Genomic DNA, 144,179 nt, shown 5'->3' with positions numbered 1-144,179 from the left:
ATTACAAAGAAAGATCCTACAACTGCCGTAGCCGAGCGTCCGAGTCGTCATCTCGTCTGTTGGGAGGGGTTTCCCCCTATTCCGTCCGTAGAGGATCAATATGCCCCAGGATTCTTCTTCATTTTCAGCGTCTCATACCCGGAACGCCCCAGTGAGCAGGAGGATCCACAAATAATGAACCTAAATAATTTGCGAAACGAGTTCTGTACTTCGGGTGGCGGCTGAAAGCTGCATGTGTCGTCATCAATAGGGACCAAAAGTCGAGTGTGACTTAGGGAGCATCGCAAAATATGTAGTAAACGGCCATGCCTTTTAGCCAGTTAACGGCGTTCGTTCTGGTTGATGGAAAGTATACGCCGTCGGGGCGCAATACATCAGGGGAAATAGACTCCGGCAATCGCCGCAAGGGTAACACCAGCATGCGCTGCGTCAGTAGCCAGCACTCGCTGGTCACATCACACGTCAGACGGTGAGCTTCCGAGTCAACGACTGAGCTTGTCGGACACAAGGGGTTGGCCGTCAGATGTATGGAACGTAGCCTCTGACGAGTAGCGAACTTCCCATTCACAACCACGTACCACAATGAACGCACCGTAAAAAAGGCGTGTGTACCGCTCGCCACACCGTGTTCCAGGCAACTTCAGGATGTCTGTGGGCGACCGTATTTACAGGTTGCTGCTGTTGATAGAGGCAATAATAGTCTTTTGTGCTGGGCTTCCGTGTCGTCGGAAGTTCTGACCGTAAGTAGCTGAAGTCAATCAAGAACTCTCTGATGTGGGTGAGTGCCGGTGAAATGTGTCCTACGGAAACCGGGGGATGCAGAGAGTGTGGTGCCACTTCCGCTATCAGGGTGCCCGTCAGAGTGGCGTGGGCAGAGGTCCACGTGCGACGCATAGTGTTGAGATAAAGCGATCGCGCACGGTTATATACAAGAATTAAACCGATACCGCCCGCCCGCTGCGGCAGTGTCAGGGTGGCGTATCGGACTTTAAAAACCAGACCGGTGCTTACGAAATGTCCATATGCTGCTTGAAATCTGTCGGCCATCGTAGCCGTCAAGGGAAGGATATGCGCAAAATAGTTCAGTTTTGAGACAAGATAGGTGTGGACATAACGTGTTCTGAGGAGCATATCCAAGCGACGCAGTTTGTTGTCCTGCAGCAGAGCACGTGTCTGGTGTAGGAGCCGGCGGTACGTAGCCGCCGCCGTGCGGCGGACATTGCTATAGAATTGCACTCCTAAACACTTGAGTACGGGCACCTTGTCAAAGGGCATCGCCGTTGTGTGGGAAAGCCCCCCTCCGACATCCATGTATTTTGTCTTCTTCACGTTGATGACGCTCCCAGCGACCGCCCCGTACTGGCGTAGCCACTGTAGCGCCATATGCATTTCATCCTCTGATCTGGCCAGGAACACCACGTCATCGGCGAATGCACCATAACGGAAGGTCACGTGCCGTAAGGAGATACCAGTTAATCGCTGCTGTAGACCATGTAAAGCTGGTTCAAGCGCTGCAGCAAATAATATACCCGACAGGGGCACCCTTGTCGCACTGACCGTCCTACAACAATGTGACCAGACTGATAACCGTTGACCATCATGCGGGAGCGCGCTCCGTGGACCAGTCGAAGGACCACCTGTGCAGACTACGGAGAGAGGCCCATGTGTTGCAAAACTGCTCAAAAGAAGCCGAGGTCGACGCGGTCGAATGCGTGGTCAAAATCTACGGCGACAAGGTGGCCTCATATTTTGCAGGCCGCCGTCAAAGCAATTACGTCACGGTATGCTCCTAACGCCGTATGAATGTTGCTGACACCACCAAAACATGTCTGATCGATGTGGATGGCTTTCCCGATAGCGGTGTGGAGACGCGCGCGGAGGATACGGGCGAAGATTTTGTAGTCGTTGTTGAGGAGTGTGAATGGGCGAAAGTCCTGCCACCTACAACCACCATTCGGTTTCGGTACTGGGATCTAGATGCCTTCTGTGAATTCTGTGGGGACAGTGAAATCAGGGCGGATCAGGTCTTGAAACATCTGGAGCCACTAGTCGCCCATAAGGTCGTAAAAAGTGCGGTAGAATTCCAGGGGTAAACCGTCCGGTCCAGGCGACTTGTTCGCTGCTCCACGTGCCAAGGCCGATGTCAGCTCGTCGGGTGTAATGGGCAACAGCAGACTATCATCGGGTGCCACGTCCCGAGGGTCGGGAGAATCGTGCAACAGCTCGTCATAATCACGTACATTTCGCGGATCTTCCATGTACAAGGTCCCATAGTGTGCGCGATGCCCGTTTGTGTCACTGCGCGGCCGCCCTGACGTTTGCGGTGGCACCTCTCGCGCACAATGTGATACACTGACGCCGTTTCATTGGGGATACAGTCTTGCACTCGCGCACGGATACGGACACCTTCTAGTTGCTCTGTCCTGATGCGAAGTAGACGAGCTTTGATGCGTTGTACGGACATCTGACGTTCGGGAGACGGCGGTTGCGTCGCCAGCTCACGTAACGCTGTATAGCAAAATTCCGATGTTGCCCTTTGCCAGTTCGCTCTTTCACGCCCGTAGGCCATCATGGTCTTTCGGAGTGCAGATTTGACACATCCCAGCCACCACAGTAACGTGGAAGCATACATGGGCAGGCGCCTGATACATCGACGCCACGTGTCAGTGACGGCTCGCCGACACGCTTCCTCGCGAAGGAGGGAGACGTTCAGCGTCCACGCGCCCCTGCTGCGTCTTGTGAGTTGTCGGGGTAAGGGGACTGTGCAGATGTACGCGATATTGTCCGTGAAGGCCGTGGGCCAGAGTTCTGCATCACGGGCTGCTGTGCGGAGGGCACGCGAGACGTATATCCGGTCCAGACGACTGGCAGAATGGCTGGTAAAGTGCGTATATCCACTCTGGGTCCCATGATGTAAGAGCCATGTGTCGTGGAGCGCGAGGTCACGTATCAATGCTTGTAGAGCCGGGCATGGGACGTAATGCGGTATCTGGTCCTCGGGCCGCAGAACACTGTTAAAATCGCCGCCCACTATGTAATGGTCCATATTTCCTTGCAAAAGTGGGGCTACCTCCTCCGAATAGGAGACATGCCTGTCACCACGGTGAGAATTACCGGAGGGAGCGTAGACGTTAATGAGGCGGACTGCGCCAAGTGTGCGATGCCTCGCCCGTTCGGCAAGTACGTAACGTCCGTCGCGTCTATGCCATCTCGGAGAAGGATGGCCGTTCCTCCTGCGCCACCACCTAAGGGTAGGCTGTAGGTGGTGTAGCCATATAGGTCTAAACGCAACTCGGGACGGACCTCCTGGAGAAGGGCAATGTCCAAGTCTGCCTCTCTGATCATGTCGTGTAACATGCGGGTCTTGACAGTGGAGTGGACACCATTTACATTGACTGTTCCCACACGGTATGACTGAGACATATCAAGTGGTGGAGGCAGTGTGCCGGTGCAAGCCCACAGTGATCTCACACACCACACAGCCATCCATCTGCATGCGGTTCATTACTGTGCCGTATGAGTCCCTGACCGGTAGAGCCCTCCGGGCTCAATGGCAGCCATGGGCTCTTGTGGAGAGATCGATGTTTGCTGTGCATCATCTGCCTCCATATCGTCTGCCCAATCACCAAGAGACGATTGTGATGTCATTGGTGGCTGGTCGCTTTCACAGGAGCCCACATTTTGGGAGTCGACGCAATGCGCCTCGTTTTCTGGGCCACCAAATTTAGGAGAGTGTTCCTTGTCTTCAGGCACCTTCTGGTGAATGATGCCACTGGAGTCCGTTGCAATTGTGGACGAGTCAACGATGTCGATGTCTTCCGCCGGCTTCACATCCCTGTCCTGTTCTTCAGCTGACAACCGCTTCTTCTTGTGTCGCTTGGGTGATTTTTGCTTTCGGGTCCGAGATTCGACATACACCGTTGGGCGGGGCTCGACACAGTCTCGGTCGCTAGGAACCCCTGTGTCCGATCCCGACAGTGACGGTGGCTGGGTGCCCACGACGCTGCGGTGGGCAGAGGCTGTAGGAACCTCTGCACCGTTGGGCTGCGGCGTCGTCGACGGCGCTGACTCTCCAACGGAGTTGGCAGCGGCTTGAGGAGGTAGCAGGCTTTGATCATCCATCACATCACGTCGTGCCGCCTCCACGTATGTTAGCGGGAGAGAGGTCATAGTGGATCGTTGGGAAAGTTCATTGCGGGGCACCTGAACGAGGCGGCGCTGCAGGCACTCAGTTCTAACATGGCCCTCCTGGCCGCAGCCCGAGCAGGCCCTCGGTTGTCCAGCCCGAGCAGGCCCTCGGTTGTCCATCATATATAACAATTGCGCGGCAGCCACCAACGAAAATATATGATGGAACGTGCTTCTTAAGTTCTATGCGCATTTGTCGTACCCCGTTAAGGACAGAGTACGTTTCGAATGTGTTCCATTTCTCCTCTGTGTGGCTCAGAACTGTGCCGTATGGCCGCAGCGCATCAACGACTAGGTTGGCAGGAATTTCGAACGGTAGTTCAAAGATGAGCACGGTACGCACCCCCAGACGAGCATGGTCAACTCCTACCACGCTCACATTACCGTCTGCGTGACAGAAGCGAAAGCAGTTAGCAGATCGTTGGAGTAATCTGTCGCAGGCCGCTTCGTCAATCAGTTTGAGGTACACTGTGCTGGTTACAATAGACAGATGAATACCTATAAGTTCTTGTGGTTCTATGTGCATGATGTCTCGTAGAAACCGTTCAATTTCAAGGGCCTTCGGTCTCGTGTACGATGCGTTGAACGTTAGTTTGATTGTAGCTTTCCGATATGATAACGCCATGGCGGGTCGGTACAGGTCCTATAAGGCAATACAACGACGCGACCGCGCGCTAGCGGGTAAACAACAACACCTGCGGAGCACTGCCCGGCGCGCCGAGCCCGTCCACACGGTATCACGGCTGAAAGCCGACTGTCCATCTGAGCCACCAAGGACACAGAGGATAGCGCGACTGCAGGGATTTATCTGTGGCACGCCTCCCGCGAAACCCACATTCCCAACGTACTGTCCCGCACTACATTCGTAGTGCCCCCGCCCGTTATACTCATTACTCGCAGCGCTTTGCCGATTCCCGTAAGAGTTCGGGCACTGTTTGTGCATTCGCACAGAAGAAGAAGATGGTCAAGTGGCCGGTAAACAGATACCATCTTATTATATATATATAGTTAAGGCTCACCGGCCACTTGACCATCCTTAACTATATACATACTAAGACGGTATCTGTTCACCGGCCACTTGACCATCTTCTTCTTCTGTGCAAATGCACAAACAGTGCCCGAACTCTTACGGGAATCGGCAACGCGCTGCGAGTAATGAGTATAACGGGCGGGGGCACTACGAATGTAGTGCGGGACAGTACGTTGAGAATGTGGGTTTCGCGGGAGGCGTGCCACAGATAAATCCCTGCAGTCGCGAAAACCTCTGTGTTCTCGGTGACTCGCTGCTTTCGGCGGTGGCGCGGCACGGACCTGTTGTCCGGGCCGCGGGCGCGCATGGACGAGGAAGTGTTTACACCGCCAGTACTCGCGCCTGTTATTGTCTGACTCGATCGCCATGGCACACAATTTTCGAAAGACTACGATCCAGTTTACGTTCGACAACGAATATGCCAGACCCAAAGCTTTCGAAATAGAGCGTTTTTTGAGGGAAGAAGTTCGTATACCTGCTGCAGACATAATTGGAATACACCTGTCCATTGTAAGCAGGACAATGTACGTAAAGATGACCGATGAAGCTGTGTGTGAAAGAACTCTCTCCGCTGCTCAAAGAGGATTTAAATTTCGACACTCCGATGGCCATATCAGCGATGTAACAGTAGCTCCTTCCGGACTGGGTGTGAGGGTTGTTCGGATCTTTGAATTGCCGTTTGAGGTGCCAGAATCGATGGTTACTGAATAGCTGCGACCATATGGAACGGTACTCAGTCATGCGCCTGAGCGCTGGGCAAGTTTTAGCACCTATCCTGTGCTAAACGGCGTCCGACAGGTGCGGATCGTCCTTACTAAACATATCGCTTCTTATTTATGCATTGGAGGATGTCGAGCTATTGTGATTTACGATGGCCAGCCACGCACCTGTTCTGGCTGTGGTGGAGAAGGACATATCCGCTCGGAGTGCATACAACGCCGCGTCGTGCAACTGCCACACGGAGAAGCGTCACAGCGAGAAGTTCCCACGCAACTGCCGATGACGTATGTGTCGGTGGCCCGCCGGGAGGTGTTGCCGAGTTCGAAGCGTGACAAGGACGTGTTTCTGCAAGAGCAGACCGAGTTACGGAAGCATGGTGGTGACTCGGAGAATGTCCCTAGACCCACGTCACGTCAGATGAGGGAGGAACCCTCCGAAAACTCACATATAGCACGCGGCGTGCAAGTAGAGGTCGAGACAGTGGCGCCAGCAACGGACCAACGAACGATTGACGAACACAGTGAGACAACAGGGGGAAGGGCACACAAACAGCGATCGCCCAAGCGTCGCAAAAAGCGTCGTCATAGTTCGGGTGACGCGTCCCCCCCTAGCCTAGGGGACGAGGAAGTTATCCTAGCCGAAGAACTGTCTGACACGGAACACATGCCTTTAGAGGGCGCTGACAGGATTCCGTCAGATGGTGACCGAATGTCCTTTCTTTCAGACGGTCCCTCTTCATTGACACCGACTGATCCAGCGCCGCCGACGAAGGAGTCAGGGACGCCAATGTCCCTCCCGGCAGCCACATCGAAAAACATCAGAGGACGTTTCTCGGATTGATGACCACTGCGACTGGGCGGAACCAGTCGAAGATGTACAGGAATTGCCACCCCCAAATGATGACAACTCACTTACAGAATTCACACGACGGAACGACAACAACGGAGGGCAACCCGTTGGCGGGCACCCCTCTGAGGACGAATAGTGGATACAGCCCTTGGAGTTCTCAATGACATGACACGAGCATGACAACGACAACGGACCAAGCATATAAGGTGGGCACAGTGAACATTAACACCGCACGTTCGCTTGCAAAGATGCAACTTCTCCGGCACATGATTTACGCCACAGACGTTGATATTCTGCTGATGCAGGAAACATGCAATGCTGTTTTTCCAGACGTGCATGGATACAACATTTATCTAGCGCCGACTCCAAATGGAGGACGTGGCACAGCGATACTAGTCCGGGAAGGGATTCCGACGTGTGACCTCGATTACCTTCCTTCGGCTCGGGGTTTGGCTGTGACCGTGAACGGCATTCGTATCGTTAACATCTATGCACCCTCCGGATCTGACAATCGACAGCCGGCCGGAATGGCCGTGCGGTTCTAGGCGCTACAGTCTGGAGCCGAGCGACCGCTACGGTCGCAGGTTCGAATCCTGCCTCGGACATGGATGTGTGTGGTGTCCTTAGGTTAGTTGGGTTTAATTAGTTCCATGTTCTAGGCGACTGATGACCTCAGAAGTTAAGTCGCATAGTGCTCAGAGCCATTTTTTGACAATCGACAGGCGCGTGCACGATTCTACTCGGAGGAGATTGCCCCCCTATTCCATGGAAGGTATGACCACATCTTGGTGGGGGGAGACTTCAACTGTGTACTCGCACCGAAGGATCAAACTCCTAATTTCAACTCCTGCCACGCTCTGAACATGATCTGCCGGGACATGGCCCTAATGGACACGTGGGAAAAGATCCATGGGCAGCGAAAGGGCTACACGTACTTTACTAACCACTCGGCGAGCAGGCTGGATCGGATTTATGTTTCTAACAGATTACGGGATCACGTGTTGGCTGCTGAATGTTGGCCCACAGCTTTTACGGATCACCTTGCATATTTATGCACTTTAACCCTCCCACGGCAGCGGGTCTGGCGGAGACGTAGTTCCTGGAAACTTAATTCATCCTTATTGGTGGATCTCGAATATCGCCAGCGGATCGAAGAAACATGGCAGACATGCACTCGCCGTCTGCCGCTGCACCGTACGGTTCTTTCATGGTGGCTACAATGTGCAAAGCCGGCGATACGCAGAGCTCTCGTAATGTATGCCAAGGGAAAAGCGAAATGGCGCCGAGATACACTTGATTATTACTACATGGTGCTCCGCGACCTGTCCTCCAAGGCCCCATCGCTCGAGCGTCAAGCGGAAGTCCATTGCATTCAGGCCTGCATTTTATCAATCACGAGACGTCGACTGGAGGGACTTTCGGTCCGTGCTCGGTGCTTGGACAACGTCGATGGAGAACGTATAAGCATGCATCATGTGTCCAAGGGACATGCGCGTAATCGCCTATCCCTGATGACAGTGCTCCATGATGACGATGGTCGGCCCTTGACGTCACAACAGGACATTGCTGCTGAGTTTCTGGAGCATTACCGCCTACTTTTCACTGGGACGCCGACGGACAATCGAACAGGAGAAGAAATTTTGCGACAGATGCAAACAGAGGTGGATGGTCCGGATGCAGAGGCGCTATTGGAACCCCTAACGGAAGATGACATCCGGGGCGCACTCGCGAAGGGTGCGGTGCATAAATCCCCTGGGCCAGATGGGTTGACACTCGAATTTTATCGCGCATTTGCGGATTTAATTATGTCCCAGTTGGTATTGATGTATAATGAGTTATTGAGCCCTGACACGGACGTTCCGTCGCAGTTCACGGCGGGACTGCTTATACCAATACCGAAATCGACAGCGAGTGTCAGCGCCCATCAATTTAGACCGCTCACGATGCTCAATACTGACTACAAGATCTTTGCGCGAATGTTGGCGGCAAGGCTCAAGACTGTAATATCCAAGACAATACCACCAGACCAGGTTGTCTAGGAGTTAGGAGCAACATACATTCTATCCTAGGCGAATACCGTGACGTAATTTCCCTGACGGAAGCTTGTCGCATCCGAGCGGCGTTCGTATCGGTGGATTTTGATCGTGCCTTTGACAGGATCAACCATGATTTCCTTGACTCGACCATGCGACGCATGGCGATCCCTCAGGATTTTATTACCGTCCTCATGAGCCTCCTTCGCGGTGCTTCTTCCACGGTGAGAGCCAATGGCAGGGAGGTAGGACCGAATCCTATTTGCAGCTCAGTAAGGCAAGGATGTCCCTTGTCGAAGATACTGTTTACAATAGCGCTCGAACCATTGATGCAGACTATTCGACGGACTCTAACAGGCGTCCGACTCCGTGCGAGCTCCTTCACGTGTCGTGCATATGCCGACGACTTGATGATACTCGTCCGGTCGGATAACGAAGTAAGTAAGGTGGGTACCCTTCTTACTACGTACGGAGTAGCTGCGGGAAGCAGGGCCAACATGAATAAAACCTAGATCATGCACATCGGTCGAGGGCTGGACGCTCTGCATAGTCCGCCTACGACGGTGGACATCTTGAGATGCTTAGGTGTCTTATTCACCCAATCGCTACGGCAATCAGCGGCGGCGAGCTATCGACGTCTCCTCCAGCACGTCCGACTGCGCATACGCAACAATTCACTCCGGACGCACGACCTGCTCCAAAGGGTGGACTACACTAATGTTCACCTGGCCTCGCGACTGCCGCACCTGGCAAAGGTACTGCCAATGCCACATGGTATTGCTGACATATTAATGGCGGCCTTTGAATACTATGTCAGCCAAGGAATGTTGTTTAAGATCAAATACGAGACTTTAACTCTCCCACACATTCTGGAGGACGTAACCTCACGAATGTGCGGAAAAAGGCTCTAGCTCTATACCTGCGAGCGACGCTACGAACTCGGAGCCAACGGAAACACGCCATCACGTCGGCGATCCTGGATGTGCTTCTTCCCACAGCCTTTGAACCGCCGGTGGCGGTAGGCATAATTTCGCCCTCTTTTTCTCACGTCGCGCGATTCTTTGTTGATTTTAGTTATGTTCAGTTCCAGATACCTTCTACAAGGCTCCCCACTACCCGTGAGATACATCGATACTTGCGGCGTCATCATGGCAGCAATATTGTCGAACTTAAATACCCAACACGAGACTGGGGACAGATTTGGCGAGCTGTCCATACACCTCTCCTCACCACGGCTGCGAGATCGTCAAGGTATACATTCATCAACCGCAAGACAGTCAACCGCCAACGATTGTACGACATTCGCATGGTAGATTCCCCACTCTGCCTTATATGTGGCATGCAGGACACCGACGAACATTCTCTGCACTGCGGTGAGGCAAAGGATGTTTGGCAGCTGATGCAACGCAACATGGCCCTCCTCCGACGCACCGACGAATCTACGATCACGACGGACGCTTTATTATTCCCTGACGCTATCTTTTTCCCCTCACAAAAAACAACGGCCATCCGATGGATTGGAGGACACGCATCGCACTACGTGCTCTCGCCGACCTTGATATCGGGCATGGACTATTGGCATTATCTACTAGAACAACACGAAATCATCCGACGCCACCCTAAATATAAAACGCATTTTGCGAACTTTCTAGGCAGCTTGTTTCACAACCCCCCGGAGCGGTGGGGAGTCCCAGGTTTACATTGTTTCGAGGGATAGGATTTACTCCCAGTGAAGTGTCGAGGATGTCACTTCGTCCCTATATTTCTTTCCCTTCTTTTTCATATATGATTTTTCTTTTGGGACATTAAAATTAAATGACTAAATACAATATTATTGTTACTAACAAAAAAAATTACATAAATGTACAACGTTTATTTCCCGCTGCCTCTCCCTTATCCTGTCAGGAGACGGGGACACCGTGGCCAGGCCTCCAAGTACGACCCCTGCCCACTCTGCCTCCCGAACCTACTAAACCTTAAAAAAAAAAAAAACTGCTGTGTATAAAGTGCCGATGGTTCACGTCTCGCCACGTCTATTTCTTTTCCCCCTAACATTCGCGTAATAGGTTCTGACGCATTATTAGTTTACTATAAGTATAAAAAAAAAGGTGGATAGAGCGTCTGCCATGTAAGCAGGAGATCCCGGGTTCGAGTCCCGGTCGGGGCACACATTTTCATCTGTCCCCGTTGACGTATGTCAACGCCTGTAAGCAGCTAAGGGTGTTCATTTCATTGTAATCTCATTCTAACGAGCTGCATGGTCACCGACGGTATCTGTTCTTTCGGACAAGTGACGGACATGTCCGAAAGAACAGATACCATCTTAGTATACTCGTGAAATGGTCGTACGGGAAAATCTGCACTTACAAGCTCACTTAAATTTTGATAACGTGCCATTGTAGCAACAGTAACAGATCTAACAACTGCGCCAGACATTTGTTGTCTCAAATAGGCCTTGCGTACCGTAGCACCACATTCTGCCTGTTTACTTATCTCTCTCTATTTGAATAAGCATGCCTATGTACTTAAGTGCCTATGTTTGTTTGCACGCCCCCGTTCATAGGCACCTCTCTGTCCTACGAGGTGACTGTGTTGTGGAGGGTGTGGTTACTGATTTCCAGCAACCACCTCTCTCGGCACACGCGTGCCGGCAGACTTGCAGCAGGTCTCGTCATGGTGAGGGCCGCTGTTAGCTGGCTGCAGATTGCGACTGAATGAGTAATGAGCAGGGCGGCGGCAGGGAGCTCATCTCAGACACCGCGGGCCGCGGACCCTGCCGGTCTGGCCGCATCCGCCCAATACCTGGAGACTGACGGGCGTCTCATCCGCCCATTACATAATGCAAACTCCTCTCCCACGCAGCGGCTTTATCCCGCTAGCTATAGGGCGCCAATACGAGTGTGGACAGTACGAGTAAATGACAGTGAACTGACAGTTCCTAACCAGGTTACCCTCTAGCTGCAACATAAGGCATGTATAAGTTGTCAGAAAGAGGTCATGTCTAAATAAAAAGCAGCAAACTAGAGACAGAGAAATTTTACGATTAATGTAAACCACCTGAGTTGTAAAGCTACACTTATATATTCTATGACTGTTTTCCTTCTTAAAATATCTTCTACGTCTACATCTACATTTATACTCCGCAAGCAACCCAACGGTGTGTGGCGGAGGGCACTTTACGTGCCACTGTCTTTACCTCCCTTTCCTGTTCCAGTCGCGTATGGTTCGCGGGAAGAACAACTGCCGGAAAGCCTCCGTGCGCGCTCGAATCTCTCTGATTTTACATTCGTGATCTCCTCGGGAGGTATAAGTAGGGGGAAGCAATATATTCGATACCTCATCCAGAAAGGCACCCTCTCGAAACCTGGACAGCAAGCTACACCGCGATGCAGAGTGCCTCTCTTGAAGGTCCTGTCCCTTGTGTTTGCTAAACATCTCCGTAACGCTGTCACGCTTACCAAATATCCCTGTGACGAAAGGCGCCGCTCTTCTTTGGATCTTATCTATCTCCTCTGTCAATCCGACCTGGTACGGATCTCACACTGATGAGCAATACTCAGGTATAGGCCGAACGAGGGTTTTGTAAGCCACCTCCTTTGTTGATGGACCACATTTTCTAAGGACTCTCCCAATGAATCTCAACCTGACACCCGCCTTACCAACAATTAATTTTATATGATCATTCCACTTCAAGTCGTTCCGTACGCATACTCCCAGATATTTTACAGAAGTGACTGTGGTGTCACCGCCAGACACCACACATGCTAGGTGGTGGCCTTTAAATCGGCCGCGGTCCGTTAGTATACGTCGGACCCGCGTGTCGCCACTATCAGTGATTGCAGATCGAGCGCCGCCACACGGCAGGTCTAGTGTAGAGAGACTCCCTAGTACTCGCCCCAGTTGTACAGCCGACTTTGCTAGCGATGGTTCACTGTCTACATACGCTCTAATTTGCAGAGACGACAGTTTAGCATAACCTTCAGATACGTCATTTATTACGACCTAGCAAGGCGCCATATTCAGTTACTATAAGAAATATCTTCAAGAATGTATTCTGAGCAGATAATATTGTGAATCATGTACCGGCAAGAGCGACATTCATCATTAATGAAGTATCAAACTAATTACGTCGGCTTTCTGAATTCTCATTCCTTGTCATGTTCCAGACCTCACGTCAATATACACTCCTGGAAATTGAAATAAGAACACCGTGAATTCATTGTCCCAGGAAGGGGAAATTTTATTGACACATTCCCGGGGTCAGATACATCACATGATCACACTGACAGAACCACAGGCACATAGACACAGGCAACAGAGCATGCACAATGTCGGCACTAGTGCAGTGTATATCCACCTTTCGCAGCAATGCAGGCTGCTATTCTCCCATGGAGACGATCGTAGAGATGCTGGATGTAGTCCTGCGGAACGGCTTGCCATGCCATTTCCACCTGGCGCCTCAGTTGGACCAGCGTTCGTGCTGGACGTGCAGACCGCCTGAGACGACGCTTCATCCAGTCCCAAACATGCTCAATGGGGGACAGATCCGGAGATCTTGCTGGCCAGGGTAGTTGACTTACACCTTCTAGAGCACGTTGGGTGGCACGGGATACATGCGGACGTGCATTGTCCTGTTGGAACAGCAAGTTCCCTTGCCGGTCTAGGAATGGTAGAACGATGGGTTCGATGACGGTTTGGATGTACCGTGCACTATTCAGTGTCCCCTCGACGATCACCAGTGGTGTACGGCCAGTGTAGGAGATCGCTCCCCACACCATGATGCCGGGTGTTGGCCCTGTGTGCCTCGGTCGTATGCAGTCCTGATTGTGGCGCTCACCTGCACGGCGCCAAACACGCATACGACCATCATTGGCACCAAGGCAGAAGCGACTCTCATCGCTGAAGACGACACGTCTCCATTCATCCCTCCATTCACACCTGTCGTGACACCACTGGAGGCGGGCTGCACGATGTTGGGGCGTGAGCGGAAGACGGCCTAACGGTGTGCGGGACCGTAGCCCAGCTTCATGGAGACGGTTGCGAATGGTCCTCGCCGATACCGCAGGAGCAACAGTGTCCCTAATTTGCTGGGAAGTGGCGGTGCGGTCCCCTACGGCACTGCGTAGGATCCTACGGTCTTGGCGTGCATCCGTGCGTCGCTGCGGTCCGGTCCCAAGTCGACGGGCACGTGCACCTTCCGCCGACCACTGGCGACAACATCGATGTACTGTGGAGACCTCACGCCCCACGTGTTGAGCAATTCGGCGGTACGTCCACCCGGCCTCCCGCATGCCCACTATACGCCCTCGCTCAAAGTCCGTCAACTGCACATACGGTTCACGTCCACGCTGTCGCGGCATGCTACCAGTGTTAAAGACTGCGATGGAGCTCCGTATGCCACGGCAAACTGGCTGACACTGACGGCGGCGGTGCACAAATGCTGCGCAGCTAGCGCCATTCGACGGCCAACACCGCGGTTCCTGGTGTGTCTGCTGTGCCGTGCGTGTGATCATTGCTTGTACAGCCCTCTCGCAGTGTCCAGAGCAAGTATGGTGGGTCTGACACACCGGTGTCAATGTGTTCTTTTTTCCATTTCCAGGAGTGTAGTTCTTCCCTCCTAACGCTTGCCTGCTTGAGGTGAAACACGTGCATTTCGGCCTCCACTCATAACACGGTGTTGGCTCTTCTGCTAAAACAAAATTAACTACTACTAGTGTTTGTTCCGCTATCATATAATCACACAATAAAGGATACTTCTTTCTATGTATTCGCAATACATTACATTTTTCTATGTTACGGGTCACTTGCCACACTCTGCACCAAGTGCCTATCCGCTGCATATCTTCCTGCATTTCGCTGCAATTTTCTAATGCTGCAACTTCTCTGTATACTACAGCATCATCCGCGAAAAGCCGCATGGAATTTCCGACACTATCTACTACGTCATTTATATCTATTGTGAAAAGCAATGGTCCCATAACACTCCCATGTGGTACACCAGAGGTTACTTTAACGCCTGTAGACGTCTTTCCATTGAGAACAACATGCTGTGTTCTGTTTGCTAATAACTCTTCAATCCAGCCACACAGCTGGTCTGATATTCCGTAGGCTCTTGCTTTGTTTATCAGGCGACAGTGCGTAACTGTATCTAACGCCTTCCGGAAGTCAAGGAAAATGGCATCTACCTGGGAACCTGTATCTAATATTTTATGGGTCTCATGAACAAATAAAGCGAGTTGGGTCTCACACGATCTCTGTTTCCGGAATCCATGTTGATTCCTACAGAGTAGATTCTGGGTTTCCAGAAATGACATGATACGCGAGCAGAAAACAGGTTCTAAAATTCTACAACAGATCGATGTCAGAGATATAGGCCTATAGTTTTGCGCATCTGCTCGAAGACCCTTCTTGAAAACTGGGACTACCTGTGCTCTTTTCCAATCATTTGGAACCTTCCGTTCCTCTATAGACTTACGGTACGCGGCTGTTAGAAGGGGGCAAGTGCTTTCGCGTACTCTTTGTAGAATCGAATTGGTATCCCGTCAGGTCCAGTGGACTTTCCTCTGTTGAGTGATTTCAGTTGCTTTTCTATTCCTTGGACACTTATTTCGATTCTTTACGTTGCCTGCAGTGAAACAAAATAGGGAATTTGGTTATAGCTACAGCAGTTTAACGAATAAAACAAGCAAGTCACAACGACAACAGTATTAAAATAAATCCTTACTAAGTTACGTGTAAGTAGTGAAGTAAACGCTCTGGTTGTCTTATGTAATGTTGAAGACAATATACAGATACAATGATTACAAATATATTGCCTACCTTCTGACGGAAATGTGGAGAGCGGACACGACGCGCTGCGTAGCAAACGGCGCAGATAGGACCACTCAAAGAGAGAGTTAAACATGTGAACATAGCACTGGTCTCTGTGAAGTGCGATAGTCGATTGTGTCATCGTAAGCAATAACAGAACCTTAAGTACAGAACTAGAATTAAAGAGAAAAAAATCACTACGCAATTAATCAACATAAATGAAAAGTAGAGACGAACTAACTTCTTTATTGTTGTGAAACTCACGTTTTCTAGTGAACATATGCTCACAGATCTTAGAGTACGCATTTTAGACTCCGTTTTTACTAAACATTATTGTTTCGAATTATTGTTTCTGCCATATTTCTGAGTACTGACCATTCCTTCTGGGACACACTGTATAGGACTTCTAATGGCTATCACTGCTCTGGCCTCTAAGAGAGAACCTAAAAGAGGACGAGTCCTACCACATACTAAGACAGCCACCGACTAAAATGCTACATGTTATCACTGTTAATTTATGTAGTGTAGCTGTGTGTTTACGTAATGTTGACCAGTGTATTTTTGGGCGTTGTTTCTTATTTCACAGGCCTAGTGAGGATGACATTACGGTGGAAACCGGTATAGTTAATAAACAGTATAAATGAGCTTTGACTGATAGCCTCTGTATTCAATTATAGGGTGCCTGTTGATTCTCTGTGACACCAATATGACGAATTGGACAAATCACGAACAAAACATTCCTGTACCCTACGCTGTACTATTGCAATTGGTGGCTCTGCTTTCTACGCTTGTGCTCCGTGCCACTTTGCTTATAGCTCCTTTAAGATGAGTATATGACAGATGGTCAGCGTCTATAATGTAAATGTGTTTGGATATCGCAAAGTTCGCTACAGTGATTATCAATTTTTTTTGGTTTTGATCACTGAAAATGGCTTGAAAGTGGTAATGTGAAATTATCTCCCGACGATCTGGGTTGAGTAAGTATTTGTCAATAAATCTTTGGTTTCCAAAGACATTATTTCAGTAACTCCTTTTTTACTTCTTCTACTTCCTTACCTTAAGGTTTAGGTTTAAGCTCTGTTCTGTTGTCACTGAAGCAATTTGTCTACTGTTTTGTCATATAACATTTAGAAAAATGTACAAGAAGATCACTTTACTTTCCTTAAGAACTGCTTGTCACCTGACTGTATTTTGGCTTTCTCGGGCTAAGTCACTATCCGCGATACGAGTCTGGCAGTAGGAGAGTAAGAAAACTCATCCTCGTACTCTTAGAGCAACACATGCGCAGTGGGAACTGTGTGACACGTTGCATTTGTCCTGCTGATACATGCGGTCATGTGGGTTGGAAAATCAACTGCTCGTAGGGGTATTCATGGTCCCCAATGATACATACATACTTGTGTTGATGCATTGTGCCTTCTGGAATGTCGAGATCACCTAGGGAATGACGAAAACATTCCCCAGACCATAGAGCTCCCTCCTCAGGCCTGAACCCTTCCGATGATGGTTGCAGGGTGATTGCTTCCAGACGGTTCACGCCGTACGTACCCACGGCCACCTGCCCCATGGAGCATAAAACGTGATCCATTTTAAAGGCCGCCTGGCGCCGCTCAGTGGACGTCCAAACGTGGTACTGGCGTGCAGATTCCAGGCTTCCTGCAACGTTCGCTGAACGATCGTTAAATTTACATTGTTAGTAGTCTGTTGACTCGTCTGGGAGGTCATTTGCTCATCTTAACGTCTGTTCGCCAGCACATATCTCCACAGTCATCGTTTACCCATACCATTTAAGGCTCATGGTGCATAACGATTGCCTCAACTTCGGTTTTGGATAGCGGCGCACTGCCAAAACCACGGTTTACTTTAACAACGGCGGCACGCGAACCGTTTACAAGTTCTGCCGTTTCGGAAATGCTTCACCCTTTAGCTGGAAAACCAATAACCACATCGCTCCGCTTACGCATTACGATAACGATTGCATTGTTTTTCCATGTGCCCCCCCCCCCCCCCGTCCCCCCCCCCCTCCCACCAACACGCTTTACATACGTACTCTCCATTCCTAGAGCTGCAATTGGTTATTGCATGTTGACGTCAAACATTAGCGGTGGTCAGATTAATGTGAATAAACCATGCGGGTATATTGTCCGTTTTTTACAATTCGATCCTCTACACCTTTTTCTTGTCTCCGTAAGCTCAGGCGAATAGCTTGCAGCATCAGTTCGGGCAGATTTAACTGGAACCGCTTACGTTGGGGCCTGATGCTTCGTGGGCAGTAGTTGTGTGTCTATACCAAGCGAACACCTATCTCTCTTTTCATTTGTCATGTTTTTTTCCCTGCCAGTGGCTCTGCTAATCTGGATTTGATTTCTTGTACCTCATTTTGTTTATTACGGGGTTTTTGAAACTGTCACATTCTCTCTCCGAAATTGGTACACGGGCTTTTAAATTTCCATTTGCATTTTGTCGAACGTAAAACCCATGGAATCCATCTCTAATAAAAGAAAAGCTTCGGAGTAACAGCTGTTCACTAGAATTTCCACATCGCAATAAGAGTAAATGTAATCAGTCAACACAGTTTTTAGGTCGGATGTTTGTATGAAGTATTGGAAACTTGCAATAAATTAAAGTATACGTATACGCAAATAATGAACTCAATTGGACACTGAAATATTCCGGTGCTACAAATCAACGGAGATATTAGATTTCACACGACTTGGTTTCGTCTCTTGCATCCGCCTGCAGAAATATAAAAACGTCTATTGTTGCTTATCTTAAACAAACAGTATTTTCGAGTTCACTTGCACTTGCAACTAGTGTTTTGCATTAAAATGTGATTTACATCATGTTACAGGCACTGTACAATGAACGAATAATTTTCAAGACCGAACTTATCTCTGTACCTAGCTGTAATTATCCGGACAATGACGGTAACTTCTCGTGTGTGCATCGTGAACAATGGAACTAGCAGCAAGTCGCTCTAGAAATACCCAAAATACTCAGGAGACGGAATCACATGCCGACGGTGTTGTTACCTACGTTTAAAATCTGTACCTACCATCAATGGCAGTCAGAAACAATTAGCCTTCTATTTAGTAGTTTCGCTTTGGTATGAAGCGATTTCTGTGACGCGGAGTATTAAGGGCTAAATTGCATACTGTTTTCTTTATTTCTCTTCTTTCGCACAGCAACGCACAGCTACGAATTGGTGTTTACGGCGTAACTATTTTGTGTTAGTATGTAACGCTAATCCTGATTGTACTTACGTTTTTCCTGTGAGTTAGGGTATCTGTCTCCACAATGCTAATAACTCTGAAAGTAAACGTTCTGTGAGAAGGTTCGTACCTGCCCAGTGACTGTTACAGACAGGGCGTAACATCTGCTGCACCACGTAACAAATAATTACTGCCTGATTTGTTTGGCTATGCTGAACATATTTTTTTTCAGCAGTTGTTATTTATTAGCTTTACTTACGAAACTACAGCTGGTCCTCAAACATGTCTACAATATTACTCGTTTCATAAACGATGATCTATGTGTAGCTATTTACATCGTGTGTGAGCGTGTAAAATTTGTAAGTTGCGATCATTCGAACAAACCGACCGTAATTATGACCAACACTTTACACTCACTGATTCTTACACAAATTAGGCGAACGAAGTAATCAGTAGTGCGACATTCTATAAAAAGTAAATATAAACTCCACAACCTGATAACTTGCTGGATTAAAACAGACATACTGTAAGTAGGCTGTTTACGTTTTTATGTTGGTAACGACACGTAGCGCTCTGTATGAAAATCACTGGCTGTGCTGTGTGCAGTCTGTGGCTGGTTGACATTGTTCGAATATTCGCTTTTGTAGTGTTGGTCACTTGGATGTGAATAGCGCGTAGCGTTGCGCAGTTGGAGGTGAGCCGCCTATCAAAATCTTTCATTTGCTAACTATACCTATCAGTAGTTAGTGACTTCAGTAGTTAGAATCTTTTATTTAGCTGGCAGTATTGGCGCTCGCTGTATTGCAGTAGTTCGAGTAACGAAGATTTTTGTGAGGTAAGTGATTCATGAAAGGTATAGGTTATTGTTAGTCAGGGCCATTCTTTTGTAGGGATTGTAAAAAGATTGGGTTGTGCTAATAATATTGTGTGTCAGTTTATTGATGATCTGAATAAGTAAAGAGAGAAATGTCTGTGCACGCTCAGGTTTGCTCAGCTGTTTGAAAATCAAATAACGTAAGAGGTTTATCAGCACAATCATTCATAAGTTTTTCTAAGGGGAGGTTTCAATTCATACACACGTTTGTATCGTGATATCAATTCACCACACTTTTACATAAAAGGGAGACACAAAATTCCTGGTTTATTAAAAAAGTAACTTTTTGGCTAATTTGATGATGAGATCGATCATCGTCAGCGAGGCCTTAAAGTTAAAAATTGCAGAAAAAGTCAGATTGCAATACAGCAAAATAGAGATAGTAACCGTTTGTGGCGTAACAAGGAGAGGACTAGGTCTCAAGACAATAATGGATAGGTAGCTAATGTTTTATAAAGCAATGGCTACTCGAGTAAGTACTTACTCCAGTAGCGTGTGCTTACTCCAGTAGTGACATGTAAAGGTGGATTTAAACCCAATGGAAAGTCTGTGGGACCACCTGGATCCGGCTGTTCGCCATGAATCCTCAACCGAGAGACCTAGTGCTACTGTCCATTGCATTGGAGTTGGCGTGGTTCCAAATCCCTGTCGGTACCGTCCAATACCACTTTCACTCTCTTTCTGCACGTCTCGCGGAGGTCCGCGTTGCAGAAGGTAGTTCTCCAGGCTTTTCAGAGGTGGTCACTTTAATGTGACTGGACAGTATATGTAATTAGGGCAACGTTCATCTGCGTCTAAGAAAATGAATGAACAGCTTCCGAATATTTCATGAAAAAGGGTGTATTTTATTACAAAACATTATTTACAATATACGCCACCATGTATTTAGTGCTTTTAATTGTGTAAAAGTTGATAACGTTTCATCACAATGTTAAACTAAATGAGATGTAAGCATTTAATATGTCAAAAGCCTATTGGTGCACGTTTGCTACATACCCATTTATATCTGACAGATATACCGTATCATAGATTTGGCCTTATAAACTCCATAACACTTCAATAACGGTTACAAAATATGACTTTTGATTTTTTTCTGTGGGTAGAAATTTATTCATGTTTTAACACTAGAGTTTGCAAGTAATTTTCGTAATCGCGTTACCAAGTTGGAGTGGAGCACATTTCGCCTATCTAAATAAAAATTAAAAATTGCATAATTCATTAATTATTGTTGACGTTCATTAACAGCATGATTTTAGAGAGGTACTGGTTTGTTAGTAGGGTCCAGAATATGAAAATATCTTCCAGCACATTCTTATCAACACAACGCACTTTCAATTACGTGTACTACCAGAGGCTAGTGAGTACTGTATGCCAACCCTAAAAAAATTAAGAATGCAAATTTCATTGAATGATATTGACTTTTACTCACATGTAAGTAAGATACTGAACCTGAAAACACTGAATATGACATTCGATGGGAATGTGGCAACTATGACTAAGACTTAATTCTTTGAATTAAGTTTGACTGAAAAATTTAAAATATTTATGGAATCAAGTTAAGAATTCGTTAAAGGCAATAAATACTTTCCCAGAACTTTGGAACATAAAATAACTTATTGCATCACCATACGTTCAAAAGGTGCAGATAAAGTTAACCTCCTTCCCCCTTGGGACTGTGATGGTTAAGGGATTAATTAGGAAGTTTATAGGAATTCAGGTCGATCCATTATTCGCACATATTTGTTGAATGATGAGGCCCGCCGGTGTGGCCGAGCGGTTCTAGGTGCTTCGGTCTAGAACCGCGCGAACGCTACGGCTTAAGTAGTTCTAAGTTCTTGGGGACTGATGACCTCAGATGTTAAGTCCCATATTGCTCAGAGTCATTAGAAACATTTATTGGATGATGAGTAAGTACATTTATTCATTTATTCAGGTTTGTAAAACAAAACGTCTTGCATAATAGTTATTTGGGTGGAGATTAGCCAGAACATTACGACCTCCTACGTAATAGCCAGCATGTCCATCTTTGGCACCGATAACAGAGACGACGAGTCGTGGCACCGAAGCAATGACGTCTCAGCAGTTTCTTGGAGGGAGTTGGGAACACATTTGCACACACAAGTTACCTTATTCCCGTAAATTCCGGGGAAGGGGATGATGAGCTCTACGCCACGTAAAATTACATACCACATGTGTTCGATCGAGTTCAAATCTGGCGAGACAAGGGGTCAGCAGATCAGTTCCAAACCCGCTATTCTTTCCTTCGAACCACTGCATCGCACTCCTGGCCCTTCAGGATGGCACATTATTTTGTTGAAAAATGCCACTGCCGTCAGGAAACATGATCGTCATGGAGAGTATGAAATGCTTCAAATGGCCCTAAGCAGTATGGGACTAAACATCTGAGGGCATCAGTCCCCTAGACTTAGAACTACTAGAACCTAACTAACCTAAGGACATCACACACACCTACGCCCAAGGCAGGGCTCGAATCTGTGACCGTAGCAGCAGTGCGGTACCGGACTGAAGCGCCGAGAACCGCTCGGCCACAGCGGCATGCTCATGGAGAGGTCTACATGGTTTACATCCAGTGTACGATACCTTTTGGCCGCCATGGTGCCTTGCATGAGCTCCACCGGACCCCTGGGCGCCGAAGAGAACGTTCTCCAGTGCATAATGGAGCCGCCGCCAGCTTGTCTCCGTACTGCAGTACAGGTGTCAAGGAGCTGTTCACCTGGAAAACGACGGATTCGCCTCTCCCATCGCCACGATGAAGAAGGTGTCGGTATTCATCAGATGTTGCAATGCTCCGCCACTGTGCTACGTCCAGAGCCGATGGTCACGTGGCCATTTCAGTCGTAGTTGCTGATGTCGTGGTGTTAAACTCGGCACGACCATGGGTCGTCGGCAGCGGACGCCACCCATTAGGAGCGTTCGTCGCACTGTGTGTTCAGGCACACATGTACTCTGGCCAGAGTTAAAATATGTTAGTTTCGCAGAAGTTGTCCGTCTGGCCAGTTTAACCAGTATGCCTAGCCTACAATGTCCGGAATCTGTAAAGAAGCGTGACTGCCCAGCCCCATGACGTCTGGACGAGGTATCACCTTCGTTTCGCTACGTGTTGAAGACACCCACCACAGCATTCCTCAAACGCCCAACAAGTCATGCAGTTTTCGAAGCCTCTACTCCATCTCAGTGTGCCCTCGGTCAAAGTCAGGTAGATCGCGTGCCTTCTCCATTCTAGTCATGGACAGCACAACCACTAGTACCACGCGCCCCGTGCGTGTGTCTCACTACTAGTCTTTCCTCGGTAAGTGACGCTGTTCTCGCCTGGGTGGGTTCATATCGAAAGTAGGTCGCTGCTCGTAATGTTCTGGCTAATCAGCGTACGTCTGTTGCGATTACGACATAATTATCCACACTGCTAAGTTATGCGGGAAGAGGTGGTTTTCGGCTCACTCTAACGTCACTGAACAAGGGAAGCATATACAGATGATGTATGTGTGTCTATGTTCATGTTTGTATTGCGTATACGCCTGCGAGCGCCTGTTTGGAAGTATGTTGGTAGAATGGATACGTGTTTCCCATAAAAGAAGATTCATTTTCAATAGAATACATTTCCTGTCTTTATTACTTTACTGGCCATTAAAATTGCTACACCAACAAGAACTGCAGATGATAAACGGTGTTCATTCGATTAATATATTGTACTAGAACTGACATGTGATTACATTTTCACGAAGTTTGGGTGCATAGATCCTGAGAAATCAGTACCCAGAACAACCACCTCTGGCCTTAATAACGCCCTTGGTATGCCTGGGCATTGAGTCAAACAGAGCTTGCATGGTGTGTACAGGTACAGCTGCCGATGCAGCTTCAACACGACACCACAGTTCATTTAGAGTAGTGACTGACGTATGGTGACGAGCCAGTTCCTCGGCCACCATTGACCAGACGGTTTCAATCGGTCAGAGATCTGGAGAAAGTGCTGGCCAGGGCCGCAGTCGAACATTTTCTGTATCCAGAAAGGCCCGTACAGGACCTGCAACATGCGGTCGTGCATTATTCTCCTGAAATGTAGGGTTTCGCAGGGATCGAATGAAGTGTAGAGCCACGGATCGTAACACATCTGAAATGTAACGTCCACTGTTCAAAGTGCCATCAACGCGAACGAGAGGTCATCGAGACGTGTAACCAATGGCACCCCATACCATCACGCCAGGTGATACGCCAGTATGGCGACGACGAAAACACGCTTCCAATGTGCGTTCACCGCTATGTCGCCAAACACGGATGCGACCATCATGATACTTAGAGCCTAGATTCATCCGAAAAAATGACGTTTTGCCATTCGTCCACTCAGGTTCGTCGTTGAGAACACCATCACTGGCGCTCCTGTCTGTGATGCAGCGTCAGGGGTAACTGTTGCCATGATCTCCGAGCTGATAGTCCATGCTGCTGCAAACGTCGCCTAACTGTTCGTGCAGATGGTTGTTGTCTTGCAAACGTTCCCATGTGTTGACTCAGGGATCGCTACGTGGCTGCACGATCCGTTACAGCCATGCGGATAAGATGCCTGTCATCTCGACTGCTAGTGATGCGAGGCCGTTGGGATCCAGCACTGCGTTCCGTATTACCCTCCCGAACCCACCGATTCCATATTCTGCTAACAGTCACTGGATCTCGACCAACGCGAGCAGCAATGTCGCGATACGATAAACCGCAATCGCGATAGGCTACAATTCGATCTTTATCAAAGTCGGAAACGTGATGGTACGCATTTGTCCTCCTTACATGAGGCATGACAACAACGTTTCACCAGGCAACGCCGGTCAACTGCTGTTGTGTACGAGAAATCCGTTGGAAACTTTCCTCATGTCAGCACGTTGTAGGTGTCACCACCGGCGCCAACCTTGTGTGAATGCTCTGAAAAGCTAATCATTTGCATATCACAACATCCTCTACCTGTCGGTCAAATTTCGCTTCTGTAGCACGTCATCTACATCGTGTAGCAATTTTAATGATCAGTAGTGAATGTGCGAAGGGGTTGGTTTCTGCGCACTCTAACGTCACTGTACAAGGGAAGCCTATACAGATGATGTGCGTGTGTCTATGTTCGTGTTTGTATTGTGTATACGCCCGCGATCGCCTGTTTTGAAGTATGTTGGTAGAACGGATACGTGTTTCCCATAAAAGAAGATTTATCTTCAATAGAATACATTCCCTGTCTTTATTACCTCTTTTAGAGTAAGCACAAACACAATGTCAATCTCTCACGCACGCACACACACACACACACGCACACACACACACACACACACACACACACACACACACACAGTGGGTGGGTGTGGTAGTTAGTGGCAGACGCTGACGGTGGAGGGAGGAGGAATTCGTCGAACGCCGTTGCCTGGGCCTTCATCACAGACGATGAAGATGAATTGTTTTCGCAAAGTAGCAGCCACCGGCGACGCCTATCGACCCGCTGCCGCGCCTGCCTGTCCGCTCATTACGAGGTGTGGCGGTGACAGAATGCGAGTCGGGGTCCATATTGCTTCCTGGTGCGCGGCGACCTATCAGCCGTCTCTCCCGATCGCCGCGCCGCAATTAATAAGGCTCTGCTCTGATACGCAGCGATGAGGTCGGGCGATAAGTGATGCATCTGATCGCGCGAACTGCGGTGGCACGTGGCTTCATTTCACGTTTATGATAGCGGCGCTTCCTGGAACATATCTTCCACAGGCCGTCGGCGTGAGGTGTAATGAACTGTATTGTGGTGAACATCGTTATGGACAAATTAGCCGTGAGATTCACGTTAACAATACATATGTGATGTCATTTTCTTAAGGAGTGGCGGTAAGACTTTAGAATTAATAAGACTAAAGAAAAACAAATACACTCCTGAGACTTCCTTTTATTTCCATTATTGTTTCTTCTATGTACAGTAGGGGCGAAAGACTCCATCCCTTAAACCCTTTTTAATCCCAGCACTTCTTTCTTTGTCTTCTGGTCTTATAATTCTCAGTCTCATACATGCTACACACCAATGTAAACAGTCGTTTTGTCGCAACTTCCCTCAAGGATTTCAGAAATTTTAACGTAATTTGACCCATCTCTTTCGCATTAGGTTGATCTTAAGTCGTCCCAAGCTCATTCAAATTCTAATTCTAATACTGGATCCCCTATCTCTTCCCTACTGCCTCTTTTTTTCTTCCTGTATCACGTCAACAGAAAAGTTTTGCTTCTCATAGAGGCGGTCAGAGTACCCTTTCCATCTATGCGCTATCACCTCTGCATTTAACAGTGGAATTCTCATGGCACTCTTATGTTACCGCCCTTGCTTTTAATTTCACCGAAGGCTGTTTAACGTTTCTGTATGCTGAGGCATCCCTTGTGACAATCATTTCTTTTCCAATTTCTTCACATTCTTCATGCAGCTATTTCGCCGTAGCTTCCGTGCACTTCCAGTTTATTTCATTTATCAAAAATGTTTCAAATGGCTCTGAGCACTATGGGACTTAACTACTTTGGTCATCAGTCCCCTAGAACTTAGAACTACTTAAACCTAACCAACATAAGGACGTCACACACTGTAAGTAGGCTGTTTATGTTTTCTCTATGTAAGTAGGCTGTTTATGTTTTCTCTATGTAAGTAGGCTGTTTATGTTTTCTTATTGGCAACGTTACGTAGCGCTCAATATGAAAATCACTGGCTGTGCTGTGTGCAGTCTGTCGCTAGTTTGCATTGTTGTCTGCCATTGTAGTGTTGGGCAGCGGCAGCTGGATGTGAACAGCGCGTAGCGTTGCGCAGTTGGAGGTGAGCCGCCAGCAGTGGTGGATGTGGGGAGAGAGATGGCGGAGTTTTGTAATTTTTCATGAACTGATATATATATTATGACATGTGATGATATTAAGGTAAATACATTGTTTGTTCTCTATTAATATCTTTCATTTGCTAACTATCCCTATCAGTAGTTAGTGCCTTTAGTAGTTTGAATCTTTTATTTAGCTGGCAGTAGTGGCGCTCGCTGTATTGCAGTAGCTTGAGCAGCGAAACTTAAAACATTTATTTTTAAAGATTTTTGAATTACAAAGAAAGTTTTCAGTGATACATTTCATTTCATTGCTGTAATCTGTAACACCTGAGGGTATAATTACATTAATCCTCAGGGGGGTACATGCTTACTTTGTGTACCATGTGTTTGGCAAGCACAAGGAACCCTAGCTAATATGGTATTTGCTTATACAACTTTACACATCGGTACCATATTTCTCTAACACACAAATTACACAGCTATCTGATCATTTAACTGAGAGATAAACATTTTTTTTACTACGTCAGTGACAGATGTTTACGTAATTACACAGCTGGATAACTTCACACTTATGAAACTGTATTTTGTCTGTGCATTGTAAACTGTTCATATTTTTTCGGAACCATTGTGATACTATGAGAGCTTTGAATGATGTATTTGGTATGGATTCATGATTTTTAAAGTACTTTTGAGGCAGATGACACTTTTGACATGAGCAGAGAATTTTTTTTTAATTATTGGAGGAAGCTACGACGATTTTGAGATTTGACTGAGGTGTTATGATGTTATTTTTACGACGACGATGTGTATTATGCTGCTGAGGTATGTTTATGATTAATAGGCTGAGGCTATATGAGTTATTTGAATATGCTTCATATTTATAATGACGAAATATTGACGAGTGTCGATGGATACGTATATGTGTAATAAGGTAAGGAGTAATGAATAGTGGGTAGGGACTCTTGACTTGTGAAAAAGGATGTTGGAAACCAAGAATCGTACTTTAAGAGTTATGACATGTGTGAATCATGTGTGAATGTATCACAATGCCACTGAACATTTTTTGGACACTGTTATATCTATAGCATTTTGTTTCTACAGATTTGCAACGCTAATTCTTGACCTGTGAAATATTTCTATGTGAGACGGTAGCAGAAACTGCTGTCGTAAATATTTCCGTACGAAGGTTAGGTGACCACCTGCACATAATGCGTCGTGGGCACCCAGGTGTGTCAGACACCTGGAGAACAAGCCATTAGTGTGAGTGCCTCGTCAGAAGCACAGGTAAAAAAAAAAAAAACAGAAAGGGAAGGCCATTGTCCGCGCTACTGACATCTCCTTGTTGAAAGCATACTGTGGAGCTCGTAATTTATAATATTTTACTGAAATGCCTAATGAAACGATGAGAAACATTTCACAGCTATTGTCTTGCTAGTTAAGAAAAATGCCATATGGCTTGCTTTATGTATTTATTTACACATTTTGTTTAATATCAAGTTTCTAGCTGCACTGCAGCATTGGTTAAAATAAAATTTAATATATGTACTAATATAGTTATTTTATGCCTACAGATCCAGTCAATAAGAAATTTATGATCTACTTACAAGAAAAGAGGGCACATAAATAGGCATTTCCCTTCACAGGAATTGCATAAATAATTTCTTTACGATTTGGTAACTTATCTGCTAGTGTAAGTTCTCGTGATGCATCACTCTAGTGTTAAGATGTGACATAGGTTTTAGACATGGCCATTTTAGTGTAATATTTTTTCTGCTTGAGCTATGTCATGTTTAGATATAAGTTACTGCATTTGCTGTTGCTGTTTGCCAGGCATAGTGCTACTAAATTTCACATTACATTACTCTGCTAAGCCAATTTTACTACTCATTGATTTTTCATGTTGCTGCACATTGGCTCATATTAGTTGTAATTTTGCATTTTATCTGTAAATTAGATTTACTGCTGCTTGCTTTGCACTCTGCATTTTTTTTTGGTCATTGCTGTTTGTGTTACATGTTTTGTGCTGCTGCATTGCCTCGTCCCTTAGTTTAGCATCTGAGCTCAGTAGATTTAAGTTAGCTTAAGAGGGGGTAGACTATATGAGAAACTGACTGTGGAGAATAGGTAAAGAATGCATTGCGAAGTTATATAAAAAGGATTTGGGCCCAAATGAGTATTGTACAATCAGAAATAATTATTTTGAAAGAAATATGAACAGAATACAGAAAGCATGCTTGGATAAGATTTTTTGGTGGAAGCAAAGGTTGAAATAAGACGAAAGATCTATAGAATGAAGTTTTGGGTTGGACTGCAGTACCACATGTTACACTGAAAACGAACCCTGTCCTTTCCCATTGGTGTTATCCCACTGTGTGTTTGTGTACCCTTGTGTATTTGTTTTCTTCCTGTCTCTGTGTAGTTTCATAGAATTTTTTCTTCTTTTAATATTAAGCTACATTCACTATGAGGAGGAATACTGTTATCCTCAAATATAAGTTGCATTAATAATATGTTATTTTCTTTGTAAAGTTGTTTACAATTCTGTTCTGTTTCAATGTTCATGTGTGAAATTAATGTTTCGAAAACTATTCTCATTATTTTATGTATGTACTTATGTCACTATTTTTGTAACACTGATGTATATGTTTATTTCTATTCTTTTGTAAAGCCTGTACTACAAATGTTATCTGTATTATTATGTTTTTAATGATGTATTTTGTACCTTTGTAATTGTATTCTTATGTTATAAAATTGTAATTGTCACCAGTTCATGATATTATTAACTTGTTAGTTACATTTCACTGCACACATTTCTGTTGGTCATAGTATATGGACAATATGTGAGAAGTAGGGACTGTTAGTGTTTTCACGTGTGTTAATAACTCAGCAAGGGACTGGATAACAGCATTGCTGGTTCTAAGGACAATTTCAAAACTTTCTGAGTGCACAAGTGGTGGTTTATGGACTTGCTATATTCTCTGCAAGAATCTTCGATGGTGATTGTGCACCTGCACAGTCGCAACGGATGGCTGCTGGCCGTCTATACCAGGACTACAGTGGGTCTGCACCTCTGGTGGCCCACCAATACCATTATCTCTGCAAGGACTACAGTGGGTCTGCATCTATGATGACCCACCAACGCAATTATTTCTACAAGGACTGCAGTGGGTCTGCACCTCTGGCGGCCCACCAATACCACAATCTCTACCAGGACTCCAGTGGGTCTGCTCTGTGATGAACTACCTACCAATATTCTTCCAAACTTCGAATGACTCTGCTGTGGGTTTGCTCTGTTGTGGCCCATTACCTGTCTGCATGTCGAGAGTCAGCACTGTCTTTCCGTTGGAAGGTCAACACTACTTCTTCAAGACTGCATGGAAATCCACTACTTCTATGTGCATTTTCTTTTACTGCTCGGACTTTGAGAAAAACTCTGCATTTTTACTGTGATGAACAATGTGGACTGTCTTTATGGACTGTGAGAAATTTTGATCTTTTGACCAACATAATATTAATAAGTGTGTGCATTTTATATCTTTGTTACTGTAATTGTGAAAAATTTTTGTCAAATCTGTATTGGCCAGTGCCCAACACCATTTGTAAAAATTTTTGTGGGGAGCATGGGGGCTATGTAAGTAGGCTGTTTATGTTTTCTCTATGTAAGTAGGCTGTTTATGTTTTCTCTATGTAAGTAGGCTGTTTATGTTTTCTTATTGGCAACGTTACGTAGCGCTCAATATGAAAATCACTGGCTGTGCTGTGTGCAGTCTGTCGCTAGTTTGCATTGTTGTCTGCCATTGTAGTGTTGGGCAGCGGCAGCTGGATGTGAACAGCGCGTAGCGTTGCGCAGTTGGAGGTGAGCCGCCAGCAGTGGTGGATGTGGGGAGAGAGATGGCGGAGTTTTGTAATTTTTCATGAACTGATATATATATTATGACATGTGATGATATTAAGGTAAATACATTGTTTGTTCTCTATTAATATCTTTCATTTGCTAACTATCCCTATCAGTAGTTAGTGCCTTTAGTAGTTTGAATCTTTTATTTAGCTGGCAGTAGTGGCGCTCGCTGTATTGCAGTAGCTTGAGCAGCGAAGATTTTTGTGAGGTAAGTGATTTGTGAAAGGTATAGTTTAATGTTTGTCAGGGCCATTCTTTAGTAGAAAATTTTGAAAGTCGGATTGCGTTGCGCTAAAAATATTGTGTGTCAGGTTAAGCACAGTCTTGTATAATTGTTCAAAGGGGACGTTTCAACACATCCATGCCCGAGGCAGGATTCGAACCTGCGACCGTAGCAGTCCCGCGGTTCCGGACTGCGCGCCTAGAACCGCTAGACCACCGCGGCCGGCATTTCATTTATCAGTGATTTGTATTTCTGTAATCCTGAATTTCCCTGAACGTTGTTGTACTTCCTTCTGTCGCCGATCGCTTGAACTATATATGCTGTTACCATTGGCTGCTTTGCTGTTACGTTCTTTGCACCTACACTATGTGATCAAAAGTGACTTAAAAATTCGTGGCGCCTTCCATCGGTAATTATGGAATTCAGTATGGTGTTGGCCCACCCTTGGCTTTGATGACAGCTTCCACTCTTGGAGGCGTACGTTCAGTCAGGTGCTGGGAGGTTTCTTGGGGAATGGCAGCCCATCCTTCACGGAGTGCTACACTTAGGGGTGGTATCGATGTTGGTCGGAGAGGCCTGGCATGAAGTCGGCGTTCCAAAACATCCCAAAGGTGTTCTGTAGGATTCAGGTCAGGACTCTGTGCAGGCCAGTCTATTACAGGGATGTTATTGTCGCGTAACCACTCCTACACAGACCTTGCATAATGAACAGGTGTTCGATCGTGTTTAAAGATGAAATCGCCATCCCCGAATTGCTCTTCAACAGCGGGAAGCAAGAAGTTGCTTAAAACATCAATATAAGCCTATACTGCGTGTGATAGTGCACGCAAAACAACAAGGAGTGCAAGCCCCCTCCATGAAAAACACGATCACACAATAACACCATCGGCTCCGAATTTTACTGTTCGCAGTGCACACGCTGGCAAATGACGTTCACCAGACATTCGTCATATCCACACCCTGCCTTCGGATCGCCGCATTGTGTACCGTAATTCGTCACTCCACACAGCGTTTCTCCACTGTTCAGTTGTTTAACGGTTACGCTCCTTACACCAAGCGAGGCGTCGTTTGACATTTACCGGCGTCATGTGTGGCTTACGAGCAGCCGCTGGACCATGAAATCCAAGTTTTCTCATCTCCCGCCTAATTGTCATAGTAATTACATGGGTCCTGATGCAATTTGGAATTCCTGTGCGATAGTCGGGATGGATGTCTGCCTATTACACATTACGACCCTCTTGAACTGTCGGCCGTCTCTGTCAGTCAACAGACGAGGTCAGACTGTACGCCGTTGTGCATTATGAGTCCCTTCACGTTCCCACTTCACTATCAAATAGGAAACAGTCGACTTAGGGATGTTTAGGAGTGTGGAAATCTCGCGTAAAGATATATGACACAAGTGACACCCAATCACCTAACAACGGAGTCAGTGAGTTCCGCAGAGCACCCCATTCTGCTCTCTCACGATGTCTAATGACTACTGAGGTCGCTGATATGGCGTACTTGACTGTAGATGGCAGCACAATGCGCATAATATGAAAAACGTACTTCGTGCATTTCACTTCATTTTTTAGCACTTCCGCATTGCACTTCTTTGTGCACGGATTCTTCCTGGCTAGTCTCTTAAACTTCAGTCTACTCTTCATCATTACAAAATTGTGATTCAAGTCTATATCTGTTCCTAGTTTTGTGTTACAATCCGTAAACTGATTTCGGGATATCTGCCTGACCATGATCTAATCTAACTGAAATCTCCTCATATCTCCCGGGCTTTTTCCAAGTACACCTACTCAAATGGTTCAAATGGCCCTGAGCACTATGGGACTCAATTGCTGAGGTCATTAGTCCCCTAGAACTTAGAACTAGTTAAAACTAACTAACCTAAGGACATCACACACATCCATGCCCGAGGCAGGATTCGAACCTGCGACCGTAGCGGTCTTGCGGTTCCAGACTGCAGCGCCTTTAACCGCACGGCCACTTCGGCCGGCTACACCTACTCCTCTTGTGACTCTTGAACAGAGTATTCGCTATTACAAGCTGAAATTTATTGTACATCTCAATCTGTCTCTCTCTTCTCTCATTCCTACTACCGTATTCTCTCGTAACCTTTCAGGCTACCGTTACTTGTATCAAATGTTGTGGAATCTATCGCCGCTACGTAAGAAACGTTTTTATTATATCTTTTACAAATGTTTTGGGGTCATCGAACGTCGATGTCGGCAGCATTGCCCCAGGCCTGCACTGCGTGGTCAAGACAATGTGGTATGCGGCGCTTGTAGACAGGTGGGGTGGGCAAAATACACTGTGGATTGGTAACTCTAAAATGTCCCTGAGTTGTCTTATGACCTTGCCATGTGCTTCTGTGTGTTGCCACCATGATAGACGTATGTCTAGCGTGACGCCATGGTCTCGGGCAGAGGGTGTCTGGTTTACGGTCCTTCCTCTGACGATAACGGGTGGAGAGCTACGGGCACCGCCCTGTTCACATAATGATGACCGTTGTTTTGTTTGGGTTGAAATCGAGCCGACATTTTTTTCCCATTCATCCACTTAGTTTACCGCTAACTGAAGTCTTCTTCGCAGTTTCAGTGCATTAAGGGTAGCTTGGTGTTGTACTGTATGCATCGTATATAGGATCGGGCCAAGCACCGATCCGTGCGGTACTCCTGCGCGTTGGGATGACGTGATGGTATCTCGTCGGCAGCACGAACACGAAAGGCATATGTATTTAGATACTTGTGCGGTAGTTTCAAGCGTGAAGCTGACACTCCATGTATTAGTAACCTACACAGTAGTCCCTCGTGCCACACGCAGTCGAAAGCTACGGTGACATTGAACAACAGGACTCCAAAGAACACGTGGTGATCGAAGGGCTTTTTGCATCCTCTACCAAGCACAGTACTTAAAGAGTTGCAGAGTGCCCTCTCCGGAAACCGAACTGGACATCTGGTAAACAGTTTTCGGCTTCCACGTGATCGAAGTTGCATCGCAGGAAGAGATGTTCGAACACCTTCGATATTCCAAGGAGTACGCTAGACTTATCGGCCGACATCTCTGAGAAAGGCATCCGCTATTCCGAAGTTTATTATACCGCTGTGAGTTTGCCGCGCATGCGTCAGGAATTTGGTGATACTAGGCGGCTGGCAGTGCCTTGGCTGGTGGAACTGCGGAATTTAGATTGCATTTCGTGTGCCGCTTTAGGCAGCCATCATTGTACTCTGTGGTCTTCGATTAGGTTAACTCGTGGAAAAGAGAGTTTTCACGAATTATCCAACTGGAAGCCTCTATCACAGTTCATCAATTAAGCGCAATGCCTATTTTCAGAAGGGGAGACCCAGAAATGACAAAAATTATATTGTTATCACACTCCATTGAATGTCCGGTGGAGATACAATCCTAGGCCATGGCAGACTTGTTTGTCTGCGCTAGTCCGGTGTTGATATTCGCTGCAGTGTTTTTCCATAGTGCACGGGATCTGGCTTTTATAAATCACAGAGTAGTTTTTCAAATTCCTGTCTGCCTCAATAAAAAATTGTTTCATTGATCCCATACATTCTACAACCTTAGATAGTGGGCCATTAATCATTTTCATCTCAAGTATACGGAAGATTTTCGCTATCTTTTCCGCTACAAATATTCTCTCGACAATTTATTGGGTACAGCACACATCTCAAACTTCCACCATTGTGGCCAGACCACTCAAAATTTTAGTTCACCACTGTGGACAGCACCTGCGCATCAATTGACGTCGTCAGTGTAGGTACGAAATCTGTACTCTAGTAAGTCACTATGGCGAACACGCGGACATAGTAAGCGATATCATGCTCGCCCAAACTCCCCTCCGCCCTCCAGCAGAACACAGCATGATACTGTGAAAGCAACACTACTCCGCCACCTCACCCCCCCCCCTCCCCACCCAGAGGAACAAAACGATCGTGTCATTTAGAATGAAAGTCTGAGTGAGAAAACTCTACCACGATTATGGAGAGGCCTTTGCACACAGACGGACCTTCACCTCATGCCCGACCGTACCTTACGGACCCTGTGGGTTGTGAAGCTCGAACCACAATTCGAACTAGCCACAGCCGTCCATGAGCATGAACCTTTGGATGAGCCTTCAACTCACTGATCGTATGTACTCAGACAGCACATTAATAATGTCGACAACAATAGCACCAGGCGTGACTCGCAGCCTCAGTACAAGTGACGAACCGCCGACAACGAGCTGACCCGACTCTACACAGATTCCATCGAAAGTCACAGCGCATGGTCGGTGTGATGACCTTCATGTGGCATCAACAAATGCCCTCTTACCCACCTTCCACGCCGAACCCGCCTCTAAGCAGAACGTGGTCAACCGCGCCGCGTCGGGTGCCTTTGCAACACGCTGCCGATCATGCCGCACTAGCACAGAATCACTTTTGTTGGTATGATGGAATACAGGCCGATTCCACTTGAAACCGCCATCCTCCGTGCCATTTCCAAAGGCAAAGGTCCCGAGTTCGAAATGGCTCTGAGGACTATGGGACTTAACTGCTGAAGTCATCAGTCCCCTAGAACTTAGAACTACTTAAACCTAACTAACCTAAGGACACCACACACATCCATGCCCGAGGCAGGATTCGAACCTGCGACCGTAGCGGTCGCGTGGTTCCAGACTGTAGCGCCTAGAACCGCTCGGCCACTCCGGCCGGCCTGCCCCGAGTTCGAGTCTCGGTCTTGCACACAGTTTTAATCTACTAGGAAGTTTCATATCAGCGCACACTCCGCTGCAAAGTGAAAATCTTATTCTGGAAAGATCGCCTAGGTTGTGGCTAAGCCACGTCTCCGCAATATTCTTTATTTCAGGTGTGCTAGTTCTGTAAGTTTCGCAGGAGAGCTTCTGTGAAGTTTGGAGGGTAGGAGACGAGGTACTGGCAGAAGTAAAGCTGTGAGGACGGGGCCTGATTCTTGCTTGGGTAGCTCATTGGTAGAGTACTTGCCCGCGAAAGGCAAAGGTCCCGAAGTCGAGTTTCGGTCTGGCACACAGTTTTAATCTACCAGGAAGTTTCATGTCAGCGCACACTCCGCTGCAGAGTGAAAATCTCATTCTCGATTATTCATCATGGTGGCGTTCCTGTCAGGGATCCTCCAAACCATAATCCGTATGAAACGGTCATCCACTGGAGTAGTAGCCCTTCGGCGGACTGAGTAAGGAATGTCATCGACAGTTCCTGTATCTCCTCCATGTCGGAACAATATAGCTTTAGTTCACTCCGAGACGCCTGGACACTTCCCCTGTTGAGAGCCCTTCCTGGCACAAATTAAAATAGCGGACGCTATCGAACCGTGGTATTGACCTTCTAGGCATGGTTGAACTACAGACAACACGAGCCGTGTTCCTCCTTGCTGGTGGAATGACTGGAACTGATCGGCTGTCGGACCCCCTCCGTCTAATGGGCGCAGTTCATGAATGGTTGCTTAAGTCTTTTGGGTGGGTTTAGTGACATCTCTGAACAGTCAAAGGAACTGTGTCTGCGATACAGTATCCGCAGCTAACGTCTGTCTTCAGGAGTTCTGGGAAATGGGGTGATGCAAAACTTTTTTTGATGTGTGTATTTCTACTTGGGACTTTCCATAACCAGCTGACTTGGAATCTGATTGAGAAGACCCTAACTCTATAATGGGTTGTAAATGGAACAGTCCTGCCTGCCATTAGCATGCCAAGTGTAATTGTGCACTACATATGATATTTGTTACTCATTTAGATGGATTACGTATCCCTAACCATTTGCAAATAATCACAGTAAGGTTTCTGAGAAAGTGCTACGTCCAGGTAGGTTGTAGAAACTTTTGTTTTTGAGTTCCACTCAATTCTCATGTGTTGTTACATTTGTAGTACAACTTGGCAATGAGGAGACTCTTAAATGTCGTCAATAGTGACTAATAAAGATCTTATTTAAAGATTATCTGAAAAAATTATAAAACACCCAGTAAACGTGGCAGGATGCCAGTGTGACTTCGCACACCTAAGGGATTAGAATTGCAATTCTCTGTGACAGGTGGAATGGCCACCTGAGTACATTAGTGTTCTTCTTCTTTAGTGTTATTACCGGGCCTGGTAGGGTATATAAGAGTCGTGCACAGCGTCAAATGTTGAACTGAAGGGCATGGAGCCGCCACGTACTCGTGTGAGGCAGGGGTATGATCCGCTAACAAAGTCCGAAAGGGGTCTCGTTGTGCTTCTCTACTTGGGCTAAACCCAGTTGGCGGTGGCGTGTTTGTTGCTGTTAGAATCTACATCTACATCTACATTTATACTCCGCAAGCCACCCAACGGTGTGTGGCGGAGGGGACTTTACGTGCCACTATCATTACCTCCCATTCCTGTTCCAGTCGCGTATGGTTCGCGGGAAGAACGACTGTCTGAAAGCCTCAGTGCGCGCTCTAATCTCTCTAATTTTACATTCGTGATCTCCTCGGGAGGTATAAGTAGGGGGAAGCAATATATTCGATACCTCATCCAGAAACGCACCCTCTCGAAACCTGGCGAGCAAGCTACACCGCGATGCAGAGCGCCTCTCTTGCAGAGTCTGCCACTTGAGTTTGTTAAACATCTCCGTAACGCTATCTCGGTTACCAAATAACCCTGTGACGAAAGGCGCCGCTCTTCTTTGGATCTTCTCTATCTCCTTCGTCAACCCGATCTGGTACGGATCCCACATTGATGAGCAATACTCAAGTACAGGTCGAACGAGTGTTTTGTAAGCCACCTCCTTTGTTGATGGACTACATTTTCCAAGGACTCTCCCAATGTATCTCAACCTGGTACCCGCCTTACCAACAATTAATTTTATATGATCATTCCACTTCAAATCGTTCCGCACGCATACTCCCAGATATTTTACAGAAGTATCTGCTACCAGTGTTTGTTCCGATATCATATAATCATACAATAAAGGATCCCTCTTTCTATGTATCCGCAATACATTACATTTTTCTATGTTAAGGGTCAGTTGCCACTCCCTGCCAATCAGTTTAACTTGCGGCGAAATTGAAGTAGATACTTCCTGTAAGTCAGTATAGTCAGAGGTCATTGTTGGCAGCCGGAATAAAATAATAATTCGATGATACAGTTGGTGAAAGGTTCAAAGAGAACTTGTGTTTGATGTGAAACACGTTCCCGACTCATGCGGTAATAGTTGGTGTTGACTTTAATTTACCCTCGATATGTTTGCGAAAATACACGTTTACTTCCGGAGGTACGCATAAAATATCATCCGAAATTGTGCTAGACGCATTCTCAGAAAATTATTTTGAGAAATTAGTTCATGAGCCCACGCGAATAGTAAACGGTTGTTAAATCACACTTGACCTCTTAGCAAAAAATAATCCGGAGTTAATAACGAGCATCAAAACCGATTCAGGGATTAGTGACCACAGAGTTGTCGTAGAGAGATTGAATATTGTAATCCCCAAATTCTCAAAGTAGGCGGAAAATATACCAATTCATAAAAGCAGATAAGAATTCACTTGACGCCTTCCTGAGAGACAATCTCCACTCATTACAAATTACTAATGTAAGTGTAGACCAGATGTGGATTGGATTCAAAGAAATAGTATCAGCAGCAATCGAGAGATTTATACCAAATAAAAAAACGACGGAGCTGATCCTCCTTGGTACACAAAACGGGTTAGAGCACTGTTGCAAAAACAACGAAACAAACATGCCAAATTTAAACAGACGTAAAATCTCCAAGATTGGCGATATTTTACAGAGGCTCGAATATAGCGCGGAGTTCAATGCGAGATGCCTATAACAATTTCCACAACGAAACTTTGTCTCGAAACCCGGCAGAAAATCCGAAGAGATGGTTGTATGTAAAGTCAATTCCTTCTCTGCGCGATAAGAATGGAGATACTATCAAAGACAGCGCTGCCAAAGCAGAGGTATTAAACACTGCCTTCCGAAATGCTTTCACAAAAGGGGACGAAGTAAATATTCCAGAATTTGAATCAAGAACAGCTGTCAACATGAGTAACGTAGAAGTAAATATCCTCGGCGCAGTGAAGCAACTCAAACCACTTCATAAATGCGAGTCTTCCGGTCCAGACTGTATACCAATTAGGTTCCTTTCGCTGTATGCTGATGCATTAGCTCCATACTTAATAATCATGTATAACCGTTTGCTCAAGGAAGATCCGTACCCAAAGACTGGAAAGTTGCACAGGTCACACAAATATTCAAGAAAGGTAGTAGGAGTAATCCACTAAATTACAAGCCAATATCGTTGGCGTAGATATGCAGCAGGATTTTGGAACATATATTGTGTTCGAACATTATGAATTACCTCGAAGAAAACGATCTATTGACACACAGTCAACATAGGTTTAGAAAACATCGTCCCAGTGAAACACAAGTATCTCTTTATTCACATGAAGTGTTGAGTACTATTGACAATGGATTTCAGATTGATTCCGTATCTGCGGGTTTCCGGAAGGCTTTTGACACTGTACCACACAACGGGCTCGTACTGAAATTGCGTGCTTATGGAATATGGTCTCAGTTATGTGACTGGATTTGTGATTTTCTGTGAGAGAGCTCATAATCCGTAGTATCTAACGGAAAGTCATGGAGTAAAACAGAAATGATTTCTGGCGTTCCGCAGTGTAGTGTAATAGGCCCTTTGCTGTTTCTTATCTATATGAACGATTTGGGAGACAATCTGAGCAGCCGTCTTCAGTTGTTTCCAGATGGCGCTGTCGTTTGTCGACTAATAAAGTCATCAGAAGATCAAAACAAACTGCAAAACGATTTAGAAAAGATATCTGAATGGTGCGAAAAGTGGCAGTTGACCCTAAATAACGAAAAGTGTGAGATCATCCACATGAATGCTAAAAGGAACTCAAACGTCGGGCACGCAATAAATCAGTCTAATTCAATTAAATACTTAGGTATTACAATTACGAACAACTTAAATTGGAAGGAACATATAGAAAACGTTGTGGGGAAGGGTAACCAAAGACTGAGTTTTATTGGCAGGACAGTTATAAAATGTAATAGATCTACTAAGGATACTGCCTACACTAAACTTGTCCGTCCTCTTTTAGAATAATGTTGCGCGGGGTGGGATCCTTACCAGATAGGACTGACGGAGTACATCGAAAAAGTTCAAAGAAAGGCAGCACGATTTGTATTATTGCGAAATTGGAAGAGAGTGTCACAGAAATGATACAGGGTTTGGCTGAACATCATTAAAAGAAAGGCGTTTCTCTTTGCGACGGAAACTTCTCACGAAATTCCAATCACCAACTTTCTCCTCCGAATGCGAAAATATTTTGTTCACAACGACCTACATAGGGAGGAACGATCCCCACGATAAAATAAGGGAAACCAGAGCTCGTACGGAAAGATATAGGTGTTCATTCTTTCCGCGCGCTATACGAGATTGGAATAATAGAGAATTGTGAAGGTGGTTCGATGAACCCTCTGCCAGACACTTAAACGTGATTTGCAGATTATCCATGTAAATGTAGATGTAGATGGGCTGCTGATCGAAGCTTGCAATATTCCGAATTGTTGAACTTTCGGAAGTGACAGTGGAACGTTGTTTTTGACATGCTCTATGTCATCAACCCTGTCGACCATGACTCATCACCACAACGTAGGGCCACCCAACTGCGCATCAAGCACTTCGTAACCTCTTCCCATTTGAGCCTGCCATTCGAGAACAAGTATCACCCCACAGCACTGGTCGGAGAATAACAGCCGGACTAGGGATCTACCGTCCCATGCTGAGGCTGCCCTTAACACCTTAACACAGACGACTGAGTTCGGAGTGGTGCTGTGACCGGGAAACATGCGCTGATGTGGAATAGCGTCGCATTCTGTTCCGTGATGAATCTCGGGTCTACAGCACCCAGAATGACCGTCGTTGGCGAGTACGGCAGCGATCTGATGAAAATATTCACTGGCATTCCAAATCGGAAATGAGATTACTGAAAATTGAGCTTTGAATCACATTTCTGATAGCAGCTTTTATGTTGCTTGGTGCCTTGCACAAAGCTCCGCGTCGTACAATGCGTGCTCAGTTGTTCAGTCAACGGCTGGCGTAAATTATCTTAAGTAGCCATTAGTAATTAACGAAATTAAATCGTCACCGAATTTTCAGGTCCTATGACGCCTTACCAAAAAACCAACAATAATCAAAGTTATGTAAAGCCCCTTGAGGGAACACAGGGTAATTATTCAGTATGATAATTGAGCATCTCCATACGGTGAAGGCATTGAATATTATCACGACAAATCCAAGTTCTTTCCTACAGACAACTCGTAAAGTCAAAATGGCGTAAGAGTGACTAAAGTAAATCCACGTATAGCTTTTTTGAAGTACAGGATCAGATTATATGCTAAATCAGTTCTTTTTCAGAGAATGTGTTCCGAATAATTACTTGGCGGTAAAGGAAGACGCGACTGGCGGGAAAGTCCGCTACCACTCACACAGTAGCATCTCTGGCGTACTCGAAAACCGCAACATTTCCATGATATATTTCACTGGGGAGAGGTCCGTCCTTCCACTGGAGTGAGACAGGGGTGCTACTACTGGCGTCATGGTGTGCGAAGCCGTCGGGTACAACTCTAGGTCACGGCTGATAGTAGCTGAGGGAACAACTGTGCGTCAGCTACATTTTGCGCCTTTATGTGTTACACCTCATGCGCCAGTATCGTGGTGCCATTTTTCAACAAGGCAATATTCATCCACACATGGAACATGTGTCTATGACCTGCGTAGTGTTGAAGTACTGTCGTGGCCAACAAAAGCCCCAGACAAGTACGCCTGATAGAATATGGGTGGGGCCAGTTGGGACGTCAACTCTATCCGAGCACCAGTAGACGGGGTATTAAGGATCACATACAGTTGCTAACCAGCTTGACTCAGGACAAGGTAAAACTGCTTTATGACACCATTCTCAACCGAGTGAGAGCATGCCTCCTGGCAAAAGTGAGAGCAAAGCCATAATGATAAGTGGGATGATCCTACCAAGTTTTTGTAAACTGAACTCGATTTAGTAATCAGTGAAATGATATCGCACACCCTGTCCGCCTGTGAAGTTTCATTTCATCTCCTCTTTTTTTCTGGGCATTTCGTTTTCTAGATAGTCAGATTGTTAGTTCCGCTTTTCGTAGTAACGATTAATACTTGTATGTGTGGTTTATGTACGAGAAAAATTATGTTCTATGGTGCTTTGATATGGAAAGAAGAATGATATTAGAGCAACTGTGTGGCAAAACAGTGAACCACCAAGAAGACACAGTCATCTTACAATGGACCACTCTTGTGCAATAATACTCAACGTCATCAATGTCGCAGTTCAACGTCCAGTCTACTCAAGGTGACCTGTTGTCTCACCAGATAAGCAAAACGCATTAATTAGTCTCTACTTTGCTGTGATCCAATGCGGTTATGTAAATAATTCTTCGTGTTTTCCTAGAAAAGTTATTTATTTTAGTCACATAACCCTTGATGATTCTATTCCTAATCCCAAACTTTTCCGGAATGTCAGTAACGTACACTATAATTATAAAAATGCTTCAAGTTTTGATAATAACAACCGATGTGTTAAAATACACTCCTGGAAATTGAAATAAGAACACCGTGAATTCATTGTCCCAGGAAGGGGAAACTTTATTGACACATTCCTGGGGTCAGATACATCACATGATCACACTGACAGAACCACAGGCACATAGACACAGGCAACAGAGCATGCACAATGTCGGCACTAGTACAGTGTATATCCACCTTTCGCAGCAATACAGCCTGCTATTCTCCCATGGAGACGATCGTAGAGATGCTGGATGTAGTCCTGTGGAACGGCTTGCCATGCCATTTCCACCTGGCGCCTCAGTTGGACCAGCGTTCGTGCTGGACGTGCAGACCGCGTGAGACGACGCTTCATCCAGTCCCAAACATGCTCAATGGGGGACAGATCCGGAGATCTTGCTGGCCAGGGTAGTTGACTTACACCTTCTAGAGCACGTTGGGTGGCACGGGATACATGCGGACGGGCGTTGTCCTGTTGGAACAGCAAGTTCCCTTGCCGGTCTAGGAATGGTAGAACGATGGGTTCGATGACGGATTGGATGTACCGTGCACTATTCAGTGTCCCTCGACGATCACCAGTGGTGTACGGCCAGTGTAGGAGATCGCTCCCCATACCATGATGCTGGGTGTTGGCCCTGTGTGCCTCGGCCGTATGCAGTCCTGATTATGGCGCTCACCTGCACGGCGCCAAACACGCATACGACCATCATTGGCACCAAGGCAGAAGCGACTCTCATCGCTGAAGACGACACGTCTCCATTCGTCCCTCCATTCACGCCTGTCGCGACACCACTGGAGGCGGGCTGCACGATGTTGGGGCGTGAGCGGAAGACGGCCTAACGGTGTGCGGGACCGTAGCCCAGCTTCATGGAGACGGTTGCGAATGGTCCTCGCCGATACCCCAGGAGCAACAGTGTCCCTAATTTGCTGGGAAGTGGCGGTGCGGTCCCCTACGGCACTGCGTAGGATCCTACGGTCTTGGCGTGCATCCGTGCGTCGCTGCGGTCCGGTCCCAGGTCGACGGGCACGTGCACCTTCCGCCGACCACTGGCGACAACATCGATGTACTGTGGAGACCTCACGCCCCACGTGTTGAGCAATTCGGCGGTACGTCCACCCTGCCTCCCGCATGCCCACTATACGCCCTCGCTCAAAGTCCGTCAACTGCACATACGGTTCACGTCCACGCTGTCGCGGCATGCTACCAGTCTTAAAGACTGCGATGGAGCTCCGTATGCCACGGCAAACTGGCTGACACTGACGGCGGCGGTGCACAAATGCTGCGCAGCTAGCGCCATTCGACGGCCAACACCGCGGTTCCTGGTGTGTCCGCTGTGCCGTGCGTGTGATCATTGCTTGTACAGCCCTCTCGCAGTGTCCGGAGCAAGTATGGTGGGTCTGACACACCGGTGTCAATGTGTTCTTTTTTCCATTTCCAGGAGTGTATGATTAAAATCACTTGAAAAGTTAAACAGAGAGTGTGATAATCTGAAGAGAATATTTGCTTATTGAAGAAAATAACTAACATTTGTTCCATTCTGATTTGTCCCCATTTTTAAATAGGTATTAGATACAAAGGTGGAATGTTGTGTAATGCATTTCTGCTTCACGAGTGTTTCATGCAAGTGTTGCCACGTGTTATTTTATTAAGATGGTCCACAGTCTACAAGTAGGTATCATAAGAGATATATTCTTTCAAAGGTAGACAGTTCGCAAAAAGAACTCTGTTGTCAGGGAAGGGTTTGCTAGTCTGTTGAAAACTCATTGTAGAAAGCTATTGGTAGTGACTGAATTTTTTGAATCTGTACACACGCGAGATAAATGCTGCAAGGTTTCAATATAGCTAATGAATCTCTTAAGCGTAATATGACCTGCGTAGTCAACCAAATCCGCAGGCTCTTGCGGGCCGTCGGTACTGCCAAAGCTCCGTGTCGTCCTACTCGAATGGCATCACAGAGAGAATTATCTGGGAGTAGGCATTATGAGTGATTTCAAATGAAATTATCATATAAAGTTGATCGTCGGTAAAACGGATGCCAGACTGAGATTCATTGGAAAAATCCTAAGGAAATGCAATCCGAAAACAAAGGAAGTAGGATACAGTACACTTGTTCGCCCACTGCTTGAATACTGCTCATCAGTGTGGGATCCGTACCAGATAGGGTTGATAGAAGAGATAGAGATGATCCAACGGAGAGCAGCGCGCTTCGTTACAGGATCATTTAGCAATCGCGAAAGCGTTACGGAGATGATAGATAAACTCCAGTGGAAGACTCTGCAGGAGAGACGCTCAGTAGCTCGGTACGGGTTTTTGTTGAGGTTTCGAGAACATACCTTCACCGAGGAGACAAGCAGTATATTGCTCCCTCCTACGTATATCTCGCGAAGAGACCATGAGGATGAAATCAGGGAGATTAGAGCCCACACAGAGGCATACCGACAAGTACGAGACTGGAATAGAAGGGAGAACCGATAGAGGTACTCGAAGTGCCCTCTGCCACACACCGTGTGGTCTCTTGCTGAGTATGGGTGTAGATGTAGATGTAGAATGAAAGCAGTACGGGGGGATGTGGGATCAGCACATCCCTCCCCCTGTTTCGTAACTTGGAGCCGCAACCGATCGATCAAGTAGCTCCTTAGTCACCATCACGAGGCTGAGTGCACCCCGTTCCAGTCCTCCCATCAATGATAATTCAGTGGAAGTACCCGGGAATCGAACGTAGGTCCTCTTCATTGCTGTCAGCCGCACTGGCCACTCAGCTGCGGGGGTAAACCTATCAACACTTATTCTTAAATTCTAATTTGAACTGGCGACCGTATTTTTACCTGGCAACAAGTCCCTATTCAACTACTGCCTTCAAATCTATACTCTCCTGAAACAAATAATGTCGTGCTTTGAAGACGGAACCAATACTCCAAGTGCTTAAAATACATTAGCTACATAATAGGGATCGTAAACCCTGTAAAACAGTAACACTAACTTACCATTATAATAAACAAGTAAAGGGTGATTTTCCTATCTTCTGACTAGTTTGATGCGGCTATCCACGAATGCCTCTCCTCTGCCAACCTCTTCATCTCAGAGTAGCACTTACAACCCACGTCCTGCCCTCCCTGCGGGTCCAGGGATTAGAATAGGCAAGAGGTATTCCTGCTTGTCGAAAGAGGCGACTAAAAGGTGTCTCACACGTTTCGGACTTTATGTGATGGTCCACTGCAAGGCCTGACTTCCATTTTTCAAACTTTTCCCGAAGAGCGAGCCAACTGGGGGAGGACGCCTTACATGGTGCATAGTGTCCATCATGAGCTGAGACTTATTGCATCCTTCGTCGACGTGGATCTGCACTTCCAATCATTCTCCAGCTGTTGGGCGAGGTCACCCTCCTGGGCGCGTTTTCCTCCATCCTCTGTGCAGTATCGCTTTCTGCACTGTCGACGATATGGACTTCTTAGCTCGTTTGCGCCTGATACCCAGCACAGTTGCCAGTCTGTTTTGGTGGGGCCGCCATGTACCCTGTTGGTTGTAGCCCCCTGACCACATCATACAGGGATTGCTCTGCTGATGTCTGCACCGTTAACTCCCCACATATGCCAAGGAGTAGATGCCCATCACCATGGGGCATTGGGACTCCTGGCAATGGCCATCCTGCCACGTAGCCTTTGCTATGGCTGGGTGACGCCCATGGGGAGGGTCGCTGGTTGGAGTGGGTGGCATCAGGGCGGATGACACGCCGTGAAGCGTAGTACGTCATCTCCTGCTGGTAATCAAACACCAGCAGTTTCTAAGTGGTCAAGATCTACCTTCAATACTTAGAAATACGACCCTAAATAGTCCCCCTCCCCCCCTAGCCACACCTTGGGAGGAATGCCAGGTTAAAGAAGGCAGCGAAGCTCATTCACCCTGGTACCTCATGTATGTGAGAGTTGATGGGGAAACTTTCTTGTCAATGAAACCTCATTTTTTTGTGGAGGATTTAGAGGACAAGTTTGTGGAGGTTTAGGGCTTGTCCAAAATGCGGTCAGGGTCGATGAAAACAGCATCCTCTACCCAGTCACAGGCACTACTCGCCTGTGACAAGTGGGGGGATATTTCTATCACGCCCCATAAGTGCTTAAATATGTCCAGGGTATCATATTTAACAGGGCCTTCTTTGGCAGTCTGACGGTGAGCTGCGCCCCAAGTTAGAGGGGCGAGGCGTCCATTTCGTCCGGCGCGTCCACTGGTGTCTGAGGGATAATCAGGTTGCCACCGGTGCCTTCATCTTGGTCTTCAAGGGTGACACATTACCCGAGAAGGTCAGGGTGACGGTGTACTGCTGTGATGTAAGGCCATATGTCCCTCCCCCGATGGTGCTTTAAGTGCCGGAAGTTCGGCCATATGTCTTCCTGCTGTACTTCCAGCATTCCCTGTCAGGATTGTGGACGTCTTTCACATCCCTGTTCCCTACCTCCCATCTGTGTCAACTGTGGAGAACACCATTCGCCTTGCTTGCCAGTCTGCAGGATTCTCCAGAAAAAAAATGGAATACAAGACCCTGGACTGACTGGCCTACACTGAGGCTAAGAGAAAATATGAGAGGCTGTGTGTACGAAGCCAACCTACACCGCCGCTACGACAATGGTTGTACCATCTTCTGTTCCACCACATACAGTTGTCTCTCAGAGCTGTCAGACTCCACCTGCCCCTCTGATGGTGGGGGGCACTTCCCTCCCTGTTGCTCTCACACAACCTACTTCAGGAGTATAGCCTAACCAATGGGGACATCAGTCCCCACTTCTAAGCCAGAGAAGCGTAAGTCTTCTTCGGCTCTTCTTGCCAGGAAGGGATCCCTTGGGTCACTCCCTTCCGATGTTCCTACCAGTGTCAAAGCTGACACCTGCCAGTGGCTGAAGTAAACACAGATAGGTGGTCTTAGGACTTCACGGTCCTCCTCAGTCCCTGAGACTGAATCAGTGAAGCCCTCCCGGCTGGGCAAACCTAAGGGGCAGGGAGAGAAACCGAAAAAATCGCCAAGAACCCAACACTGCGGTGACGCCCACACCACCACTTCCCACAAGCTCTGTGTCTCGGGATGAGGTGGAGATTCTGGCATCTACTGAGCACCTAGATCTCGCTGGGCCCTCAGACACAGTGGATCAGTGGATGTCGATCGCACAGGTACTCACCTGGCGGCAGCAGGTTACCCTGAGGCATAGACTGCCTCATTGGGTGTTTCATGCCTTCCCAGCCCCACGATCACGTAAGCCTCCAGTGGAATTGTGGTGGTTTTTTCCACCACCTGACTGATCTATGGGAACTGCTAAGCTTTACACCTCCTTTCTGAATTGCCCTCCAGGAAACCTGGTTCCTGGCAATGTGGATGCCTGCCCTCTGCGGCTATAAGGTATGTTACAGGAACCATAGCGACTATAATAGTATCAGGTGGAGTTTGAGTCTATGTCCTGAACTCAGTATGTAGTGAACCTGTGCCCCTTCAAACCCCTCTAGAAGCTATGGCTGTCAGGATACGGACATCGCAGGAAATAACTGTCTGCAATGTATATCTTCCTCCAGATGGTGCAGTACCCCTGAACATATTGGCTGCACTGATTGATCGACTCCCTACACCTTTCCTACGTTTGGGAGATTAACACGCATAACTCCTTGTGAGGTGGCTCCATTCTTACTGGCCGAGGTACGGAGACCGAAAATTTTCTGTCACAACTCGACCTCTGCTTCTTAAATACAGGTGCCCCCACACATTTCAGTGTGGCACAAGGCACATATTTGGCCTTTGACCTCTCGGTCTGCTGTCCGGGCCTTCTCCCATCTATCCACTGGAGAGTACATGGTGACCTGTGTGGTAGCGACCACTTCCCCATATTCCGGTCACTCCCCTGGCGTCATGTCCACGGATGCCTACGCAGATGGGCTTTAAACAAGATTGGGAAGCCTTCACCTCTGCTGTTACCGTTGTATCTCCGCCACATGGTGCCATCAATGTTGTCGTTGACCAGGTCACTACAACGATCGTTTCTGTAGTGCAAAACGCGATACCTCGTTCTTTAGGGTGCCCCTAGCTAAAGACAGTGCCTTGGCGGTCGCTGGAAGTCGCTGAGGAAATTAAAGAGCATCGGCAATCTCTAAAGCGACGCAAGTGGCACCCTTCCCTAGGGCACCTATTAGCTTTTAAGCAGCTCCGTGCCCGCGTTTGCCAGCTTATAAAACGACGGAAACAGGAGTGTTGAGAGAGGTATGTGTTGACAGTTGGGTGCCATACATCACCTTCCCAAGTCTGAACGAAGATCAGACGTCTTTTTGTCTACCAGACTGGACACGGCCTGGCGACTTCATATTCTTGCCACATTATATGAGTGTGGTCTCCGGGACCCGCTCCTGTTCTTTATTCAAAACTTCCTGTCGCTCCGCACTTTCCGTGTCCAAGGTAGTGTCTCCCATAGTTCCTCGATATTGAGGAGAATAGCGTTCTTCAGGACTCCTTATTGAGTGTCTCTCTGTTTTTAGTGGCTATTAACGGTCTAGCAGCAGCTGTAGGGCCGTCGGTCTCACCTTCTCTGTATGCGGATGACTTCTGAATTTCGTACTGGTCCTCCAGTACTGGGTGTTGCTGAGCGGCGCCTACAGGGAGCCATTCCAAGGCGCAGTCATGGGCTCTAGCCCCCCTGATTCCAGTTTTCAGCCTCGAAGTCGTGTGTCATGCACTTCTGTCGGCGTTCATCCAAAACAGAACTTTACCTTAATGACTCTACTCATTGTAGTGGAGACATATTAATTCTTAGGGCTGATTTTCGACGCACGATTGACTTGGCTACCTGACCTTCGTCATCTTAAGCGGAAGTGCTGGCAGCACCTCAATGCCCTCCGCTGCCTGAGCAACAACAACTGGCGTGAAGATCGCTCTACGCTGCTGCAGCTGCAGCTCTACAGAGCCGTTGTTCAATCCTGCCTAGACTATGGGAGTCTGGTTTACGGTTCGGCGGCATCCTCAGCGTTGCCTTTAGTAGACTCAGTGCCCCACCGTGGCGTTTGCCTAGTGACGGGAGCTTATAGAAAGTGTCTGGTGACCTGCATCCTGATGGAGGCCACAGTCCCTCCATTCAAGGTTAGGCGTGCACAACTGCTCGCTAGTTACGTTGCACACGTTCGTAGTTCTCCTGCACATTCGAATTACCGTCTCGTTTTCCGAACCACAGCCGTTCATCTCCCAGGCTCAGGTCAGCGCTTACGATTGCGGTTCGCGTCCGGTCCCTTCTGTATGAACTGGAGTTCTTCCCGTTACCACCTCTCCTCGAGGTTCGTTCTCGTGCACCTCCATGGTGTACACTTAGGCAGCAGATTCTTCTGGACCTTTTGCATGCTCCTAAAGACTCCGTCAACCCTGCGGCTCTCCTCTATCACTTCCTCTCGATTCTCGACATGTACCGGGGCCAAGAAGTGGTTTACACCGACGGCTCGATGGCTGATCGTTACGTAGGCTTTGTGTATGTTCATGGAGGGCATACTGAACAGCACTCTTTTCCAGATGGCTGTAGGGTTTTCGCTGCAAAGCTGGCGGCCGTATCTCGTACTATTGAGTATTTCCGAAACTGATTTGCGTTCTGTCTTACGCCGCAGGATGTTTCGGCTTTGGGAAACGGAATGAAATAACAGGACGCACAACAAACTGCGCGTCATTAAGGAGACTACGGATCCTACGCTCCTCTCGCAGGGCATCAGTTGTCCTCTTCCGGCTCTACATTGGCCATAAATGGCTAATGCTTGGTGGCCCCTCCGTTGTGAGGACCCACCTCGATGTCGCTATGGCTCACAAATGACGGTCATCCACCTCTTGCTGGACTGCCCACTTTTAGACGCTCTGCGGGGGACTTTTAACATTCTAAGCACCCTACCTTCGGTGTTGGGCGTCATTGCCTCAACAGCAGCTTTAGTTTTACGTTTTATTCGTGAGGGTGGTTATTATCATTTGATCTAAGTCTTAGCGCATGTCCTTTGTCCCTCTGTGTCCTCCACCCTAGTGCTTTTAGGGTGGAGGTTTTAATGTGTTGCAGAGTGGCTGACTACTCCTTTTTATTCTCATGGTCAGCCAGCCATGGTAATCTGCACTCTTGTTTCGATCTCTTCTACATGTTTCTTGCGTCTCTCTGTGGTTTTCTTGTCCGATGTTGTCCGTATTAGTGTTTGTTGCCCTTCTGTCATTCTCGTGATTTTCTCCTTTCTTCCAGCTGTGTTTTGTATGTCTCGATTATTTTACTCCCAGTCTTGTGGAATTATTCTAATCAGATCGAGGGATCGATGACCTAGCAGTTTGGTCCCTCGCCCCCTCTTTTAAACCAAACCAACCCACGTCCTGAGTTACTTGTTGGATGTTTTCCAATCTCCGTCTTCATCTACAGTTTTCACCCTATACACCTCTCTCTTGTACCATGGAAGTTATTCGGTGATGTCTTAACAGATATTCTACAATCCTGTCCCTTGTTCTTGTTATCATTTGCGTATATTCTATTTCTCGTCGGTTCTGCGCAGAAGCTCCCCATTCCTTACATTATCACTCCACCTAATTTGGAACCTTTGTCTGCAGCACCACATTTCAAATGTTCCGATCCCCTTCAGTTCCGGTTGTCACTACCAGTCCATGTTTCACTACCATACAATGCTGTGCTCCAAATTAATGCCTTTGTTTGTTATCAGGAGGCTTCTCCTGACCAGGGAGCCTCTTTTTCCAGTGGTATACTGATTTTTATGTCCTCCTTGATTCGTCCGTTATAGGTTATTTGGCTACATAGGCAGAAGAACCCCATCACTTCATCAACTTCGTGACCATCATTTCTGATGTTTTCTCGCTATTCTCATTTATGTCAATTTTCATTACTTTCGTCTGTCTTCGACTTACTCTCAGTTCATATTCCACTCTTTTATTTCCGTCATTGCTTCTTGAACGTATAGATTAAACAGTAGGGGCGAGAGACTGAATCCCTGTCTCATACCCTTTTTAATACGAGCACTTCGTTCATGGTCCTCCAAACATACTGTTCGTCCTTGGCTCTTGTGCATAATGTACGTTCCCCGCCTTTCTCTATAGATTACCCCTATTTTTCCCAGAATTTGGAACGTCTTGCACCATTTCATACTGTCGGACTCTTCAAGATCGACAAATCTTATGGACGCGTCTTGATTTTTCTTCAGCCTTGCTTCCTTTATCAAACCAACGTCAGAACTGGCTCTCTGGTGCCTTTAAATTCCCAAAGCCAAACTGGTCTATCACATTCTCAGTTTTTTTTTCCATTCTTCCGTTCATTATGGTTTTCAACACCTTCGATGTATGAGCTGTAAAGCTGATTGTGCAATGATTTTAGCATTTGTCAGCTCTTGCAGTCTTCGGCACTGTGTGGATGATATTTTCACTAAACTCGGATGGTATATCGCGAGACCCATAGATTCTACACACCAGCGTGAATACTGGATTTGTTGCCACTTCTCTCAACGATTTTAGAAATTCTGTTGGAATATTACTTATCCCTTCTCCCTTATTTGATATTAAGACTTACAAAGCTCTTTTAGATTCTGATTCTAAAACTGGATCCCATACCTTTTCTTCACTGGCTGCTGTTCTTCCCCCTCATTGATGCCTTTAATGTACTTTTTCCACCAATCCGCTATCTCCTCTGTATTTAACAATGGGAATCGTATTGCACTCATTAGTTTTAATTTCTCTGGAGGATGTTTTGAATTTATGCTGAGTCTATCCATCCGGCAACCATTTCCTTTGGGATTTCTTCACATTCTTCATGCAGTAATTTAGTCTTAGCTTCCCCGCACTTACTGTTTATATTATTCAAGTGTCTTGTATTTCTGTGTATCCGAGTTTCCCTGCACATTTTCCTACTTTCTTCTTTCATCGATCGACTCGTGGTTTCTTCACCGTTACCATCTTTGTACTTATGTTTTTTCTGTTCAACTTCTGTGAATTCCCTTTTTAAATATGTAAATTCCTCTTCAACTGAACTTCCTACTGAGACGTTCCTTAGCACAGTATCTATAGCCTTATAATTCCGCATAAAAGGTTGAAATCAATATATTTACAACTTTTATGGGTTACCCAACAAACCTACAACATTATACATAAGCTGAAGGCTTGGGTGGAGCATTAAGCGAATCAGCGGCGATGAGCGGAAACGTGTACCGGAACAGGAATCGAACCCGGGACCTCTTGCTACTTAGGCATGTCCAGTAATCACTGCGCCATCCGGGACACAGCGCAACTGTAACTGCTCGGACTATCTCGGCACGCTTCACTGCCGGTTTACACTCCCACAGAGCGCCGTCTACCGCAGTTCCTGTCAATTGTTCTCCCGATCGCTACTCAGAGATTCCCACAGGGGGTCGGACGTATTTGTGCATCCGCACTGGAAAGGTGGATCCATTGCCCACCTAGGCATGTCAATGACAGAAATGAACGGTGTTTGTTCTTTCTGATTTGTCCGACACACTCATATGACCTACTACATTGCCGCGCAGGGTAGTGCGGTATGAGGTGCCTTGTCATGGTTGGCGCGGCTCCCCCCATCGAAGGTTCGAGTCCTTCCTCAGCCATAGGTGTGTGTGCTGTTCTTAGCTTAAGCTAGTTTAAATTCGTTTAATTAGTGTGTAATCCTAGGGATCGACGACCTCAGCGGTTTGGTCCCTTAGAACTTTAGCATTAATTTCCAAATTTTTTACCTAATACATTCCATAAATACAATAAGTATTAATAAATCTTCGCTGTTAAGAGTTCACAACTGAGCTACTTGTGAGACAGACTTAGAGTACGCAAAAAATTTGGAGATTTAGAGTAATTGCATCTTAGGATAATTTCTTGTATGTTGACGGTCCCGACTGGTTCAACCTTGTCCTTTCACGCTCCTACAAAAGTCAGCAGGGTCTTTCGGTGTGATGTTCCTGCAGGTGGTTCAATTATTTCACTTGTTCATATAGTTGTTTCTTCAGATTCCTAGCGGGATGAGGTGCCATAGGTGAGCTCTCCATCTTGCAGCGGGAACTCTGCAGGCCATTGATGTTTTCGGCGACGTCACTTTAGCGTTCAGCAAATTGAAACGCATTTGTCGCCTGTGATTGGTTGGCTCGCTGCTAATGGACGTCCACGTTTTACGACCTGCACTTAAACCCGCTCGTCTTGGTGCTGCCTGGAGTTTATTGCCGTAGCACTCACACACACACACACACACACACACACACACACACACACACACACACACACAATCTATCCAATCAACGCAAAATTAAAGTACAACAATTCCCTTTCGAAGACGGGCCATCAATGAATTCTTATGACACTTCGGAGGGAGTGCTCTTATCTCTTCAACTAAAAGAGCTGCTTCGATTCAGGAACGTACATTAGTATAAAAGGCTATTATAAGGTGTTACCGAGACGTGCCGTCATTTCTGCTTTAAAGCTTGGCATTTGTTATTCTAAAAACAAATGCTGTCCAGATCAGCATAGCAATTTATTTACAATGAGCGTTTAAAGAAATTGTGTCAGGAGAAAACCAACATTTCATGCGCAGATTTCCATTCCAAAAATATGTAGGCCATTAATGTATGCAATTGATTTATTCGGCTTCTGGTAAGTATCCAGCTTTAAAAAAGACTGTTTGCAATTGAATCACAGAGTACGCGAAGGAACCTGCAGCGGTGTACCGTAGGTCTCTACAAGAGCGTAGCGTTCCAAAGGATTGGAAATGGGCACAGGTCATCCCTGTTTTCAAGAAGGGACATCGAACAGATGTGCGGAACTATAGACCTATATCTCTATCATCGATCAGTTGTGGAATTTTGGAACACGTATTATGTTCGAGTATAATGACTTTTCTGGAGGCAAGAAATCTGTAGGAATCAGCATGGGTTTCGAAGACGATCGTGTGAAACGCAGCTCGCGCTATTCGTCCACGAGACTCAGAGGGCCATAGACACGGGTCCCCAGGTAGATGCCGTGTTTCTTGACTTCCGCAAAGCGTTCGATACAGTTCCCCACAATCGTTTAATGAACAAAGTAAGAGCTTATGGACTATCGATTGTGTGATCGGATTGAAGAGTTCCTAGGTAACAGAACGCAGCATGTCATTCTGAATGGAGAGAAGTCTTTCGAAGTATGAGTGACTTCAGGTGTGCCGCAGGGGAGTGTCGTAGGACCGTTGCTGTTCACAATATACATAAATGACCTTGTGATAACATCGGATGTTCACTGAGACTTTTTAAGGGTGATGCTGTGGTATATCGAGAGGTTGTAACAATGGAAAATTGTACTGAAATGAGGATCTGCAGCGAATTGACGCATGGTGCAGGGAATGGCAATTGAATCGACATGTAGATAAGTGTAATGTGCTGCGAATACATAGAAAGAAATATCCCTTATCATTTAGCTACAATATAGCAGGTCAGGAACTGGAAGCAGTTAATTCCACAAATTATCTGGGAGTGGGCATTAGGAGTGATTTAAAATGGAATGATCACATAAAGTTGATCGTCGGTAAAGCAGATGCCAGACTGAGATTCATTGGAAGAATCCTAAGGAAATGCAATCCGAAAACAAAGGAAGTAGGTTACAGTACACTTGTTCGCCCACTGCTTGAATACTGCTCACCAGTGAGGGATACATACCAGTTAGGGTTGATAGAAGAGATAGAGAATATCCAACGGAGAGCAGCGCACTTCGTTACAGGATCATTTAGTAATCACGAAAGCTTTACGGAGATGTAAGATAAACTCCAGAGGAAGACTCTGGAGGAGTGACGCTCAGTAGCTCGGTACGGGCTTTTGTTGAAGTTTGGAGAACATACCTTCACCGAGGAGTGAAGCAGTACATTGCTCCCTCCTACGCATATCTCGCGAACACCCCCAGGGTGTCTACAACTCTTTTATTGATACGTGCATGGTGAGCATGGGGCCCCGAGCTATTGCAGCCTTCCTTCTTTCCAGGGCTGCATTTCCTTCCCCTTCCCCTCCTTTCCTCCCCCTGCTCCTTCCCCCTCACCCTCTCCTCTCCCTCTCTTGGTGTCCTTGCTTATGTTGGCCCCCGGCTATCCTCCAGGTTATGTTGGATTTGCAATGTAGCTTTGTTGCGTAATCAGCTTCTCTTTTGGCAATCTCTGGTCCCCCTCTCGGGTTTGACCTCCATTACTAAATATCTCTTCCGCAATGTGAGCGATTTGGGAAAGAGCACCTTACTTAGTGTCTCCGACATCTGCCCTCCTAGTTCATTCCACCTTTTCTTTCACGCCGTTGTCTGATGCTAGGGTGCATAGCCAGCACGGTAGCCAGCCCGTGTGGTGAGGTCACTATGTACCCTTTTGGTTGAGCCCCCTGAACACACAGAAATCACACTTCTGATACCTGAGCTGTGACCTCCTCACGCAAGTTTTGGAGTGGTTGCTCGTCATCCTGGATCATCGTAACTCCCGGCAATAGCTGCCGTGCCAGACGGCCCTTGCTGTGGCTGGCTGGTGCTCGTGAGGAGAGCCCCTGATTGGAGTGGATGGTATCAGGGCGGACGCTATGCAAATGAAACGCATACGGGTCCACAACTCTGGCTGTTCTTCTGCGGCCGTCTCTCTGCGTGAAATTGATTCTTCTAGTGCTGCTTCTCCTGCTCCTTCAGCCTTCCCTTCCATGGCTACCCCCTGGGAAGGGGGCCAGGCCCGTCGGTTGGGGGCAAAGCCTTCCCCCCGCTATTTGGTTTACACCAGGAATGATGGGGATACTTTCACCAATACCAAACCTTTATTCTTTGTGGAACACATTGAAGACAAGTTTGGCGAAGTGGACTCTGAGCAAGATGCGGTCGGGTTCGTTGCTGATCAAAACTGCTTCAGCTGCCCAGCCTGCAGCCCTTTGTTCCTGTACCCATCTTGGCACAATTCCTGTGTCGATTACTCCATACCAGTCTCTAAATATGGTTCTAGGTGTGATTTTTTACAGGGACCTCATCCTTGAAACTGATGAGGAACTTCGGGACAATCTCGGATGGCGGGGTGTTCACTTTGTTCGGCGTGTTCAGAAGGGTCCTAAGGACAATTGTATTGATACTGGTGCCTTTATCCTGGCCTTTGAAGGGGATACCCTCCCTGAGAAAGTAAAAATTATGGTTTATCGATGTTATGTGAAGCCATACATCCCACCTCCTATGAGGTGTTTTAACTGCTGGCGTTTTGGACACGTATGTTCCCACTGTTCATAGGCCACTCTCTGTGGTGACTGTAGACGTCCTCTCCATGAATGGAGTCCTTGTGTTCCTCCTCCTGTGTGTGTTAATTGTCATGGCAATCATTCTCCACGTTCACCAGATTGCCCAGTATATAAGAAGGCAGATACAGTAGTATAAGTCCCTTGATCGTTTAAACTACACCAAGGCTCGTAAGAAGTATACACGTCTTCACCCTGTGTCCATGACGTAAAGTTACGCTTTAGTTACATCTTCACCTCTTCCTCCTCCTTCCTTACCCCAGTCCTGGACGCCTCTCCTCCCCCCCCCCCCCCCCCCGCCCCTGCGGCTCCCACACCTTCTCCTTAAGACGCTGTTCCCCCTCCCCAGCCAGAGAAGTGTCCCACTTCTTCGGCATCTGCCAGTCAAGGGCGCCCCTCCCTGGATGCCCCTTCCCGGCCCCTTCCAGGCCACAGGTCTGCTGCCACGAGAAGACCGCGAGAACCGCGGTCTGTCGGCCCCCAGGTCGCCCGGTCTCTTTCTGTTCTTGATCTTGCTGCAGCTGGTTTCTTTTTGCCACACAGCCCTCCTCGATCTCAACCAGTAAAGAAGAAGAAACATAAGTCCCGGGACAAAGAGCCTCTGGTGTCAACAGAGGTCCCATCCCCGGCTTCACAACCAGATTCTGACCTGTCGTTCATGGATGTCGCCCCCTCCTTGTTGGTGACGGGTGGTGACCTGGCAATGTGACTGGTTTTAGCCTGGTCAACCCCCCTTTAAATCATCGTTCTGTGGTTATCCAATGAAATCGTAATGGATACTACCGTCACCTTCCTGAATTGAAATCCCTTATTTCCTGTTACTCTGCAGCTTGTTTGGCTCTACAGGAATCTCATTTTACTGATGATCACTCACTGAACCTCCGTGTTTTCTCTTGAAATCGGGTCGGACCGCTGCGGGCTTCTGGTGCCGTTTGTACGTTGGTCCATAGAGACATTGCTAGCACATGGATTCCTCTTCAAACTACATTGGAAGCGGTTGCTGTTAGGGTCCATCTGGACTCTGGGGTCACGGTTTGCAATCTTTATCTCCCTCCTGACAGGACTCTTACACCTGCTGCCTTAACTGCCCTTCTTCAGCTACTTCCACCTCCCTTCCTCCATCTCGGGGATTTTAATGCTCATCATCCCTTGTGGGCCAGTGCATTTCCATCTACACGGGGTCTTCTCTTAGATCAGTTTATTACAGACCACGACTTGTGCCTTCTTAATGATGGCTGCCCTACTCACTCCAGTACTGGTCATGGTACCTTTTCTGCCATTGATCTTTGTCTTTCTTCTCCCTCTCTCCTCCCTTCATTACACTGGTCGCCACACGACGACCTTTGTGATAGTGATCATTTCTCGTTGATTCTCTCTCTCCCTTCCCCCTCCCCGACGGACAGGTTACCTCTTTGGTGTTTCCAACGTGCCGACTGGCCTCTATACACTGCGCAAGTCGTGTTTTATGCCTCTTTGTCGGGTTGGATTCATGGCGTCCTATGTGACGTGTCTGACGCGATTGTTCGCTCTGCTAGCCTTGCTGTACCGCGCTCATCTGGACCATTTCGTCGCCGGTACGTCCCGTGGTGGAGTACGGCCATTGCCATTGCCATTCGTGGTCGCCGTCGAGCTTTGCAAACACCTTAAGAGGCACCCATCCGTACCAGACTTATTACCTTTAAACGCCTTCGTGCTAAAGCCCGTTATTTAATCCAAGCCGGCCGCGGTGGTCTCGCGGTTCTAGGGGCTCAGTCCGGAGCTGCGCGACTGCTACGGTCGCAGTTTAGAATCCTGCCTCGGGCATGGATGTGTGTGATGTCCTTAGGTTAGTTAGGTTTAAGTAGTTCTAAGTTCTAGGGGACTGATGACCACTGCTGTTAAGTCCCATAGTGCTCAGAGCCATTTAAACCAACACAGCAAACGGATATGTTGGGAACGATTTGTTTCTTTCCCCGGTTCTGCTGTCCCTATGTCATGGGTATGGGTTACACTTTGCTCTCTCCAAGATTGCCATCAGCAGTCCACCCTCCCAGGCCTTCACCTCCCTTTGTATGGACCCGTTGATTCTTGCAGAACATCTTGCGACCCATTTTGCAATGGCATCAGCATCAGCCTCCTATCCGGCGCTTTCCTTCACCGGAAACAGTGGGCCGAAGCTTCCACCTTATGTTTTACCCCTTGTCAGTCAGAATCTTACAACAAAGCTTTTACTGAATGGGAATTTCTTTCCGCACTTTCTTCTTCTCATGATACGCCCCTGGCCAAGACACCATTCATAACCAACTGCTTCGACATCTCTGTGCTCTTCTCCAGGTGATCAACCATATCTGGCTCCAGGGAGACTTCCTTTCTCAGTGGAGGGATAGCATCGTTGTTCCTGTCTTAAGCCTGGAAGAACCCCCTATTTGTTGACAGTTATCGGCCAATTAGTCTGACCAATGTTGTTTGCAAGTTACTTGAACAGATGGTAGCCCGTCGGCTCAGTTGGGTCCTAGAATCTCAAGATCTAGTGTCCCCTTACCAATGTGGCTTCCGAGAGGGACGGTCTCCGATCGATCATTTACTTTGCTTGGAATCTGCAGCTAGGCAGGCTTTTTCTCAGCGCCTCCATTTGGTTGCAGTATTTTTTACCTTCACAAATCCTATGACACGGTCTGGCGCCATCACATCGTACTTACACTTCATCAGTGGGGTCTTCGGGGCCCAATCCCGATTTTTATCCGCCAGTTCCCGTTCCATCGGTCATTCAGGGTTAGGGTTTGTACTGGTTTTAGTTCTCCATGGACCCAGGAGACAGGCATCCCACAGGGTTCTGCCTTGAGTGTACTTCTTTTCCTCATAGATATCGATTATCTTGTGGCCTCTGTCGGTCCTTTGGTCGCCCCTGCCCTGTATGTGGATGATTTCTGCATTTGGGTTAGTTCCTCTTCGATGGCCTCTGCAGAGCGGCAGCTCCAAGGGGCTATACGGCGTGCCTCTGCATGGACCCTCTCACATGGGTTTTAATTCTCTCCTTTAAAATCACGGGTCCACTTCTGTCGCCGTGCTATGATCCACCCTGATCCAGAGCTCTATCTCGATGCACAACGATTGCCTGTGCTCCCACAGTTTCGTTTCCTGGGTCTTCCTTTCGACAACAAGCTCTCTTGGCTGCCCCCTATCAGACTTCTGAAGGCAGGATGTTTCCATAAACTCAATGTCCTTCGCTTCCTTGCCCACTACTCTTGGGGTGTGGACCACTCCCTCCTTCTCCATCTTTATCGTGCTTTAGTTCTGTCTCGCTTGGACTATGGTTGTCAAGTTTATGGTTCAGCTGCTCCTTCCACACTGCACGTGGTGGATCCAGTCCACCATCGTGGTATCTGTTTGGCCACCAGTGCCTTCCCTACTAGCCCTGTTGATAGTCTCCTGGTTGATGCTGCGATCCCCGCCCCCCCCCCCCCTTTCTGTTCGGCGGTCCCAGCTTCTGGTGTCTTATGCACTCGCTGTTCGTTCCTCTCCCACTCTTCCTTCCTATTCTATCCTGTTCCAAGACCATGGACGTCGCCCACCTGATTCCCGCCCTCGGGCGGGTTTACCGGTTGGGCTCCGCCTTGCGCCTCTTTGCCGTGATTTTCAGCTTCCTTCTTTGTCCTGTCTTCCTCGCTCCCTCCCCTCCATTCCCCCTTGGTTAGTTCCTCGGCCTTGAATTCGGATGGATCTCCGCCGAGGTCCGATAGATTCCATCCCCACGATGGTGTTCCGTTCCTTTTTCCACCGAATTTTATGGGAGTTTCGGGATGCTGTTGTTTCTTACACTGATGGCTCTAAATCTGCTAATCATGTGGGATATGCCTTCACGTCCTCTGTTGGAGCGGAATATCATCTGCTGCCAACTACATGTGGGGTGTTTACTGCGGAATTGATGGCAATTTCCCAGGCCATCTCCTTTATTAAACAGTCACAACACAACCGCGTTTTGTTATGTACAGACTCAATGAGTGGCCTTCTTGCTATTGACCGGTGTTTTTCGCTCCACCACTTGGTCTCTGCCATCCATAACTATCTCGCTTATGTTCACCATGCTGCTTGTTCCGTTGACTTCCTTTGGGTCCCTGGCCATATGGGTATCCCGGATAATGAGTTCGCTGATCGTTTGGCTGGGGGAGCAGTCACTTACACCCCATTTTCTGTAACCCCTCCTGCAGCGGATTTACGGCTTCACATCAAATCCCACTTTGCACAATCATGGGCCAACTCTTGGGAGGCTACTTCCCTGTCTAATAAACTTCGTGCGATTAAGGTGACACCAGGCCCGTCGCGTTCTTCCTTTTGCCTCTCCTCAAAGGACTCAACCACACTGTGTTGTCTCCGCATTGGTCATACCAGGCTGACCCATGGTTTTCTTTTGCCTGATGAGCCACCCCACTTTGTGGTTGTGGAGCCTTCCCATCAGTAGCCCACATTTTGGTTGAATGCCCCCTTCTTTTGGCTCTGCGTGCTATGTAAAGACTCCCCCGCACTTTACCTTTGATGTTGCCTGTCAATTCCCAGATGGTCCACCTGGTTTTCGGTTTCCTCTGGGAAAGTGGTTTTTATTCTCAGTTTTAAGGTTTTTAATCTCTCTCTGGTGTTGGGGCAGGGCGGTGAGTGTTGGGGTATCTCCTACTGTAAGCCGTGTTTGGAGATTCCCAACTCCCTTCCCTGGCCGAGATCCTCTTTTCTTCGCCTTAAACTCTGTTTTTATCATTTTTTACGATTTGTGAGTCGTCTTTTCCCATACGCACTTCTACATTCTAGCGGTTTGCACCTTTTAAGTCGCGGGTGGTCTTGTCTCTGCTGCTTCAGAGGTGGGTTATTTCCTGCCTCTAGCATAACGTTGGGTTCGCTCTCTTTCTGACTTACCTCATTATGTTTTTACCATTGACGACATGACTGCACTTTTACATTTTTAACCTTTTCCCTTCTATCGTTCTGACTTTTCTGAGATGTCACACTATCAGAGTGGACCACATTTGAAACAAGGGACTGATGACCTTGCTGTTTAGTCCCCTCAACCCCAACCAACCAACCAACCATCTCGCGAACAGACCATGAGGATAAAATCAGAGAGATTAGAGCCCACACAGAAGCATACCGACAATCCTTCTTTCCACGAACAATACGAGACTGGAATAGAAGGGAGAACCGATAGAGGTAGTCAAGGTACCCTCCGCCACACACCGTCAGGTGGCTTGCGGAGTATGGATGTAGATGTAGATGTAGATGTAGAATTCCTGAATTTAGCTCCATTCGTGGATCCGTCAGCGATGAATTACGTGAAGGTCGACCATATTCGGTTATGTTCCCAAAAAAACCATACGTACTGTGTGCAGCGTGACTGACTAGGACTGTGCCATGACTTACTGTAAACAGTCATAGTATAAGCTATGTATGTATGTATTAAACAGCGACCTAGAAATGACGGAGAGGCTTCGTCCCGTTGTAGCCCTCAGTGGTTCACAGGCCACAGCAGTCCACCCAACCGACCGCCGTCCCCCATCGAACCCAGGGTAAATGTGCGGTTCGGCCCGCTGTGGACACCCCTATGAACATCTCACACCACACGAGTGTATCCCCAAATGTTCGCGTGGTAGAATAATTATGGTGTATGCGTATGTGGAAACACATTGCGCAGCAATCGCCGACACAGTGTAACTCAGGCAGAATAAGGGGAACCAGCCCGCAGTGCCGAGGTAGATGGAAAACCGCCTTAAAAAACCATCCACAGGCTGGCCGGCGCACCGGACCTCGACGCTAATCCGCCGGGCGGATTTGTGCCGGGGACCGGCACGCCTTCCCGCTCGGGAAGCAGCGCGTTACACCGCGCAGCTAGCCGGGCAGGTTAGTGTAGGGAAAGGTAGGGCTTTCCGAATCTTGGGGCTAAATGGATAGAAATGAGAAAATATTCTCCTGGGGAGCCAGTGCGCGCAGCTCGGACGGCATTATGTTACAAAACCTTTGCTAGACAAGTCATGCAAAAGCTTCAAGTAGCGTTTACCAATTACATTTAACCTACATAGCAAACATCAAGAAGGAAATAGAAGAGGGAAGACAGTACTGCTTACAAAAATCCTCCATGCAACATCGAGTCAGTTTGAAATAAGATCTTCTGTGGGAGTACATGAATGATAGTTGTAAATTTATCCGCTACCAGTTGTTTTAGAATCCATGAAGTCGGTCAATAGAGCAACTAGCGACATCTGTTGCAAATGTGAGCAACTGCTTACACTTAAAAAAATAATGAGGCAATGGGGCTGTATGAATCAGTCATCGTGAGGCTTTCTGAATCGTAATATAACATGTACTATTTCATCTTTAATGAAGTATTTATGTAGCCTAATTACTATAACTTGCAGCGATAATTCAATCACGTTCTGATTTAGGCTGTGGTAGTTAGCAAGAGATACTATTTCAGTAATTAAAAAAAAATATTTTTTTAGTTTTCTCCTTTTTTTGAGGTGGTAAGAACATACAAACAAAGCTGTTCACGTCTACAGTGGTCAGAAGACTCGATGGCAAGCACTACATGAAGGACATGTAAAAATGCGTGTTGCAACTGAGCTTCAAAATTTGTCATTTACGACGCTCTGTAGATGGGTTCAAGAAACTCGTTTCCTTCGAGGATCGGAACAGAATCAAACACACAAGTGATCACTCAGAGAAGAAGAAAAATGGGCCATCCAAACTATGTTACCAGCACAGCAAGAAAAACATCTGGTCGACAGGTTAAAGAGTTTACCTGACCGTGGTTTTGGGCATACCTCGCCCAGTATGCCTAAATCAATGACTTTATGGTTCCATGTGGAGAGCATGCGAAAGTAACTGGTAAGAACTGGTTCCTTTTTTTTTCATGAAACGACATACGGAAGATATTTCATTGAGGACACTTGAGGCACTTTCTAAAGCTCGTGTCACAGGATTAAATGAGGAAGCAGTTAAGAAATTTAACCTTTTAAAATCTGTCTTATACGAATTTTTTTATTTGCAAAATGAACCACATACCATATACATTTAGGACGGGAACGGGTTTGGCTCAAAATAGTTCAAATGGCGCTGAGCCTAAGGACGTCACACATATCGATGCCCGAGACAGGATTCGAACCTGCGACCGTAACGGTTACGCGGTTCCGGACTGAAGCGCCTAGAACCGTTCGGCCACACCTTCCGGCGAAAACGGGTTTACCAGCAAGAGTAGCCCTAAATTAGATCTGGAGGAAAACATGTTCCATCGGCATGTTTGGAGAGATGGGGTGGGAGTGGGAGGGGGGAATGTGACAGTCGTTGCTATCTGTAATGTCACTGGGACGTATGAATCAGTTGCACGGCGACTGGGATTCACGGTATCCAGTTTTATGGCGTTATACGATAAGCTCGTTGATTCGAAAAACGCGTATGAGGCCCGAAGATGACAAAGTGATTTGACGAAACTGGTTGCGTTCGAAATAAAATAAAATAACGTAAAGTATACAGCTGTTGGTAAAGTTTATTGAACTGAAAACCCTTGAAATATGGTTATTTCTGCTGAGTGTGAGAGCTGAAAGCGTGCCTCTGATGTGATCGGATGTATTATTGTATTTTGTGCGAACAAAGTAATTTCGGCTTTGTTAATGTGAAAATCAAAATACTGTACGATATACTCAAATGTGAAAAAATGTATCTACATACAAACAAAAATTCTACAGCAAAAATCTCCAAATTTATTTAGATCAATCCAACCCTCAAGTCATAAAATGACATTTTCAGCTTCAATAATCAGACCCCTAGCCAAGAAGTACTGGAGCCAACACAGCACGAAAAGCTAAGTAACCTAGAAAGTTTACTGTAATCTTCGCTCCTCTCAGCTCTTCATGAAAGACTAATGTGGACAATAAATGTAACTAGGAAGGAGGTTGGAGACTGAAAGTCTAAACAAAATATTATCACACAAATTCCTGCCTTCGTCTACATTCCTGAATGATGTACCACGTTCACGTACCACAGAATCAGAAATAAACTCAGGCCCTGCAACTCCTTCTAACCACCCTCCAAGATATTTGGGAAGTCAGAACTCATCAACATCATCTTCATCATTTTCTTCCGTTTTTCCAGCTCCAAAGGTAACTGCCGGTACCCACACGTGCGATAAAAGAAAAAAATTCAGCTTGCCGTAGTAGTAGGGAGTTGGGTCTATGACTTCACTTTTGATATCAGATTGATATGCAAATCAATTAAATTGATCAATTAAGCACCCCCGACCGTGCCCATCCCCGTTCCGTCCACGCCCACCCCTACCCCAAGATGACATACCGCGTTTTTCTCAGCCTGAACGTGGGCCGCAGTCCTCTCCCCCTTCTCAGCCCCCCTCCCCCAACGTAACCTATTGTCAGTAGTTTCGAATTCCGGAGCGAATTCTTTTGTCCCAGGACTGTGCTGACGTCCCGCTCCAACCCCCACCCAGGAATTGGCGGGATATTAAAATTGGCGGTACCCTTTCAGGGACTCAAACCCTGGTCCTCCTGCACGGAAAGCCCAAGTGCACCTCCTAACACAATTATACCACCAGAGGCGCTTGTAATTGACGGTAAATTAAAAGTGGCGGTGCCCGCTTCGGGACTCGAGCCCTGATTCTACTAGATGGAAGCCCAAGTGTAACCCCATAACACAATTATACCACCAGAGACGCTTGAAATTGGTAGTAGCCAATAGGAACGCAGCATCCGATCACAACGGGGATATAAGGCAGACCCAGCAGCTCTACAGCCTCAGTTGCAGTTAGTCACCCAGAATGAAGCGCCAGTTGAGATCGTCCAGCCCCATGTAGCCACAACAGCGACAGAATACGAAGAAGGCGTAGAAGAGTAAGTGCCCCCTGCTTCATATCTGTGTTTACAACCGTGTGACGGTCTTTGTGCATCTGTCATCGCTTGTAGCGGTTTTTATTCTTTGCTCATCAGCAGATGCGACGTTCTCCAGCCTGTCACGGTCTGCAACAGCGACGTATCCCAGCCCGTCGGGACCCGCAGCAGCGACAGCTTTCTGGGATCCTGTCGCGCACCTAGTCAGCTTGATGGATCAGGTCAATCGGCTGTTATTTTCGGTTGAACACACTCAGCCAGCCCCTGACTCGCTGAAGTACGCCAGGCGTCCTAATCAGCATGGCGGAGGTCGGTAATGGCCTCCATTACACGTGCCATCACAGAATATTCCAGTGATACTGCATGGACAGAGTGAGGATATAGTGGGTGAGAAGATACCAATTAAGCCCTGTGCACCACTAGTCTTCTCTTCAGTGTATAATTTAACCACTAGTGGCTCGAAACGTTTACGTATTTGTATAGAAGCAACCACAGGCAGAGAGTAGCGTATTGTGATGGAGGTGGAGAATGAAGCTAAAAGTGTTAGAGTGCGATTTACAGAAGTGGAATGGGATAAACTCTGTCGTGCAAAAGCGTATATCAAGCAGCAGTTGACCGGAGAGTATCATCAGAGCCGTTTATCTACAGCACTCCACTGTTCAAAACTTGTTCGGTCCGCAGATGGTGCTACCCTTTGTGTTGGGAAGACTGCCTTGTGTTGAAGAAGTGTATAGAGGCATTACAGAGTTTCTAAGTATGAACAGTGTGCATTTAGAAGACCGCGAACAGTGCGTCAGTATGGTGCCGGCGAAAACTAATGTACTGCCAATAAGTTGAGAGACGTACATGCTGATTTCTGTGCTTAGAAGAAGGCTTTATTTTCTATATTCAGTATTGGCGTTAAGATAAAGAAAGAACCAGTTGAATTAGTGCATCCTGTGAATGATAACTGAATAAAAAAATTGTATATAATCATGTAGGTGTTTTTTATTTCTTACCTATTATTACACTGCAAGTACTAAACCTATTGCCCAAGTATTTTCACTGGAAACATGCAACAACAGAAAATTATGCCGTTTAACTAAATTCTCCGTAAAATCCCATCGCACGCCAGTACCTGAAATGGTCGGCATCGTGAAAAGGACATAGTGTTCACTATTTTCTATAAAAACCCATTGCACGCCAGTACATGATGTAGTAGGTATCATGGCAGGGTGAGTGAAGCACCAAGACTTTCTTGTAAGCGACTGGAGCTGTGACGGTGCACTAGAAGACCGAAGAAGAAGAATGGCTTACCCCTTTCACAGAACATACGTGCAATATTTGTAGCTCCATCCAAATGCAACAAGACAATTATTCTCATGTCGCTGCTAACACACCAGGATGCAGTCCGCTTTGAGCATGTAAGTGTATTTTCCTAAACACTGTTTCAGCCCAAATACCAACTACTACAGGAGATTCTGCAGGAGGTAGATAGTGTGTCATACACGACGTTCAGCGAAAGCAGTGATATCCCTCCACCGGAAAAAGTAAAGCCAGACACAGTGTTCATATTAGACAATGTTGCTGTGGAAAGCCAAGATCAAATTAGGCGATATTTCTGTTTCGATAGCCATATGGCTGTTGATGTACTTTATCTGAGTTAGATATATTCCAGAATACCAAAACAGCTCGTGAGGGATAATGCAATCCTAATTATAGCACTCAAACAGGACAATTTGAACTTAAAACACATTTAGCAGGCTCATGGAGGAACCCAGATGTCGTTCAATGATTTTGTAAAGATACTTGCAGACTGGTGGGGTCAATCAAAGTATGGGTTTCTCGTTAGCGTGAAAACAAGAAAACTGAATGATGGCAGGTACAGTTGGAACTTCCAGGAGTTCCGAGTTCCTATATATATGGCCATGCAAGTAGGTGAGTATAGCAGTATACGCATCACCGTGGATAAATTTGCACGCATGCCAGGAACTCAGTTTAACAGGATGGGTTTGCATAGATAAAAGGTACGCTTGTACATAGGTGCAAAAATTCAAACTCTAAACATAAAGTTGGAGGAGCTTGGTGAGCGCAGCACAATCCAGTAATTGTAAAATGGTTCAAATGGCTCTGAGCACTATGGGACTTAACATCTGAGGTCATCAGTCCCCTAGACCTAGAACTACTTAAACCTAACTAACCTAAGGACATCACACACATTTATGCACAAGGTTGGATTGGAACCTGCGACCGTACTAGTGGCGCGGTTCGAGACTGAACCGCTCGGCCACCGCGGCCGACGAGTAATTATATGTTATGGTTAAAGGTTTGGACGATCTGTGGCAGGTGGATCTTGTCGACATGAGGGAAGAATATTCACGTGTGAATAAAGGATTGAAATATATTTTAATGGTCATTGATGCTTATTCTAAATATGCCTAGGTATTACCCGTGAAAGCGAAAGCAGGGAAGAAAGTAGCGTGTGTGTTTGGTGGATTGCTGCAGACGAGGACGAATCGAAGACCAGAAAACCTTCAAACAGATAACGGTGGTGAGTTTTACAATATATAAGACTGTGATCGAGCGTTATGGAACACATCACTACTCGACGTTCACACACCTGAGCGCGAGTATCGTGGAATGTCTGAACAGAACAGTGAAAACCCAAATTTGGTGGCAATTCAATCTTCGTGCCTCAAAGAAAGGATCGATATCCTCCCGCAAATAATTGCAGAGTATAATCGAACCAAACATTGCACAATAAAAACGAGACAAATCGAGCGCGGCATTAGCCGAGCGGTCTAGGGCGCTGCAGTCATGGTCTGTGTGGCTGGTCCCGGCGGAGGTTCGAGTCCTCCCTCGGGCATGGGTGTGTGTGTTTGTCCTTAGGATAATTTAGGTTAAGTAGTGTGTACGCTTAGGGGCTGATGGCCTTAGCAGTTAAGTCCCATAAGATTTCACACACATCTGAACATTTGAGACAAATCGATGTTCGTGATAATAGACTTCTGGATACAGTACAAAATTGTATTAAATTGTTAGCTCCGAGCAAACAGCAATTTCAAGAAGCTGATTCAGTACCTATTTAAAAACCCAAGTCAGCATTTGAGAATTCATACGTGTCAAATTGGTCAACCGCGATATTCACGGTTTGCAAAGCACAGAGAACGAATCCTAGAACCTACCTCTTAAAGGACAGCAGTGGTACTGAAACAGCAGGTTGCTTTTACGCACAAGAGTAACAGAAGGGCTCGGAAACAGATGTGTATCTCATACCGCATCGAAGGAATAGAGCGTTGGTTAAATGGCTTGGTTTTCCCGCATCACGCTGCCGATTTGGTATATAACAGGGGGCGCAGACAACAAGCACCTCAGTAGTATAACACGCATGACAGGAGACGCATTAGAGGAGGAGGCAGTATTCTCGACCAACTACCAGTAGAATTACACATTCCTGGGTATAACTACTGTGGATCTGAAACCAAACTTCAAATACGATTGACACGCGATGATTAGGGGATAAATCTACTCGACGAAGCGTGTGTGAAGCGCGACATCGCTTACGAAGCAAATAAAGATCGTCCCACAGCCGATCGCTGGTATAGGTCAACACACGGCAGCATTTGCAACTGAAAAACTATACGTGGTAGAGTTAATTTGGTCTTCGATGTGAAGAAGGTCTGCCAAGTCATGAGCGCTGCACGTAGGGTGCCAAGGAAGAAGATCAGAACGGAAGGCAGTATGAAAAACTGCGTACTGACAGCGTTGTACGCTGCTAAAAGCGCCCTGAAGCAGAAAGAAGTGAGAAAGAGATCGATTAAACCACACAGGATTCTATCAATACCCAAGACGTCAGGTGGAATTATTCCCTTCCTTATTCCTGCCTTAGCAGGTCTCAGCGATGGATTCAATAGCTGGGGGTGCTGGGCTATTGCCAGGACAGTCAAGAAGGGATAAAGATCTCAGGAATAACTGCTGGAGGCACGAAGACATAATGGTATGATAGAGGTAGCAGCCATCGAAAAAGGCTATAATTGAAACCATACAAGAAAGGACTAGGTATCTTCATAAACAATAAAGAAAAAGCCCCCTATCTGACAGGGTGCTTACAAATAAAGATCTGCTTAAGTCTGTTAGGAAGAAATTCAACATTCCGAGATGTGTTTATGCGGAGTACGTTACCGAAGACTACGTGGAAATCAGGAGAATGCTGAACTAAATCTGGATGTAGCAGGAAGACTTGGAACCCAGTGGGTAGCATAAGTTAAGAAAAGTTATACAAAAACGTCTACCATTTCGACTCATTCGACGACCTGCAACCCTCAGAAAAATTACAACGATATTTCACAGGCAGAAGACATGTGTTCTACAATTTTCGACGCTACCAAGACTTTAATACATTCCTGTGTGGTCATCCATGTATCGTGTTCGTCCTGACTTTTAAGAATGGCATACAAGATTCCCATTTATCTTGACCACCCCGTTTCAAATGGTGCGAATGGCTCTGAACACCATGGGACTTAACATCTGAGGTCATCAGTCCCACAGAACTTAGATCTACTTAAACCTAACTAACCTAAGGAGATCAAACACATCCATGCATGAGGCAGGATTCGAACCAGCGACTGTAGAGGATGCGCGGTTCCAGACTGAAGCGCCTAGAACCGCTCGGCCACACCGGCAGGCATGACCACCCTAAACCATTTATCTTGACCACCCCGTTTCAAATGGTTCAAATGGCTCTGAGCACTATGGGACTTAACATCTGAGGTCATCAGTCCCACAGAACTTAGAACTACTTAAACCTAACTAACCTAAGGAGACCAAACACATCCATGCATGAGGCAGGATTCGAACCAGCGACTGTAGAGGATGCGCGGTTCCAGACTGAAGCGCCTACAACCGCTCGGCCACACCGGCAGGCATGACCACCCTAAAAACCTGTTTGTCCAGATGCAAATCACAAAATATTTCAAGCAAATATTCTTCAACCGCCAGGGAAACATCAATCAGCATGACTGCCTTCGTTGATGCTTTGTTTTTTACAAAGATGTGAACCGCGGTATAGCTTTTTTAAATGGCACCCTGTAATTTTTATTAGGTAATTCATTTCCTCTTCTAAAGACCAATTCAAAAATGTATCACAGTGTACCATTCACTGAAACACAACGTTACTGATTAGATAACACAACATTGACGTTGACGCTCCCAGCGCTAAGTGCAGGTTCTCGGGGTAATGGAACACATGCACGTGCTGACGTTGACAGAGGACAAATGTAAACACAAGTAGAATGCACACCCGTTATTCCGACAAACATTTTCAGTTGAAGAGTAGTGTGAGTAGAATGTTTACCCACGAAGGGAAGGTAGAAATGCTACTCATCTGTGGGGAATGTAAGCTGTTTCCTTAGGTACGGGAGCAGGGGGACAAGGGTGGTGCCAAGACACGCTGCATTGTTGCCAAATTTAATCAAGATAGCGGTGATGACGTCATCCAAGATGGCGGCAAGTAGACTCGCCAACAGTGCATGACGTCATCCAAGATGGGGGATTTTGGTGGGAGAATAGGTCAATTGTGCTATGTCCACTAACCTATCCTCAAGAATAATATGGTGGAAATTTTGAATTTTGGCAGGGAAATGTTCAATTTTGCTACGTCCACTAACCTAAGCCTCCAGAAGAAAAAATGGCGCCAAGTTGAATTCCAACAGGATAATGCATGCATAGACCGTACTTCGCTTTTTATTATTACTGATTATCATTCATTAACATTCATTAGAATTTATTATTAATCATCATTCGTTATCATTTATTCTCATTTATTGTTATTTATTATCAGTTATTATTATTATTTATTATTATTGACCTGCCTCCACTAGAAAATTCCCTCCAAATTCAAATTCCAACACGATAATGGCTGCAAAACCTTACTTTTGTTTATTATTATTCATTATTATTGATTAACATTCATTATCATTCATTGTCATTTATTATCATTAATTATCATTTATTATTATAGGCCGACCTCCACTAGAAAATTGCCCCATATTCAAAATCCAACACGATATTCTCTCGAAAACTGTACTTCTACTTATTATTATCATTTATTATTTATTCAAGATGTGCGATTATCTCAGTGAGAAAGCCATTTCCCTTACATCCATAACAAAAGTCTTTCACAACTTCAAATCCTAACACCATAATTGATCACATGTATGAGCTTTCTCCCTCACTTATCTTTTTTCACTGGTAGCCTATCATAATCGTGTCAAATAATAAACTGCTCTTATAGTAACATAAGTCACGTCCTTTGATTTCGCAGTGGGGAAGGGACTGAAGACTTTATTTCAAGCAGTACAGTCATCACTTGTTCTCCAACACAGTCAGCACACACATCTTTGATATCGCAGTGCAGTCACCACGACATCCGCGCTCCAACTGAATTAGTTCAAATCCTCGCCACCCCCTGGCCAGCGCGCGGAGACACTGCCTACGCCTCTCATGTGAGTCGGCCAGACACTAGCGCGGGGGGCGAGCCCAGCGATCTCTCCCACGTCGTGAACATGTTATCGCTGGATACGTTGGAACTTGCCGAGTTTGATGTCACAGCCGCCCCTTGTCCGCTCACCAAGCGTTTTCGTCGCCTCCGCACGTTTCCCGCCAAAATTGTCTGACTCGGAGCTGAATCACACCACGGTCGACCGTTCGCTGCCACACTTTTGGCGCCACGTTCAAACCTGACGATGCCGACCGCTCACGGTCCACCACGTGTCCCTGTGGGAGCGAGAAGGCAGTGCTACACTTTTGGCGGCAAAGTTTGCTCGACAGTGGAATCCGCCATGACTATATAACAGCACATTTGGACTGCACTAGAACGCATGCTAATTGAGTCGCTCTCGCACGCGTATTAACTGTACAATCGCTGCGCCTCCGCCTCGACTTACGTCACACACACTCCATACAAGCTATGGACATAGCCTTCTGTAAATAGCTGGAAAATGACTCTTTATTTCAGACAATACGGTCATGCAGGTGTGTTCCAACTGGCTTCTCCATGCTCACACATCGAAACTCCAGAGCGCAGCTGACGTATGCGTGGCCGGCTGAGCCCCTTCCATCGGCAGCTCCCTGGTCGGCTGACGTCAAGCGACCAGCGTGCCCGCACACCCCCACGGCCAGCGCAGCAGATAGGCGGCGGCGAGCGGCGCCTCAGGGTCCCCCCACAAACGGTCAGCCGCGCTCCCCTCAGAGTCCGACTACGTAAACATCTTTCCGCGACTGCGAGCACTTAACGCCGGACACGATGGAACCTGTCGCCCGCGTGCCGGACAAACATACGTTTGACCGACAGTGGAATCCACCATGACCGTATAACAGCGCGTTTGCTCGTCGCGAGAACACTCGCTAATTCACTCTCACCACCCCGCTATATTAAATAATTGAATTTACAATTTCATACACCTATGCAAACGTGTTCTACTCCCTAATTTCAACTACTTTTCGAGGACCAGACAGCCGCATCCTCCTCCTCCTAGGAACCAGCACCAAGTTTGAAATCTGTCAATAAACGAAGCTCACTTGTGCTTCCACCACCAACCTAAGACAATTGTTTCAAACTAAGCCACCAGCACTCAGCCTCTTCCTACACGTTTCTGGTAAACGGACTCACCCTGTACTACGTCCATGGATGGAGGAACTAATTTACTTTATTTAGGAATGGAGTATATGTATCACACCGACATGTCCCACATCATACAGACCTGCAAAACACTCCTACATAACTCATTTATAATGTTCTAGACACACGCTTGCTAATTGTAAACAGTTAAAAGTAACTCATAGCACAGACTACAGACATGCAAACCGTTCGTAAATAATGCAAAACATATACCTCCAAATAGCCGAACAACTGCTAATTTTCGCAAATAATATCAGTGCATAGGCTGATGGAAGGACGAACGAGTGTACTTTATTTATTTGCGACATATCTTTTTGAAACTCTTACTTCTGATAGGTTTCGATATGTAACATTCACATAAGGCAGTTTCTGAACTCCAGTAGTGCACTACACTTGGTAACACAACCACACCCATCAAGATATTCATTTGAATCAAGATGTGTAACTCACATTTTGACCATATTGCCGTTATTGCGCAGAAACAGCTCAGACTGCCCTGTGCTGCTCGGGGAAGTAAGGAAGGACTGGACTCAATTTATTTAGAGCACCTTTTATTTATTAGTATAGTATATTTGTCACAAAAGACTCGCACTGATCCGTCTGTGGTCATCTGACACAGGCCACAAACACGTAAACAACTCCTAATTTCACCACACTATACCAAACAGCTCTTTAATAATGCAGTACACAATATCAGCAGACGAGCTGTGTATTCTTAAACTCTCCAAATAAAGCACCGCACACTGCACAGACATGCTCGCTAAATAGTGCAACAGACGTTCTTAAACACCCTCAGCTGCCATACCGACCAAAAGTCTCTGCTCGACATCCCCCAATCATGACCTCAACAGAGCCGCATTCGCACCTATCACCGGAGAAATAGATTACGCTCCAAGGCAGGTCGCGCGCGCGTACGGTCGGCGGGGAAGTGAGTTCCAAAGCCTCCAGCCAAGTTCACCTTCCGAGCGCTCATGACAGCCGAGACATGGGAAAGCTGCATTGTCCTTCTCATGTATACCGCCGGCGTCTCAGGTCTGGACCTGCCTTCACGTCCATTGTCAGAATAGCTCATGGCTGGTTGACACACACGATTAACGCGGCCGGGAAAACATTTACTACTCGGATGCAGCCGAGATGGTGATGGGAAAACCAATCACTCTGATCTGCGCTGCAGGCGCGTGTAATAATTGAGAACACTGTATTTGTTTTTTCGAACAACTTATTTAATCATACAGTGTATCTATCACGCTATCACAAAACACCCTCTCAGATGTGCCCTGGGCCATGTTGCACAGCCCACAGACACGCACCCAATCATAAGTTCAGTACACACTATAGCAAACTGCTACTAAATAATACGCTCAGTCCTCGTAAGCTATCCTAACAACGCATAGCAGAGCCTACAGAACCGCTCGCAAAATAACTCAGCAGACGTGTGCAGGTACCCCCCACTCTGCACCCTGCCCACAGGATCGTGAAGTCACCCATCTGTCTGATTTCAGTCCTCGCACAGCCCCTGCTCGGCTTCCGCAAGCGTGAGTTGGCGCGGTCAACGCACTCGTCAGCGGTCAAAGCACACACATACGTCCGTCCAGAACTGCACTCCATCACAACCCCGAGCCGCTACCACCGAATGCGGGTGAAAGTCAACTTTATATCAACGTAGCATAATTATCAAAGCGCAGCCTCCATACGTTAGGTACATCATAGCAGCACATGTCTTTACCTCCTATGACCGTGTAGCACATTGCGCATTGCTCCTCATATGACATTACATGGCCCTTTAATTAAACATAACTACACATCCATGCTCTCGCCTCTTTGCGTGACCAGCCATCTAAAACCTTCTCAATATTATTCTTACTTTTCAACATTATTTTATCTAATTTACACCTCCACGACTAAATAAAAGGACTTGAAATAAATAGAGTGTAGTCCTTCCTTACTTCCCCGAGCAGCACAGGGCAGGCTGAGCTGTTTTTGCGCAATAACGGCAATCAGGTCAGAATGTGAGGAGTAGACAAATAACTGGACAAATTTATCTGTAGAGGAGTTACACGTCTTGATTGAAATGAATATCTTGATGGGTGTGGTTGTGTTACCAAGTGTAGTGCACTACTGGAGTTCAGAAACTGCCTTATGTGAGCGTTACATATCGAAACCTATCAGTAGTAAAAGTTTCAAAAAGATATGTCGCAAATAAATAAAGTACACTCGTTCCTCCTTCCATCAGCCTATGCACTGAAATTATTTGCGAAAATTAGCAGTTGTTTGGCTATTTGGAGGTAAATATTTTGCATTATTTACGAGCAGTTCGCATGTCTGTAGGCTGTGCTATGAGTTATTTTTAACTGTTTACAATTAGCAAGCGTGTGTCTAGAACATTATAAATGAGTTATGTAGGAGTGTTTTGCAGGTCTGTATGATGTGGGACATGTCGGTGTGATACATATACTCCACTCCTAAATAAAGTAAATTAGTTCCTCCATCCATGGATGTAGTGCAGGGTGAGTCCGTTTACCAGAAACTTGTACGAAGAGGTTGAGTGCTGGTGGCTTAGTTTGAAACAATTTTCTTAGGTTGGTGGTGGAAGCGCAAGTGAGCTTTGTTTATTGACAGACTTCAAACTTTACACTGGTTCCTAGGAGGAGGAGGATGTGGCTGTCTGGTCCTCGAAAAGTAGTTGTAATTAGGGAGTAAAACACGTTTGCATAGGTATATGAAATTGTAAATTCAATTATTTAATATAGCGGGGTGGTGAGAGTGAATTAGCGACTGCTCGCGACGAGCAAACGCGCTGTTATACGGTCATGGTGGATTCCACTGTCGGTCAAACGTATCCTTTGTTCAGCACGCGGTCGACAGGTTCCATCGTATCCGGCGTTAAGTGCTCGCGGTCGCGGAAAGATGTTTATGTAGTCCGACTCTGAGACAAGCACGGCTGGCGATTTATGGCAGGACCCTGAGGGGCCGCTCGCCGCCGCCTACCTGTCGCGCTGGCAGTGGGGATGTGCGGGCACGCTGGTCGCTTGACATCAGCCGGCCAGGGAGCTGCCGATGGAACGGGCTCAGCCGGCCACGTGTACGTCAGCTCCGCTTTGGAGTTCCGATGTGTGAGCATGGAGAAGCCAGTTGGAACACACCAGCATGACCGTAATGTCTGAAATAAAGAGTCATTTTCCAGGTATTTACAGAAGGCTATGTCCGTCGCTTGTATGGAGTGTGTGTGACGTAAGTGAGGCGGCGGCGCAGCAATTGTACAGTTACTACGCGCGCGACAGCGAGTCACTTAGCGGGCATTCTAGTGCAGTCCAAGTGTGCTGTTATATAGTCATGGCGGAATCCACTGTCGAGCAAACTTTGCCGCCAAAAGTGTAGCATGCGTTCTCGCTCCCACAGGGACACGTGGTGGACGGTGAGCGGTCGGCATCAACAGGTTTGAACGTGGCGCCAAAAGTGTGGCAGCGAACGGTCGACCGTGGTGTGATTCAGCTCTGAGGCAGACAATTTTGGCGGGAAACGTGCGGAGGCGACGAATACACGTGGTGAGTGGACAAGGGGCGGCTGTGACGTCAATCTCGACAAGTTCCACCATGTCCAGAGTCCGCTCCGGTAGCTGAGTGGTCAGCGTAACAGACTGTCAATCCTAAGGGCCCGGGTTCGATTCCCGGCTGGGTCGGAACTTTTCTCCGCTCAGGGACTGGGTGTTGTGTTGTCCTAATCATCATCTTTTCATCCCCATCGACGCGCAGGTCGCCGAATAGGCGTCAAATCCACAGACCTGCATTAGGCGAACGGTCTACCCGACGGGAGGCCCTAGCCACACGAAATTTCCATTTTTTATCATGTCCAGCGAAAACATGTTCACGACGTGGGAGAGATCGCTGGGCTCGCCCCCCACGCTAGTGGATGGCCTCCTCACGTGACAGGCGTAGGCAGCGTCTCCGCGTGCTGGCCAGGGGGTGGCGAGGAGTTGAGTTAATTTAGTTGGAGCGCGGATGTCAAGGTGGCCGCACTGTGATATCGAAGATGTGTATGCTAACTGTGTTGGAGAACAAGTGATGACCGTACTGCTTGAAATAAAGTCTTCAGTCCCTTCCCCCCTGCAAAATAAAGCGACGTGACTTACGTTACTATAAGAGCAGTTTATTATTTGACACGATTATGATAGGCTACCAGTGAAAAAAGATAAGTGAGGGAGAAAGCTCATACATGTGATCAATTATGGTATTGGGATTTGATGTTGTGATAGATTTTTGTTATGGAAGTAAGGAAAATGGCTTTCTCACCGAGAAAATCGGACATCTTGAATAAATAATGAATGATAATAATAAATAGATGTACAGTCTTCGAGAGAATATCGTGTTGGATTTTGAATTTGGGGCAATTTTCTAGTGGAGGTAGGCCTATAATTATAAATGATAATGAATAATAATAAACGATAATGACTGATAATAAATGACAATGAATGATATTGAATGTTAATAAATAATAATGAATAATAATAAACAAAAGTAAGGTTTTACAGCCATTATCATGTGGGAATTTGAATTTGGAGGGAATTTTCTAATGGAGGCAGGTCAAAAATAATATATAATAATAATAAATGATAATAATAATAAATGATAACGAATGATAATAAATAATAATAAATAATAATGAATGTTAATGAATGATAATCAATAATATAAAAAGAGAAGTACGCGCTTTGCATGCATTACCCTGTTATAATTCAAACTTGCCACCATTTCTTCTTCTGGATTGTTAGGTTAGTGGACGTAGCAAAATTCAACTATTTCGCCTCCAAAATTCAAAATTCCCGCCATTTTTTCTTGAGGTTAGGTTAGTGGCAATAGCAAAATTGACCTATTCTCCCCCCGAAATCCGCCATCTTGGATGACGTCATGCGCTGTTGCCAAGTGTACTTGCCGCCATCTTGGATGGCGTCATCACCGCCATCTTGAATAGATTTGGCAACAATGCAGTGTGTCTAGCAACACCCTTGCCCCCCTACTTACGGGTACATTTAGTACAGCAGTTTAGTCCTTTTAAATATTTTTGTGTAGAGTAGGCATACGGTAAAGGCTGTCCTTCTTAACAAACTGCATCGACATAGCGTTTCTTTTACTGTTATTGATGGCGTTTTTGTTGTTGTTGAATGTAGGCGAAATGTTACGCATGCAGTGGAACTGTACAGGGAGCGATATCCTGACAAGAACCCACCTTTCCGACAGATGTTTTCTCGTCTTGTGGCGACGCTTCAGGAAACGGAAAGTTTCAGCCCACGGAAAAGCAATCGTCGTAGCACTCGCAGAGGCGAAGCTGCCGAAGTTACTGTCCTCGCTTCCGTTGCTATGAATCCACGTATCAGGACACGACAGCTTGAACACGAGATCGGCATTCATAAAACCAGTGTACGTCGTATTCTTACGCGTGACTGGTTCCATCATTACCATGTACACCTACATCAAGAATTGCAGGGGAATGATTTCCAGAATCGTGTACACTTCTATCAGTGGGTACAGTAGCAAATCCTACAATTACTGGCTCTTATTTCATCAATCGTAATCTAAACGGCACAGTGTATGCAAACTTCCTCAGACGAATTCTTCCTTCTCTTCTGGATGAAGTGCCGCTAAGAACCAGAATGCTTGTGTGGTATCAACACGATGCATGTCCTGCACATAATGCTTTGTGTGCACATCGTGTTGTGAACCGTAGGTATCCTGCCAGATGGACTGATATAGGAGGAACAGTTGCTTGGCCTGCTAAGTCTCCTGATTTAAATCTTCTGGACCCTTTTGTGGAGGGGGATGCATTAAAGACTTTGTCTATTGCGATGTTACAACAACTCAAAAAGCATTATTGTCGCTCCTTAAAAAAGAGCAAAATTGTCGTGTTCCATCCTTCCCTATCCAAATAAATAATTACTCCTGAAACAGCGAAGATGTCCGATCTTTCCTGTGCTTCCCCACCACTCGCCCGCAGCAAAGCTGCAGCACAAGAGGCGGTAATGCCGGCTACTCCCGCAATCATTTCCGTGCCACTGTCCACCTTCCAGGAGCAGGTTGCCCTGAAGGACCAGCAGATCGCGGAACAGCTGGAGCTGATCGCAGAGCTGATGGGCAGCGAAAACACCTGAACAGAAACACCCACACCACACACACAGGCACCTGCTGAACAACAGAAGGACATGCCCCCTATTTCACCTCTGGCGGCCCAGGCACCGACGGAACCGGATCCAGAGCCGACAGAGGATACAACAAACACAGATGAAGACGGGCCGTGGCAGCAGGTCGGCCCAAGGCGCAAACAGCAACCAACTACGCAAACAAGTGAGCCCACAAACTCACGAGGCAACGGCCGAGCGCTGCTGCCAACACCATCCACGCCGCGAACAAACAATAACAACACAGGGACCAACACAAACAACCCTGCGACTGCAGCAATCACAAACATACACGCAGCTACGCAGAACACTAACAACACCGCGACTGGCTTCCCACCGGTCATCATTCACAACTATGGAGACCTAAGTCTCCTAAACAAAGAATTTAACAATAAGCACAGCCCCACAACATACTACTCCAAGCTCACCGGGGAACACGCCGCACTGTACGTGGCGAACAAGGCAGACTACACGAATCTACTGGACTTTCTCAAAGAAAGGAAGGTAGAACACTTCACGTACAGGACAGTCTTGGAAAAAACACAACAGTACGTGATTAAGGGTATAGACTCACGAACCCCGACCGACACGGTACACAACGAACTCTCTGCTCTCGGGTGGGAGTGGATTCGGGTAAACCGGATGTCAGAGTTCGGCACAGTGAGACCGTCACATAACTACATGGCGGAGCTGGCCGACACGGCCAAATCCCGCGACCTGCTGAAGTTAAAATTACTTCTTCACATGGTCGTTAATGTAGAGGTGTACAACACGCCGCGCACCCCCCAACAATGCCACAACTGCCAGCGCTATGCGCACGCGGGTATCAGATGCGGTCTCGCACCCCGCTGCCGCATTTGCGCTGGCGGTCACACAACCCAACGCTGCAAACTCCCCAATACAGCACCTCGCAAGTGCGCCAACTGTGGTGCTGCCCATCCGGCAAACTACAGAGGGTGCATTGCATACAAAGCAGCTCTGAGGCGCAAAATCGCGAAACATGCGAAGCCAACCGCCATCACAGTTCCAAAAGCGTCCCCGCGCCCAGTAAGAAGTGGAATATCCTTCGCTGGAGCGGTCGCTGGCAGCCCCAGCAGCGCGGGACGGTCAGAGGAGCCCCAGAGCTCAGAACACGCTCAGCAAACACCCCCAGCAACAGACACACAACAGACAAGCACAACAAATGACACCACTCCCGCACCGGGCACACCACACGAAACAAGCAACAACACCACTCTATCCCCTGAGATCGCGAACTGCAGCCCACCACAAGCTACAGAAAACGCACCCATACAGGGACAACCACAGCGCCAGAGGAGGAGGAGAAGGAGAAACAGCCGCAGCACGAGGAACACGACCGCACCACAACAAATACACAGTCAACAGAACACCAACACCCACGAACACATCCCGGACACTAACTCAACAACCCACATAACACACCCACTCACCTCAGAAAATACACAGGCGCCCACAACTGCCACACGAACAACCGACTCGCAGGCCAGCCCTCACCAAACGCCAACACTGGAACAAGCGGCCGCTAACACGACCAACAACTCCCAGGCCGACATGACCAATATCACAACAACATTCCAGAGAATAATGGAAACATTATTCCCCGGACGCACGACCACCGAAATAGTCACGAAGATTATGGGGTGTGTCTCACAACTCTTCTTGCAGTTCATGTCGGGTACGCTCAACTGGACTAGCTTCCAAGCCACTATCACACCGCTCTTTACACTACTACATGGATAATACACCACACCAGCCCCGAAACGCAGACTTAAACACAATCACACAGATCCTGTTTTGGAATGCCAACGGGATCGCAAACAAAAAAGCCGAGATGGCCGCGTTCATGGAGCGAAAGGGTATCCGAATCGCTCTTGTGAACGAAACACTGCTTACGCCTCGCAAACAACTAAACCTCCAAGGCTATTGCGTCTATCGTACCGACCGAGCGGATGGCAGGAGGGGAGGCGGCACGGCAATCATTATACACAGAGACATAGACCACACGAACATCGATCTCCCAGCACTTGAAAGACTAGAGGCTACGGCTGGTAGGGTCAACTTCAACGGAGCCAACACCACACTGGTATCGCTATACAATCCTCCTAAAAACATAGTAACACGCGATATCAGCACAGTACTCAAAATGGCACCGCGGGTAATAGCCGCTGGAGACCTCAACGCAAAACACCCCGATTGGAACTCACGAATACGAACCTCCAACGGCAAGAAACTGTACGAACACGAACTAGGCCGAAACTACATTATACTTGGGCCGGACGTTCCCACGTTCGTGCCTACACAGGCCCGACAGAGGCCAGACGTGTTAGACATAGCCCTCATAAAGGGCATCACATGCACACTCAATCTAACGGTTGAAAACGATCTGGACTCAGACCACATGCCTGTAATACTGCACATGGAAGAGACACTGCAGGACATCGAACCACGCAGGATGCATAACTACAAGCGTGCGAACTGGACACTGTTCAAGGAAACGCTTGATAGTCGCTTTCCTGACACCCACGAAATTAACAACACACAGCAAATCGATGAGGCTGTGGAGGCTCTCACAACTGCCGTCCAAGACGCAATGACTGACGCCATTCCATTTACAACACCAAGACAACACTCGACGGCCCTGCCCCAGGAAATCCTGGGCCTTATCTCAATGAGGAACCGCCTCAGGAGATACTGGCAGCGTACCAGGCGCCCGTTCTATAAACTGCACATCAACAGACTCCAGGGCATAATACGGAATAAAATCCAAACATTCAGAAACGAACAATGGGGACAGAGACTCGCTCGGCTGGATACCACACGTCCTGGCGTGTGGCAGCTGGCCAGACACTTCACCAGGGAGAAACATTACATTCCCACGTTACAAGGACCAGACGGCCCAGCCTACTCCGCGACGGAGAAGGCAGAGCTTATGGCCACAACACTTGCAGCGTCCTTCATGCCGAATCTGGTTCCTTCAGACCCAGCATTCACACTTGAAACGGACCAGGAGGTTACACGACTTGTAGCCCAGCCCTCGCGCGACGTAATCAGACGTGCTAGCACAAATGAAGTCACATGGGCTATCAAGCACACCAACGCTAGAAAAGCCCCTGGGCCTGATGGCATTCAAAACCATGTCCTCCAGGAGTTCACGGATAAAGCCGTAGAATACCTCACACACCTAACGAATGCCATCCTGACACACCAACACTTCCCTGACTTTTGGAAGGCGGCCAAGGTCCTGATGTTCAGGAAGCCAGGGAAAGATCACTCCCTCCCACAAAATTACCGACCCATCAGTCTGCTGTGCTCGCTCAGCAAGATTGTTGAGAAGGTAATACTAAAACGTATCACTAGGCATTGCATCGCCAACGACACCCTAAGACCGGAGCAATTCGGCTTTAGGAATCACCACTCGACAACACAACAACTCCTCCGCGTAGTCGAACATATAACACACGGCTACAACATGAACAAAGCCACAGGGGCCGTGTTCCTAGACATCGAAAAGGCTTTCGATCGTCTCTGGCACAACGGACTCATACGCAAACTAAGCGAAGCTGGTTTCCCAGACGGACTCGTACGTCTCATACACTCATATCTCACGAACAGATGTTTCAACACTAACGTGCAGGATAAACAATCAACACAACACGGTATCCAAGCTGGAGTACCCCAAGGAAGCATTCTGGGGCCCATCTTGTTTAACCTGTACATTAATGACTACCCAGCGACACGAAACACGACGTTAGCCGTCTACGCGGATGACACAGCCATCCTCGCGCAAGACTGGAAACCGTCGAACATCAACTCACGAATACAGACAGCACTCAGAACAGCTGAGCCTTGGCTGGAGCGATGGTGTATTAAAGTAAACGTCGACAAGTGCGAAGCAGTTCTGTTCACACGCAGACCGAAACTACTGCGCAAACACCAACACTGTAGACCGATAACACTACATACACGCCCAATACGTTTCCGAGAGAAAGTCAGATACCTTGGCGTCTGGCTGGACCGGAAACTTACATGGGGGGACCACATCGAATACGTTGCCAACCGAGCGCACGCGAGGCTCAAACAGCTCTACCCAATGCTCAACTGGGAAAGCACACTGAATAGGAGGGTGTCGAGGTCCTTATACACGACACTGATTAGACCTCTGATGACGTACGCAGCTCCCGTCTGGGGATATGCAGCTCCCACACGACTGCGCCGCCTGCAGATCATACAGAACAAAGTGCTACGAATCATTAGCAATGCTCCACGCTACACACGCACCGTGGATCTTCACCATGAATACCGCCTTGATACCCTCAAGGAAGTATTCAAGAAACACGCCACACGACTATACAGGAACTCGAGACACTCGAACAATCCTTTCATCCTCACTCTGGGAAACTACGATCACAACCACAGGTGGAAACACAAGCGACCAAAGACACTGCTAGCTAGGGCATAACCACCTATGGTAAACTAACATACGCAAACAGCGACAAACGTCGGTAAGCCCCTGCATATCAGCAATACTGACTGGCAACTACCAGCTGCTATTAGAGCCGACCAACAGGCCACAGCAGGGACAACGACGAGCTCGCCCACAGACGCACGAACAATCTCCCAACACTCCCTCACACTGTGCCTCCGGTATATGACCTATCGGACACAAGACCGATAACAAACATAACTGTTGCAGGTTGCAGGACGCTGAACGAGGACTCTGTACCAGCACCCAGCGCCAGCCGCCGAGCAGCACAAACGCACAACGTCAAGGTATCGACCTGCATGATACCCACTACTAACAAAGCCTATCCTTGCACAACCTATCGCAGGCAGCAAGACAACCGCTACTGCTCTTGCCGCCCGACCTAACTTTCGCAGAGGTTTTTTTCCCTTGGCTCTTGCCTTGGCACTTTTTTTCCTCTGCCCTTCAAACCGCTACCCTTCGTCAGATTTCGACCAATCTATCTCCAGATGAGCGCGTATTAATGGTTAATCCTAACCAGACGTACGCAAACATCGCAGTACCCACATCCTGCGACACCTCACTTTAGTGAATACTAACCCTTATGTAGAGATGGCAGTAGACCTTTTGTGTTGGCCATCATGCCGGTGTGGGCGTGGAGGGGCTCCACCTCTTATTAAAAAAATTAAAAAAAAAACAACTCCAAGGGACATGCAAGAACGTATGGTGCTTGCTTAAATTCTCTTCAGCAGGCAACACTGGAAGCAGTAAATAATTCTTTCATTCAACGAGTGTACGAATGTATCGGTGTCCAGCGTCACCACTCTGACCACCTTTGAGTGTTCTACTCCTGGGCAATGGTACAGGAGGGTCAAAGTCAATTTTGTCTTACGTTTTTCCTTGTTTGCATTTGTTTTCTGACAACTCCAGCAAGTGGACGAGTTTCTGATCATGAGCTCAAAGCCAGTGTTGTGTTATGTAATTAATAACATTGTGTTTCACTCAATGGCACACTGTGATACATTTTTGTATAGGTCTTTAGGGGGGTAAATGAAATGCCGAATAAAAAATACATGGTGCAGTTTAAAAAAGTCATACCGCTGTTAATATCTTTGTAAAAAAAAAAAAAAAAAAGCTACAACCAAGGCAATCATGCTAATTGATGTTACCCAGAGGGTTAAGAACATTTGCTTCAAACATTTTGTAATTTGCATCTGGACAAACAGTTATTTAGGGTGGTCAAGATAAATGGGTCACCCTGTTTAATGCCGGGCATTAAGCACCCATTCACTAGTCGATGTTTGTATGCAATAGCGTACTCACTGACATTCAAGGCCGATCGTCTGTACTACGTGCGAATTAAGTCACATCAATCAATTTAAGAGTTGCAGATTTGAGCATCACGCTGACTGGACTGGAGACATACAACAGGATCCCAAATATGACAGAGGTTAACAATAAACTGCATCTGGAAATTAATGGTAAAAACGAAATTGTAGAAACTGAACTTGGTGCATATGATATTGGCGATTTAATCGAAGTTTTAAAACAGCCTGGAAAAGGGATTGAGCTCCGTGCAAATATTAGTACACTTAAATCTGAAATAAGGACGGTGAATGCATCGATTGACTTTAAGAAGAATGGTTCAATACTCCAGCTACTGGGTTTCACAAAGGGGCAGGTTTTGATGACGGATCCCAATAAATTTTACAAATCTGATCAGACGGTGGGTATTCTCCCTGCAGTACAATCCGTGTTGAGTGCAACATTTCAACGAACTCAAATCTCAACGATAGATTGGTTCATTCAATTTACGGATTCTTTCCATCATTTGGAACAGGGTATAAGATTGTTGAGACTCCTACCACCACTATATACCTTCCAGTGACAGTTCGCACACTGGACTATCTGGAGCTGCGTAACCAACTTTATGACTATCGTGGTCATGAAGTTATTGTAATGCTACATCTACGACAAGATGGGCGTAAGGTATAAAACCAGCGCACACAGCAGCGCACAGCATAGCACTTCACAGCAGAACCGCAAGATGATGACACGTGCGAACTACAAGTTTCTTAAATCAGTGTACTTGAAACCTCGAAATGACGTCATCGCTCAATATATCTCACCCAGTGGAATATGACGAGCGAATCGTAGGCCAGGAATACTTCTCCCATAAACCTGATGCTTCAAAGAGCAATGAAATTAGTATTGTCATCCAGCACCAAGACGCTTTAACTCCCATGCAAGAGTTTCATATATTTTGATGGATCTTTTAAGAAAAAGGATTGTGGTCATACAGTGGGATCAAGGCTTACACGTAATACTTTGGTATTCCTGTTAGAGCAAAGACGATATCAACTTAATGGGGTAGAGATTGATCGCACATGTAATGTTAGTATAGCATCAACCCTTAAAACATAAATCTCATCATCACCCTAGGATTTGAATGGCTTAGAAAATGCAGGATGGTTCACAGACGAGCCTGTGGACAGGAGAGCACAAGAGTACCGCCAATGTACTGCCTTCATACCCCTAAAATGCTTATTGGTTAATTTCAGGACATGTAGCGAATTATTATGAATGCAAAACAGGAGTTTACTCTGGTATGGAGTGCAACAGACAACAGCTCATACATTCAAGGAGCTCAAGAGGAGAATCAGATCATCACGAACAAAATTGTACGGAAAATGCCTCACATCACTGTTGCAGACGAGAAGCGTTTGTAGCTTTTAAAAGTTCTGAATACCGGTACATATCTGCCATTAAATATCCCTCCCATCCCCCCCTCCCCCGCCCCCGCCCCCCGTGGGAGGTTTTTGAGTACCCGGTGCTAGCGACAGGGAGCAGACAAACATGGGCTATTAAAAAGTCATTGAAGCTGGAAACACCAAGATTCATCATACTTGCATTCCAGACCAATAGAAGGTGGAATTTAGCAAATGATTCCACCGAATTTCACGATTGCAATTTAACTAATGCAAGAGTCTACTTGAACTCCAGATTCATCCGTATGACAGTTTACTGCTACTACGGGATCAGAATATATACTGTCTAGCATTGGACATGTATGCCAAGGTTGCGTGCTACTATGAAGGTGTTGAATAGGAAGGATACCTACCCAGTCCACAGAAATTCAAAGATCTGACGCCAAACATCGTGATAGACCATTCTAAGCAGATTGAGATAATTAAATCAGGACCAATAAAGATACGAATAGAATTTCAATCCCCATCAAATTTTCAAGAACACACTGCAGCATATGCTCTACCTCTATATGACCGTGTGATTAACTATTGCCCACTTACTGGTGATGGGCAGCGTGCTGTATAAATGACCAAGCGCTGTGGCATGCCCATAGCATTTCACAATGACAACTTGCAGTGTGAACGTCGTTGCCGACATTCTAGGTTTCTGTGATGATGAGTGTAGACAACTCGTATTTAAACTTGTTGCAGTCATAGCATACACGGAAAGTGCTGCTACGATAGAGAAATTCTCAGCAAGAACTGAATCACCTAGCCTTTCAAGGATGTGAACTTTGCTGAAACACAGAGGAGTGCAAAGCTGCTAACACACTTCATTCATGGACTCCCCTGGGATTATCCTGGTATCCCTTACAAAGGAATGATGATGTAACTTCGAATATTCGATAATCCTGAGACCATCATCTACGTCAAAGGCGAGGAGAAGATCACATTGATGTAGCGAATTTTCAAGTTTGCATCTATTCAAGACCTGGAATTCTACGGGTGCCCTGGTGTCCATAAGCTCAAGCAAAAGAAGATGTGTGACAATAGTGTTGCGTCTGCTGATGAAAATGTAAAATTACTTTTAAGTTGGATTAATGAAAATAAATTACTTTGTTACTTCAATGTCTGTGTTTTTCTTCCTTTGTACCGAGCTCCTGCTTTGATAATATGTAGCTTTGCCCAGATCCTATGTCTGTGGCTTTGTTCAAGCACAAGAGATATAATTTCAGCCATGTATGCTGTATGCCTTTGGAAGCGGACACGATCAAGCGCTGCCTGTTCCCAGAATCCTATACGTGCTGCAAGATAGGCGAAATCCCATGGAATCATTACATATATTTTGTTTTCCTCCATCTAAAACGTCACCTGCCTCGTGCTTTAAAGTAACATTTTCTGCATCTTGGACAGCCTTTATGTTCATTTGTAAGGGTCGGCATTTGTGAAATAACAACAAAGACGTATGGTAACGAATAAGAATTTATTATTCAGACATAAACACTAACAGGAGTATCTTCGCTTTACATCCAAAAATCTTCTTGTTTTTACAAGTCACGAAGTAATACTGCTTTTAAATTCACAGTCCTTGTTACTGTTTGAAATTTTTTTACTTACAGTTCATAGTTTGGAAAAATAATAGTACTGATTTAAAAAAAAATTGTACTTTACATTGCAGTACTGCTTACAGCTATTGCAGAGGTATAGTTTCTCTTACACTAATACTATTATTAATGAAATTCCAACCAAACAGAAGACTTAATTTATACTGTAAATTGGGTTGCTCTAAACATTTTCCACTTCAAGCAGTTGAAATAATTGAATAATACAATGAAGCGGATGGCCCTAAAATGATCATCCCAGCCTGCCGGTGTGGCCGAGCTGTTCAAGGCGCTTCAATCTGGAACCGCGCGAACGTTATGGTCGCAGGCTCGAATCCTGCCTCGGGCATGGATGTGTGTGATGTCCTTAGGTTAGTTAGGTTTAAGTCGTTCTAAGTTGTAAGGGACTGATGACCGCAGATGTTAAGTCCCATAGTGCTCAGAGCCATTCGATCCATTTTTTTTTTGTTCATCCCAAACAGCTGCACTAATATGAACTGGGTGGAACTTACATTTAAGACTAGTATGACTTGGATAGCTAGCGACAGGTGTTAGTTTATGTACATAGGATTACTGCCTCTCATTTGTGTAGTCAACAGATTATAGTTCATCAGCTAGCAGCAGGTGTTAGTTTATGTACATAGTATTACTGCCTGTCGTTTCTGTAGTCAACAGCTTAGAGCTCATCAGGATGAAGTTGCACATGTAAAATTCTGATGTCCATTTTTACCCCAGTGGTTTTAAACAGTTTTTAAATTTATGTAGCAAATTAGGTACGATATATGTTAACCTGGCAGTGTTCTGACCTGGAATTCTTACACTACTCGTGTGTGGCGTTTACACTCCATGTAGTTTTCTTTTTTATATATTTTGAATATTTAACACTGAAATTAGTTGTTTAATCAATTGCAAGTTATAACTATTGGTTAAAGTTATTGTAAATTATTAAAATACTGTAACAACAATGAAATGGAATTTTATTTGTTAATTATTAGTCACATACCAGTTAACAAATTTCTGTCATACAATACTGAATCTGTTGTGTATTCATAGGTATTCTATTGAAATAAATGGGTCTTCAATCGATAAAATATATATTATGTAATAGTTGAGTATGTAGTTGTAAAATCGTTTTCATGATCCATCATCTAAATGCTCCTTACTGACACTTCTTTTTTCCATTAAGTTCTTCATCTTTTCCCAGATAATAACTATTACTTGCTTCATCTTCGTCATTTTCATCTTCGTCCTGTTCTGATGCGTTGGAATCACAGAGAAGTACATTAGAATCAATTGTCCCCTCCTCAAATACATCATCAATCAATGTTCGTACTTTGTCCCCTGTGGGCCGATAAGGATACTGCAATAAGAATATTTACTCTTTATTGTACAATCAGATTTCTTATGCAAAATACACACAAAAATGCAATGAAATAATTACTTTTCGCCTTTTTCGCCTTGCGTAACGACAGTGATGTGTTGGGGTTTCACCAGCTCCAGAAAACTTAAACTCGTTTCAGCAACACTTCATATAGTTTTATGCACATCTAAAGTTACAAATAGACACTTTTGCAACTCTACTGACATCTCGTACCAGCTACCTGGAACTGCAAAATTCGTGTGGCATGTCATCAAGCAATTAATTACAAAAACTTCTCATAAGGGTCAAAAATGGTTCAAAAGGCTCTGAGCATTATGGAACTTAACTTCTGAGGTCATCAGTCGCCTAGAACTTAGATCTAATTGAACCTAATTAACCTAAGGACATCACATACATCCATTCCCGAGGCAGGATTCGAACCTGCGACCGTAGTGGTCTCTATGTTCCAGACTGTAGTGCCTAGAACCGCACGGCCACTCCGGCCGGCGGGCATAGATGAAAAGCCGCATCCCTGCCGTGCTCCTTGAATCGCAATTACTTCTACACAACTTGCATTTCGTACAACAGTAGTTGTGATTGTCTCCCTATAACACTTCCGTCCGCTACTGATGTACCATGACCTCAAAGCTGGAGGCAGTTTGTAAAATGGAACTATTTTCTTAGAGTAATTATGGTATAAAGCAACAGAGCAGTGCTACCCTGCCAGCGGAATTTTGTTATGTTGACCGTGTTGTACCTAACGGAGGTGGCATATCGGAAGTGAAAGTCAGAAATACGTAAATATTTAAACAGTAATAAATGATATTTAACCTATCCACACTGTTTAAAGGATAAAGAAAACGGTCGCCAGCCTAATTAGGCAAGAAAATAATTAACATTCTTCTTCAATAAAATAGTTATTAGTAACTTCAACGGACAAACGCAACCTTTACTTGCCCATACACTAGGGCAATGAACTCTGACACTTGCATATTTCAACGTTAAGGTTGGAACTAATAGCTAGAGCAGCACAAACTATATGCAAAATATAACAGATAGCGGAATACATTATTAATTTCAGGGCTTATTCAAACCGAATAAGTTTTATAACATTACTATCAATATTCACTGCAGAATTATAAATTGGTCGTAGGTTAAGTATTATTTTTCAAACACTTTCCTAGTTGACATAAAATTATAAATGTAGTACACCGCAAAATTATGAACCGGTCACAGGTTAAGTCTCTCTCAGCTAAATACTTTTCTATTTAGAATGAAAGTTAAATATATATCACTAACAAATTACTTCTCACTGTCTTTTGAATAAAGAAGTTATTGTTTTCATAAATAATGGTCTTTCTATTAGTTGTTATTTATCGTGAGCATAAAGGATAACCTTCGGTTGCTATTACACTATTAATATGCACTTTCAATACAAGTGCTTAGCAGGCATGAGTATATAACTTTCCACTATTGCAGTTTTCCACTTTTACTACAGCGAGACACAAAATTAACATATTTGTAAGATACTGACTCAACTTTTGCGATTTACAACAAGCAACAATGTGATCATTTACTAAGCAAAACCTTATAAGCCTCAGTCTTAAAAACTTTTAATTTTGAAGTTGGCAACAACATATTAATGAGCAGTTTTAATAGAAAAATTATTGTCTGCAAGGATCAATTACTATAGTTCACTTTCTTGCCACATTAACTTTCTTTTTACTATGTTCAAGCGACATTAATTAGTAAATCACTGGGCTTTAATGTTCTTTCAGTAAGGACACTCGGTAATCACTTTAGTTCAAACGGAGAGGAACCTGAGAGGTGTTATGATAAGGAAAAAATTCAGGGTAGGTACATAAATTCAGTTATAAATAACCTTATATTTGAGCATACTAACACATCCAACAAGCTGATCCTTCACTGTACATTACTATACTGTTCCATTACAGTGATTGCGCAATGTGGTGGCCATTGCGTGTCGTTAGGTGGATTTCCAGGTAGAATTGCTGGACTCTGTCATTTCTTGGTGGCGATGATAGATACCAATTTCAGCATAATTCCAGCTCTTTGTCCATCCATCCGGGGCACTGGAAAACGTCAGGAAAAGCCTCTCTCGGAACCAGCACAATATACAACTCTTACATGGGCAGTTCACAGTTTGGTAGCTCGTCCCCGACTGACTCTTGTTCCACCTTTTCTACCGAGGCCAACCACAATTTGCGCGCGCTACTAAGTTCCGTTCCGGAGGGGAACCACACTACCTTTTACATGCAAAATAACTAAGAATCCTAAGTGAAGGTCAGCAGTTTACATAACAGCAAACAAACATTTTAAATAAAACAGAACCTTTGCACATATCAACATTTCTATAAAAAATTTTGTAATCAAAATTACAATTACATACAGTAAGTTTTGTCTCCCTCCAAATGAGACAAAGAATTTAAATGATAGATACACTACATTGCATAGAATAAAACCACGTCATCAAAGTTTTTTTACACAGAAAAGAATAAACACTCTCATGATATCCATTGAATCCTACAACATTTACAGAAACTCAACGATGTAACATTAAATAAAACAAAAGGCAAAATAAATCAGTAGAGCTATGGTCTTACATCCCGAAAGGTACAAACATCATCGCATACTTGCGCATGGAAACGTGGAAAATAGCATCACAGTGCTTGCAAAGTTGCTCGAAGACCCATTTGTAACAACGAGCAATTCGCTCCCGCCCTTGTTGTTTCACGGTGGTAACCGACAAAGGTTTTCGAACCGATTACGGGATCCCCGTGGATTGGTTCGTAAAATGTGTGTTGTATAATAGAGTGTGCGTACAGTATCCGTTCTCATGAAAAGCGGAAGGCGATCCTCCCTATATTCAGATGTTTCGAGCGCTGCCGGTCGGTATTGGCTATATTTCGCAGCGCCGGTCGTTTGACAGATTCCTGCTGCACTGCACTGAAAGCCACTTTGCTTTAAAGCCGACGTGCGCGCGCGGGAGACAGCCGAGCGTGTTCCAGTGTGCGCGCAGCTGCCAGACGCGGAGGGGCGGGGATTTACGGAGGCGCGCGGGCAAGATGGAAATTTTACGGACCCGGCGGCGCGGAAGGTGGGCGGTCGTCGCTTATCTGCTGCAGGCAGCGGCAGTGGCAGAGGCAGCGACAGTGCCACAGTTTGTCTGCAGGTGGCGGGCGTGTGCCGACTTCCGGTAATGGGGTTCGTGCCGCGCCGGCAGCGCGCTCTGTTTGCCGCGCTGTTTGTTTTCGATCGCAGCCGCTGTTTGCGTTCCATCTGACCGGAGCGGCGCCGCCGCGCCCGGCCTCCCCCCACTGCCAGCATCCGCGACTGCTCTCTGTCAGCGCCTCAAGTGACAGTCACTGGCTGTGATGCGGTTGTCCCTTTCCCAAGGGACCGAGGGAACACCTGCAGGGTAAACTGGAACCATTCTTATCACACACCGTCCCGTAGCTGCAGTACTCTTTTGGAGAAACTTAATGTTGAGGAATTTCGCTGAATAATGAGTAAATAGAGCATTATTTAACTGGCTCATGTTGATAACACATTCAGGTCTCATCGTGAGCCTTCCTCTGAGTAGGGCAAATTCGATTCTGTGACCAGTCTTGTTCACTTTGTATAAGGATGACCATCACTACTACACGCACAAGGCCTTTGCTTTTCGCCAAAGGTTGATAATCAAGCACGAGAGAGCTGCAACGAAAAAAGGAGCAATCCCTAAAATGTCCATTGCCATTACTGATTGCTTTTCAGTCAATGATGTACAGGGGGTAGGCCAAATAATGTGAACAGTGGTAGTAATGGGATGTTTGTGTTTGACGGTCAATAACGCACGTAAGGCACATGTCGCTCTCTGGGCTAAGCCTGTTCAATACGGTCTAGGCATCAGTGCAGGTTGTTTATACTTCGTATTTGCGTTTAGAGGCCGAGGTCGACGTGCAATAAAAGGCCTAACACAGATCCCAGGAGGGCGCAAATCAAAACTAAATAACAGAGATCGTTGTACGCTAACACGAATTATGTCAAAACAACACAAAACTACGCCACTAAAGTCACTGCAGAGCTCAATAGCCTTCTTTGAGACCCCGTATCCATCGACACTGTCCGCAGCGAACTCCATAAAGCGAATATTCATGGACGAGCCGCTATACAGAAATCATTAGTGGGGACAATCAACGCAATGAGGTGTTAGACATGGTGTTAGGAACATAAATCCGGGACGGCTGGTCAGTGGTAACACGTCATATGGTCCGACGAGTCAACGTCTTCGTAATTTCCAATACCGGGAGGGGTTTACGTCTGAGAACGCCAAAAGAAGCTTACATCCTAACTGCTTGATTCCAACGGTTAAGCTTGGAGGCGGAAGTGTGATGGTGGGGACAGGCATGTCATGGTATTCTGATGGTCCCATTATTACCCTCAAAGGCTGCGTTACAGCCAACGCTCATGTGAACATTTTAGCTGATAAGGCGCACCTTCAAATGTTGTTTCCCAACAATGAAGCACTATATAAGGACGGTAATGCACCCATTCCGACAGACAGGACAGTAAAATCGTGGTATGAGGACCATGCCACTGAACTGCAGCGTCATCCATGGCCAGCACAATCCTCAGACTTGAACATTATCGAACCGTTGTGGGTGGTACAGGAGAGTAGACTCCGGACCAGATTTCCGCCTCCCTCGTAACTACAGAAGTTAGAAGAGGCATAACGTTCCACTGGAGACTGAAGTCTTACTGTACCGTCTAGCCAGGTTCAGCATACAGCACGCTTACACGATGTCTCACATAGCGTTCCACCAGAGGGGAGCAGTGTTCTGGGAGGTTTTCAGTACTCTGTGAAACTGTCCGCGATTCATAACAGACACTTCTTCATCACCGGTGTCTCCAAGCCAAGCAAGCTATTGACAGGGCGTGCCTACCTCTGCAGCGGGCGGCAAAACCGCCAGATCAGGCAGGGTGTCATCGACTTCCACTCTGAGCTGATGCAGTGTCGTCGGCCACAGTGAGTCCGTTACTGGATTCGGCAGATTCCTCACCGGATTATTTATCTTTCAGCTGATGCAGAAAAAACAACAACGTCTTATGTTTCAGTAATAAATGGACCAATTTAGAATATTGTTCTATTGCACCTAACGACGCTTCACAATTCTTCGTTCTGCGTCTTGACAAATTTCTAGGGTTTTCTAGCCCAGGAAAGTGAGGCCCCTACAAACTGGTATACATACAGAAATAAATTGTATTCTTCGCTATGTCCAGGTTAGGGCTTAAAGGCTTTGAAATGGCCTTGTATAGGCCGAGAGAACTGGAAGATTTATTGCAGTTCAATGATAAGAGTCGGCAAATGTGACTTGTTCCGACAAAATCCGTAGTTTAATGGCACATAGTGGACTGTGTGATAGATATGCACCAATAAAACATACTACCTGAAGATAATACGATAACTACGTGGACGACTATTCAGAGTGTCTTTTGTTATTGATTAGGCTTAGAGATTACATGTGATTATTTTGTCCTTACAATTATGGCTACTGAGTTATATTTGGACGAAATACCTGTTGAATCGTCTAAAAGTGTGAATGGTAAATTGCACAAGATGGCACAAATACGGGCAGCCCGCACTAGAAGGCTATAGACACTCTTACGGAGGAAGGTTCTAAGCTGTTGGAGGATAATGAACAGCATAAAAGATTTCAAGAACAATTAACGCAATAACTACAACGTTTGTGGCAGAACTAAGGCCTCAATTAGCTTGGTGTGAGACTAAAATGGAAGGAAGTTTTCCTTAATCGTTCATTAATTCTCCAGCAGCAAAGCTAATAACTGCATTTTCCGTGAAAACAACAGAGGACGTTACTATTTTTGTAGACGTTATATTAGCCATGGCAGCCTTTAGTAGCTGGTCAAGTGAAACATGCGTACGAATGGCCAAGGTACGTATCACTGGCGAGGAGGAAACTGTTATCATGAAGAGATGATTAAAGTATCCACATTCAGTGAACTAGCAGAGGATTTGCGTCAGAGGTACGTATGGAAAACAGTACACAGTTTTTAGAGAGGAACTCAGTAGTTTAACACGGAATTAATGCACCGAGCTGGCGGACAAGCCAGATGCGGACACAGTCTTGCTCAAAGAAGCGGAATATGGGAGCGGTGGACGTGTCTCTCAGAAGGATCCGGCCGCATTGTTCATGACAGCTGCGAATGGAAAATTCTGAGTATTAAGCTATGTAATTTTGCTTTGTTAGGCACCTACAACAAGCGGATAACGCAACTAAGATCCGTACCGAATGGAAACCACGATATTGCCGTGCCTTTGTTACCCCAAATTACGATGCTATGTTTCCTCAGAAATGCCTGCGTGTCCAAAGGAACAGACACTGCGGTGACTATAGTTATGAAATACATGAAACGTATTCGCAGCTGCGAATATGGACAATTATCAGCTATACAGTGCAATGAAAATTTGCGCCTGAAGGGGATCCAAGCCCGGATTTCCCACTTATCGCGAACGGTCGCCTAACCATTAAGCTAACCGAACACTACTGACCGCCAGACCAAAATTTTCGTCTGCAGCTTCTGGTCTCACGGTCGCGTTCTCGTTTCTCGAGCACGGGATCCCGGGTTTGATTCCCGGCAAGGTTAAGGATTTTCAGGTGCCTCTAGATGACTGGGAGTTTGTATTGTCCTCATTATTTCATCATCATTCATGAAAGTGGCGAGTTTGGACTGAGCAAAGGCTGGGAAATTGTACGGGCGCTGATAACCGCGCAATTGGCGCCCCGCAAGCCAAACATCATCATCATCCCAAACTTCCACATGTCCTCAACCATTTGTCTACAACCTGTACTCGTACATCCATTATGTATATTACAGTATAGGGGGCACATTTTACTTGAAAGTCGCCCGCCCTGTGTCAGCAGATAAACATGATACTGCAGTGCCCGTTTGCAATTTTGCATCGTAATTCGTAATAACACTGGTACTCCAATATAGAATTTACGCAACTTTCAAACAAAATGTCTTACCTGTACGGGAGTATACGTAATGGATGTACGAGTACAGATTGTAGACACACAGTTGAAAAATATATGGAGGTTCCGATGTGGTCATGAGTCGCGCTCGGGTAGCATAATGGTAGGGCGATCGCTTGCGATAAACGGGAAATCCGGGTTCGAGTCACGGACCAACACAAATTTTAACTGTCGTCTTTCCATTGCACAGCTTATGGTTGTCCATATTTAGAACTGCGAATAAATTTCGAATGAATGGAAAACATTCAGTTGTCATAAAGAATGGTACGGTTTTGGTCAGTAGCGGATTTTAAAGGCACAGTGTTGTCAAAAATACGGGCGTGAAGCTAGGAATTCCGAATCAATGAAAACGAGCAAGTACAATGGCAGAAAGAAAGAGATAAACGCCTAAGGAAAACTTCCTTCCATCACGAAGCGTTCGTAGAAAATTACAGTACTGTAAAAATGTATGTAGAGAAAGGTTGTTGGCTCACAGCCCTCTTAAATAAGACGTTTTAGTGTTTAGTAGACACTGGGGCACACACATCAGTTGTGAGACTGGACCTCATGTACAAGAGAAGACTGAAAACGCCAATGTGCAGACTGCGTGCAGTAGGAGATAACAAAATACGAGGGCTAATCAGAAAGTAGGGAACGTTTTGACATTAAAAAAACTAAGTACCAGAAATACATTTTATTATATACATCTGAAAGAGCGACTGACATACTACTGTTCCACATAGTCACCAAACACATTGAAGCACTTATCACAGCGGTGGACAAGATTTGAAATACCTTCGTCGTAACATTCTGCCTCCTGGGACTTCAGCCAGTGAGTCACGCCTGCCTGGATTTCCACGTCGTCATCAAAGCACCGCGTTGCAAGCCTGTTCTTCATCTTGGGAAACAAGTGGAAGTCGCTTGGTACAAGGTCGGGGCTGTAGGGCGTATGAGGGAAAATTTCCCATTTGAATGAATTAAGGAGTTCTTTAGTGCCGTTGGCCGTGCAAGGTCAGGCGTTGTCGTGCAAAAACAAAATTTTGGACGTCAGCTTTCCTCGGCGTTTGTTTTGAACTGCTCTTCTAGGGCTGTGCAAAGTTTGACAGTACTGGGCAGAATTTATGGTTGCTCCACGTTAGACAAAGTCAATAAGAAGCAAACCGTGCCTATCCCAGTACACTGTCGCCATCAACTTTCTTGCCGAGCACGTACATACCAAAATATACGCGATCGGCGCGCGCCTAGCGGCGTCAGACGGACACGTTCTCTGCTTTCTGAATAGCCAGTGAGGACAACATAGCTGAAGTTTAGAATAGTAAACAAATCGTTAAAGGAGCAAGTGGGAGTGTTGCCAATTGTAGACAGGAATTATCTGGAATACTAGACGAGACGTTCTGGTTAGGCATCATGCTAAAATCGACCTTTGGCTACAAACAGTTGAATTGAACTCGGGTTCGTTTCCGATGAGTGCAAAAGTTACAAACGTTTCTGCATCACAGTGTACACCCATTGTTAAGATGGTACCAACTGCACTGCGCATAAGTACATTAAAATTGTCTTGCGTGTAGAAGTACCAGCAGTTACTGGAGAGCCAATTTGGGAGGCAATACACGTCGATGATCCACAACAAGTTTTATGTCTAACAGAGCCTCTGTCAAGTAGTCATACACTCCTGGAAATGGAAAAAAGAACACATTGACACCGGTGTGTCAGACCCACCATACTTGCTCCGGACACTGCGAGAGGGCTGTACAAGCAATGATCACACGCACGGCACAGCGGACACACCAGGAACCGCATTGTTGGCCGTCGAATGGCGCTAGCTGCGCAGCATTTGTGCACCGCCGCCGTCAGTGTCAGCCAGTTTGCCGTGGCATCTGGAGCTCCATCGCAGTCTTTAACACTGGTAGCATGCCGCGACAGCGTGGACGTGAACCGTATGTGCAGTTGACGGACTTTGAGCGAGGGCGTATAGTGGGCATGCGGGAGGCCGGGTGGACGTACCGCCGAATTGCTCAACACGTGGGGCGTGAGGTCTCCACAGTACATCGATGTTGTCGCCAGTGGTCGGCGGAAGGTGCACGTGCCCGTCGACCTGGGACCTGACCGCAGCGACGCACGGATGCACGCCAAGACCGTAGGATCCTACGCAGTGCCGTAGGGGACCGCACCGCCACTTCCCAGCAAATTAGGGACACTGTTGCTCCTGGGGTATCGGCGAGGACCATTCGCAATCGTCTCCATGAAGCTGGGCTACGGTCCCGCACACCGTTAGGCCGTCTTCCGCTCACGCCCCAACATCGTGCAGCCCGCCTCCAGTGGTGTCGCGACAGGCGTGAATGGAGGGACGAATGGAGACGTGTCGTCTTCAGCGATGAGAGTCGCTTCTGCCTTGGTGCCAATGATGGTCGTATGCGTGTTTGGCGCCGTGCAGGTGAGCGCCACAATCAGGACTGCATACGACCGAGGTACACAGGGCTAACACCCGGCATCATGGTGTGGGGAGCGATCTCCTACACTGGCCGTACACCACTGGTGATCGTCGAGGGGACACTGAATAGTGCACGGAACATCCAAACCGTCATCGAACCCATCGTTATACCATTCCTAGACCGGCATGGGAACTTGCTGTTCCAACAGGACAATGCACGTCCGCATGTATCCCGTGCCACCCAACGTGCTCTAGAAGGTGTAAGTCAACTACCCTGGCCAGCAAGAACTCCGGATCTGTCCCCAATTGAGCATGTTCGGGACTCGATGAAGCGTCGTCTCACGCGGTCTGCACGTCCAGCACGAACGCTGGTCCAACTGAGGCGCCAGGTGGAAATGGCATGGCAAGCCGTTCCACAGGACTACATCCAGCATCTCTACGATCGTCTCCATGGGAGAATAGCAGCCTGCATTGCTGCGAAAGGTGGATATACACTGCACTAGTGCCGACATTGTGCATGCTCTGTTGCCTGTGTCTATGTGCCTGTGGTTCTGTCAGTGTGATCATGTGATGTATCTGACCCCAGGAATGTGTCAATAAAGTTTCCCCTTCCTGGGACAATGAATTCATGGTGTTCTTATTTCAATTTCCAGGAGTGTATTTTGGATGTGAGACATGCCATAAGCTTTTGGCATTACCCTCTTATGGGACGTCGACATGAAGGGGATTAGGCAGCAAGGGCTGTAATTATTCTTCGCTCGAATAGAAACAGGTTACAGTTCTCCCAGAAAACGCTATTTCCCAAGATCTGTTTGGTGGAAAATCTGTATGGGAGAGACATGCGAGACAGGGGCGTTGGATGCAGCTGAGTCGGCTGGGTTCCACGAAGGTCAGACCCATATGTCAGTAACAGGAGGGGGGGGAGGGGGGTGCTCTCATTCAAAGCGGCCCTCAAATTTTTCTCAGTTTGAGGGAAGGCAGGATTGTGTGGAATTTCACAGCGTGTGCCTGGGGCACTTGGCCAGAAAGTATTTGCTGTGTGTTGTTGCGTGCTTAGAATCACGGCTAGGTGACAGCGGCGTACCCACCAACCTAGCCCCACTTGTATCGGTTATGCTTACCATGCCACAGTCTTCCAGTATGCTCTTTAAACGAGCAAGTTTATTGGTGGACAGTGGCTGACGTTTGATCACGTGAAAAGCACTGTTAGTTTTTGGCTGCAAGCCTCTCAATAGGAGTAGGACATTTCGTGGTGTTTTTGGACGATATGAGTGCAGCCCTTTGTGCACTTGTGATTGGCGCTGAGACTGGCGACCTACCACTACTGGCTGCCATACAATTTTGCAGGGTCGGCGGGTTCAAATTTTTTCGGACAGTACAGAGAACCTAATTCTCAAAGACTTTAGTCCTGACTGCCAGAGAGTGAAAACGTGCAATAGAGGACGGAGATGTGTCGAGTTAAGTGCTGGTTGGGATTGTCAGTCAGCATAACACGGGTTCGATATCACGTCTTATGAGAACATCGCACAGCTTTTTGGAGTTTTCAGAAGTCCTGACTGCAACTTGCAATTCCACTGCTGAGACCTGATTCCCCACGCATCGAGCATTGGATTTGGTAAAGTAATCGGCAGCTCCGGCAAAATAGGGACTCAGTGAGCTATCTTGACGCCCCCGAGTACTGCATCTGCCTACATACTGCCCACACCAAATGTAAGCTGCGTATGGAATTTCGTACTGTACCAAAGTTGGAAAATAAGCAATCTGTTAATAAAATCGAACCACTCACTAACCTTTGGGAAAGATTATTCAATTAATTGCAAATTATGTAAAGGTGTTCAACCTGGAATTGTCTTTAAAGACGGGATCAAATTGATTCTTACACTTTCTGCCATCCTTGTGTGTGACACGGATAGTGATAGTTACTTGGTGTCATGTGTATCTTCACAACATTGAGATATGGGTTTTATTCAAATCAGGGGACTACTTTCACCTCGCCACTAGGCAGCCTTTCATAATATGGCGACCCTGCCAGAATCAGAACGGCATAACGAAGGCACTGACAAGCAGTCCGTAATTAACTCAAATTTCACTTTGTTTCTTTTTTCTTAATTCCGTGGTTGACTCGTCTGCAAGCACACATTTATTAATTCATGTGTGTCTTTGCATCTAGTCTAGATGTTTCTTTTTACTCGCTTAATATTAATTGTATTGTACATTGTGCACCATATCCTATCTTGTAGCTAATAAACGGCATCGATAACAGCCTTGTCGATTATTTTGGATGGGTGATGTGTGTACGTGTGCACTGATAAATGAATTCCTGTAATTCGGAGAGTTAACAGTCTCGATCAATCGCAGTGAACAAGTGGTAATCTGGTGAGTGTGTCCCGGTAGTAGCACCTATATGGAGTTATGCTGTATTCAGAGTCTCTCTGGAGACAGGACAGACAGAGGCAAACTTGGAGGATTTCACGCGAAGTGACATGTTTTTATATGTTGTTTCATGCTCTCAGTATAAACTAATGGGCCACTGAGCATGTGCAGTCACGCAGTGAAAACGGTTTATGTCACCTGCAAATGCCCTGGTCACACAGCAAGGAACTGCTCTGAATGTTAGTGGATCGGTAGAAGAAAAAAGTAACGAAAGTGGTGTAGATACGACCCAGAGTGTTAGTTTTCTTTTCTCTTTTATTTTGTTCTCTCTTTTCCGTTGTGGAAATGAAGCCAGTCTTTTGAATTCAATTTTTCATTGAGGTGACAACATTGTGGTTCATGGTGTAGGTTCCTGTAGTCATGTCCTAGTTCATGAACCACGGGCAACGTATGAGTGGCCAAGTAAGTGGTTCCGACAGTCGGGATACCAGTTACTTTGGAATAAGGGTGGGCATCTCGGACATATTCTGAGTCGTGGTCACCTTTGTGCTCATACGGCAAAGACTACCAAATCCACCGGTTAGTCCCTCAACCGTTAGGGGTAAAACTCAATGGGACTCGGGCAAGTAAGGCTAGCGACCTGCTTCCCTGGTACTTTAAACATGATGCTGGCAACTAGCAGAGCAAAATGCGTCGGACCTTTGGAGGTGACGGAGTCCCACCTCTAACTGACAAACCAGGGACTCCTAAGATACGACTTGGCAAACAAATGGTAATGAGATAGGGAGCTATTAATATCAATGGGGGCTACTCTGGGAAGAAGGTAGAGCTGGCAGAGGCTGCAAGTAAGATGGGGCTGGACGGGTTAGTTGTTAGTGACATTCGGGTAAGAGGTGAGAAAGAAGAGGAAGTGGGAGAATACAAGGTCTACCTGTCAGGAGTCAAAGCAGGAATAGCACAATGAGGTGTTGGACTTTACATCAGGAAAGAAATGGAACCCAGCGTCGTTGCAATAAGGTATGTAAACGAACGACTAATGTGGATAGATTTGACAGTGTCTAGCACGAAAATTAGGATTGTGTCAGTATATACGCATTGTGAAGGGACAGATCAAGATAAGATGGATAGTTTTTATGAGGCACTCAGGTGATGTAGTTGTTAGAGTAAAGGACAAGGACAGTGTTCTGCTCATGGGCGATTTTAATGCCAGGATTGGAAATCGAACAGAAGGGTATGAAAAGGTTATGGGTAAATTTGGAGAGGATATGGAGGCCAACAGGAACGGGAAACAACTCTTGGATTTCTGTGCCAGTATGGGCTTAGTAATCACAAACTCCTTTTTTAAACATAAGAGCATTCGCCGGTATACTTGGTAAGGCAGGGGAACCAGATCTGTCATTGACTATATTATAACAGATCAGGAATTCAGGAAGGCTGTGAGGGACACACGTGTATTCAGGGGATTCTTTGATGACACTGATCACTATTTAATCTGCAGTGAAATTGGGATTGTGAGGCCGAAAGTGCAGGAGGTCAGGTCCATATGTAGGAGGATAAGAGTGGAGAAACTTCAGGATAAGGAAATCAATCACAAGTACATAACAATGATCTCAGAAAGGTACCAGTTAGTTGAATGTAGTCAATTACAGTCATTGGAAAAGGAATGGACAAGGTACAGGGACACAGTACTAGAAGTGGCTAAAGAATGTCTTGGAACAGTAGTGTGTAAAGGTAGGATGAAGCAAACAGCTTGGTGGAATGACACAGTCAAGGCAGCCTGTAAAAGAAAAAAGAAGGCAAATCAAAAATGGCTTCATACTAGAACCCAGATAGACAGAGAAAGTTATGCTGAAGAAAGAAACAAAGCAAAACAGATAATTGCAGCATCCAAGAAGAAATCTTGGGAAGACTTTGGAAACAGGTTGGAGACTTTGGGTCAATCTGCTGGAAAACCATTCTGGAGTGTGATTAGCAGTCTTCGAAAGGGAGGTAAGAAGGAAATGACAAGTATTTTGGACAGGTCAGGAAAACTGCTGGTGAATCCTGTGGATTCCTTGGGCAGATGGAGGGAATATTTTGAAGAGTTGCTCAATGTAGGTGAAAATACGATCAGTAATGTTTCAGATTTCGAGGTACAATGGGATAGGAATGATGATAGAAATACGATCACATTCGAGGAAGTGGAGAAAATGGTCAATAGATTGCAGTGCAACAAAGCAGCTGGGGTGGATGAAATTAAGTCGGAACTCATCAAATTCAGTGGAATGTCAGGTCTTAAATAGCTACACAGGATAATTGAAATGTCCTGGGAGTCGGGACAGGTTCCATCGGATTGGACGAAAGCAGTAATCACACCAATCTTTAAACATGGAAACAGAAAAGATTGTAACAACTACAGAGGTATCTCTTTAATCAACGTTGTGGGTAAAATCTTCTCAGGTATTGTTGAAAGGAAAATGCGAGTATTAGTTGAGGACTAATTGGATGAAAATCAGTGTGGGTTTAGGCCTCTTAGAGGTTGTCAGGACCAGATCTTTAGCCTACAGCAAATAATGTAGAATTCTTATGAGTGGAACAGGGACTTGTATCTATGCTTTATAGATATAGAAAAGGCATATTGTAACCTCCCCCTCACTTATCGACCTTAATGACAGTGAAAAATTAAACCGCATGTACCTAATGGAAATTTGGGAAAAGCAATTGTCACCGAAGTTAATCTGTCGGTAAAGAGGGAGGAAAGGGTTACATCTAAATGAAAGGTGGAAATTAATTTTGAAAAGGGGTAAAGTTAATAAAGATTGTAAATGTGCGGTCGTCACGTTAACAATTAATTGGCGCTAATTAGATATTTGAGATTTGGGGGAAATTACGGTCGCCAGTCCTATGGACAATTACTATAGTAACTGAAAAATAAAGGTTATTACACATGTAATTAGCACTAGAAGCGTGGCAACTGAAGGTTGACATGTGTTGTGTGAAAACTGAAAGTTTGTCAGAAGTAATAAATTTCGCTACACTCTGACTTATTTTAGCAAAAGAATTAATAAAACCCGAGAATCGAAAGTTAATTTAGTGACTTAAGTTAATAGTGAGCTTTCTTTCTGAAGCACATCGAAATTCAGTTAGATACGGTTAGTCTTGGACTACCTCAACAATCATTTCAAAAGCTACTTGAATCTACGCAATTTAGAAATAAGAGATTTAACTTTGAACTTGAATTAAATGATTCTGAACAATTAACAGTAGTACGTACCAAGCTGAGCTGCAGTCACAGGTAAGCTAAAATACGGTAACAAAACTCGCACTCTTAATTTGTGCTTGTGTAATGTAAATATTGTAGCCAGCTATGTGTACCTTAACTGAACTTTGAAATTAAAGCAGTGAAATCGAATCATGCTGGCGTTTGAATTTCAACGACACTCGGGCTCATTTCGGAAAAGGAAGGGACCCTGCTTGGCAATGCAATTGGGACAATGAGCAACATAGGTTCATGCTAAGTTGCTGTAATTTTGTGATGCAACAATTTTAAAAGTTTGAAAAGCTGAGGTCTGCCATACAGTTCTAAAACTTTACGTGCTTCCAGTCTTCCTTGTTGGTTGATTGAAGGTTTGAAGCCGTTGATCGAGAAGGAGTCACTCATTGTCGGCCGTCGCTGTTGCAGAAGCTGGATGTTGGCGCGCCTTCTTCTCGACACGGTCACCAGGCGAAACGGGCTCTTGATATGCGCCAGCTAATGCTTCCCGTCCGCGACACCGTGTCAGAAACTATCATAGCAAGTCGAGCGCAATTACATGCTGCCCAACCCCGAAAGCACAGCAACTCGCGGGAGCGTCACACAACACACTTTCTCCACTGCACCACCCCAGCCAGACTCCACTCCGCTCAGCCCGCGCTCCACGCGGCAGAGTTAACACTACCAAAGATCCTAAACACTTTGGTTCTCCACACGACCTATCGATGTATTCGTTCGATAGCATAGTTTTCCCTAGGTCAGACCCAGCGTATAAATACAAACAATATTCACAAAACAAACCAATTATACATCGACATAAATGCATATATATACAAATAGTAAAACGATTACAATATACAAAGACACAGAAATGTTATATCTTCAGGTAACAAAATAAGGAAAAAAATTAGCAGTGCAATAGATGGAAATAGGAGGATATGCATTTCCGGCGTTACAATATGACCGGGTTCCTAGGAGGAAGTTATTGTCTGTTCTACGAGATTATGGAATAGGAGGCAAACTTTTGCAAGCAATTAAAAGTCTTTACATGGATAGTCAGGCAGCAGTTAGAGTTGACGGTAAATTGAGTTCATGGTTCAGAGTAGTTTCAGGGGTAAGACTAGGCTGCAACCTGTCTCCACTGTTGTTCATATTATTTATGGATCATATGTTGAAAACAATAGACTGGCTGGGTGAGATTAAGATATGTGAACACAAAATAAGCAGTCCTGCATATGCGGATGACTTAGTTGTGATGGCAGATTCGATTGAAAGTTTGCAAAGTAATATTTCAGAGCTAGATCAGAAATGTAAGGACTATGGTATGAAGATTAGCATCTCCAAAACGAAAATAATGTCAGTGGGAGAGAAATATAAACGGATTGAGTGCCAAATAGGAGGAACAAAGCTAGAACAGGTGGACGGTTTCAAGTACTTAGGACGCATATTCTCACAGGATGGCAACATAGTGAAAGAACTGGAAGCGAGGTGTAGCAAAGCTAATGCAGTGAGCGCTCAGCTACGATCTACTCTCTTCTGCAAGAAGGAAGTCAGTACCAAGACTAAGTTATCTGTGCACCGTTCAATCTTTCGACCAACTTTGTTGTATGGGAGCGAAAGCTGGGTGGATTCAGGTTACTTTATCAACAACGTTGAGGTTACGTATATGAAAGTAGCTAGGATGATTGCTGGTACTAGTAGATGGGAACAATGGCAGGAGGGTGTCCACAATGAGGAAATCAAAGAAAAACTGGGAATGAACTCTAAAGATGTAGCAGTCAGGGCGAACAGGCTTAGATGGTGGGGTCATGTTACACACATGGGAGAAGCAAGGTTACCCAAGAGACTCATGGGTTCAGCAGTAGAGGGTAGGAGGAGTCGGGGCAGACCAAGGAAAAGGTACCTGGATTCGGTTAAGAATGATTTTGAAGTAATAGGCTTAACATCAGAAGAGGCACCAATGTAAGCACGGAATAGGGGATCATGGAGGAATTTTAGAAGGGGGGACTATGCTCCAGACTGAACGCTGAGAGGCACAATCAGTGTTAAATGATGATGATGGTGACAACATTCTACTTTAGAACAAACATGGGTGTTGTTTTAACGCTAATGATGATCGAGAGTTGTGAATCCATATGGACGGGAATATCCAAGATGAGTGAGCCAAACCAAACCATAAACATTAACATTCAATATTATCCATTTCTGATGTTGGGATATTTCATATTGGAGCTAACCACGGGAGGAGCTTCCTCTTTCGAATGAGTCTTGGCTCACCTCAGCTGGGCAGCGCGAAGTTTCAGATGAGTATGGCGACAGCAAAGTGGCGTTCTGCGCCTACTTCGCTAGAGTACACTGCTAAGGAGGCCACAGCACCCGCCCTGTCGTCAGTAGCGTTGGGTCCATCCTCATTCAGGTCACGAATTATTCGCAAAAGTAACACGTTTGCAGACATATGCGTTGGATAGAGTAGGATGCACAACCAATGAGAGAGTATGAAATTGCAGCTCTTCGACAAAGTCATGACTAATGGTCAGCTAAGTAAAATGCACATGCAGAACATGACCTTGCTGTTAATTCCTTCCAAAGATGCTACGTTAATAGAGAGAAGATGTGATATTTTGTGTAAGCCCGGTGATCCGCAAGCATCTCCTGATGTACATCTGTAAGTTCCAGTAATGGTCTTTTGGAAGTGAGACGATGTTCCAGAGCCAGTAACTCCATTGATAGCTGTCACAAGCTCAGCAGCGCAACACCTCACCAACATGTCACAGCATGCAGAGAAAAAAAACACAACTTACGTAACTATCGTCGAGCCTTCAAGAGTACAGGTATCACCAAAATTTGTTTTTCTCTGCCCTTCCTTTTTTTCGCATTCATGAAATCTATATCTACCATGCTGGCGCATTATGTTTTGTGTTTTTGTGTTTGGTTTCTACGTATTCACAGGATGGTGACCAGGAAACCCTCGTGACCTCATCTTGATGGAGGGTGTGCCAAGCACAGTAGTCAGTTATTAGAGTGAATCCTAGTAGATAGAAGATTAGGTGATGGATACAGTTTCCTAAGATTTTCAGTAATTAGTCTACATTGCATAATACGTACTTGTTCATAAACTTTCACAGTATGCATGCATATCTATGTTGTTCATATTCTTCTTTTCGTTTGGTGGTGGCAATTAAACGGTAACATCCATAAGTCTATCAGCATAAGTCGCTGTCTAAAATGGTCCTTACACAGTTCTACAAGATAGGTTGGTTGTAAGATCGTTAGTAGTTTATAAATAGATGGCTGTCCTAAAGGTCTTTGTATAAGGAATCTAGATACAATACACCGCTGAGAATATATCATCCCATTGTTTTTTATCGTTTTATGCAAGCTAATAGGAATTATTATAAAGCCAACGAAAATGACAGTATGTCTTTGTAATGATGATGTCTGTAGCAATGTTGATAAACAGTTGTTATGACAATCAACGCTTTTGGAACACATTTCTGATGTGCAGGCGAGGAATACAGGGGCATAGCGTAGTGTGCAGACACCAGTTCCTGAACTCGCCAACAACAAGTGAAGTGTGCAGGTTGGTGGACAAGGAAGAGTGGCGGACGAGCTGAGTGGGAGGAGGCCTACCCCACGTTCCAGTGAGGCTCACCAGCATGTGACTCGACTGGGGTCCATAAATGGGGTGGCCGCATCTACCCTTCTGTTCACGTGACTGAGGCAGCCAATGGGCAAAGGTCTTCTCGATGCTGAAGACAGCAACGATACAAGCACGCACGAGGCAGACAGCCTGGCACCTGGGCAGGTGCTCTATTTGGGGAAACCGTGTCATGGTGATGGAGAATGACGGATGCAGGAGGCTCTTTTCTGGTAATCACACGTGCTTCTTCAGTGGCGACTCCACCTCTAATGCCATGCAAAAACGAATGCATTAGTAAATATCCTTTAGAGTCAATGTACTCAGGCAACTGGCTGCAATGCAAGCAAGTGCAGCCCCATGTTGCACATTGTGCACTCCAAGATATATTGTTTTTATCTTCTCCTAGAAAGACCAGGCCTATGCTACCCGCCATATATGTGGAGCGATCATCTGGTCAGGTTCTATGACCCCTAGTTGGGAACAACACATGTTCTATTCCATTTATAGCTAATTTGTTCGTTGCTCATCCCTGGACGAGATCAACCCCACTGTCATCAGACAGTTGCCTAGTGGTCCTGACGGTGTGGTCTGCTATATGAAGGGCACACGTGCTGTCCAACACACCAAAAAGAGACGCCCTTGAAAATTTATCTGCATGCCTGTTATTGTTTTCACATTGAGCTGTCCTGGTCTCACCGGCCGACTTCCCACCACAGGAGCCACCTGATTCAGCCATGCACACAATGTTCATGATGGAGGAATGCCAGGTGCCGCAACAACTGATTGCTCCTCGAGCACATTTTATGTACACCTCATGGGGCCCTAAAGTCACTGCTGACACATTGCAGTACTCACGAAAACACACTGACACTAACGCGCTTCCATATTAACGGAATATAACTGAGAAATCCTGTGTGTGGTAACTGTTAATGAGGTACTCAGGTACTCCGTGTTAATGTGTAACACTCCAGTGACACATCACAACACCTGGTCGCATTTCTGCTTATTTATTAATGACGCTGACAAATCAAACTGTTCCCACCAAGATCTTAACTCTTCATACAGCATCTTTAACAACTATGATTTTGTGCTAAATGATCGTAATTATACAGGGTGTCCCAGCTATCTCGTCCACCCAAAATATCTCTGAAACTATAACAGCTATTGGAAAACGACTTTCACCGGTATCAATGTAGGGCTGGGGCCCATGAATGTACATATTTATAAACATTCTGGACCTCCTATATTTTTTCTTCAGCAATCCATAGCATGACAAAGCACATACACAATGGCGTTGATTGCATTGCAATATTCCCATTACATCTTGAGATATTGAGACGCAAAGTTGACACTTGAAACACCCGACATGCGCTGCTAGCGCACGTCCTGAGGCTCAGGCGTGAACCCCATGCTGCCCGTATTCGCGATGTGATAGACATGCGTAATCACACTTCCATACTTATCAAGAGGTCCGAAACGAATAATACGGTCTTCTGCCATCTTGCATTAACGTCGTACATTCCAGCAGGTATTTATCCCATAGGCTAGGGGTGATGCGGTTCTGTAACATATCTGTGCACCTCAACGTTAGTCACAAAGTTAACTTCGCTAATCGTTAATCCGTTACTAAAAAGGTAATGCCGTTCAACGTTAAAGCTTTACTTTACTGTAGATCTAGCGAGTGACAGTTAATCATTCACTCTTAATAGTAAAATTCATGTTGATGGTTTTAGTGAAACGAGCAAGTGAACTAAAAGTTGTACCGTTGTTTAGGTAAAAATGTTTTGATTTGGGAAGTTCAGGTAGAACATAGAAGACGAATGTAAACATGTTTAACCAATTAGTTTTATTATCACATAATTATCAATGTTATGTTTATCTAATGCGTTAAATAATAAATTGTTGCAAACAAATGTTTCTTAACATCACTGGGTAAAATGGCCCTTTGTAGAAACTTCCACTGTGATACCAAACATAGCGTTCACATCTCATGCTCAAAGTGATGCCAATTGGCTTGCATACATTGGGTCACTCTGCGGATGAAGGATGCCCTACTTCGTGCTACTGTTTCCTGTTTGATGGCTGTACAAGCATCAATAATGCGTTGTTTCATGTCCTCTGGTGTTGTTGGTTCATGATGGTAAACAGCATCCTTCACTGCTCACCAAAGAAAATAATCCAGCGGTGTAAGGTCCGGAGATCGGGCAGGCCACCTAACTGGGCCACCTCGTCCAATCCACCTACCAGGGAACTTACGGTTCAGAAGTCGTCGTGCTCGTAAGGCGTTATGTGCAGGGCATCCGTCATGCTGATACCACATGACCATTCTCCGGTTCAGAGGTACGGTGTCCAAGAGAACAGGAAGATTGTGTCGTATAAATCTGGAGTATTGTCTGCCATTTTGGATGCCATTTATAAAGAAAGGTCCGATAATGGTATCTCCAATAATCCCACACCAAATATTAACTTTCCACGGACGTTGATGCTCTACCTGACGGAGCCATTTTGGATTGTCTGCGGACCAATAATGCATATTCCTCATATTGACAATTCCTTTGTTGGAGAATGATGCCTCGTCGGTAAAGAGAACATCTGCAAAAAAATTTGGATTAGTCAGAAGTTTTTGCTGAGCCCACCGACGAAATGTTACCCTATTGTGGAAGTCATTTCCATGAAGATCCTGGTGTAAATGAACATGGTAAGGATGAAATTTATGACGTCTAAGAATACGCTGTGCACTTGATTTCGACACACCAAATTCACGTTCAATTTGACGTGTGCTGATTTGAGGATTCACAGCTATGGTAGCGAGCACAGCAACTTCAGCACGTTCATCTGTGCGTGTTCTAGGACGATGTCGAGGTCTTGGATTTCAGCTTCCCGTTTCACGTAGACGAGATGTGAGACGACCGAAAGTCCGGCGTGAAGGCGAAGGCTTGGCAGGGAGTCGTCTTCTGTACAGTCGTTCTGCCTGAACAGCATTTCGTCCACCTACAACAGGGTACAGTACAGGTATGTAGAGTAGGGTAGAAAGCAGACATATTAACTTAATAATCATAATGTTCGCTAACAGTACTATCAACAAACAAGCAATCTCATAACGTATTTCCCGTCAACGTACATTCTCCATAGATCAGCAGCATTTCTACCATATCTTCATGTGTATACATTATACTGTACAGTATAAGTCCCACAACACAACGTTTATTCACAATGTGTACTACCTCCGTGCCGTCACTAGATTACTCTAATGCACAACTACACTGGCAAGCGGTGTACTGCACGCCGAAGCAACAACAAATGGGATGCTCGGAGGGTGGTGGAGTACAGGAGTTTTCATGTGTCGCAAATCATAAACAAGGCGAAGTGGTAACTGTGGCAGTAGTGGTAACTACGTTGGACACTTGACTAGGTTGAGCCAGGCCCTGCGCGACAGGCACAATGGGTCATATAACGCATTAGATAAACCTTATTTGGGGTGTGCAGGATAAATAAGGCAACCTGACGGGTGTACATCGATCGGTACTGGTTCATATTGTGTACGTAGATACGTAAAACGTGCAAGAGGGATACCATTATGTGCTAATGAGAGTTGATGGCATCAGCCCGTGTTATTCGTTTCGGACCTCTTGATAAGTATGGAGGTGTGCTACACATGTCAATCACATCGCGATTACGGGCAGCATGGGGTTCACGCCTGAGCCTCAGGACGTGCGCTAGCAGCGCATGTCGGGTGTTTCAAGCGTCAACTTCGCGTCTCAATATCTCGGGATGTAATGGGAATATTGCGATGCAATCAACGCCATTGTGTATGTGCTTTGTCATGCTATGGATTGCTGAAGAATGAATATAGGAGGTCCATTTAAAAAACAAAAGTTTGTGTTAAAAAACACATATGCTTTCGTTTTAGAATGTTTCCAAATATGTACATTCATGGGACCCAGCCCTACACTGATACCGGTTAAAGTCGTTTTCCAATAGCTGTTATTGTTCCAGAGATATTTTGGGTGGACAAGCTAGCTGGGACACCATATATATATAAGGTGCGACAATAAAGTAATGAGACTGATTTTCTTTGGAAGAAGTGGCAACCCTGCAGACTTATGTAGGCACAATAACTTTGACCTTGGTCTATATGCTGCATCTGGTCCAAGTGGCACATCGATGCAACTGCTCAGTCGTGAGTTATGCTGTAATAAGTTAACATGTGTTTGGGTCTCTCGTCACGGAAATGGAACCACATAATATTGCGCAATGGTATGCCATTTCTTTCTGCATTAAACTGGATGAAAACGCGACAACAGTTTATGGTAAGCTTCAGAAGGCATTTGGAGAGGAGGTTATGTCAAGAGCTCAAGTTTTTTGTTGGCATAAAATGTTTAGTGAAGGCAGAACGAATGTTGTAGATGAAGACCACATTGGACGACCATCAACCTCACGGATGGATGTCAACTTGGCCAGGGTGTGTGAACTCATGTGATCAGATCGAAGATTATCCATGAAAATGATTGCAGAAGAACTGAACATCAATCGAGATATGGTTCGTCTAGTAATAACTGAAGATCGAACATCGCTGATAATTGGATTCTGCATCACGCTAATGCACCATCCCATACTGCTCTTTCAGTACAGCAATTTTTAACCTCAAAACAAATTTCAGTTACTACAACAGCCACCTTATTCACCAGATATCGTAACGTGCGACTTTTTTCTATTTCCAAGAGTCAAAACGGTGGTCAAGAGACACCATTTTCAAACAACACAAGATGTTCAAAAAGCTGTGGCGAGGGTCTTGGAGGATATTGCAGAAGATGAGTTCCAGAAATGTTACCATCAATGGAAGAAACGCTAGAAAAAGTATGAGCTATCAGAAGGAAACTACTTTGAAGGAGACAATATTAAACTTGTCTAAAACGGTAAGAAACATTTTTTCTTCACATCAGTCTCATTACTTTATTGTCACACCTCGTATACCAGTAGGGGAAGGGAGGTGTTAGCGTAAAATCACTGATCATCAATCTTTGGCCAAAGTCATGGGTTAAATTCCAAAGCTCTCTGCAATGTTTCAGGAAGTGATAGCATGTCACTCTGTTAATGGCAATAGGTATGTCAGATGTGAACATTAAACTGGAAGTCCCTTGGTGCTTTTGGAGAGGAATAGGCTATATGTCGGCACTGGTTTTGCCCCTCACTCTCTCATTACCTCCAACATGAACATGACACTACACTCCCCACACACCCATTACAGTCACTTACACTTTACAGACATACTTACATACACAGTTCATAATTCACAAAGGAAGGTGCCTGCAGCCGGCTGAACAAGCCCTTGGTCTCAGTCGTTGACGCCATACCACTTTACCTTACTTTACTGTCTGACAGCTAATGATTCGACGCTTTGCCACACCTATGCCCATGCAGCATACTTTTGCGGACTTTTTACTGCTCATAATTTTATTTTAAAGAATTATCTGATTTCTTAATCAGCTCAAGAATGCACAGCAACTCTAACAAGTCTCCAGTTACGATTAGTTGAAATTTCAAACTGTTCCCTATCTAAATGGTCAATTTAACGAATTTCATATCTATTGTTGTTACAACATTAAATGTTGTTGCTATTATGTCACTAAAAAGCTTATAATTTCTCTCTAATTCTGGCATTTTTATAAGCCACATATTTTATGACCAGTAGTTTTCTGTAGTCTTTATGTCTTATCATTAGATGAGTCAACTCTCATTATCAAGCCACTGTCATAATGTACATGAAATTTGTTTTATCTGTTTTAATCACTATTGGAATTACATGTATCCAGTGTCAGGTAGTTACAAAGGTCACAATTTAAAGCGACATTCACATTTTCAGGCTTTTTATGCTGTATTAATCCATGTGTTCTTGTTTGTAACGTGTTACACAGTTTTTTGCTCGTTACATAACGATTTGATAAATGGTATACTATAAACCAGATCCATGAACTCCTTGCATGTCTTGTGAGTATATGGGTGCAGTGAGAATGTTCCAATAATCATGTGTGAAAGGATTAGTGTCAGCTGAGTGGACCATGTGTGATTTTGCTGTTATGTATGAACTCTCTTTTGATCAGAGGTATAGTATGTGTGATAGTCACAGGTCAATTTCTTGATAAAATCATTCCTTTTTATAAAAATGTTTCAATGTGATTGCATTGGGAAACTGTGAATAAATTTTTGATTGTTTTAAATGGTAACTGAGAAGTTTACATAGACCAAGAGGTCGAATTGAAAACAATCTACTTTCAGAAAGGTCATCAGCCTTGCGCCCATCCTTTGACAGGGTGTGTGGGAAACAAGTTGGGTCATATTAGGTGTCCTTGAGCATGGCTTTGTGGTGACATTAGTTTTAGCGAAAGAAAGAGGTTGTCACCGTTGAAAACAATCCACCTCCTCCTTTGCTTTAATGTATGAGGTCATATTTTCATGCCAAATTGTTCAGATTTTCTCGACGTTCAAAGCACACTACCCTAGTCCTAAGTGAGTCAATCACTGGGACGGAATATGTATTGTGAATAGGGAAGCACACAATTACTTTTTTCACTCGCCTATGGGCCAACCAAACAGTATAGCAGGTGGAAGCTCACCAGTAAATTCCGTTGTATGCCAATAATAAATGTCACAATGCTTCCGCAGCAGGTACATTTGTGGCGGAATTGGTCGAAATGTCACGAAGAAACCGACAAATTTATATCTGCTTACCCATCATTCAGGAACCTCCAAAATATAAAATAGTTCCTCACATATCTCGAAGTCTTTGGCAAAAATGTTTCATTGTTATATTCTACGCTGCCCACATATCGAACTGTCCAGACTTATCTGTGAACATGTAACAGGAAACTAACATCCACTGATGTATGTATCAACAGCTCATCTTGTCATCCAAACCCGCATAAGACTGCATGTTTTAGATCCACACTGAACCGGCTACACAAAATTCCTCTTGAACCAATTAAAAAAGAAAAAGAAATCAGTATCATTGAAACAACAGCCTCAAACAATGGATACAGCCTTCTCATGATAGACAAACTATCACAAAAATATCTAAACACCTTCAGCCAACAAAACTGTGCACCAGAAAAACATGCAACCTATACAATACACAGTAGAAAAGAGTTTCACATCGCCCCAGTTCCCAGAACTCCTGAAGATAGAAATTCACTGTGGATATAGTATTACAGACACAGTCCCTTTTACTGTTCAGAGACGTCATTAAACAAGCCCAAAGATGTAATCAACCATGCACGAGCGGCTCCTATTAGATGGAGGTGGTCTGACAACCGATCAGTTCCAGTCATTCCACCACGAAGGAAGTACACGGCCCGTGTTGTCTGTAGTTCACCCATGTCTGGACGATCAATACCGCGGCTGTATCACGTCCGGATTTTTACTTTGTGCCAGGAAGGCCTCTCAAAAAGGGAAGTGTCCAGCCGTCTCGGAGTGAACCAAAGAGATGTTGTTCGGATATGGAGGAGATACAGAGAGACAGGAACTGTCGATTTCATGCCTCGCTCAGGCCGCCCAACGCCTACTACTGCAGCGGAAGACCGTTACCTATGGATTATGGCTCGCACGAACGCTGACAGCCACGCCATCATGTTGTATAATGCTTTTCGTGCAGCCACAGGACGTCGTGTTAAGTCTCAAACTGTGCGCAATAGGCTGCATGATGCGCAGCTTCACTGACGTCCATGGCGAGGTCCATCTTTGCAACCACGACACGATGCAGCGCGGTGCAAATGGGCCTGCAACGTGCCGAATGGACGGCTCAAGATTGGCATCACGTTATCTTCACCGATGAGTGTCGCATATGCCTACAACCAGACAATTGTCAAAGACGTATTTGGAGGCAAGCCTGTCAGGCTGAACGCATTAGACACACTGTCCAGCGAGTGTAGGAAGGTGGAGTGCAGCTGTTTTAGGGTTGCGTGATGTTGGGCCGACGTACGCCGCTGGTGGTCATGGAAGGCTCTGTTACGGCTTTACAATACGTGAATGCCATCCTCCGACCGATGGTGCAACTACATCGGCAGCATATTCGCGAGACATTCGTCTTCATGGACGACGATTAGCGCCCCTTCGTGCACGTCTTGTAAATGACTACCTTCATGGCTAACGACATGGCTCGACTAGAGTTGCCAGCATATTCTCCAGACATGAACCCTACCGAACATGCCTGGGATCGATTGAAAAGGGCTGTTTACCGACGACGTGACCCGCCAACCACTCTGAGTGATCTAATCCGAATCGCTGTTGAGGACTGGGACAATCAGTTTCGTCAGGTGGAGAAACAAACACGAAATGTACTGTAAATCGTTAACTACTCGCCTGAAGACGAACTCATTCGAAACCGGTAACGGCGCTGTTTAAATAAATAAATAGCATTGTAAAAAGTGACTGGTTGCTATAATCTTCCGTGTAAGAAAATTAATTTCTTAACATCTTCTCTACTGCAGTCTTGGAACATGTCAAAATACGTACGCTCCATGTGATCACACGGAGTGTGATATATCACTGTAATATGCGGACACTGTGCGGTTAAACACAGCATTCCGATACCCAGCATCGGAATTTCGAAACGATTTATGTGGTACATTCCGGTTCATTAAGTATTTCGTTATTCACAGCAAATAGTTAAATATTCACCCCAATTAAATCAACGCGAATTAAAGGTCGAACGGTTAACTAATGCAGTCAATTGTATAATCGTGCGCTTTACATATTTACAACCGTTCTAAAATGTTTAACCTAACTATTTAACACGTTAACCATTCCGTCACAAAGCAAGTATAACTTCCAGTATTCGTATTTAGTGTTTAAATGATTAAGGTGCTATTTTGATAATTCTGAAGGTATAAATTAACGTTTCCGTTAATGGAAATTTGTTACAAAGATTAATAAGAGAATTAATGTAATGCAGTGAGTGACTGGCGGACTTAACAAACTAATCAAGACAGCGACCTACGCGGGTAGGTCTAAACGATTAAAGATAGCCCCGAACCCGGTCACAGACCAGTCCCCATCTAGACACCACGAGTGCACCGATAATGTTACTTTATTTTAATTAAAAGTGAGTTGAAATTCATCTTTCACTCGGAAAACGTTTGCATCCATTCTAGTACTGTTGTCGAGGCTGGGAACACCAGTAAATCACGAGTAATAATTCTAAATTAAGAAGGCAGCTTAAAGTTTTGTACTGACTAGTGCAACCATTAAAACTGAACAAACATGGAAACAGATGCCGTGTATGGTTTCGTGAATATTATGGTGCTCGGAAGGTTATAGTTCGACTGTGGCTAATTATTTCAGGTTGCTCTCGGACAGGATGGATCATGACAATCCACTTTCCTCATTTTAGATTAAATTAATAAACAATGTGGTATCCCTTGTGTTAAGAATTTTTTCATGGTACCATCTCTGAAAGCCACTCTAAAACTTCACTTTCTTTAGATCGCATTTTTAGGGTCTACAGTCTGCAACAGGGAAATGTAATACGGACATTGACAGAACAGTGGAACTGCTAAGCAAGCTGCCTCCCGCTGACATCAGGTAAAATTGTAACAATTTACCTTTGCGTTTCATTCTACTTGATCCGCCTCATGTAAGGGGCAGTGAAATGAAAACGACACAGAGTAAGCATACTGCCTATTGTTTCAAAAGTACTCGCCGTAACTCAATACATTTATTCCACTACGAGACAAGAACGATCAATGGCTTCATGGAAAAATGAGTGCGGCTGTACCTAGGCTTGTATCTCTTTGTTCGAAGAAAATAGATGGCCATTAATGACTTTATTCAGGGCTCCAAAAATATGGAAATCGCATGGACAGGGATCAGGACAGTAAGAAGAATGTGTTATGGCTTTGTAGCGACACTTCTACAGCCTAGTCGAAACAACCTTAGCAACATGTGGTAAGAAAATGAAACACCTACAGCCGGACTTATGATTTTATTTATTTTGTAGCTACCACTTTAGTCCCTTCGATGCTGACATATTAGAATTACTAACGATTTAATTACTGGCATGTTGTGCGGCCTTCTCACTAATTAATTAATAATGTCTTGCCTTTTACACGGTATGTATGGTCGGTATTTTCCTTTGAAATTCGAATTGCGTGGATGTGACGGCTTTGGTTTTATTGTCATCGAAAGACCTACGTGTGTACTGGTTACAGTACATTTATTCATAACTATATGTTACATTTTATTTCTGTGTGTTCACTTATGTGAGTAGTTTATGAGTAGTTTAGTAGTCAGAAAGCTTATCTGATACTTCATGTTGTGTGTCAGAGCTCTCCCTTACATAAAACAATATATCCATCTTAACGCTATTCTTTGCATTGTGTAAGCACTCAGATATCAATAGTAACAATCTGAGGGCGAAATATGGGAGCGCGATTCTAGGCATTGTTGTGAGACAAGGTCCGTCTGCGAGAGTGGAAGTAGTAGTGTCGGTCGAGACCTTAGACGTGCAACGCTGCCCTCACGTCGGTGATGGCAGATCTCACCACACTCAAGGCCTGATTTCATTTATATAGCCAGGAGAGATTTAGATGGCTTAACTACGCTTGGAAGTGGAATTCAAGGTAAAATTCGCAATCATAGATCAAACGCAATTGCAGTGTTAATCTTGTGACTGTTAGTACGAGTTTGCAATAATCCCAGGTTTTGCTTGTCAATGAAAAAAGCCTCCTTGTCCTCCAAATTATAATAATTATTCTCCACATCTAAATAATATGCTCTGGATGCCAAATGTTAATGCAATTTTGAAATTGAAATAATTTGTTAGTCTGGCACTCAGTCATTACTGGCACATATGTCATTTGTTACTGTCATTATTAGTATTTGTTCATGATGATTCTGAAGTTTTAAATAGACTTAATTAATGAAATCCCTTCTCAACAGTTAGTTGGTAGTTAACAGAAACCAAGCAAACTCTTTTTATTAAATTTATACTTAGTAACAATCAGCTTTAGCCGCTGCTCTTGCATACTGCTGCGCATAGCGGTAAACCACATTGAAAAAGGCAGCCATCTACGTTGGTGAATGCAAAAACAGTGACTCTGACACGCCACAACATGTCATGTACTCTAGTTCAGTAGATTCCGTTGCATAAGTTAGATTCTGTATCACTTGAAAATTCTTATTCAAATCCGCTTTCAGATAACTTATCCAAATGTTAGTTTTAAGTTTTTATGTACTAACGTATATGCAACAAATCTGCGGCAGCAACGGCTAAATCTAACCTGCATAACACTGTGTGTGTCTGTTGTATGAGTGTCATTTTCACTGTTATTCAAGCCCTCAACAGATCGTTACATGAAAGACTTAAAACTAAAATTTGCGTACGATATCTGACTGCGTATTTGAATAAGAAGTTTCATCTGATACAGAATCTGACTTATGCAACGCAATCTAACGGGCTAGAGTACATGACATGTGGTGTGACAGTGTCACCGTTTTGGCCCCAAGATTTGCACTCACCTCTTTAGATGGCTGACTTTTTCCATGTGGTTTACAGCGATGCGCAGCACCAATCGATATCTGAGTGCTTACACAATGCAAAGAATAGCGTTAAGCGGGACGTATTGTTTTATGTAATGGGGAGTTCTGACACACTCCTTACAATGCATATATATTGCCGAGTCATCCTTTATGGTGCATCGAATCCTCGCAGGCTAATTAGTGTCCCCGTGTTTGACTGTTTCATGGCAGTACATGATATATGGATGCATTCGCACATGAATGTTTTTCATCATGAACAGTTTCTTGTGGGGGTTTATCATCTGTTCCACATATGTTATGAACTGAAGTGGGTCTTATATTTAGTCCTCTGACACGTCTTGGGCATTCGTTTTATGTATATGACATAAGCATGCCCCTCAACTGTCTACAGTTCAGCATTTTATGCTTTACCCGACACATGGATCGTATTTCTTCTCTTTACTTGTTTATGAGGTTGTAGCCATTGTCATACGTTTCGCAACTCAGCATTTTAAACTTACACACAATGCGTAGGTAATGTTCAGTCGCTTTACTAGTTTCTGAGGCGTTGTCTCCTTCATGCATTTATCAATTAATACAGTTATTTAGTCTTTCAGTAGGTTATTTCAGGGTTGTGCAGATAATGTATGCCCGACTGGCCAATAAAAAGTGATGGAATAGTTATCTAAGGAACTTATTAATAAATAATATAATTGCACAATGTGTAGAGTGCAAATTCGTTATGGTAAACTTCACATATGTGACAATGGATGTATTTGTTCGTTCTATCAAATGTTATTGTAAATCACTTATTGAGTCTTGTTCTTGAGTCTCATTCTGTTTTTGTGTTGCATGAATGATGAGTTCACAATGCTATCATTACAGTTTTATACATACACATCTGAAGATGGTGCCCTGAAGCGCCGAAACTGGAAGATACAAAATAATTAAAATCGTAAGGACAGCTGGAGGCGTTTCATTTTCGTAAAATAGTAAACGTCTGTGGTCCCCAAGACCTCTGATCAAAAGAATGGACATACAAAAACTTAGTAACATGTGTGTCCACCCGCGCCTGTGTACAATCACGTTTATGTAGGCAAAAGCAAAATTTTTCCATGAATGCATTGACCATCTTGTCTCACAGTGAGATAAATGTGTTAACTGTTATGGGGATTTCTTTTTAAATAATTAACAGTTTACTTACTTTTTTTCTATCTGTCTCCTGTTCGTCTGACTACCCCTTTTACAAACATTTACAAACTACAACTTCCATGGTTGTTGTGTCGATCCTAGTAATGAATCACGACAGGAACATTTATTTATTAGATATAAGGGGGAAACGCTAAAATGCTGCTAACAAAATTAAATTTCAGTTCACAGAGTGGCACATTCTTGCAGATATTCATTCCACCCTCCATCCGAAAATACGATTTAATACGTGGTATACAAGAAGGTACCGTCAGCAACATACTCCGTAGTGACTCTTAGAGCACAAATAAAGAAAAGAAAAACATACGCATATTGTTCTTTTCGCTCTTAAAGAATACTCGTCCTTGACCAAAAATATTACAACTGTTAAAGAATTTGAAAACTGTGGTCAGGAGATTCTAGAGATATAATTGAACAACCAAAATAATAAAAATTGGAGTTGCCATGGAAATCGGATAATACATTGAATTACAAACAACAATGTCGGCAGCACGTCAGCAATATACTCTCAATAAATGAAGAGAAGACTATACCGTTCTCATGGTTCAAATATATAACGACATGAAAGTGAGGACAGAGGAGTAAAATGAAGGATTAATCAAAACTACGAAAATACAGTTTTGTGGTACCCATGGAGTCGTAGAGAGATAAAGCCGTAGGAGAAAACAAATACTGTAATGCATGCAACAAAATACTGGTGTCATTGTGCGAAAGTGTTTCTTGGAGGTGAAGAGGTTGGCGATGCAGAAAAGGTCATGATGGCCGCACCAAAACACTTAATAGAAAAAAAGGTGCTTCCGCATTCCAAATTTCAGCAGTTACTCAGCAGAGACACACTTTTTCTTTGCTAGCGTCTTTCATTCCCTACTCATCTAAGAGGGGGGGTTGTTGTATGACTGTGTTCGATTCAGCGGAATAGCCATAGTAGGCGTACAGTGAAGCAGAAGGATTCGCTTTTGAGAATAACTGTAAGGGAGTTTGCAGTTCTGAATTTATCGGATGAGTATGAGTGTGTGTGTGTGGTGGGGGGGGGGGGGGGGCGGTGGCTGTGAGGGTGGGCGGGTAGGTGTGTGTCTGTGTGTGTGTGTGTGTAACGAAGTTTGACCTGATCAAAGGAGTTTACTTTACGGAATTTTTACCTAGAAACTTTTGCACTATAATTGGAGAAAGAATACAAAATTAAGTAACTCTTTAGCAGATGAGGCTGCCATCTAGAATTAATTGTACAGCCTTCGGAGATGCTTTAGGGTTTTATACCGCGATGTACAAATGAACTGGCAACAAAACTAATCACATTGTACCGGATGTTCATAACGGAACTGACGATGTTGAAGTACTGCTTGCTTACATAACAGGTCGCTGTAGCATCGTAAGTATGTTCATTCATTGGGCTCTTGTATGTGTGGAGAATGCTGGAAAAATAAAACTTCCGCTTCCTGCCACCAGGGTTATATATGACGCTGTAGGCGGTCAGAATGTGAAATGTGTCCGGTTCTGAAGTCAGAATGCTGTTTGTCGATCGACGAAGTGATTATTGGTGTAAAGGATAATAAAGTTGACGTTTTCTGTACGAAATACAATGCCTATTGAGAAAAAGACCTTACACTGCTGGTAACTTTGTTTACTCAGAACGGCAGCAATAGCTTCTCATCCCTCAAATTCTGCAGCCAGTAATTGCGTTGTTTCCGTGGAATTCTCTCCTGTGGTCAACAGTTCAAAAGATTTGGCTGTGCATTTTACACTGGCATCCCTACATGATTCAGAACGTGCACAAGACGGAGCACCAATGTAGGCTACAATGCTGTGGCTTTGTTCGTCGTTTTTCTGGCACTCATGAAAATGGATGACATGTGGTAGGGGAATACACTTTGGATGAACGAAGCACGTTTTACTGCGCACGGTGCTATTAATCCACGTAACTGTCGCATATGGGGCTCTTCTCCGCCAGATGCTATGTAGGAACATCCACTACATTCAGCTCATATATGAATATGTTTTGAGGTTTCAGAAATTTCTTCATTCTCGGTCCGTCTTCCAACGCGGGCCTATTGAGTGCACAGTGAGTCCTGTACGTTACAATGACCTTCTCGTGCAGCACGTGGTTCCAGCTTTGCAAGAAGACAACTGTGTCCACACCACTATTTTCATGGAAGATGGGGGACAAAAAATGTCGCCTGTCAGGAGAAAGATTTGTTTCGAGGAACCATCGGTAACGACCGTATCACATCTACCCAATTTCAACTTGTGTGGCCTTCCAGGATCCCCGGCGTAAATTCATGTGAAATCTGGCTGTGGGGATATCTGAAAGATCATTTCTGTCATATGTAATGTACTCTTCCTGATGTGAAGGACAGCATACGACTTCATATCGCTCTGATTACGCTGGATACCCTGCTAGCAACTGTCGATTACGAAGTGTTGCGAATGCTGCACGTTGCCGAATCGGGAAACTATACTGAAAACATGTTGTAACTTGTAGCCTCATCCTAATAAACGTGCCAGACGCTGTCATCTGTCTGGTCGTTCCTCCTCTTTTGCTGCAACTACGTCATGTCCTGATGGTTTACAGTGCCATATTTTCACGAGGTGAGAGGAGGTAGAACTGTTATATTTTCAGCAATGACCGCGAGCGCACCGATTAATGAACATACCTTTGATGTTTCAGCGTCGTGTGATGTAAGCCGCCCACACGGCAGCATTCGGAACACTATCAGTTTAATTATAACCACTGGTATGGTACAGAGGGCCTGAAGTCATTGCAAACGATAGACTCTTATATTACTGTTTCAGATACATTATCCTAATAGGCCGTAAGTTCATATGGAAGTTATTGGCCTCTCAAAAACACACAATCGTAAATTTCTTTTAAGTGACTCATTTGCACACCTGCGCTAACTGGATCATCTTTGCTCCTAAGAATATTGTCGTGCTCTTTTACTTGTCTCAGATTTCGCTGTTCATTTTGTTGCTCCCAGTATACTGGAGGCGACCTTTGTTATCTACACCGAAAGTAGAAGTTATTTAACGATCGTAAACATGTAGTCTTTGTTTCGAAAGTATGATATCAAACTAGGAATGGAATGTTTAGTTCCATTAATTGCTAAATCGATTCTTTGCAGTAGTGTGCATCTAAAATATAATAATTAAGTCTACTCAAAGGTGAACAAACATATAATGAAGCACTCAAATTTTTCATGATTATGACCTCATTTCGACGTTTTGATGTTGGAACTGCAAATAAAGGGACTGCACAATTGTGAAGTATTAATCAAGCAACTTTATTAGTGGGCTTTTATTGCTCTTTACGAGTGTGTGCGAGGAGCACCACACCAATTTCAGCTACATGAATAATACTGGTGTGTTCCATTTGAAATTAATAAAAAGCTACTGAGATATATAAAGTGCACTTATAATTTATGGTTGTCGGAGTCTTGAGAGGGGATTGGCAACTATTAAAGGTATGTGACTCACATCTTGTGTCCTAACATTGCGAAAACTATAGGATGTCCCTAATAAAACGTAAGTGGCACTGTATTCGGTTCTCGGTAACGTTCGTGACACACTCGGGTGCCAAAATGACGTGTAATAGTACGTGTCCAGCAGCACATTTGGCGTAAATCTAGTTTGACACTGATACAAGCTTCACTGGTATGTGAATGGACCCATGGAAATCGCAATATGGCCGCAGAAAAAATACCTGCATATTCGTGACGAGGAAGAATATAAATGTCGGTGTTCATTTCACTCTCATCAATTTAAGCATTTCTTAGGTCACTGTGAGACCACACCCTCGGAAATCGCTATATATTCCGAAATAAACAGCCCACTATTTATGACGAGGAAGAATAAATCCTCTTTCCTCTTCACTGCCTGCCGAACCACACCCCCGGAAATTAGGACAGACAAGCAAAGAATATAAATGTTATTTCTGGTCGTTTCACTTACAGCAGTTTCATACTTCATATTTTAATCAGACAGAAGTGACAAAACGGAGGAAACTCAATCCTGAAAGAGCACGCACGTATATAACACAGAACACTTCAGAATATACTTGTGTTTCATTAACAAGGAAGACGTAGAACCTGCTACAAATTTGAAGATGAAAACAAAAAATATCAGCTTATAGCTAAGCACGAAACACTCTTCGACATTACCACAAGACCACAGGAACATAAGCAGTTCTCAGCAATATTACCACTCGTGTACCACCGATACATTATTAAATGACAGTTAATTATAAGAAATCATGCCAAGAGTGAAGTGTTTGTAATTACTCTCCAATGTACTGTTGCCCTCAGACGACATAATGCCACAACACGCAAGTTACTCGCATAATACAGAAACAACGAGATACGACCGAACCAATATGACGTCTCCAAAATGGTCAGCTGTCAGCAGCGCATTGAGTGACGCGTCACTTGGTGTCAATTTCGGATAAGCCAAACATTGCCGTGAGCTTCGCCATACCGAAGGTTCTGCAAATGTGTACTCAACCACGTCGCTCTAATACTCACATACACATGAATGAGGCTCGAATCAGATCAGAGCAGTACAACGGACGTCAAATATCTATCAGCAGATCAAGTGTAGGCACGCCACCCTATCTTGACTGCCCCGTTGCACACCTACCTAACAAAGATGTTTTGAAACGGATGTAGCACGGAAACGGTACGTTTCCGGACATGAATTCCTATTAAAAGTACTTTATACTCACGCCCCTCTACAAGGCCTAGAAGTTAGTAAGTGCAATTTTTGAGCACCCTGCATACAGTTCTCCGTTAATTTCAAAACCCGGGTGTTTATATGTTACAATAACGACAACAAAACAAAACAGCGCCTCACATATCGAAAATTACAACACACGAAGAAACGCACTTGAAAGTTCGAATCATCTTGCGAAACGAATTGCGTGAGAAGTAAATAAACAATAGTGATTGACGGAAGTTAAAATTTAATTTACAATTAAAACTACCGTTTTTACTATCGCAGCCGGCCGAAGTGGCCGCGCGGTTCTGGCGCTGCAGTCTGGAACGGCGAGACCGCTACGGTCGCAGGTTCGAATCCTGCCTCGGGCATGGATGTGTGTGATGTCCTTAGGTTAGTTAGGTTTAACTAGTTCTAAGTTCTAGGGGACTAATGACCTCAGCAGTTGAGTCCCATAGTGCTCAGAGCCATTTACAATCGCAGGATTTCATCATACCTTTCTAATGGGCACAAGGAAAATAAAAATGAAGTTATTATTTGACGAGAGGGTCAAGAGGAGTCTACTTTCGCTCGGTCAAGCAAAGAATTTTTCTTGGTTCAATAACAAAAAGATTCAAAATTTATATTTGATCGAAACACATAGAACTTAGTAATACTAACAAACTGGATTGGACATATATGAACGGTTATAGTTGAAAAATAACGTGGAAAGCAGCAGGGGCAACAACCACATTGCAACCAATATTCAGCTCACGGACGCTCGGTAGAGACACCAAAAATCCTGTGCTCGTGGCGTGTGGCTGTTCCGGATTTAGACACACGAAGATGACTGCTCCAGTGTGGACATCGACATTTGTAGCGTGCCAGCACTTACCCGGTGGGGCTGTAGTACCAAGGCAAGTACGGCAAGCGCATGCAATTTAGCCCTCGGTTTAGGAGAATAATTAGGTTTAACCTCATTCATAATGTTAATCACTTTAAAATCCGATGAAATTTTCAGGTGATTAACATTTCCAATGAGCTTGAGCCGAATTAATCTTTTAAATTGTTAATTAACAAACGCGACCTCGCTTACATCGATCTATGGATAAAAATTGAATTTCATTCCTCCTCATCGTTGATAAAGAGTCAATCACAGAGGCCACTGACATGAGAAAACTTCCAAAACTGATCAATGTCACCGAATAACACTCAATAATAAAACTGTCAACAGAGCGTTTACGAGCGTTTTCTCCGTCATCTATTCTTCATCCGAGATATCGACATGTACATCTCATGCAGTAAAGGGAGACACAAGGATACGTTATGAGAACGAAAGGGAGATTAGGTTTGATCGTCCTGTTGACTATAACATAAGTAACGGAGCAGAACTGGATTGAGGAAAGATGGGGAAGGTGACCGATCGTATTAATTTCAAATAGGCCACGCACTTACTTACAGTGATTGACGATACCACGGAAAACCCAAATTTAGATGGCCAGACGGGGATTGAACCACACTCCAGCCAAATACGTGCCCATTTCTCATCCACTGAACCATATGAAACTTTAGAGAAGCAACTTCAGTCGTTGATGGCAAGTATGACGAATTTCACAATTTTATCCTGACACGACTGCAGTGTTTTAGTGATCTGATTCCTGCTTCGAAATCTGCACTCATATATTCGCACATAAATATCGCTAGCATATCTTCTTTACAGCTCACCTCGGCCTTCTGTTATGGTGTAGGCCACTAAGTGATGTAATTAGCCTCAGACCATTGTCACAGAGTATATGTCTCCGTATGTGTCTTCACTGGAAATTTTAGCCTTCTTTTAAGTAGAATTTTTGTTAAACTATTCCACTGCCTCACCAATAAGGTAGTAAGCCAACAGTGTTTATTTCCTTATAGCTTGTTGTAATTTCTGACAATTTTGCCGTACCTACTACTAAGCGCCATGACTACTAAGCGACCATAAGAATGAAATTTTCGCTCTACAGCGGAGTGTGCGCTGATATTAAACTTCCTGGCAGATTAAAACTGTGTGCCGGACCGAGACTCCAACTCGGGACCATTGTCTTTCGCGGGCAAGTGCTCTACCGACTGAGGTACCCAAGCACGACTCACGCCCCGTGCTCACAGCTTTTAATTTCTTCCAGGAGTGATAGTTCCGCGAGGTTTGCAGGAGAGCTTCTGTGAAGTTTGGAAAGTAGGAGACGAGGTACTGGCGGAATTAAAAGCTGTGAGGACGGGGCGTGAGTCGTGCTTGGGTAGCTCAGTTCAGTCCGGCTTTCGCCGCCGTGCAGTGCGGACGTGTTGTTGTTTCCGCCTGCGGAGCGCGCGCGCTCGCTGTTGTCTACATTTCAGCGGCCGTCACTTACGTGTCGCTTACGTGCACTAGAATCATGGCCAACCGTTTTCGAAAATCAACTTTACGATTCAACTTCTGCGACGACAACGCACGATCAAAGGCCTTGGAAGTGGAACGCTTCCTACACGACGTTGCTAAGATCCCAGCCTCCGACATCATGGGCATCCATTTGTCCATATTGAACAGTACTGTGTACGTCAAAGTCGTCAATGACGCGGTATGTGAAAGAATACTTCGTGTCACCAACCATGGATTACGTTTTTGCCACGCCGACGGCAATGTCGGAGTGGTCACTGTCGGCCATGCCGGCTTAGTTATGCGCACCATACGAGTTTTCGAACTCCCGTTCGAGCTTACGGCGGAAGACCTTATCGCGGCTTTCCGCCCCTATGGCACTGTACATGGCCACACTGCCGAACGCTGGGCGCAATTCCAAACGTACCCCGTTCTTAACGGTGTACGGCAGATCACCATCGACCTCCATCGCCACGTGCCATCTTACCTGCAAACTATCGGGTGCCGCGCAGTTGTCATATACGACGGCCAACCCAAGACATGTTCCGGCTGCGGCAAAGAAGGCCACCTATGATATGAGTGTCTTCAGCGACGAATCACCCAATTGCCAGCCGCTACCGTGGCACCTCCGGCTCCGACGACGGTTTTACCGCTCACATACGCATCGGCGATCTCTTCTCCCCCAACCGGCCGCCGCCCATCGGACCACGTACCGGTGACCCTTCCAGCTGCTACGGATACCGCCGGGGCTGACACGTCGCGCTCAACGCCTGACGCTACTCCGGCGCCACTACCAACAGCGACGACTTCCGACATCCACCCGCCTGAACATGTGGACGCCCCTTCATTTGACGTTCCCGCGACTGCCTTCCTCTCAGAGCGACACGACTCCCTTCCGTCTTCCGACACGGAGGGACGAACCCGCAAACAACGTTCACCTAAGTGGCGCAAGAGGTGGCGCCGTACGGTCTCGGAACGAGACGGATCACCTCCCCCTGATGCTCCAGAGGCCGCCCGACCCGACGAGGCCTCGGAGAACCTGCACGACGACACGAATAACGACAACATGACGCCGACTGTGGATGTGTCGATGCCTACTCTACTGGCTCGCTCAGGTGCTCCTGAACCAATGGACTCCACCGATGCAACTGCCGCCGAGACGTCCTCCACCCCTACGTCCGAAGTGGAACGTACGGCCAGCGCAACGACAACGCCCTCAATGGCGTGGAGTGAGGACGTCGATGAAGGCCCGGACCACACGCTGGGGACAGACTTACCCCAGACGGAAGCCTCGTTACGCCGCTGATAACGCCGTCAGGTGGCGTACGGCACGACTCGCCGTTGCCTCGCCCCTCTTCATCCTCCGCCGTTGGAGTTCCCCTCCACGGCGGGGTACGGCTCCAAACCTACCGAATAGCGACGATCAACACTAACACCATTAGCTCACCCGTAAAACTTCAACTGCTGCGAGAGGTGATATGGGCGTCGGACGTCGATATCGCACGACTACAGGAAGTACACTTGGCCACACTTCCAGACGTCACGGGATATAACACTTATCCTTCTCCTGGTGACCACCTGGGACGCGGCGTAACCATCTACGCCAGAGAAGGCATTCAAGTGGCCGATATCACGTACCTTCCATCTGCCAGAGGCATGGCCGTCACCGTCATGGGGACGCGTATCGTCAACATTTACGCTCCGTCAGGCTCCACCCGAAGACGCGACAGGGCACTCTTCCACTCAGAAGAAATCGCTCCTTTGTTTCTTGGACGCTGCGACCATTGCTTGCTTGGGGGTGATTTTAATTGTGACTTGCACCCCAAAGATCAAGTGCCCCACTACAACACCTGTCAAGAACTGCGTCTTGTCGTCCGAGATCTGTTGCCTCGGGACACTTGGGAAGTTCAGCACGGCGACGCGCCTGGACATACTTACCAGACGTGTCACTCCGCGAGCCGCCTTGAAAGAATTTACGTCTCTCGGGAACTCACACCTGCAGTCCAAGGTGCAGAACTTTGGCCCCTGGCCTTTTCGGACCACTGTGCTTACATCTGCAACATTCTCTTCCCCAAGCAAGTGGTCTGGCGTAGTCGTGCATCGTGGAAGCTAAACACCTCCCATCTTCATGATCCCGAATGTCTTCAACGTGTTACCGAGACATGGGTCACCTGTGAACGTCGCTTACCTAAATATTGCACGACTTTGACCTGGTGGTTGGAATGTGCCAAACCTGCCATTCGACGTACTTTCATTCAGTATGGAAAGGAAGTTGCTATGTGGCGCCGGCACACTACCGACTATTTCTACGCCGTTCTCCGCTACCTGGACGCCCAACCGCCCACCCCCGACACCCAGAGGGAACGCAGCAGGATTAAGGCGCAAATTGTAACGTTGACACGCCGTAGACTGCAGGGGCTATGGTGCGAACCCGATGTCAAGATTCGGCAGAACAAGAACATCCGACCATGCATCATATCGCCTCCGATAGGAAACATCGACGACAACAACTCATCACCGAGATCACCACCTGTCGCGGCCAGCACGTCACTTGCCAGGCCGAAATCGTCAGTGCCTTTGTCGAGCACTACCGCACAATGTACCAGGAGGAGACTACCAACAACCACGCTGAGGAGTCTGTGTTACCACACGTAACTCGCACCCTCAACAACGACGAAGCGGACGAGCTGATGGAGCCCATTACGCGTGACGAAATCCGTGATGCAATCAAAAAAGGTGCTCTGAATAAATCACCTGGTGTCGACGGATTGCCGATAGAATTTTATCGCGCTTTCTTCACACTAATGGCGTCACGTAGGACAACGATGTTTCATGAACCGCTGACGATGGGGAACGCCGTACCGCCGTCCTTCGTCACGGGAATTATTATACCCATCCACAAACCGACACCAGGTGTGACGACAGCACATTACCGTCCCCTGACTCTGCTTAACGCAGACTGTAAAATTTTTACACGCCTACTGGCAACGCGATGCAGCAAAGTCCTGCCTAGCGTTCTATCCCCGGAACAGATAACTCCGGGCGGCTCAGTTAATATACAAACGGCCACAGGAGAATGTCGCGATTTAATTGCACTGGCAGCGGCGTGAAGACTCCGTGCCGCAGTGGTTGCCATTCATTTTGACAGCGCATTCGACAAAGTGCGTCACCTTTTTCTGTTCTCCGTGATGAACCGCATGGGTTTTCCACCAGCCTTTATCGACGTGATCCGGCCCCTGTACGGCACCGCCGAATCGCTGATTCAGGTTAATGGTCGTGTGGCGGGACCAGTGGCGATCCGGCGTTCCGTACGGCAAGGCTGCCCACTTTCGACCCTACTCTATGCCATAAGCCTGGAGCCACTCATCGGGAGTCTGACGAGCCGCCTTCTGCGACAGCACAGTTTTTGATGTCGTGCGTATGCGGACGACCTCCTCCTCTTGATCCACTCACGGAGTGAAACACATACGGTACTTGATTTGATATCAACGTACGGCACTGCAGCGGGCAGTACCATGAATGTGGCTAAATCCGCGGCGATGCCCATTGGACGCGGCCTCTCACACGACGACTTATCACCTCTCCCGTGTGTACAAGAACTACGATACCTTGGTATCATTTTCACCTCCACCGTGCGCCGCTCCGCTGCCATCAGTTTTCGACGTGCACTCCAAACTATCCGCACGACGGTGCGACAAAATCTTCTCCGACGACTCGATTCTTTACAACGTGTCCAATATCTCAATCAACATGTGGCGTCCAGAATGGTCCACATTGCACAGGTCTTCCCGCTGCCATCAACTATTGGACGCAGCCTCCAGCCTGTCTTCGGATACTTCCTTGCGGCCGGTACGCTCTTTAAGGTCCGCTACGACACGCTCACCCTTCCCCCGGCGAGCGGGGGGCCTCGGCCTTGTAAATGTGCGACTCCCCGCGGCGTCCTTGTACATGTCCACCATGCACAAGCAGTGGCACGGGGGCACCTCCCTTACGCGCAGCCTGCTGGAAATTCTTGTCCCCGCGACCATAACACCACCAGTACCCGTCGGACACATCAAGCAACATCTGACGCACATTTCTGATTTCATCGTCGATTTCAGTTATGCTCACACACACTTACCGACCACGCGTTCTCCTCGACCTAAAGATTTTTACACCCCACTCCTTCATTCCATGTCCAGCAACAATATCTAACTGAGACATTCGTCCACGTGGTGGCCCACGGTTTGGCGTCACATCCACCAGCCTTTTCTTCCCTCCAACGTCCGGGCAACATGGTACCAAGTCGCAAATGAAAAATTCGCCACAAATCATCGTCTTCACACCATCGGACTAAAGGACTCTCCACTTTGCTCCATTTGCCACCTCGTGGATGACGATGTCCCTCAACTGACTTGTGCTGCCACCAGTGACGTCTGGAAACTTGCCCGACAGTTCGTTGACTCGATTGACCCATGGACTTTTATCCATCCTGAGAATACTTATTAGCCCGCCACCGAAAATCATTCAATTGTATGGGTCAAGGGATGGACGATCACCTACATGTATAATGATGGCGACAAATCACGCCTTGATTTCTGATGGCTCTTACAAACCGCCCACAGTGAAGTCGAACACCGACCGCGCTACCGCGCCTTCTTCGCCAGTTACCTACATGCGATCTTTACGTCACCCCCGCTCAGTTGGACGGTGCCACACGCCGACAACACTCCCGCCCCCCCTACTGATATCTGAGACCCCCCACGCTACTTTCTACATTATAAACCACAGTGGAGTAGGCGCATGGACACGTGCCTCCTTTCTTTTATGCACTACACCAGAAAACACTAGTTTTTCCCTCACTCCACTGTATATTACTTCACACCTCTTAGCTTACATCAGTATAATTATTCTTTTTTTGCTACACCTTGTTCATAAAAAAATTGCTCGCCTTGTACGAGTACAATGTCTTGTGTTATTTTCGCCGGAAGGATGGTATTTCTGTTGTATTTAAGTTTGTAGCAATAAAGATCTTTTGTTCATTTACCCTGTTCCTGGTAAAACAAAAAAAATAATTAAAATAATAAAATAAAACAAAAAAGTCGGTAGAACACTTGCCCGCGAAAGGCAAAGGTCCCGAGTTCGAGTCTCGGTCCGGCACACAGTTTTAATCTGCCAGGAAATTTCAATGTAGTTCTTGTGGATACGCACAGATGGAAATATTTGTCCACTTCGTCCATCCTGGAGATAACATGACGTCTAAGTCACAGTGACATATTTTATCATCTCCAGTGTGTTGAGAAATTCTGTTCGTAAGTTGTTAACGCTTGTGCGATTAGTTACTAAATTTCAACTATTAGCGCAATTCCATATTCCAGCCGATGCAGTAAAGGTAAATTTACGGTCTACTGCGCCCTTATTTTGACAATGTAAACATTTATCACTGTAACATAAATTTATAGCTTTCATTTGCGAATTTGTGGGTATTACACTATTTATAGCCGTAGACAATGTACCTCTACCAGAGGAATATACCTGTGTGAACATTTAGGCAAACGTTCTGACACGCAAATCTTCAGTTTTTAGACTAGATCCCATCTATATGTTACTAATCTTTCAGCGTCCTCTAGATCTCGTCGACCTATAAGTTCTTACTTCGCCTTCCTCTTTTAAGTCCCAGTAATCAGTGAAGGGAGCCAGAAAATGCTTGAGTTTGTAATTTACTTTGTTCATGTAAATGTACGAGGAGGGGGTCGTAGGTTTCGGGTTATTACTGCTTTCATTGCACATGCTGTGTGAGAGTGTCATGAAATCACATGTTCCTGAGCAGTGTATTTTGGAAACACAACTATCGCTCCCAGGCTCTCCTGCGAGGGTCAGCGTATTTGAAGTGGCACCTAACTCCATCCACAGAAAGCATCCCGTTGCCGCATTGGTACTTTTACTACTTTCTGAAGACAATGACATTATTCTGGGCAAGTAATATACTATCATTAGAGCGTATTCTGCAATTTAACATTCTGCATCAGACATAAACCTCTGTATACATTTTACTGTAATAAAGTAACAATGTCCTTTTCCCAGCCTGCTTTGTCTAATTTCACTCTGTTCGTCATGTATATCCCTACGGCCGCTTGCACATCTCTATGTCAGCCTTCCATTTCAGAATTTCCGGAAAAACTTCAGTGGACATTTCCAATTTTTTTAGCGCCACAGTGATAAAATCGCACACATAATCGGCGTATTATATGAAGACAATCTATCTGCACCCAATGAGTGTTGTTCGATCAGCAGGAAGTATTTTAAAGTAATGGCAAATAACAGCATCGGTAAGTAGCAGTCTTTTTCTGTAGGCTATTAGGACTCCGTTCACGATGCTGCCACTAACCATTACGCTTTATGTTGCAGCATTATTAATTTTGCTGATTGCTTTGCGAAATTGTTGTGAAAATCTGGTCTTCATCACTATTTTTAATAAATAACTATGCCCTCTCCAGTGACCTCATTGTCGATGACCGTTAAATCCTAATCTCTCTATCTTCATTCCTTCATATAACTGTCATTTCTGTGCTAGAATGTTTTGATTAAATCCAAGGCCATTGGTTCAACATTTATTCAGCTGATTCATAAAAAAGTAGTTGTTTATCAGCTGTCGCCAACTGTATGCACTACCGAACTCCCGGAAATTCAGCCGCCGAGCAACCACAACTTTGATGCAGGTCGGCTATCATCACACCAACCTCTTTTCACGAAGGTTAGAAAGAGACAACGTTGTTATATTGTTCGTCAAATTGTAACATTCGATCTGTAAAGATATTGCTGCAAAATGTAGCCACCGAAGTGTGCGATAATTAGCGCACATAAAACAGCCTAAATAGTGACAAAGGTGTTCTAGTTCCTCAAAACTGTTTGAAGACCTTTATACACACTTTTAATTACAATGTCTGTCAGTTTATATTTACGATAACGTTTTCTAACCTGAGATCAGCTATTTCACACATATAAATCAGTGCCTTAGTGTTTTAAATAATGAACTAATGACTCATTGTGACATTTTCTTGCATTTATCTTTCTTATGGTGAAAGGGTAATGGACCGTGTCACCTTTATCCCCGTGTGTTGGAGTTTTACTTTTCCCTTTATGCTTTTCGCATTTCAATAAACAAGAGAACAACTTAGGAAAGATATCTTACTTCGACACTATACTTCAAACAACTTACTAGCCTCTGCTAATTTTTGCGGTGGAATACAGTGGTTGTTCAATTAAGCCCACTGTGCACATGACACACCGTTCTTTACATATTGTTCCATATCCCGCTTACATACTGCATACTGGTGGTGAAGTATTTTATTAATCGACAGTTGCAGGAAGGTTTTATTTAGGAATGTATCAGTGGTGATCGTTCCAGGAAAAGAGTATGGGTGGCATGAAACCATGTCAGTTCTGTTGTGATTAGAGGTTTCTTAAAGGTCTCCTGAGCACAGATGCTTATCTGATTCCGCAGATAACAAAAACTCAGGGTAATTTGCAGGTGGACTGTCTACCACCACTTATTAACAGCACCTGACAACTGGCTCTAAGGATCACTTATGGTTCCTTTGGCACACTAGCTATATGAATGTATGCCATTTGTGCTAAAGAATGTTGCAGCCTCGTTTCAGCATTTATTAGCCAGTTTTGTGAGGATCAGGCAATGTATGGTATATATGAATGACGTAACTGGCTTTGCAAAAAAAAATTACCTAAAGACATCTCACACATCCATGCCCAAGGCAGGATTCGAACCTGCGATCGTAACGGTCGCACGGTTCCAGACTGCAGCGCCTAGAACCGCTCGGCCACCCCGGCAGTCGGCTTTGCAAAGGATATGGAAGAACATATGAGAGTGTGAGGGTGCGTTTGGTAAATTAAAAGAATTGTTGGCAACTGATCATGTTTAATTTTTGGCAGACTAGGAAAAGGAATTAGTATTGTTAAGTGATGCAAGCAGTCATGCACTTGGCTGTGTACTAAGCCAAGAAGCGGTTGTAGCAGAGTGTCTGGTAAGCTATGCCTCACATCAGTTAAATGAAGTGAAGAAAAATTACAATGGGGAAAGAAATACTGAGCCTCGTAATGGGCTAATATACATTAAGTGCTATTATATGGTAGGAAATTTATACTAATGAGTAAACATGCAACATGTTGCTGTTATAGGATCCATAAATCAGATTAATTTGTTGATCACTGAAGCTAAGCGAGTTCGATCATAAGGTAATAGATCTACCCTGAAAGAGCAATAGGAAAGCAGACCACTTCAGTCGGTTTTGTATTATGAAGAGTAGCTCACGCCACTGCAGGGTGGCGGAAGGTGCAAGCAGCTGATAAAGACTGTAATCCATTTGCAGCACACCACAGTTCATAGTGTATGATGGAGTATTACGTAAGAAAACAAAACTCAGTCCTCATGTAGTGGTCCCAACGACATTGTATGAGACAGTATTTTAGACAGGCACATAATCACATGTTAGTGGACCAGGCAATAACGTGGAATGACGTGTAGCCAAGCAGTATTGGTGATGAAACATGTTTACCAGAAAATCAGTTACTATGCTCAACTAAAGTAGTGTCACATAACCTAGAGTATTTTATCACGTGAATTAATCACCAATGGCCTGGCATAAAGTCCAACTCGGTCATCTTGCGTGAGAGACCAAATTAGTGACAGAGTGGCACTGACAAAAGTTTCCCTCACAGGAAACGATGTCCCATCAAGTACCACTACACACTGTCCGAAGTAATTTTACCGTCAGTTCATACAGGAACAACACTAAGAATGCACAGGAGTAATCATCTATAGAATGAAAAACTTCCATACATCCCTGGAAATGTATTATACCTAAAAAAGTTCAACCTCCCTGAGCCAAACGAAAGTACATCACCGCCACTTACAAATACGTTATATTATGGTGGCCTGAAGCTTCTCCTTCCCCCCCCCCCCCCCCACCAACACCCTCCCCCCACCCACGCCCTCAATCCCCTCTCCCAAGGTCCAAACTTGCCGCAGACACCTGCGGACCTGTGTACAATAAAAACCCATATTCTCTTCCATACACTAAGCCACTTAAGCAAAATTTCACCTCTTCATATGTTTTCGTTCGCTAATTTAACGATAAGTTATTGTCCTGTTACCTGCCTTTCCATCTTACCCCACACTCGGTCTCGTTTCTAATGCCCTACTCTTCCACAGTTCGTACACGGTTGTTAACAGCATTCTCAATGTACGTTTCCTGACCTCCCACAATGGTAACCCCAGACGCCAGTGGAAAAAGTATCTCTATTATCACAGATTCGGGTCACTGTTTCTATGTTCTCCATCTCTGCTGCTGTTCCTATGATTCCAGCGAGGTCTTTGTGTAATTATGCCCGTCTTTACCTCGACAAAAACGTAGCAAACCTTCTCCCTTCCCACCCCATCCTCCCCAAAAAAATTATTTTCCAACGCATCTTGCAGATGGTGTCATAGTTTTCCATCAGCTCATACACATTGACATTAAGCTTTCTGATTCTGTCTATGAAATCTCTTTGGACTCATTCCTATTTGTAATACAAATTTCATTTGCTTCTGGTACAAATTGTAACCATTCATAATCCTCTAACACTGTAGTAAGACCGCCCTCTATACTTTAATTTTTTTTGAGTTCCTTAACCCCTTACACAAAAATTTTTCACATGTCCTACCAAATATAGCTCTGACGTATGTAACATTTATCTTTGGCGAAACAAGAGCCCCTCGAATATTAATCAAACTACAAATAGCTGCGTTCATCTACTAAAAGTAGAGGACCATTGCTACGTATCCCTAGAAATCTCATGTAAGTAGATTAACTGAAATCATGTGGCATATGCAGTGTTACTCAATCCTGTGTAGTAACTAAGCCATAACGTGATGGATATTATTGACAAAGGCAAATCAAGAGACGTATCCCAAAATTGTTTCCTCCTGATAATATATTTTATGAAACACACTGTACAATCAGCGATGAGACGCTGCCCTCTAACGTAATGCTGTGCATTTGATCGACACAGGACAATAATTCATACACAAAAAGCAAGACAACATGAAAGTGCAGATAAACATCCACTAATATAGTAAATATGTATATATGTTTATTAAAAAATGAACAAGAAATAGCTAGTGAGAATTTTGGTATGTATGCTAATAATTGCAATAATGAGAACACTATTGAAATAAACCGAACTACATCTTAAAACCAACTGATTTCTGAACAAAAGTGATTTTAATCATTAATCCTAAAAGATATTGAAAAAATTCCGTTCAACGTTAAGTGCAGTTTCAATTATTTCAAATACAATGACCATCAGAAGGTAACTTATCGTTAACAAAATCAGTGAGTTGAATACAAAGTTCTTTTCAGCAATAGTTCGCATGAGTTGAGGTTTTGTATTATAAGTTAATCTTTACTTACCAGATGCTGTTGGTGAGTCGCCGACGTCTGCGTTTTTTACCCATAATCCTTGAGCATATAAGCCGGTAATTGTTGGCACCTTGCTGATCAGCAGCAATGTTAGATGTTTGTACAACTTCGTCATTTACTGCATCTACATGTACCGACGAAAATAAAACACGTTCATTCAACAATGTGTAACTTATCCTGACATCATAATGTTTGTTAGACATTAGTAGTCACAGTTCTAAATTTATGGTCTCCCATTCGATTACAGTTTGGCACATTTTATAGAATATATAACTGTATCATCTGAAACAGCACCTCACGAATCTCGACTGAGCTATAGCCGACCGATTTCCATTACTTTGACTGAAAATACTCCGATCAATCTCCCATAACTTAATTACGCCCATAAACTTCAAGTCAAATGGAACCAGGAATACTCCACCTTTCTTCAGTTTGGTTCAACATTTCATTCATACATGTGAAAACTATCAAACTGAAGAAAGGTAGAGTATTTCTGATTGCAGCTAACTTAAAATTTCCAGGTGCGGTACATTTAAGGGAGACGGAACGGAGTATCGTTAGACCGAGTAATGGAACAGGATCGGCTCTAGCTCAGTCGGGGTTCGAGAGGTGCTGTTTTGGATGATGCAGCTACATTTTGTAATACCCTCTGATCCGTTATCACCACATATGACCGTGTTGTGATATGGCAGTGTCGTTTTAGTGTTGTCCTGACGGAATCTGTTAATTTTCGTATATAAGTACGAAAGTTATTGTAATAGGTAATTTGTTTCAATCAGTCTGTATTCATTGAGTTTAAAAAAGGATGATTAATCAGAATGCATGTGTGCCTAGTTTCCAGACATGGAGATGTGAACAAGTGGTAGAAAAACAGGACCAGTAGTAGAAACAGAATTAGCCATTAAATAGGAGCTAGGTGTCAAAAGAGAAGCAGATGGGAGGGGAGGATCAGATATTATATTTGAATTGGGATTAGTGAAAGTGGAGGAGGGACAGAAAGAACTGAGTGGGCTGATAAGATAACAGGAGGAAACGAAGAAGGACAGAAAAAATTGGAGGAGGGAATGAAAAGAGGTCAGAAGCAATTGGAGGAGAAAATGAAAGAATTACAGAAGAAATAGGAGGAGAAAATGGAAGAAGGGTAGAAATAATAAAGGAAGAGCTAAATGGACTGGTAGAAACTGTTAGCAGAAACGTAAATGAGCGAAAAAAGGAGCTAGGTGAAACATTAGGTCAGACATTTAAAGAGGTTAAATCTGGGAATTTGTGCTGAGATCTTATGGGACCTAACTACTCAGGTCATCGGTCCCTAAGCTTACGCACAACTTAATTAATTTAAACAAACTTACGCTAGGGACGGCACAAACACCCATGCCCGAGGGAGGACTCGAACCTACGACGGGGGTAGCCGCGCGAACCGTGAGAAGGCGCCTGAGACCGCTCGGCTATGTATCAGGTAGGTTGGTTGTTTGGGCAAGGAGACCAGACTGCGTGGTCATCGGTCTCATCGGTTTAGGGAAGGATGTGGAAGGAAGTCGGCCGTGCCCTTTCAGAAGAACCATCCCGTCATTTGCCTGGTGTGATTTAGGGAAATCACGGAAAACCTAAATCAGGATGGCCGGACGCGGGATTGAACCGTCGTCCTCCCGAATGCGAGTCCAGTGTCGTGTATCAGGGACGGGACGCTGACAATGCGAAGGTTGAATGGGTGCCCTACACATGAGAACCTTACAGCCTCTCAAGTGACATCTACATCTACGTGATTACTCTGTTATTCACAGTAAAGTGCCTGGCAGAGGGTTCAATGAACTACCTTCAAGCTGTCTCTCTACCGTTCCACTCTCGAACGGCACGCGGGAAAAACGAGTCCTTAAATTTTTCTGTGTGAGCCCTGATTTCTCTTATTTTATCTTGACGATCATTTCTCTCTATGTAGGTGGGTGGCAACAGATTCTTTTCGCAATCGGAGGAGAAAACTGGTGATTGAAATTTCATGAAAGGATCCCATCGGAACGAAAAACGACTTTGTTTCAATGATTGCCACTCCAATTCACGCGTCATGGCTGTGACACTACCTCCCCTATTTCGTGATAATACAAAACGAGCTGCCATTCTTTGTACTTTTCCGATGTCATCCGTCAGTCCCACCTAATGCGGATCCTACACGGCACAGCAGTACTCCAGAATAGGGCGGGACAAGCGTGGTGTAAGTAGTTCTTTAATAGACCTGTTGCACCTTCTAAATGTTCTGGCAATGAATCGCAGTCTTTGGTTTGCTCTACCCACAACATTGTCTATGTAATCGTTCCAATTTAGGTTATTTGTAATTGCAATCCATAAATCTTTAGCTGAATTTACAGCCTTCAGATTTGTGTGACTTACCGCGTAATGGAAATTTAGCTGATTTCTTTTAGTACTCATGGGAATAACCTCACACTTTTCTGTAATCAGGGTCAATTGCCACTTTTCGCACGATGCAGATATCTTATCTAGAGCCGTTTTGATGATCTGATGACTTTAAAAGACGGTAAATGACAGCATCATCTGCAAACAATATAAGACGGCTTCTCACATTGTCTCCTATGTCGTTAATATAGATCAGGAACAATAGACGGCCTATAATACTGCCTTAGTGAACGCCGGATATTACTTCGGTTTTACTCGATGACTTTCCGTCTATTACTACGAACTGTGACCTTTCTGACAGGAAATTACGAATCCAGTCGCGCAACTGAGGCGATACTCCGTAGGCACGCAGTTTGGTTAGAAGACGCTTGTGAGGATCGGTGTCGAAGTAAAAGGCGAGGATAATAATTCAAGAGAATAAGAAGAGGTCTTGGGAAGAGTTCCTAAACTCCATCAATAGATCCACACCCGCAAGTAATGTATGGGAAGCCATTGGGAGGATTTCCAGAGGAAACTCACGACCGCCAAAAACAATTGTACAAGAACAGGTGTCCCTCCTAGCATTCCTCGGACATTCGCTCAACCTTATAAAAAGACTATGGCCAATACTGGGGACACTAGTTTTCCGCCATTATCGAGCGACAGAGGAGAAGGTGGATGCGATTTCCTATCCATCAACGTGGAGGAATATAACCGGTGTTTCACCAACTACAGAAGTTGCTTCCTGCGTTGTCGATAGCTCGCGACATTGTGCTAAATCATGACCTGATAGCATACAGCATGTTAAAGCTGTTGAACCAGAACTCGATGGGGCCCTCCTCCTACAGTTTTTTACATAAAAGTGGATGGAAGCTACTTCAGTATCAGTTTTAACACCACAGAAGGGTCATACGAACCACGGTTGTAGTGTCAATATGACAACCTGCATACGTAAGACACTGGAGCGGATGGCTAACAGGCGCCCAGCGTGGTTTCTCAATATCAAGTCACTACTAAATCCAGCTTAGTGCAGGTTCACGTCATATCACATGGCACTATACTTCCTGACCCTACCAAAAGCAGTGACTCAACGAGATTTTCTGTACAAAGTTCCCTTGTCGGTTAATTCTTTGGGCAGGAAAGTTCTACGCTACTATCAGGATTCGCAGTGTTTTGTTGCAGTTCTACGAGTACACTTTCTGTAGACGTTCTGACACTCCAATCGCTTCACGTGCGTCAGACATCAGCAAAAACATCCTGTGACTGTGTTAGCACCACTAGAATAATTTCTTTGGGGTTAGGAGTGGACCCTAATTCAATGACAGAGCACATCGATGTATAGCTGTACTAAATTTGTTTTATTCCCATATTATTTTTAAAGAACCACACGGGTTTACATAAACTGTGACATGACAATTTCAGGACAGTTGTCAAGATAACTCATTACATCCTCTTTAGCAGAATTAACACTTGACACAACAAGATCAAATTTCAATAGAAAGTTCTCTACAAGATTTTTCTTACTTCTAGACAGTGGAGTTGGACAATATTACGATAAATTATCCGATTCTGGTTCTAAGGTCGGTACTATTTAGGATGACAATCAAGTCTATGAAGGGTGGTTAGTTTTTGTGACAAGATGAGCAAAAGATTACTCAAGGTTGCTCGAGTTCCTAGTGGACACAAGCTCGTGATACAACAATTTTACACCTCTGCGAACGGCATTTACATTTATCTGTGATGGGCTGTCAGCTGCATGGCTGCTCTCGTCATCTGAAAATCCTATAAAAAGCTAATCAAAATCTCAACTGATATAATCAGCTAATACAGTCCTATGTTTCTCTTTAGGCGAGAAAATATGCACTAATCCCTAGTCTGGAAAATGTGGCGATATACACGTGTATAGATGGAGCAGCGTGTATACTTCAATGCCCTCTCACTTCTCGCACGAAAAATTAACTACGTGGCTTTATCGTTTCTCCTCTATCGGAGCTCAACGACTCTTCAGCTAATTACCAGCTGAGTGTCAGCCAAAGTGAACGCAGTGTTCAAACAAAAATTCCTCTTTTGGCGTCGTACAGAGCGTGATGCGCCCTTTTCCACACTTGGCACTGGTTCAGAGGAGAGTCCTCGAAGTTTTCGGTATTGTGTTTTTCGTAGCAAACTGTCCCAGACCTGTGTCCTTCCGTGCTTCACGTCACGGCTTTTTCAGACCAATGGGAGCGTTCCTTTCACCTTGTGGAAACGGCCGCTGCCAATCGCAAAGGGCCTACCTTTAAACTGTGTCGAAATATCGCTCCTTTTACTCCATCCAGGTTTATTTCAGCCAATCGGACATTTTGTGACCGCTCCGACGGCTACAAGCTACACGCGTACATCACAAGCATACCACGGGTCTTTCACAGAATCAACAGCGTCGCTGGTCTGTTTGTATCCATCTGGAAATTCCCCAAGGCAGTTATCTAAAGAATTTCTCCGTCCCAGGCAGTGCTTGGCCGCTACCTACTCCCTTCGCTGTATCGTCCAGAGCGTTCGTTGTCTCTCTCGCTGTGGGTCACCAACCCCTGTTAGAAGCGTCCCATTGTATGCAGGCCGTGACAGCGCAAATCGCGTCTGCCCCCAAACTAAAACGTTTCTTCCAGCAGCTTTTTTCACCTTTTGCTCATTGACATGCTGGATTTGTGTTTGGTGTGTTAATACTGCTGAACCATTTTGTTTCAAGATGGCCGCCGAGTAAGTGACGCCAGAAACCATTTCCAGAAAGTTAAGTGATTTAGACAGGAATATAATTTAGTTTAACGCTGACAACAAATTAAATACGTGCATTAGTGTATCGTTTAGTCTTGCCGTTAAAGGTTTGACTTTTATTTGCGTATTTTTTCAGAAAACACGAAAAGATCGTAACTTCGCGAAGTCGTGCTTAGGCTTAAATTTTGTAAACGTGTTTGTTTCTTGTTTCAAGGTAATTTAACTAGTTTCTCGGTAACAAATAAATAAACTACCGTAAATAGCGTATAACTTCATTGTTTTAATACAGATTTCAGAAAAACAGCGTAACTTTATATCAGAAACTTGCCTATATACATTTGTTTATAGGCCTATTCTCGTAACATTTTTGGAGAATCAAAGTTAAAGTATCTCGTTTAATTGCCCTTTTTTCATTCCATCGAGTGAAATATATAATAAATAGCGTATACCTTCGTTGTTTTAATACAGATCTCAGAAAACCAGCGGAATTTTAAATCAGAAACTTGCTTATATACATTTGTGAATAGGCTTAATTCTTGTAACGTCTTTTTTGATTTTCGGTAATTTAATTGATTTATTCTAGCTAAAGTATTATTTTTGCCATGAGTGAGAAGTGCCTGACTTGCCGTAGAATTGTTAGTTCTGGTGTTTGGTGTGATGGATGCAGTAGTTTTTTTCACTGGGGGGACTGCAGTGGCGTGGGTGTTGGGAAAGTGGATCAGGCTCATCAGTGGTTATG

This window comes from Schistocerca serialis, chromosome 4, assembly GCF_023864345.2.
Source record: "Schistocerca serialis cubense isolate TAMUIC-IGC-003099 chromosome 4, iqSchSeri2.2, whole genome shotgun sequence".
Classification (NCBI taxonomy): Eukaryota; Metazoa; Arthropoda; class Insecta; order Orthoptera; family Acrididae; genus Schistocerca; species Schistocerca serialis.
Note: the sequence above shows the minus strand (reverse complement) of the source record.